The sequence below is a fragment of the Chelonoidis abingdonii genome, chromosome 8, assembly GCF_003597395.2.
Source record: "Chelonoidis abingdonii isolate Lonesome George chromosome 8, CheloAbing_2.0, whole genome shotgun sequence".
NCBI classification, from domain to species: Eukaryota; Metazoa; Chordata; order Testudines; family Testudinidae; genus Chelonoidis; species Chelonoidis abingdonii.
Window position 1 is genome coordinate 100669062 of NC_133776.1, and position 102235 is coordinate 100771296.

At 46.2% G+C, this 102235-nt stretch overlaps 1 protein-coding gene across 1 annotated transcript; it reads left to right on the forward strand.

Annotated features, from left to right (window-relative positions):
* The first annotated feature begins 10081 nt into the window (after nt 1-10081).
* On the forward strand, nt 10082-95582 carry ARHGEF6 (Rac/Cdc42 guanine nucleotide exchange factor 6). Its single transcript, XM_032773193.2, is given in 24 exon segments — nt 10082-10331; nt 11502-11585; nt 29438-29522; nt 35533-35660; nt 36038-36239; nt 40640-40710; nt 42211-42305; nt 44148-44243; nt 45641-45763; nt 47832-47970; nt 52130-52189; nt 55413-55559; nt 56398-56484; nt 57374-57452; nt 58596-58728; nt 60065-60130; nt 60132-60156; nt 60158-60196; nt 82770-82790; nt 83673-83766; nt 85045-85134; nt 90803-90902; nt 91683-91737; nt 92622-95582. Coding segments are annotated over 24 exon segments (2325 nt in total). The 5' UTR covers nt 10082-10166; the 3' UTR covers nt 92763-95582.
* The last annotated feature ends 6653 nt before the right edge of the window (nt 95583-102235 follow it).

The following is a 102235-nucleotide window of genomic DNA, read 5'->3' on the forward strand; positions in this document are numbered from 1 at the left end:
GTGACTTTGGAAAAGTAAAATTACTTAAAAGATCTCCATCTCGATTTGCCATTAGGATCAGTATTAACATCTCTAAGCCAGTGGTTCTCAACCTTTCCACATTACTTCAGGTGTCTGATTTGTCTTGCATATTCCAAGTTTCATCTCACTTAAAAACTACATGCTTACAAAATCAGACACAAATACAAAAGTGTCTCAGCACACTATATTACTTAAAAATTTCTTACTTTCTCATTGCCATATAATAAAATCAATTTGAATATAAATATTTTACATTTCAGTATATAGAGCAGTATAAACAGGTAATTGTCTGTATGAAGTTTTAGCTTGTACTGACTTCACTAGTGCTTTTCATATAGCCTGCTGTAAAACTAGCCAAATATCTAGATGACTTGATGTACCCCCTGAAGACCTCTATGTATCCCTGGTTCAGAACCACTGCTCTAAACCGCCACTAACTGGAGCCCAGGGTCAAGGTTAAGGCCTGTCTGGGAACTGAGAGGCCCAGTTTTATTACCAGATTGGCTACAGGTGATTTTTGTGGTATTATACAAGCCACTTAATCTCCACTTTTGTTCCCTTACCTATAGAAGTTAACCTCATGGGGGTAAATGACAAAGCTGTTTGTCGAGTGTTCTCAAATCCTCTCATGGAAGGTTTGGTACAGAATTAACTTCATCTGAGTCTAGGGCTCAAAAAAAAGATCTTGCCAGTGGCAAATAGGAGGACAAATTCTTAGCTTTAACGGCTGTTAATACAGCCATCAAAAGTAAATCAGAGTAGGTTTGCAGAATCTGGAGAAGTACTCAACTGCTTCTCCATTTTGCGGTGCATCTCTAGTGTGAGACTGACATTTAAATATGTTTCAGTGACGGTAATTCCAAACCTTGTGGGCGAACAAACTCTTAAATTGACGGTGTTTAGGAAAGCTTACAAAGATCAGCAAAAGTAGACATTGATCCTTCCCTATAAATTACTCACCCCCTTCAAACTTCTGTTTCTGGCATTAAGAAGCATGTATCTTTCCTTGCTGAGTCCTCATCCCCACTTGCATCAGTGAGAGGACTGGAGAGTTGAAGAGATGGTATGTTTATTCCTGCTAGGAAAGGTGAAGTTTAATTTACAAAAAGCTAGAGCCTTGGTCAGAATGTGAATTCCCCAGTCAAGAGGAAAGAGCCAAGTTAAGTGGTGCAGCTTGGACTGCTTGCCAGGCTTTTGCCAAGGCATCTTGCTGGTAGAGCTCATTTCTGTTCATCTTTCATATAATCATCTGGCTTAATAGATGGAGTTCTCTAACTATATTAAATGTATTGCAAAAATTGTCATGCCCTGGTAGATTTCAGTTACTGCAATGAGCAGTTGTTCAGTTGCCAAGAGTATAACTCCTAATGTTTTGGATAATGGAGCTGATGCTTATGTCAATAAATTTCTTGACTTGTTGCCTACTGTGTACTGGACCAGTTGTAGTGCAAAAGATGTTACATGTAAGCATTGTGTGAGGTCTACTGCAACCTGTAGATTTAATATACACTGGTGCCTTATTGTTCTAATTCTTTCCTCCAAGAATGGCAGCTATGCTAATGGAGTAAACCATTGCAATGGGCTTTAATGCAACAAGTCGTTTGCCTCTACTTGAAACAGTTTTCTTATAAACAGTGTCTTGATGATCCAGCTGATATACTCATCACTCCTTGTAGTCATGATTGTCCCAGAATGCACTGGTATTCTTCATAATGGTCCTAATGATCAGCAAAGTGACTTTGGCTCCCTGCAACAAATGCAGATCATTTCATGTGTGGGGAGTGAATTAGCAGATGGACATGTAGCTGTAATGTTTGTGTTCCCACAGTTGTATCAGCAGTTCAGTTTGGTCTGAAAGCTTTGTCCTATGTCTTAGTTAATTCAGTAAGTTATAACGTTTGCACATTCCAGCTACAATTAGTGCAAGAGCTGTGCATGTCTTGGGTCACACTCAGATGTTCCAACCTAGTGGCTTTTGCCATCATCTCTTCTAGTGTGAAAAGGGTGCTGAAGAGCATTCTGCTTCTTGAAGTCTAGCCTAGGCCTAAACATATTCAGTTACCACTTAAGGAGAAGAAACTACATTACCTCATTGTTCTACAATACACTATGTACTAACACATTTCCTTTCCTCAGTTACAGAGTGACTGGAAGAAAGCGATGGAACAGTGGATGCGTATTGGGAAATCAAAGGATAACTAGTGCAACAAAATTTTAACCACCTCTAAAAGTGGGCTTGGCCAGCATTCAGCATGTGCAGATGTTAAAATGTTCACTTTGAAGAGAAAGTTGTTAATTACTATTTTAGAGCTGTTCTTGTTGGAGCTTTGCTGCAGGAAAAGTTACTAATGGTAACATCTGACGGGAGTATCTCCTTTATAGATGAAAAGTGTGAATTAAGTTGTTTTTATCTGGCTTTTGTAACTGTCCACTTCCAAGAAGTAAGTGTGGGTGTACTCATGTTGATGCTGCAGCAGAACAAACATTCTTGTGCTACTTTTAGGCCTTGTCTACACTCCAGAGTCTTATCCAGAAAAGGCAGCCTTTGTTAGCAAAACTGTGCACTGCACGGTATACACTGCAGTGCCACTTTTGGTGACAAAGTTAAAGCGACAAAGTGTCAGTGTAGATGCTGGCCTCCTCCATATCTTATCAGTGCCCATTGTGACTGATCTGCTCACTGTTTAGAACTCTCCTGCCCTTCATGCATGTGCCCCTCCCCTTTCAGAGCTCTGGGAAGTTGTGGAATTTCTGCCAGTTGAGCTCCAGCAGCAGAGTGTAAATCATTAATGTGGAATGCTGCTGTCTTCTGTACTAAGAACATAGAGGCTGGTGTGTGTGTGAGAAATTGCTGTGCAGAGCCAGGTGGGAGCTGATGTATGCATGGGGGGAAGAGGGAGGGTGTTTCCCTCCCTCAGGACTGGCTGATTCTAGCAGCTATCTGAACTTAAAGACAACACGTCTACACACACTCCCCCCATACACTTCAGTTAAAAAGCAGATGGCAATCTAGTAGAATGCCCAAAGAACCATGAGCTTGAGAAACCTGCATCATGTGATGTTGTTCTGTACCTGACCCATGAGACCTTGCAAATCCTTAAAGCACCCTGTGGCCAGTTGCACAGTGGGATAACTACCCACAGTGCACTGCTCTGTCTTGATACAAGAGCGGCTAATGTGGATGTGCTCCAGTTACACAAGCATAGTGTGGACACACAACAGTAGTTTAATTGAAGTGGCATAACTTCTGTTGATAAAACTCTGTAGTGTAGATAGCCTTAGTGAACAGTTTGCAGAAACTTTCCCTCTGAGCTGAAAACGGAATGACAAGTCACTTAAGCAAAAGCAACTGCCCACTCACAGTAGGGGGAGGACTTGCAAGCATGAAAATATTTTTATGTTTCAGGGTATTCTGCATAAGCAGCTTAATTTTCTAACCTTTAGATCTTTTTGGGGGGTAAGAGACAAGGGAGTTCTTCCATACTACATGCCACAATATGACCTATGAGTTATGGTGGCAGTTTTGTAGGGAGTTGTCCACCACCTAACATAAAATGTATTTGTCCTCTAAAGTGAATTTTTTGGACATTGCAAGAGAGCAGAAATAGATGTTTCCCTTTTGGGTCAGAGGTAATATTCATAAATCTAAAATGAGGTGTAGAAGACTTCTGGGGAATTTTCAAATCCATCCTTGGAGTTATCAGTACCCTTGTACCAGCTAGCATCTTTCATAAATGATGTGATCCTTCTAAGATAGAGCTAATTAGTTTGTATGGAATCTTGTCTTTTTAAGTACATCTCCAGGTTGTCTCTGTTGCATTTGTATTCTGTATTACGTAAGTTTATTGCTTATTTTGCCAATATATGGTAGAAGTGAAATCCAGTTTTCAAGCATCAAGAATTCTATATGCTATGCCTCATCTTTCTCATTTGTGAAAATGCAGTGTCATGGTTAATAAACTTTACATTGACTGAAAGTGTGATAGATGCAAAGTGGTGTAAGTGAAGCAGCTAAGCTTCAGTTTACAAATACGGTCATTGAGCATGTTCATGTCTGTCCCTGACCCAGCTGTCCAGACAAAGGATGGCTTGAAATGAAGTAACTAACTTTGTGTGTGAAGTACTGGACAAATTTTGAGTTCAACACTGCATTTTAACCGATCTTACAGAAATAAGTGTAGTGGTATGTTGTTCATTCAGTTGGGGTGGGGGGACTAATCCTAAAACTTAAAGGTTAAGCAGAATATCCACCTAGTGTTCATCCTGTGTACCCAAACTCCAATGTGTATGTTCCCTGGTACCCAGTATCTAACTGCTAAAAATCCAGCTTCCCCCTACTTCTACAGTCGATTTAGTCATTGTGGATGCAAAAAACTAGGCCAGGTGATTAGTGTGCCAGGAAGCTCTGGATGGTGGACTGAGCTTGAGTCTACATAATTTGTAGTAAGAGTGCTGCTGTAGAATTTTAGGTCCTGCCATATTGTGCATAGGTTGCAGACTTCTATATTGATATATATATTAAAGATGCATAACTCCTGGAATATTAAACAAAATCCATTTTTTGCTTGGGATAGTGCTGATCTCTGATGGGATTGACTACAGTTACATATTATACAATGAACCTTTGTACTATGTACATTATAAGTAATTGTCTTCTAAATTCTGGTGCTAGTCTTAGTATTTCATAATTGTTAAGGAAGTGTGTAAGGTTAACGGAACTCTTGGAATGTCTGATTTTAAACACATTTCTTAACTACCAAATAATACCTCTGCCTAGTTCTATACCTGCTTCTATTCTCATACACATTTTCTGTAGTTATGTAAAGCTGTTTAACAAAACTGACTATAATATAAAAAGAGAACATGAGGGAATTGGGAAACAGTCTTAATTAACATGAATAGCTATACCACACCCCTTTCAATTCACCTTGTCAGCTGACCACCAAAGTCAGCCCAATGGACTCTTATGTTCAGTAGCTGTGTTTTCAGTACCCAGGATTCTGCTACCAAAGAATCCATATCTCTAGGTGAGCAACTTGAGGCATGCTGGTGGGGCTTTCTTTTCTACAGAGGGATGAGCACTCATGAAAGATAAAGGTGGCACATTAATCACTAATTTTTAATCTTTGCTTTAGTCTTTCAGGCTGCCTTTATCGTAAAAGAAAGGGCACCAATTTATTTTTCTCTGCACAGGTTATTTTTAAAACTTTATAAAAATTCAAGGTCTCATTTATTTTTAAAACATGCAGTTGCATGCAAATAATCATGAAGGAATGGTTGCTTATTCAGGCAGTCATGGTAATTGTGGATGCAAATTACCAATAGACATTGAAAAACAAACTCATGGAGTCCACAAAAAACCCATGGCACTGCTATGCTCCCCCCCCCCCCCGTTGTAAAAAAACACACACTTTTTTAAAGTATTAAATATCTAAATCCCTGGGGTACTACATTTCCTCAAATGTAAAATCTAGTTTGGAAATATTAACTCTGGAGAAACAGTTACAGCTAGGTATGTTTCCCTTTGAACAACACGTTTAAAATGTCAGAGAGGTAGCCCTGTTAGTCTGGATCTGTAAAAGCAGCAAAGAGTCCTGTGGCACCTTATAGACTAACAGACGTACTGGAGCATGAGCTTTCGTGGGTGAATACATGCAATCCGACGAAGTGGGTATTCACCCACGAGAGCCCATGCTCCAATACGTTTGTTAGTCTATAAGGTGCCACAGGACTCTTTGCTGCTTTTACGTTTAAAATAGACTGAAGATCTTTTCGCTAGGCGTTGATGATTCTCTAAACCAGAGGAATGTGTATTTTTGTGGAAGAATAGTCTTAGACAAAGGAGCATTAAGTTCCAAGTATAGGTTTTTTGGAGGAAGAAAAAATGTCTTAACATCAAAGATTAAAAACTGATGTAAATAATTGTACTGTTTTATTAAATTTAGATACTACAGTTGTCCATAACAGCTAAAATATAAAACTCAGGATCACGTGTGTGAGAGAGAGGCCTTGTAATGGGCCCCAAATTTGAAGTTTGCAGTACATGTTTATATGGCAATAGGCATGTGATTAAATTTTACTGTTTTTGTAGTTTAGATTGCGAGCTTGTTATCTGCTTCAGTACTGCTACTATTGTACCCTTTTTTAATATTGCAAACCTCCAAAACAGCTGTCATCTGTCAAACATCTCTCCATCTCTTCCTTCCTCCACCAGTGTATTAGACAAATAGGATTAAAATACTTTATGTGCCTTCTTGCTTACTGCAGTGTTGTGGTCTTAAGGCTCATTGGCTAAATAGGGCTGTTGATTAGAAAGTAAATTCGTGTCATCTTTAAAATAGTCCATAGGGGGAGTCATTGACTAATGTTCCCTGAGACTCATAGCTGGTGTGCCTTTTTAAAATTGTCTAGTGGTCAGTGCTGGAAAAAGAAACCTTGAAAATCCAAACCAGTTGTAAATTATTGCATTGATACCAGCCATAGAATGTGAATTCAAACCTGATTATAAAAATCAGCCCTGAATTATTGCTCATGTCTTAAGACATCTAGTTTAATGTGCTTATCCCAAAGTGCCACACCTTTAGGTGTCAAAAGCCTCTACCAAGCACCAAAACTGAAGGTTCTGATAACTTCTTTGCCAGGTCTATACTACAGTCCTATATCTGTATCATTACATTGTTTGAGAGATGTAGTTATACTGACCTGATCCCCTGTGGAGACAGCACTATGTCAAGTAGAAAGCTCCTGTCAACATAGTTACCGCTTCTGGAGGTGGATGATTACACTGATGAGAGCTCTCCTTTTGGTACAGTGGCCCTAACTCCGGTGTTCTCAAACTGGGGGGGTCGGAATCCCTCGGCATCATGAGGTGTCAACCTCCACCCCAAATCCCGCTTGCCTCCAGCATTTATAATGGTGTTAAATACATTAAACTGTTTAATTTATTAGGAGGTGTGACACTCAGAGGCTTGCGATGTGAAAGGGCTCGCCACTAAAACAGTATGAGATCTACTGCTCTAACTGATCTGAAGGCGCTGCAAAACTTCCACTTGTGTGCTGCAGAATTCAGACTTATTAGCTGTGTGAGGTGCCCAACTGTCTAATCCTGGAGCTTTCAACCAGGACTTCAGTGTGATAGATTGGTATTGGATGCTTATGCAAAATTGCCCACAAATTGGAAAAGTTATATTTAGATAACCAAGTTTTGTTTCAAATTGAAGTTGGATTCAGGAAAGTGTTGCATGCCGTTAACTTGCATGGAAGCCAGCAGGCTGTGCAGGAATACAGGCCACAATTTTCAGAAGTGATCCTTAATTGGGGGGTTCTAAAAATCAAACTGCCGTAATGGTGTTGAAAATTGAGACGTGCTGAGGCCCCTCATGAAAGTTGGGCATTGTTTGTACATTAGATGCCCCAAACTGCTGGTCACCTGTGAAAATCTTGGCTGCTGCTTACTGGTTCTGTGGTTATCAGAAAACCTTTGAAAAATAAAACAGGAAATGGAATAACACTAAAAACTGACAAGATCACAACAGGCAGTAGAATGGGGGTTTACTCCAGGGGAGGATCACATTTTTGAAAAGATGGGGAGTCTGAGCTCACATTAGAAATGCCAGCGTACAGAAATGTATAGTTACTGAAATACCTGCCCACTCTCCTACCATGAAAATGCCCACAGGGAATGTGGAAACAAGGCCTCTTTGATATCTGGGGGTGTGCATTTTGGATATTCAAGAGCCAGAGATGACTCCCAGGCCTTGCTATTTTTGCCTCAATGTCAATGTTATCAGAGGAGCAAGATGCAGCGGAGGTGAGATCTGCCACAAAGTTCTACCGTTCAATAATAGTAGGCGAGACTGCTGGTGGCTGGATTCCTATCTTCCAGATACAACAAGCAGTCCACTTCTCTCCATGCAAACTCTTCCCCATGGCAACACTCCTCGTCCGATGCTTGGCTTTCTATGCAGAATCTTGTGTCCAGTCACCCCCACCCTCGCCAATTTAGGCTTCCACTGTAAGACATTCATTTGCTCTCCCCTCCAAGAGAGATTCCACCCAATAAGAAGTGGAAGTGTTGCAACTTCTTTCCCAATTAGTAGTGAGAAGCAAAGAGGCAGCCTTTGATAGCCAACTTTGCTTCAACTGCTGCAAAGGCTTGGTGGGAACAGCCTCAGTCCCCTGCTGAAGAAGGTGAGATCAGTCATGCACAGTACTGCCTGCCAGTTGCAAGAGATTAACCCTTTTTTCCACTAGAGAGTGGTGCTGCCTAGTTTTGAATAGTACCCAAATAACCTGGAAAAAGAAAAAAAAAAAGTAATGACAGAGAAGGGAAGAGCAAGACTCCAATAGTAGAGCTGCTGGTGCTACTGGACTGTTGTAAATGATCCATACTGCCTGTTGTGCCATCATTTCACTGCCACTGTGGATCCATTTAACTGTTAACGTTCCAATCTGAGAATAGACTCCCATATTTTCAGAGCTAAACAAGAAAGGAGATACAAGTTGCACATGCAGAAATGGTTGTGCAATTGTGTACCAGCAATTGCTTGGGTAACTGCATGCACATTTTTGCACGTGGACCTTAGTGGTTCAAATAAGGTCACACTTGTAGTAATAAGCCTCAAACTGCCAATTAGTAATTAAAACTTTATTTTCAAATAGAGCTTATTCCTGATGAGTGTTTCTCCCCAGCTGAGCTGTCAATTATTGTTTTGAAGGAGATAGCTACTGGTATCCAGATGACCATTTGTAACTGACTTTTCCTTGATGAGCCAGATTCTCTCTGCCATTTTGAACCAAGAACTTGTTACTATATAGGATGCGGGTTCTGGCTCTGCTGGTGCAAGCTCTGAAGAGAACAGAAGAAAGGACAGCTGCTCTGTTCTAAATTACAAGGAGGTCCTATGCTAATAGAATGAATGGGCTTTACTTTCTCCCAGATCTGTCTCATGTGAGTTCTTTATTCACACTGCAGTAGCCAGATTTTCTTTTAACCTTCCAAAGTAGAGTGGAGTAGTTCATGTGTTTCAGAATGGTGTGTTCTGAGCAGAACTTATTGAAAATAGTTTAAACTTCTGTTTCCAATGGAAAAAGGTGCTTGCTTCTATGTTTTGTGAAACTTCACGTTATCAATATTTTTATCTAAAATGTCCATTTATCACTTTTCTGTGCTCAAAATAACTTCAACAGTGATATTTTAAACAAGGGGTGTGGGGGTAGCGGGAGGAGAGGGCAGAAGAAATCTCACCATGTGGCAAACTGCCTGAAAAACTCATTTTAAACACTTAAGATTTTGAAAATGGAAAAATTCAATGTGTTCTATAAACATTTTATGTAAGATTTATAAAAAAAAGTCACAAAAATTAAACAATTATTTCAAAATGCTTTATTGAATTTTTTTCAATTAAATTTTCAAGCTCTTTATTGTTGACTGCAGTCCTGATTCTGCGCACACTTGCAAACACTTAAACATATATGTAGGGTAATTACTCACATCCTTAAGAACTTGCAGGATTGCTCCCCTATATTAGGATAAAGTACTCAGATAAGATACCTGATTCTGCGCACGCTTGCAAACTCAGATAAGTACTCAGATATTATTAGGATAAAGGATATTATATAATTAGGATATATTAGATAATTAGGATATATTAGGATAAAGGATATTATTAGGTAAAGTACTAAGATAAGATACCTGATTCTGTGCACACTTGCAAACACTTAAACATATACATAGAGTAATTACATCCTTAAGAACTTGCAGGATTGTTCCCCTATATTAGGATAAAGTACTCAGATAAGATACTGATGGGTGTGATATAAATATCTAAACAGAGAGAGAGGATATTAATTTTTATTTACACGCAACCATTCAACACAAAAGTTCTACTTACTTTCACCATATTTAAGCACAATAATAAAGGACCTGAAACCATTTATACAGCCACGAACTTGTTTCTTCATTTAGAATGAGCAAAGCTTCTGTTTTTTAAAAAATCACACGTACAGAGGTTTCCAGTGCAGAATTAAGTTGTTTCAAACTTTAGCTCGGCAGTCACTAGATGAGGCAGGAAGATGCAATCACGGATGTGGGTTAGAGCTCGTAGCTGCACTAAACTTCTGCAGTGAAGGCAGAATTCTTAACGATGAATCCAGAAGAGCGAATTGTGACATGGCTTATTTCATTAGGAGTTCTAAATTCCCCCAAAAAGATGATAGGTGATCCAGAGCAGTTCCTGAAAGTTTCTCTGAAAGATGGAGTAGTACTTTGCAAATTGGTTAATCGGCTTCTTCCAGGACATGTGGAAAAGGTAACTTCTTAAGTGTATTTTGGTGGTCACTATGGCAGGAGCATCTTGCCACACTGTTGCATGTCTTTAATACTCTGAGAAACCAAAGCATGGTATTTTACCAGCAGGCACTGTTTCTAATGACTTTTTAGAGGAGGGAAGCAAGGAAAGATGCCATCTGAGTTTCAGAGAGACTCCAGTATTTTACCTTGGGTCAAAGATACTGTATTGTTAGTTGGATATAAGTAAAATATAAATTTGGATTGTAGCTTTTTAAAAATGTGTAATCTCTTAGAGAAATTTTGTCAGCAACAAGAAACAATCACAAAAGCATATTGCTTGCATTTACAATTGGAATTGGCTGAATTATGCATGCATGGCTAAGTCCTGGCATGACTTTCATGTATGCTCTTGTATTTGAAGTAGAAATATTTATTTACTCAACCAGAGGTCAAATCTCCAAGTTTTAGATAATGTATCTATGACTTGTAAATATAATGCCTGAATTTTCAAGACAATTCCATAAAGAATGTACTAATATCTTGCTAATCAGGAAAAATAAGAAGATAGAGAAGGGACTCAACTAGGAATAAAAGTACCTTTCATTAGTGGCAGTTTGTATTTGGTCTGGCCAATACATTTGCAGTGTTTTGAAGCTGCTAAACCAAATCAGTACATCATGTTATAGTTTTACTTCGTACGTAGGCAGACAGTTCAAATCAGCAATAAGTAACTGCAAACAGAAAAGCGGAAGGAGCTTGATGAGAGAGAGGAAATGGCAACACAGAGGACAGGCTGTCAGTAAAATGATAGAAAAAAACAGATTCCTCCCCATTCTATGGAACAGGAGCCTTTACAAAAAATAGCTTGAGCTAGCTGGATATATATCTCCATTTACATATGTAGTGGTGGTTTTGGGCAGTGGGCTGATAAAGGTCAAGCTTCTCACTATCACTTAGGGCAGTGTTATATGCTGACATTCAAAACAATATGCCGACCATTTAGATTTATGCATTACTTCCTCCAGTGGCTCTTCCTGGTTCAACAGCTTGCCAACCACCCCCATACCTCCCCATAAAAAGCTTCCCTAATTCAGAATAAGATGCACATGTCAAATATCCATGCAAGCCTGCTGAGCAGAGACTGTCCTGATGGTAATACAATAATGATGTCTGGGTTTTGTTTCTTTAGTATTGTCTGGAGCCCAAAAATGAAGCAGATTGCATCAGTAACATTCAGGAGTTCTTAAAAGGCTGTGCTGCACTTAAAGTGGAGGTAAGTTATTCCACTTCTCTCCATTACACTTTTTAAAATTATTATTCTGCTAATCTGTTTCCCTTGTGAATGTTCCTAAATGAGACCACATAGCAGGAAATTAAATTGATCATTATTGATGATCTCTTGTTTTAGTAAAATACATGAGAGTCTGGATTCCTGACTATTCAGGACAGGGATTCAGAGAGATGGTGCCAATGTAATACAGGGTCTCAGAGTTGAACAGACACCTTTCCAGTCTTTGAGATGAAACTAAATGTTGAAATAGAAACATATACTAAAAATAACATTCTTTCTAGAGAGAGCTGAGCAGTTTGATCCTGTTGAAGATTTTTTGGTACTAAAGAAAAGTTCATGCAATCCTCAGCCTTGCTTGAATTGGCTTTATGTTGTAGTAATATTAAAACTACTTTGCATTTATCCAAGGTCTTTCTTCACAATTGTGTTAATTGTGATAGAATAAATGGTTCCAGGGAGTCAAAGGTATGAACATGACCCTGTCTCTGTACAACACTAAACAGTTAAATAAAACTTCAAGTTTTGAGTACAGAGACCTTAGCCTACTTAATCCCATGGCAAACATACTAAAAAATTCATGCCAAAGTCTAGACATTGGTCAGGATACACAGGAGAAAAAAGAATCAGAAGAAGGCATTTTGGAATTCAGATTGACTGGTTAACAGAACAAACTTAATCAGAAACTATCTAAATCCCTTTTTCACAGAGAGCATATGTTAGTCTTCTTTTGTCAGACAGCCTTTCTTAGTGGGGAAGAAAGAGTTATAAATTTTCACTTACTTTCCAATAGCTAAACTTACAATTGGGGTAGGCCTGATAGACCCCAGTTATTACAACAGGATCCTAAAATGCTGTACAAATATTGGGCCTGATTCTGTAAAATATGCTTGTATAGATGTAGCCTTTATTCACACAGAAAAAGTCAATGAAATCGAAGAGATTATTTACGTAAATATCATCTGATTAAGTGAGTAGGGGTTGCGGAATGGGCCTTCTATATGGTCCCAATGAGTGCAAGCTGATTCCTGTGCCCAAGCCTAACCCCATTATGAGTGGAAGGGTATGCCCACACACAACAGGTTTTGGGATCAGGGCCTAAATGACTGTGCTGATTCTTAAAAATAGAAGTTCAGCTAATTTTGCTGTGTTCTTTCAGATTTGTCATGTGGCATCCCTTGAGTTGATTTAAAACAGCCTTTTTTAAAAAAAAAAGCCTCTTATTTCACACAGTTACAATGACATCTTACTATGGAAGTTTATTTGAAAATTTGGCATTAACTTCCTTAGAGTACTAATGATGAGTCTGGGGAAATAATACTGTTTTCAAGGGAAATAAGTAGAGCTGGTTGGGAATTTTTTGACAAAACTTTTTTTGTCAGAAAATGCTGATTTGCAGAAACATGTCAGTTTAGACCAAACTTTCTTCTGGGAGGCTTTCGGGTCCAGGATGGAATTTCTGGTCAAAATGAAGGAGAATGAGAGACCCAGAGCAGAATATCCAAGTGTAGTCACCTGGGATGTGGAAGAATTACTCCAAATCAGGTAGAGTAGGGACTTGAACCAGGATTGCCTACATCCTAGATAAATGCCCAAACCACTGGACTGGTGGCTAGTCTGTATATTAATTGAAGCACATGGCATTAATAAAAAGCCATTATTTAAACAAACAATTTCTTGGTTTTCACGTAATTATCAGAAATACCAGAAACAGTCATACTGTAAAAACATCTCTGAAAACAAGAATTTTGCTTTTCCTTAACTTTAGCGCAAAGGGGTCAGATACTGCAAAGCCTTACTCACTCAGGTACTGCCACTGAATTTTACTTATGGAAAGTACTGTCTCTGAGGCCAATAGGAGAACTGGCACTTACTTCAAAATTTGAACAATGTAAACTTTGCACTATAGTTAGTCAAAAAATGGGAATTTAGCAAAAAAAATCATTTCCTCCATTTTTTTCCAATTTCAATATTATGGCTAAATTGGAAGAATTTCAGCCAGCTGTATTCAGTGGGGAGAGATAGAGAGGGAGATGAAATGAATGAACTTCGTGAGATGTAGGGAGGGTTTGCTGTCCCCAGGGAAAGCTCAGACTCACTCAGGCATGAGGGAAACAGCAAGCCTAGGATAGAAAATACAGAGAAGAGATGGAGAGAAGGAAGGAGAGAGAAAGTCAGGTGAGACAATGGGAAAACCTCAGCTACCTGACTGAAAGGCAGGTCAACTGAAGAGAATTAAAAACTGGAAGGAAGGAAGGAAAGAAAAAAAAGACGGTGTTGTATACTATCTGGTATTACATAATCTACAATAAACTCCCTCCCACCTCAACATACCCCAGGCTTGTTCTGAAAGGACCATTTCTAGGGAGCAAGAAGGTATTGGCACATTCCTTATTTTCTCTGTTGGGACTGCTGGGTGTGAATTACACTGGTGGTCTCTTGTGGAGTAACATGTGAACCTGACCTCCACGAACCAGACTCAGACCACCAACAGATCACTGGAGATCCTCCACAGAGCACTGGAGAGTTGTCAGGTGGTCATGACTTACAGTCACTATTGACTTTATCTGAGTTAAAAAGTGTAAATGCTTTCCCCACCCACCATGATTCAGATGTGAGGCAGGGCTGTGTAAGAACCACTTAACAGAGGGACCGAAAGATTTGTGATGAAATTGCGTGCAATTTGAGGTGCAGTAGAAAGGACAATTTTTTAGGATGCCATGAGATACAAAGCAAGGAGAAAGCTCCTGCACAGGCTCACCAGATACTGTATACTCACATGCTCAAGGACGCACTTAAAAGTCTAAGCTAGACCAAGTGATAAAAAGCATCTCTTATCTCTTTTCCCATCTCCATTCCCTCCAAACCCATCTCCTGAAATACTGTTCATTTTGAGGTCATCAGCTTCTGCACTTTCTTTCTACCTCATGTCATAACATTTTGTTGGTGACTTCACATCAGTTTCCACAGTATTAGTGACACCACAAGCAAATCAAGGATAAGTTTATTCAGGTGGAGAATCAACAGCAATATCTATTTTTGGTTCCAACCATTACCATATTCTTTGAGTCCCTCACAAACTTTAATGTATTTATCCTCACACCAGCCCTGCATGAGAGGGCAATGCTATTATCCTCATTGTACGGACAGGGAACTGAGGCCTAGAGAGAGACTGAGTGACTTGCCCAGGGTCATGCAGGACACCTGTCATGGAGCAAGGAATTGAATTTGGGTCTCCTGAATCCCAAATTTGCACCCTAGCCACTGGGCCATCCTTCCTCTCCTGTAGATTATTAAATTTTACCTTCACATGCTTATATGCAACTCCTAGCATGCACACATATGTGAGGGCTGAATTTGACTGGATGTTTGTTTATTTTAACAAGAAGGAGATCTTTATTTACCAAGGTAAAATGGTTATTGGTGTGAGAAAATAGTTCCTGCAAGTGGCTGGATTTCTGAACCAAGCCAGGTACCTGCAAAATTAATCAGATGTTTGGATTAAATCGTATAATCAATAGTCAATATTTAGATAGTAGAGTATGGACCATAAATGCTGCAGTTCTAAGCAGTTGGAAATCTGGGCTGCAGGTTCTAAGACCCTGATCCTGTAAACACTTTTGCATGTGCTTAACTTTAAGCTTATGAGTTAGTCTCATTGTCTTCAGAGAGACTACAAATTGGCTTAAAGTAAAACATGTACAGAAGTGTGTAGCAGGATTGGGGCCAAAATTTTGTTTTATATTAGATCTCAGTCCAATACTTCCATGAGCCATGAGGATGATTTAGTTGGTGATGGTCCTGCTTTGAGCAGGGGGTTGGACTAGATGACCTCCTGAGGTCTCTTCCAACCCTAAGATTCTGTGATTCTATGCTTTCCTTTCTAAAATGCAGTCAAATACTTTGCTGAAGTGTACTGGGAATTTCACAGGCGGAAGCAGGGTTGTAATTGAACATATGGACACACAGAGCCAGGAGGCTTTGAGTTTGCTATCTTGTGGCAATTACATTTTATTTTTTAAAATGTCACTTCCTTGATTAAATTGTGACTCTTTCACAAGGCTCTGCATAGCAATTTGTCTCTATTTTCAAAAAGTTTAGGAAAGGAGACTCTTTCATTTTAACAGTCTGTTGTCTCTTTGCCTTTATTCTCTTGATATTGGGCTTTTATTGGATTTTTTTCTGCCTTTATCCCACCTGGATATCAGATCCATATTGGTTTCTATCACCTTCTCTTGATATTTCTGACAGTTCTTTTGGTCATTACTACTACTAATTTTTCATGGTAAGGTATTGTGCTAGTGGGAGCATCAACCTGTGCTGTTGCACATAGTCTGACAAGTTCTTTTTCCTACCGCAGGAGCACTGTAGGCTGGCTATGGGGAAAAGCTGCAGTGTTAGTTTGGTGGATTTCTATTTGAGGGCGCTGTGGCAAGCAGTAGGTGAGGTGGTTCTCCTGGGGTAGAGTTGCTCTCTGGAAACCATGCACTGGCGTTTGGGTGGAGACTCTGGAAAGCAAGGATTCCCTGGTTGATTTTGTGACCACTTTTGTTTCAGGACTGAGACCTGGGGGGAGGGGATAGCTTAGTGGTTTGAGCATTGGCCTGCTAAACCCAGGGTTGTGAGTTCCAGCCTTGAGGGGGCCATTTGGGGATTGGTCCTGCTTTGAGCAGGGGGTTGGACATGATGATCTTCTGAGATCCCTTCCAACCCCTAATAATCTATGATTCTTTGATGCATATCATGTAAATAAAACAAGTTACACTAAGAAAACACCTTGACTTCAGGTCCTGACGTATGCTACTATTGGGCAGAGGGATGACAATATTTTAGAGGTAGTCATTAAAAGAGATGGAAACAGAATGAGTGAGCTCCTGCGCCAGCCAGAGCGCTTCCCCGTTCCCCAGCCAGGGCGAAGCGAGGGAGCTCCTTTTCCTTTGGCAAAGGGGAAACTGAGTTTCTCCCTTATTTAACCTGTTCGCAGGGCTGCCTTCAGCGCTGGGCTGGTAGGAGAAGCTGCTAGCCGATGCACCGAGCCTTTGGTGAGGCTGCAAGCTGGATACACTCGCTTTGGCGAGAGATGCACTGGGCACTAGGCATCTCCGGGCGCTGAGTGTAGGGCTGCAGTGCGGGGGAGCGGCTCTGTGCGCCGGGAACCGCCGGTAGAGCGTCAGGGAAGGGGGCAGCCGCTGCTCGTCCTGGGCTGGGGCGCCCTGGCCGTGCGCTCCCGGGACCCGGGCGCAGCGTGCGCGCTGGGGGGAGGCGCTCCCTGTCACTTCCCCTTCCTAGCGCCGCGATCCGGCTCCGGGTCAGAGCCAGCAGCCGCCTTCCGCACCCAGCAGCGCCGCCTCCGCCGCGGACAGACCCGGGGGCCGCTGTCATGCCCCGGGGGTGGCCGCCACGCCGCCCTGCGCCGCGTGGAGACTGAGTGCCGGCTCCTCCTGCCGTGAGTGCCCGCCGCCCCCGCGCCGCTCCCTCCGCAGTCCTGCCCTGGGTGCCCCTTGGCAGCCCCTCCGTGCCCTGCGCTGCCTGCACGGCCCCTGTGCTGTGCCCGGTGCCCCCTGCCCTGCTGCCGAGCGCCGGCTGCCCCCTCTTCCTCTGCCCCGCACTGCTCGGGGCTAGGGCGCGTGGGAAGTGTCCAGTCCCCGCAGCAGCCTCCTCTCTGCAGCCCGGAGCACGGTCGCACGTTGATTCAGTGGCAGCCTCTACCACCAAGTCCCCTGCTCGCCGCCTGGCATTGCAAACCCTTCTCTGACCTTCCGTGGCAGCCGGTAAAGCGACTTGCCACTTGTGCCCGGCTTCCCGCCGTGTGCTTAGTGCACGCGGAGCTAGGGCAGTCCGTGCCCCGTACTGACTGAAGCCGCTGTCTACATATTTTAATGTTCGGTGCTATTTACGTTTGGAGAGAGGATGCAACCAAGGCTGGTGGGGAGCAGAAACAATTGTACTGGGGCGCTGAGCTCAGCTCTGGGTGATAGGTACTGGGTGAAATAGGAGGGGGTGGGCCCCGAGCAAACAAGAAATACCAGGGTCCCAAATGTCTCTGGACCAGCACAAGTTGCATAAGTGACATGTATAGTGGTCAAGTTGGAAAACTGGATTTGCTCTTCATGAGGAGAAGGTGCCATGCACAAAAGTGGTACAATGCACAAGGACTGGCTGGTACCTCGGGTGTTAGGAAAGATGGAGGTGTGACCAAGGTAGTGCTGCTACCACTGTGGGACCAGCTATTTTGTGCTGTGCAGAATCTTCCTTGAGGAAATTCTCTTCATCAGAGCACGGACTGGATAGTGCTGATAAAAACATTCCCCACTCTTCTGGCATATCTCAATTTTGCTGGTTTTCACAGATACAGAAGTTTGGACCTGTTCCTGCTCTCACTGAAATCCATGGCAAAACTCTCATTGACTTCAGTGGAAGCAGGATTAGGGTCCTAATTGCCGAAAAGGACTGACTGCCTAGTAGTTAGACCAGCAGGTGGACGTACAGCTGTCTTAGTTCACAAATCGTTGTTCTCTTTTGGTCACATGGGTCTATATCGTTGCTGTCTGTTTCACTTTGAGTTTTGGGCTTGTGCTAATGGTCTGAGTTTTGCTGGTTTCGTGTTAGAACCATGCAAATCTGCCTTCTTTCATCCAAAGCCCTAATTTATTTCCAGTTTGCTAAAAGGGTCTTAACCCTTGGTGAACCTCATTCACATACTGGGTTTATAATAAATCCAGATATTGCAAAACTTTCACACACATCCCTAGGTTTTGTTCTTAGTTAGTGACTTGCTAAATATGTTAGGGCCTGATTTTCAGAGGTGCTGAGCAGCGACAGCTCTCACATAATATGAGTGGAATGTCTCTCCCTCTGCAGACCTTAAGAAATTAACAGTGGCCAGGCTGGGTCAGGCAATGGTCCATCTAGCTCAGTATCCTGTCACCTGACCGTGCCCAGTGCCAGATGCTTCAGAGGGAATGAACAGAACCAGGCAATTCATCAAGGGATCCATCCCCTGTCATCCAGTCCCAGCTTCTGGCAGTCACAGGTTCAGGGACAACCAGAGCATGGGATTGTGTCCCTGACCATGTTGGCTAATTGCCATTGATGAGCCTATCCTGCATGTATTTATCTAATTCTTTTTTGAACGCACTTATATATTGGTCACAACATCCCTTGGCAACATATTCCACAGGTTGGCTGTGTGCTGTGTGAAGAAGTACTCCCTTCTGTTTGTTTTAAATCTGGTGCCTATACATTTCAGTGGGTGACCCCTCTTTCTTGGGTATGTGAAGAGGTAAATAACACTTCTTTATACACTCTCTCCACACCATTCATGATTTTTTAGACTCTGTCATAACCCCCCCTAGTCTTCTCTTCTCTTCTCGCAGCTGAACAGTCCTAGTCTTTTTAATCTCTCCTCAGATGGAAGTTATTCCATCCCTTAATTATTTTTGTTCTCCTTTTTTCTGTATATCCTTTCCAATTCTAACATATCTTTTTTAGGTGGAGCGACCAGGCCTGTACACAGTATTCAAGGTGTGGGAGTACCATGGTTTTATATAGTGGCATTATGATATTTACTGTCTTATTACCTATTCCTTTCCTAATGGTTCCTAACATTCTGTTAGGTTTTTTGACTGCTGCTGCACATTGAGTGGATGTTTTCAGAGAACTCACAATGACTCCGAAATCTCTTTCTTGAATGGTAACAGCTAATTTAGACCATATCATTTTAATTGCCTAGTTGGAATTATGTTTTCCAGTGTGCATTACTTTGCATTTATCATCTGAATGTCATCTGCCATTTTGTTGCCCAATCACCTAGTTTTGTGAGAACCATTTGTAAGTCTTCGCAGTCTGCTTTGAAATAAACTATCTTGAGTAATTTTGTATCATCTGCAAACTTTTTCACCTCACTGTTCACCTCTTTTCCCAGATCATTTATGAATATGTTGAACAGCACTGATCCGAGTATAGATCCTTGGGGGACTCTGCTATTTACCTCTCTCCATTCTAAAAAACTGGCCATTTATTCTCACCTTTGTTTTCTGTCTTTTAACCAGTTACTGATCCATTAAAGGACCTTCCCTTTTATCCCATGACTGTCTACTCTGCTTAAGAGCCTCTGGTGAGGCTTTCTCAAAATTCGAGTACAGTATATCCACTGAATCACCCTTGTCCACATGTTTGTTGACCTCCTTAAAAATTGGTGAAGCATGGGTTCCCTTTACAAAAACCGTGTTATTTCTTCCCCAACATATCATGTTCATCTGTATGTCTGATCATTCTGTTCTTTACTATAGTTTCAACCCAGTTTGCCTGGTACTGAAGTTAGGTTTATTGGCCTGCAATTGTCAGGATAGCCCTCGGAGCCTTTTTACAAAAATCAGCATTTCATTTGCGCTCTGCCAGTCATCTGATATAGAGGCTGATTTAAATGATAGATTACATACCACAGTTAGTAGTTCTACAATTTCATATTTGAATTCCTTCAGAACTCTTGGGTGAATCCCATCTGGTCTTGGTGACTTATTACTGTTTTTATTTGTTTGTTCCAAAACCTCTTCCACTGACACCTCAATCTGAGACAGTTCCTCAGATTTGTCACCTAAGAAGAATGGCTCATGTGGGAATCTCCCTCACATTCTCTGTAGTGAAGACTGATGCAAAGAATTCATTTAGCTTCTCTACAATGGCCTTGTCTTCTTTGATTGCGCCTTTAGCACCTGGATCCACAGGAAAGGATTGCTGCTCTTCTAATCTCCCTCCAAGCTCCCACCTCTATTCACTTCCTCTCTCCCCATAATAGTTGAGGACTGGGAAAGCTGCAAGTGATTTTATCCTAATATGATGTCACCAGTGCGGCCACATGTTTCCATAGGAGGAAGCCAGGATCTGTTATTTCTAATGTAGGAAAAACACTATGACTCAGTTTGGGTAAATTGGCATAGGTCCATTCACTTCAGTGAAGCTACACTGATTTACACCAGCTGAGGAGCTGGCCTCTTGTCTTTTACTATCATAAAGTATCGGTGGAAAGTGCCACACGCACTTCTCCTTTTGGATTTGCAGCTCACCTTTAATTAAGAGAACAAAATTAGAGACAGGAGAAACAGGAGAAGAGTTTATATCTTTCAAGTAAGGGCTTGTCTACACGGAAAGTTATTCTGGAATAAGGTATGGAGTGAATTTTAAGTGCAGTAGTTATTTCAGAATAATTCCCTACGTGGACACAGTTATTTCAGAGCGCTATTCTGGTCAATTTCCTCCATGTAGATAAACCTAAAAGTTGTTTTCTTTCCTTCCATCACCATCTCTTTTGCACATGTGTGCGCGCGCGCACACAGAGGATAAATCTAATGAAGATGAGCGCACCCATTCATTCTGGGTCTGGAGAGATCACTGCTTTCTTGAAGAATTGTTCTCAATCACTCCTTGAAAAAAAATACTGACGGCACCGTTGCAAGTCTGGACTTGTTTTCCTTGACTGCTGAAGTGGAAAGAAAAGGACGTGACCCAGAAAATGACACAGCAGAGAAAACATAAGCAAACATTGCAATCCCAGTGTTTACTTTCATCTTCGACTTGGCAGAATGAAGCCGTGCTAATGTGACATCACATACACTAGTCACTGCCCATGGGGTCACTGCACTCATGAGCTCTTTTAGCCTGCCTTTTGAGGGAGGAACTAATGTTGCTATTTAAAGCTGAAACCCTTGCTCAGGTGGCACCTACTGCAGAAAAACAACTTCGGACACCAGTGGATCGTGTATGGCCCATTTCTGTTGGAGTCTAACAGAAACAACCCAAGAATAGATTCAGCACACACATTAGAAGATCTGCTTAGAGTATTCCCAATATATATGTGGAAACTTCCTTCAATCTTACAGAGTTATAGAAGTATCAAAGGGATAAGTCTGGGTAGTCTGGAGTAGTGTTGTTTGAAAAGGGAGCTACTAAGTTTAACACACTCTTTCATACAACTCTAAATGGGGAGGCTTCTGCTTCCACTTATTAGAGTTTAATCAGGGGTGGTTTTAATATCTCTTCTTGCAGATGATATTCTCCTAGAATGCCTGACTGCAAGGATCCAAGTGGTTATATAGATTTTTAAAACCGAGACCTGCATGTTCTTCTTCGAGTGATTGCTCATATCCATTCCAGTTAGGTGTGTGCGCGCCGCGTGCACAGCCGTCGGAGAAACTTTTACCCTAGCAACACTCGGCGGGTCGGCTGGGCGCCCCCTGGAGTGGCGCCACCATGGCGTCGCATAAATACCCCAGCTGACCCGGCCACACTTCAGTTCCTTCTTACCGCCCGTGTCGGTCATTGGAACAGTGGAGTGCGGCTTAGCTGACCTCCACATTTTCCCTAGCTACTCACTTATCTTCGTTCTATGTTACCTTAATCGTTCTTTGTTTTACATAGTTAATTAGATTAGTGACAGTTTAGAGTTATAGTTGTTAGTATAATTGTTAGTATAGTTTTGGCGGGGCCTGGGGCTCTCCCCCTACCCCGCGCCCGGTACCGTAGCCATGCCTGGCTCACCGGGCTTTAAGCAATGTACGGCCTGCCATAGGCCAATGCTGACAGGGGATCCCCACGACTCCTGTCTTAAGTGCCTCGGGGAATCGCACTTATCGTCGAAGTGCCCCATTTGCAAGGCATTTAAGCCGCGCACAAAAAAGGAGCGGGACATTAGACTCAGGCAGCTCCTCATGGAAGCGGCGTTAGCACCCTCGCCGGCTCCGAGTACAAGCCAGCAGGTGAGCGAGGCCGCCCCCACGGCACCGAGCAAGGTCGGTACCGCTAAGGCTCCGCGGCACCGACCGCAGACGACACCGAAGGCAACTCCGCGCCGCTCCCTCTCTCCGAGGTCGAAGTTGGCTAAGCCTCGGACAGGCTCCTCTACGCCCGCATCACATACAGAGGCTGCGGCTAAGGCAGACCGCCCCGCACCGATCCCGGCTGCGGCACTGCCTAAACCAGCTCCGTTGACTCCAGCCCCGCGCGGGCCGTCGAGTCCGGCGCCTGGAAGCTCCCCGGCACCGGCCGCGGTCGAGCTGACTTTGCCATCAACACCGGAGGCCTTTTCAGCGGCAAGAGACCTGATTGCCATGACGGACCCGGCACCGCCCGTGTCCCCGGCAGCGCCAGTACGCGTGAGTCTTTCCAGAGGCAAGCCACTCTTATCTAGACCGTCCTCTGTCACCGTTCCAGACAGCCGCCGCTCGAGGTCTCGCTCTCATCGCCGCTCAACATCGCGGCGTCGCTCCCGCTCCCGCCACAGCTCAACTTCGCAGCACCGCTCGCCCCGGCACCGCTCGCAATCACGGCACCGCTCGCCCCGGCACCGATCGCAGTCACGGCACCGCTCCCCAAGGCACCGGTCGGGCTCGTGGTACCGGTCGCCCTCAAGGCACCGGTCTGTTTCTCGCTCCCCATCCCGCTACTCGCGGCACCGGTCGAGCTCCCGGCACCGCAACAGGGACCGTTCTTCCCGGAGCAGATCTTGCCACAGGGGCTCGAGATCCCGATCGACCTCCCGGCACCGAGCCGGTCGCAGGTCCCAGTCAGGCTTGCGGTACCGCTATGCATACCGGCACCGGTCCCCACGACCCAGAGCTGCAAAGTCTGTTGGCACTTCAGTGCCTACGTTTGCTGCCCCTCCGTGGCCTCCGGACAGGAGTCTGCCTCCTCACAGGCAGGTAGCTATTATGGCCAGGACCATGATACTGAGATGCCCATGGGGCTTTTCCAAGACACACGTCCCCATGATGTAGGGCCTCAGCAGAGGTCCTTTTGGACACCCTGGGCATACCATCAAGCCCAGGGTGCTCTCCTGGTCCCGGCCCCTACAGTTGCTTCGGAACGCAGGGCGCCGGAAGCTTCCATATCCCGCCCACCTCCGGACGAGTCAGAGGAACATGTCACTCATCCTCCAGACTCCCCTGAGCATTCTGTGCAAGAACCACCAGAGGAACAGAGTGCCATCCAGGATCCTCTCATTCCCGGAATATCTTCCTCCTCTTCCCCGGATGAGGCCGTGGCAGGCTCCTCTTCTTCGGGGCCGCCGCCGATAGATTTAAGAGCCCACCAGGACCTCCTCCGTAGGGTGGCTCTTAACATCAACCTCCCGGTAGAGGAGGTGCCGGAGGTGGACGATCCGGTAGTCAGCATCCTGGTCGCTGATACCCTGACGCGCGTGGCCCTACCATTCATCAGGACCATCCAGGCTACTGCCGATACCCTCTGGCAGTCACCAGCCTCCATCCCGCCGACTGCAAAGGGGGTCGAGAGGAGATACATGGTGCCCTCCCGGGGGTACGAACACTTGTATGTCCACCCTCCCCCCTCCTCTTTAGTTGTACAATCAGTAAACGAGAGGGAGCGCCATGTTCAACAGGCGCCTGCCCCGAAATCCAAGGAGGCTAGGCGGATGGACTTGCTGGGGCGTAAGGTGTACTCGGCAGGGGCCCTACAGCTCCGAGTGGCCAACCGGCAGGCTCTGTTAAGCCTCTACAACTACAACACCTGGGAGGAGGTTGGCTGCTTTACTGAGTTGCTGCCCCCTGACTCGTGCCAGGAGTTTGCAGCTGTTGTAGAGGAAGGCAAGAAGGTTGGCAGGACCTCTCTCCAAGCATCCGTTGACGCGGCCAATTCGGCTGCCAGGACTGTAGCCTCAGGCATCACAATGAGGCGAACCTCCTGGCTCCAGGTCTCCAACCTGCCACTGGAGCTACAGTACACCATACAGGACTTACTCTTTGAGGGCCGGGGTTTGTTCTCGGACAAAACTGACCCTCGGCTGCAAAGCCTAAAAGACAACAGGGTCATCATGAGGTCGCTCGGGATGCACACCCCTGTGACCCAACGTAGACCCTTTAGGCCCCAACCCCGCCGCCCGTACTTTCGCCGCGAAACAGGCAGGACTTCAACAGGAGGCGTGGGTGGGGTGGGCGGAGGCGCCAGTCCGGCCCCCACGCGGGGCAGTCTCAAGGACCCTCTAAGGCCCCACCAGGGCCCAAGGGCAGCTTTTGAAGGTACGCCCGGGGACGGCGTACCAAACTCAGTACAGGATCCTTTTCCCCCTTTCTCCAACCGCCTTTCCTACTTCCTTCCGGCGTGGTCACAACTTACTTCCGACCTGTGGGTGCTACGCACGGTGAAGCAAGGATACCACCTCCAGTTTGCTTCATCCCGCCTTTCCACCCCCTTTCCTGGCCCCTCTTCAGGGACCCCTCTCACGAGCAAATCCTCTGGCACGAGGTGCAGTCTCTCCTCGCCGCAGGAGCCATAGAGGAAGTTCCGCTACCCGAGAGGGGAAAGGGGTTTTACTCCCGCTATTTCCTCATTCCCAAATCCAAGGGATGCCTCCGACCGATTCTGGACCTGCGGGACTCAACAAGTGGGCTGCTCAAGTTGAAAATTCCGCATGGTCTCCCTGGAACTATTATCCCCTCTTTGGATCCTGGAAGCAGAGCTGAACTGGGTAGATACGCCTCTTCGGAAATGAAGGAGGCTCTTCCAATACACTTTTTCCCCGAAGGAAGTTTGGTTCCATCAAAAGCAGCATTTCAATTCGCTGTCCTCCCCTTTGGCCTGTCTACGGCCCCGAGGGTCTTTACAAAGTGCATGGCAGTCGTCGCCGCACACCTTCGCAGGCAGCAGATACATGTCTTCCCGTATCTCGACGACTGGCTCATCAAAGGCGCCTCGCAAGCCCAAGTCCGTCAGCACGTCTCCGTGATCACGGACCTTTTCGCCCGATTGGGCCTCCTACTCAACGTGGAGAAGTCCACGCTGGTTCCAACACAGAGGCTGGACTTCATAGGAGCGACCCTGGACTCCTCCCTCGCCAGAGCCTACTTGCCCGAGACCCGCTTCCAAGCAATCACATCAATTATACGGGACTTGCAAGCCGCTCATCTCACCTCGGCTCGCAACTGCCTCGCCCTGCTGGGGCATATGGCTGCATGCACACACGTCACCAAGTACGCCAGGCTCCGCATGCGGCCTGTTCAGACGTGGCTCCGCTCGGTCTTCCGCCCGAGCAGGGACCCCATGGACGTCCTTGTCACCATCCCTCCGGATCCCCTACGCTCCCTCGACTGGTGGCTGGACCCGTCCCTGGTTTGTGCGGGGATGCCGTTTCATCCACAGCAGCCCTCACTGACCTTGACGATAGATGCGTCATCCCTCGGCTGGGGGGCCCATCTAGGCCGCTTCAGGACTCAGGGTCGTTGGTCAGCCCAAGAGCTCAACCTCCACATAAATGTCCGGGAGTTGAGAGCCGTTCGTTTAGCCTGCCAGACATTCCAACAGCATCTTCGTGGCCGTTGTGTTTCGGTGTTTACGGACAACACAACGGCCATGTACTACATCAACAGGCAGGGAGGAACCCGCTCGTCTCCCCTGTGTCAGGAGGCCATTCACCTGTGGGACTTCTGCATAGCCCACCAGATAGGCCTAGTAGCATCCTTCCTTCTGGGAGTCCGGAACACCCTGGCAGATCGGCTGAGCAGGTCCTTCCTCTACCACGAGTGGTCAATTCAGCCGGACATCATTTATTCCATCTTCCAGAGGTGGGGGTTTCCCCTCGTAGACCTGTTCGCCTCACTCTCGAACAGGAAGTGCCAGGAGTTCTGCTCGTTCCAGGGCCTCTCCCCGGGATCGATAACGGATGCGTTCCTTCTGCCCTGGAACCACTGTCTGCTGTATGCCTTCCCTCCGTTTCCTTTGGTGCACAGGGTTCTGCTCAAACTCCGCAGAGACAAAGCGCATCTAATCTTGATCGCACCTACGTGGCCCAGGCAACCCTGGTACACCACCCTCCTGGATCTGTCAGTGGCCGCTCGTTTCCCCTCCCCTGTGTCCCGGACCTGATCACCCAGGAGCACGGGAGGCTTTGTCATCCGGACCTGCGATCCCTCCACCTCACGGCGTGGCTCCTGCATGGCTGAATGCTGAGGAATTNATGTGCTGTGCATGTTCTTTGCCTAACCAGAGTATTTGTCTCCTAAGCTATTAATATTACACAAAGATTGCATTTGCTTACAATCATTAATAAAAATAATTAATAAAAAGTAGTCAAGTTTAGTTCACTCTGAAGGTTGACAGGGGCCACTTGAATGACCAAGTGATCATTTGATTGATACATAATAGCAGTGACATAAATGTCCGAGAAATTTAGAATTTTGTGATTGGGGAAAATTTGTTTTAAAGTCTTCAGCTTTTATGCCACTTTTATTTAAAAAGTAATAAAAGCATGAAGGCTTAAAAAAATCACAATCTAATTTCATTTAGACCATGCCAAGTTGAAGTAAAGCCTCATTTAGGCTTGGCCCTGCTATTGTCTTCTTAGACTGTAAGTTGAGTTAAAGGCATGTCTCTTATAGTGTGTATGTAGAGTGCCTCGCACAAAGGGGTCCTGCTCTCACTTGGAGCCTCTGAGTGCTACTGTAATACAAATAATTAATAAATGAAACTATATGTCACTCCTATTGAAATCAGTGGAAGATTTGTATATGAATTGCTGGCATAAATGGCTATAATTAAATCAGGTGATACTTTAACACCACTCTCGGGGAGTAAACTATGACAAGGAGAACAGTATTTCCCCCTCATTGTATTTCTTATTAGGGTGATGCCTACCTCATGCAATAAGCTTACCTTAGGATGAAATCAGCTTTTTCTCATAGGTTAATAGAATACCATAGAATAACACCGAGCACAAGAAGAAGAAATGTTACAAAATTTAGCCTAAATCTCCCTCATTTTAGAAATTCAAAAATTTAAAATTAAAAAATGTTAACCAGTGTTAGCTGGACTGTTTTTTTTTTGAGGCAATGTAGGACATCTCATACCTGTTCCTTAGATGGATGAAAATTCTGCATTAAAGTGGAGATGGAGTTGTTTTATTTGGCCTGGAAGCTCCTCAGCCATAACAGCTTTTACAACTGTTGGAAGAATTTGAATTGAATTAGTGGCTTGGGTGTCCAGCTATTCACTCACAGAAAGAGAGCACTCTTCTGCAGAAGTGGTTTCAATGGGCCCCGATGATCCTGTGGTGGAAAGTTTTCATAAATCAGAAAAAATCCACTGTTTCTAACCAGCAGACTGTCTGTGTCTCTCAAATTCAACAGGCTGGATGGCATTTTCTAGTTATGTAAAGGAAAGTAGTAATAAGAATACATAGTAGATCCAAATACTTCATGGAGGAGGAGAGCTCTGAATCTTTTCCTATGGAATACAGTTATTTTGGTCTATTACAGAACTGGTGAAAAAGACGGTTACTTACCTTTGTAACTGTTGTTCTTCGAGATGTGTTGCTCATATCCATTCCACACCCACCCTCCTTCCCCACTGTCGGAGTAGCCGGCAAGAAGGAACTGAAGGGTGGCCGGGTCAGCTGGGGTATTTATGCGACGCCATGGTGGCGCCACTCCAGGGGGCGCCCAGCCGACCCGTCGAGTGTTGCTAGGGTAAAAGTTTCTCCGACGGCTGTGCATGCGGCACGCACACACCTAACTGGAATGGATATGAGCAACACATCTCGAAGAACAACAGTTACAAAGGTAAGTAACCGTCTTTTATTGTCTTCCTCACCTACTGTATAATACCTACTGCTCAGATGTTTTGCAATGTGTGTGGCACATACGTCTAGGGAGAGAGAATATAGAAACTTGGATTCTGGGGAGGGCAAAGGCACTTTTTACTTCTGACTTTATTAGGAATTTGGTAAAGGTGCATGAGGAACCATATGTTGGAAATGAAAAAGGGCCCCATTAAAGAGTAGCCCCTCTTTGAGTTTTTTAAGATAATGAATGATCTTGTGCTTGTTTTCACTAAGTACTTTTTAGCACACCGGGAGAATCTGTCAGTGGATAGTGTCTGACTGGACAGTGGTTAAGGCCTTCCATGCTCATTGGCTTTGCAGAACTATAGCTCTAGCCCCAGTACAAAGTATGCCTCTGAATGAGCAGGTGGTGTCCCCACACAAGGCTTCTTGTACCTCTTCAACCCCGCTCAAGTGGTTTGAAAGGATTTGCACAGACCCTCTGCACTAAGGTGAATTTCTCCCATATCAAAGAGTGAGACTGAAGCTAAAGTGCTTTGAAAACCCCAAAAGCATCTCATCTGTTATACTGGACCGATATGAAACAGTGAATGCCACTTACAATGCAGAATTTTATCTCTATGGTGATGATGGTTTCTAACAGGCCAGGTCCAGAAGATCCACTGAACCCAACAGGTCACTGGCATGAAAATAAAATCCTTCCCATTGATATATATTTTTTCTACCTGCTAACTGGAGCAATGAATCCTTTTGAATGGAATGTCTTATACACTGGATAGTGAGTGCCTGCTGCCTGGGATAACTGTAAAGGTGTACTGCATGCCAGGTTGTAAGTGCAGAACATCCTGGTTTTGGCCCCTTCACTATTAAAGTATTTACATTCTCAGTCCCATTAACTTAGATAACTAAAATGGCAGTGAAATCATTCTTTTCCTCCAAGCAAGTGACAAAACTCTGAATGATTTCAAGGGGAGCAAGATAAGGCCCTCATTTGCAAACGTCACACAGTTCTTCTTTTCATGTCCATAGCTTCCTGCTCTGAATGGGTACATGCACCTTTTTCCAACATCTGTTGCCACTTTAACCCCACTAAGCTAAAAGGAAGCTGAGCAAATCAACTCCAAAACCTCTTCCTATATTTGAAATGCCACAAAGATGCTTAGGGGTTTTTGACCATTTAATAATCACTGTCATTGCTTACCAGAATGAGCCAGTAAGACTGAGATTATAAAATGTTTTGTGTTAAACTGACATAGTTCCTTTTTTACAGCTCTTTGATGCACGCGATCTGTATTCCGGAGAAAATTTCTCCAAGGTGCTGAGTACCTTAGCAGCTGTAAACAAAGCTACTGAAGGTATGAAAACTTTTATCTTTATTTTTTTTTAAAAAAAATACTTACTACCTGTAAGTATTATCTGCTATCTTTAGTAACTCATGATTTCTAATTATTTTCAAAGGTTTGGCAGACAGAACTGCCCACCTGGAGCGTGTGGTACAGTGGGATTAACATTTGCATTTCTAGTGATTTAAGACTGAAATGTGCTACCTGAGAGAGTTATTTTGGAGGTTAAAATCTTGTTTACACTATGGCCCTTCACATGGTTCTGGCTGTATAGATGGACCTTCAAGTGCATCAGCATAAATGGGCCTTAATATAAATGAGACTCTAGCCCCAACAAATGCAAGCTTCGAATTTTAAATGGTGCATTTTAAAATTTGAACAAAAAAGTAGACCCATCTGCATTGGACATTTGTCAAATGTCTAAACACACAGAATTGCCAGATACTCAGTCCAATGTGTCAATGACCTTTGCTTTCCCTTGTGTAGGTCTGTGAAGTGTGTGTCCCTGATCAGGAATCAGATGTCCGCTATGTGCACTGTGCCACTGACAGTACTGTCTGCTCTGGTCAGTGCAGGAGCAGGTCATCCAGGCAGAGCAAATCTGGTTTGTCCGTTCTCCATATTTAGCTGTTCTCTCACATTTTCCTCATTTTTATTTTCTGTCAAATCAGATATAAAGTGAGAAGGTTCAAAAGCAAACCACTAAACACCATAAGTGGGGAAACAATCTTACTTTATTAGGTAGAACTCTCTGCACCCTGTACTGACCGTAGGAAAGAATTACATTCCTGGCACAGTCTATTCTGGAGCCGGGGAGGGGGGAAAGGAGCAGGATGCCTTAATGGGTAGGTTTGGTGAGAGATCTACATTTCATAGATCTGAAAAGAGGTTGGAGGCGGGAAGGTCGTTACGGCCCCAATCTTGCAACTGGATCTACACAGGTAGACCTCTGTGTCCAGTGGCAGGATCAGGTCCCAGAGAATTCTGCAAGGTTACAAATGGCATGCTTTAAAGGCTCTCATATTTCCTTGTTATGTTGTAAATTGCATCTTAGGTTATTCACACAGAATTTTAAAATCCAATTTGCATTTCTCTCAGGGTGGGAAGGGACAATATGCCCACTCTTGCCTAGTTAGTTGTGCTGTCACTAGTGCAATGCTGCAGGGGAACGCTGACATACAAGGAAGAAACCTTCTCGTTGGAATTAAAATGCTATAGAAACATTTTTGCTGAGCTGAGGTTTTATAAAACCACATATATACAAAACCTAATTTTGGGGCCTGAGTTGACCTGACAATCCCCCTTTAAAAGAAGTCTCCCTTTCCTGAATGCTGCTCCTCTTAGATAAGAAAACACAAGTTCTTACCTCCAGGTCTCCAGCTGATCCACTGCTTCAGCTGGTTAGTCAGCTGTCTGAGAAGCCCACGATCAGCAATTCATCCCCAGTGCATCTTCTCAGTGGGCCTATTAAATGAGAAGACCTCATGGGGCCAATTCAGAAGATCCTTGTGGGCCAATAGGATGCTAGTACAAAATGCAGGTCAGTTGGAAGGTATGTAAGGCAAATTTGCGTGAAAACAGGATCTTTTGTTTTCATTTTTCATCTGCTCTGGTGCAGATGAACTCAGAATCCTCTCTGATATTGACCGATTGGCTTTTGAAATTATGATGACCATCACAAATGAAGATTTATTTCAGCTAAGGGATGAACTTCAGGAACAGATAAACATTTAAGAAACAAAAGATCCTGTTTTCAGTCAGTTGAAACCATCTCCTGTACCCATTAATTCCTTAGTGCCTTTGGATGTACACAACATACATCAAGCAAAATAGTTCCCATATGGCCTAGCATATGTCCTACATCTTAGAATTGGAAAGGAAGAAAGTCTGATATGGTAGCAGAAATGTTACCAAACATAATGTAACTGGAAAAAGTTCTGTAGTGTCAGCAAACTTCATAACAAGTGATGTAATTATAGAGCTAGTGATATACGCTATACTCTGGATTGTTGCATTAGCTATCATCATTATTAGTATTTATTATGAAAATGTAAATAACAGGACTATTTGCCAGCAAACTAGATGTTTTAGGAAAGAAGGTTTCTGCCTAATACATCTGGGAGATCGTTGAAGACTATTATAATCTCTGTCTGTCTGGTGTATATGTTTCAGGTATTTCCAGAGCACCAATCCTTGCAGTGTTTATGGTGTAGTAACAATAGTTTTCCATCGATATAGCACCTTTCTGTCCGAAACTATTTACATATAGAGCATCTGAAATGCATCCACCAGGGAGCTGGGGGAGGAAGAGGGCACCAACTGTCTGGAATGCAGTAGGCAGCATAACAGTGAAAATCTGTTTTGTCTTGTGAATTTTAGTGCTTTTGCTTTCATGAGCACTGCTTGCTGGGGGTAAGCTGTCTCACGTTCCTGCAGATCTGTGCTCATGCAGCTAAAGTGCCAAAGCACAACTGCTGCATTCACCCACTTTGGAAGCTAGTCGCCCCATGAGCCTGCATGAACATGGTAACAGAAGACTTTGTTCGTACAGTTATTGTAAAAGTTGGAGCATCGCCTTACTATGTAATAGTCACTGTTGTTACTTTACCAAAGGGGCCAGTGAAACTGGGATCAGAGGAAGTTTCATGAGAAATATCAGTCTGAACATGTGCTTTTTGTGTTAAAAGTTAGCGTAGCTTGATGCCTGTGACATAATTAATTGCTCAAAGGGAGAAAACCTTTGGGAAAAGGAGAGAGGTAAAAAGCTATAGTTCTAAAATGTCAAACCATTTGGTGGCTTGGCCCAGTTCCCAGGAAAGAGGAGACCTTGTCCCAGAAACCACAGCCACAGATGGCACAGATTGGCTCCCAGGTATGTGGTCTCACCAGAGAGGCCCAGGACTGAGTGGAGCACTGGGCTGAAACGCCTCCGCATCCTGGAGTCCCTCCAGTTGGGAGCTGAGTCATCTTAATGGGACAGTGCAGGGAATCTTGCCCTGATGCTGCCTGACTGTCCTGTGGATAACAGAGGTTCCTCTTAGTGGCTGCTCTGAGCACATACTTCCCCACACACTCCATTTCCTCATGCAGAGGACTTTGTGCTCGCCCTCAATGCATTTGCACACCCAGACCAGTGTATATTTGTGAAGCCCACATGCGTGGTGACTTCATGGATGCAGTCGTGCAAGGTAACTCTGGTTTTCCATAGTAGTGTGTAAAGGTGGAATGCAGGAGCTCTCTGCATTGCATATCAAATGTTAGGCTTTCATTTTAGGGGAAAAAATCAGGCTATAATAATATGATCTATCAGGCTGTGATGATACGCCTAAAATAGTATCATCCAGCTCTGAACAGAAAACTCAGCTAGTTTAACCATATTTTGACAACATATGGTGAGCTACATGCAGCACCATTCCATTTTGGAGCAGGCGTAAGGTAGGATGTCAATTTGATGTACTATAAATGATAGGTTTTGCTGCCAAACTGTCAGAGTCCGTTTTACATTTGTCCCTGAATATTTACATACGTACAGAACCAGTAATACAAGGAGGTAAAACTTTAAAATCTACAGTAACCAAATAATGTTCTTGATACTGTTGTTCATGGCTTGGATAGGTTGAGGAATAGAGACTTATGGTTTATGTACTCTGTCTTTCCAAAACAAGTCATATGGATAAACATCTAAAATTGGCCACATGCCAGTCCTGCCAGTTTGCCCACCCTCAGAACACTGAAAACAGCTGAAACGAGTCTGATCAAATGTCAGTACATTTTAGAGAAAAACACCCTGTCTTTGCAAAGTGGGTTTTCATCCTGTTAGTTATTGCTACCAACAGTACAATTCAAGGAGCTAAGAATTAGATTTCACTTTGTGTGCATCAGGCAATTTGATTACATGGGGGTGACGAAAAGAATTCAGTCAAGAAGGAGTGGTAGAATTATTCATGAACATTGCCATAGATAAGGTGGCACGCAGTGTAGCTGCTGTTTGTCGCCATGAGAGCTCTTCCACCAACAAAAAACTTCCACCCCCAATGAGCAGTGGTAGCTTTGTCAGCAGGAGAGCGTTCATGCCGACAAAGCGCTGTTCACACCAGCGCTTTTCGTTGGCAAAACGTTTATCTTTTGAGCGTGTGGTTTTTTAACCCCTCTGAACGACAAAAGTTTTGTCATTCAGTTGCCAGTGTAGACATAGCCTTAAATGATCTGGAAAAAGGAGTAAACAGTGAGGTCACAATATTTGCAGATGATACAAAACTACTGAAGATAGTTCAGTCCCAGGCAGATTGCAAAGAGCTACAAAACTGAGTGACTGGGCAACAAAATGGCAGATGACATTCAGTGTTGATAAATGCAAAGTAATGCACATTGGAAAACATAATCCCAAGTACACATATAAAATGATATGGTTTAAATTAGCTGTTACCACTCAAGAAAGAGATCTTGGAGTCATTCTGGATAGTTCTCTAAAAACATCCATTCAATATGTAGTGGCAGTCAAAAAAGCAAACAGAATGCTGGGAATCATTAAGAGAGGGATAGATAATAAGACAAAAATATTATATTGCCTCTATATAAATTTATGGTATGGGCACATCTTGAATACTGCGTGCAGATGTGGTCGCTCCATCTCAAAAAAGATGTATTGGAATTGGAAAAGGTTCAGAAAAGGGCAACAAAAATGATTAGGGGTGTAGAACGGCTTCCGTATAAGGAGAGATTTATAAGACTGGGACTTTTCAGCTTGGGAAAGAGATGGCTAAGGGGAGATATGATAGAGGTCTATAAAATCATGACAACTGTGGGGAAAGTAAATAAGGAAGTGCTATTTACTTCTCGTAACACAAGAACTAGAGGTCATCAAATGAAATTAATAGGCAGCAGGTTCAAAACAAAAGGAAGTATTTCTTCACACAACGCACAGTCAACCTGTGGAACTCTTTGCCAGAAGATGTTGTAAAGGTCAAGACTATAACAGAGTTAAAAAAAGAACTAGATAAATTCATGGAGGATAGGTTCATCAATGGCTACTAGCCAGGACTGGTCAGGATGGTGTCTCTAGTCTCTGTTTGCCAGAAGCTGGGAATGAGCGACAGGGGATGGATCACTTGATGATTACCTGTTCTGTTCATTCCCTCTGGGGCACCTGGCATTGGTCACTGTCAGAAGACAGGATACTGGCTAGATGGACCTTTGGTCTGACCCAATATGGCCGTTCTTATGTTATATTTAAATGGAATAAGAGTACCTATAGCAAGCCTTTAAACCCCCTATACTTTACAGCTTCTTGAAATGATAGCATCTGCCTTTGCTTCATTTGCAAATGACAGCATATGAAACTAACATGATTTGATTATTTTTCCAATAACATGGAAACGTGACACAGTAGCAGAGGGTAAATGAGAGTGATAATTTCTTAAAATGTGATTTCTCTGCTTGGAAGCATACGAGTGAAAATTCTGTTGTGCAGGGGACCGGATGGTTCATGGGATTGATAGTGGTATAAGCAGTTTCTAATACTTATGCTGCTGGTTTAAATGTAGCTCAGGTCTGTAGTGACCAACAGGTTTTTATCACTTGACAAATATTTTAAGTGGCTAGAGTAGAAACAAGTAAACTTATTGGTCATGAAATATAGCCATAAATACCAGCCACCCAGTTATCTCCCACATCTTATGCAGGTGGCATTGAGAATAGAGACCAAAACTGCAAGCTCTGTCTGTTGGAACGGAGGAAGAATCTCCACTAGCTGTCTTGTTGTTTTCCTTCAGTCATCAGAGGATGACATATCATAATCTCTTATCATGCTAAAATGTAACACATCTTAAACTATCTATTTACATGGTTAATGGCATTGGTCCAGTCAAAATAAGCACTGCAGCATTCAGATGCCTGCTCTGAGCCCCTAAATATTTGGGGACTTTATAGTTCTTTGCATTTATTTGTTCTCTTAATTGTGAGGAAATAGAGACAATTTTGTAAAACACAGATTACATTTCAGTTTATGTTTTTCCTTCAACAGATCAGCCATCAGAAAGGCCATGTTCACGTTTATCATCTCATAGTGCGGCTGCCAGCAGCTCCCAGACTAATTTACACGGAACAACATCTACAACTTCAAGAGTGTTAAGGAGGCAGTCGAAACCTGTGGTACTCTTGATTTAAAATCTAATATCAAGCCTAATGGTGACAACCATTGATCTATCATAGACAGAGGGAACACATTCTAGTGATGAGAGCAGAGGGACTGGGAATCAGAGTTTAAGTTCTCTTCCCAGCCCTGCAACTGGATTGCTATATGATCTTGAGCATGTCAAAGGACCTAATACTTATCTGCCTCTCATGCTATTGTGAAGGTTAATTATTGCTTGTAAGAGACATTATGATCCTCTGATGGAAGGTTTTAGATAAAGGGGTGATATTATTGGCGACATAAAAATGCAAAGAATAGTATCCTCGTGACCTTAGTATAATTTTGGTTATCCCTTGAATTGGTTTCTAATACTCTTTAATGTTTGTTTCCTTAGGAGATGGTCGAAAATGGTAGTTATCAGTTGGTGGTAAAGGCCAGATTCAATTTTAAGCAGACCAATGAAGATGAGCTCTCGGTGAATAAAGGAGACATTATTTATGTCACCAGAGTTGAAGAAGGGGGCTGGTGGGAAGGTACATTGAATGGAAAAACAGGCTGGTTCCCCAGTAACTATGTCAAAGAAATCAAGTCTGCCGGTAAGCAAATCTTCAGTGGCTCATTGAATAACAGGATAATGCAGTTTGTCCCCTGACGCCTTTCAGGAATTGCAGTTGTTTGTTAAGCACCGTTAGCGCGCTCAGTGCTGTACCAGAAATAGTGACCGGAATAGGGATAGAAGGAGACAGCCCCGCTCTTTGCACACCTTGCTCTTCAGCTTCTTCCCACCTCAAGCCAGCACTCCCATCTGAAACTGCACAGCCTGAACAGCACAGAGTGGGAGCAGAGTAGCTTCCCTGGCTTTAGAAACAGGAAGAGCATGCTGTGTTGACTCCATGGCATTTGCCTTCAATTTTAAGTGGGAGCCAGTTGGTCTCTCCAGTTTCTAAGCACAGAGCTCACTTTCTGTTGAGACCTTTCTATGTGTCTGGTGCATATTTTCCTTTTGATGTAGCCATTCCTGGGAGCAGTATCGTGAACACTCACAATTTCAGCGTGGAAGGCAGCAATAACTACATGGCCATAGGGAACGATTACTTTGTTTATATGGAGCTTTGGCTGATTTCACACAGTATGCTTTATCTAGATGCATCTTCAGCTGCAGGCAGCATAAGAGAAGAGAACCTGTCTGATGAAATCTTAACTCCTTTCAGTTTTGCCTTGAATTTCCTGTAAATGTTCAGAAATTTAACTTTTCATAATTATGCAACAATCATGACGTCAGAACTCATCCTGGTTAACTGCCCTCTTGTGGTTCCAATTCCATTTAAATAGAGCTCCCCATGTTAGATCTGTTACGCGTTTGCAGCTACTTTGTGATGACGAATGTTGTATTTTTGAAAACAAAGTTTTACCTTTCAATTATTATTGTTTATTACAGCAAGGTCTAGAAGCCCTAACCAAGATCAGGATATTATTGTGCTAGGCGCTGGACATAGGTGTAGTTAGAGACAGTCCCTGCCCTGAAGAACTTACCATGTAAATAGACTGCAGGGGGGAGGGACTAAGCACTAAATGAGGAAGTGACTTGCCCAAAGTCACCCAGCAGGTCAGTGGCAGAGCTGGAAATAGGTCTCCTTATTCTCATTTCAGTGCCTGCTCCACTAACCCACACTACCTCAATGTATCTATGAGTTTATATCGCTGCTGGTGCAAGTAGTGATACAGAGAACCCATTGCTTTGATACATGCCAAGTTATAACCAGTAATATAAACATGGCCATAAGATCAGTCCTTCTGCTATTTCCCTTTGTCTAAGGAAAATGTAACAGCTGCACCAAGATTTTACAGTGGAGTCATAGGGTCTGTCTCCACTGCAACTCCGCCTTCCCCCAGGGGCAGCAGGTCTCAGAACCTGGGTCAACTGAGTCTGGCTTGTACAATGGGGCTAACACTAGAAGCGTAGATGTTCCTGCTTGGGCTCTGAGACCCACCCTCCTGGCTGGGTCTCAGAGCCATGCTTCTGTTGAGCGGGAACGTCTGCACTGCTGGTTTTAGCTGGGTAGTGTGAGCCCCGTGAGCCCAAGTCAGTTGACCAAGACTCTGAGACTTGCTGCTGCAGCTTTTTCAAAGAATGAGTCTATCAGGGAAAGCCGTGGGAGGCAAACAAATGTCAGTCACATGAAGCAGAAAAATGAAGGTTTCATAAAGTAAGAGGAAGGGGCCACACTGGATCTAATCTCCCAGTGAGCCCAAGAGGAGCATCACAGCCTTTTGAGCTGTAAATCTGTTCGCCTCCAATCCTCCTTCTAGCACGCAACTCAAGTAGCTCCACAGGCAGCTAGGAATTCACTGGGCAAAGGCTGCAGGGCAAGAGCAGCAGTAATGAGTAGCCTGTATGCCAGCTCTAGGCCCTGACCCCTTTCCCTCCCCCCATATCTGGGGGTGGAGATGGACTAGAGAATCCACATAGCTGCTGAACCTGTAACCTCACCCTGCCTCCTGACACCCCCCAGTCCCAGCGCCCTGGTTCATGTGCTTATGCCAGGAGCCCTTCCAGAGCTAGGCATGCAGAAGGGATTGGCTGTGTTTGTCAAGGGCCTCCAGGCGTATGGAGGAGGCGGCAGGTTTGGGCTGTCAAGCAGGAAGCAGTTACCAGTTCGTCAGGTAACTGCAGACTGGCTTGTGACGTTTGAGTGGAGGTGGAGTGGTTTCAGGGAGCTGCTTTCCCTCCTCGTGTGCTGAGTTTTGGAATCTGGTTTCAGCAGATTTTTAAATAGTGGGGAAAGTTTTCAAAGATGGGAGTTAAAGTTAGGCCTTTAGATCCATATTTAGGCACCTGCCTGATCCAACTCTCATTAAGTCAACTGAAGTCTTCCCATTTACTTTAGTGGAGTGAACCAGGCCCTTTGTGACCAGTGTTTTGGAGGTGACACCAGCTGTTGCCATTGATTTTTCCCTATTTTGGAGATAGATGGACCTTGTGCTGGCCCTCTGCACAGGCTTGACAATGGCCCAGTGTGGACAGGCCCAATTTGTATAGAGAGCCAATGAACCAAACTAAACCCTTGATAGGATGGAAACCACTTCAAGTCAGGGGCGTTGCAGCAGTCCCAGCGCCCTTAGTTCCAGCAGCTCTGGGCAGGACCTGTGCGCACTGTTTGCTAACGTCTTGCAGGGCTGACCCTGCACAGACACTCTAGTGTCACACGGGCACTGCTTGTTGTGCTGGGCTTCATGGAGGGTTTGCAGTCTGCACAGAAGGGGAAGGCACTAAAATGGCCTACGTTCTTTACCTGTGATGTCTGCCAAGGCATGGACTCTGATATCCCAACGGAAAAAGCCAGTACATACACATGCACCCCTGTCCCCTAGAGGCTCTAGGGTGACCAGAAGTCCCGATTTTATAGGGACAGTCCCGATTTTTGGATCATTTTCTTATATAGGCTCCTATTACCCCCCAGCCCTTTTTTCACATTTCCTGTCTGGTCCCCCTACCTAGAGCCCTCAGAGCCTAAAGCAAGTTAAAGCTCAGAAAGGACCTGAACCAAAGCCCCCTAGGCCAAGTTAATAGAGGCTGTAGATAAATTTGCTGCAGGTTTATAATTAAAGTCTCTAAATAACACAACAGCAGATGTTAGAACACAGACATTAACTCTCATTGATTCAGTTACCATTGCAGCTTGATTGCATCTGCACAACAGAGTTGCTCTGCCTTTTTTCAGTGCTTCAGTCACATGATGCTATTTGCGCTTGCGCTGTATCCTCAGTGTATTTTGGGGCCATAGTATCTACCAGTGTGGAGTAAAGCATCATAAAGTGCTTTAAGTGATGCACAGGGACCCTCTGTGGAGGAGACAGGAGATGTTGCAAGGGCAATAAATAGAAAATACAACAAGCTGCAGTCTGAAATATGCTCAATTTATCAACTTCAGCTTCTCCCCTATTGTCTGTGTGACTGTGAGTATGCTTTGGAGATTGCAAGAAGAGCACACACAGGACAAAATACCACTGTCTATTCTGCCTGGCAACTCTCAAGCTCTTCCTATATGTTCAGAGCTCCCACTAACACCAAGGGGAGCTTGGTACACCAAAGGAATGCAGAAATGAGCCCGTGTACAGGTGGAGGAGCAGGGCATACCATCAAACCCGTTCTTCTAGACAGAGGAAACAATGCCCAAAATGGAAATGCCTCCTGGCATTACCATGAATTGCACAGTCATAATGTGGTTTTTTAGGCCCTGAAAGTTAAGAGCAGCTTCAGGCAGAGGTATTGTTCTCTTCCTTGTGAACCCACAGCAATTTATCCCTGCACGTTGTTGGCATAGTTAGCTTTTTCTAGGGAAAAGAGCAGTGCAACAGTGACTGGGAGGTGTGGGGGGAAGGGACAGACCAAATGGATAAAAGAGGCTACTGTGAGTTATCTTAGCAAATGGATGTAAGAGAAAGATGTAGTGTCGGTTGAACTTTGAGCCTTTCAGCTTTGGTCTGTTCCTTAGTCACTCAAAACTCCCTTAATTTCAGTGAGGATTTTGCCTTTCAAAGGACTGCAGGGTTGAACCTCAACTTGCAACTACCTATTGAGGTGTGTTTAAATAAATCATGAATTAGAGATCGCCCACAGCAAACCCAGAAACTCAGAAGTCCCCAGAGTTAGGAGTATGAAATCTGAATTCTGCGGATTGGCTGAAGCAAAACACCTGCTGCAAACCCCCCCAGCTGTTGCACGGTTGCCAGTTATTTTAGAAAAAAACTTGTAAATATCATAGAATGGCTGTGTTGCAGTTCTGTCCAGACTTACACAGCTGTCAGTTTCATGCATGCATTCACTTTGCTTCAGGTTTCATTTAAAAATCCCTGCAATTGGGCTTCTCTTTTTTCTGTGACTATGTGACTTTTTGCAGTCTGCTGGACAAGATACAGATGTGGATTTTCCTGATAGGATGATAGCAGTTCTGCTTTATAATTTACAGGGTTTTTTGTTGTTTTTTTTGTTCAGATAAACCACTCTCTCCCAAAGCATTAAAAGGACAGGAAAGCCCTCAACTTACAAAGAATTATTATACAGTGGTAAGTTTTAAAGCACTGATCATATGTTTTAATAAGCAGATTATTATTTTTATCCTCTGGATCAGATCCTCAGCTAATATAAATTGTGGCAGCTTCACTGAAGTCCTTGGAGCTAATTTAATTTATGCCAGTTGAGGATCTGGCAGTTTGTGTTTAAATTTAACTATTGAGACTTCAGTGGTTCAAGATGTCTGCTTGGCTATTGAGATGATAAACTACACGTATAAGATGCTACAGTATGTGAGAGAGAGAGACTGAAAACAAAGAGCCCAGATAGAAGAGCGAAGATGGAAGTTTAGTAAGTTGCGAGATTGGTATTTAAAAAAACATAATTTGCCTTTTTTCCATTTTATTATTTCTGATGTAAATTATGTACCTTCATATAAGTCAGAAAGTAATCGGGTTTGTGATGGAGCAAGGCAAATTAAACTGAGAGGTAAAATAAGCATTGACCCATGGCATAAGAGAGAGTTAAAACGTCTGCATTTGGACATACAGACTGGCGGAGGTTAAATGCATTTGTCAGTATAGCAAAATGTATTTTGTGCAAACCAGCTGAAACAGCCCATGCCCAGGTGCTGAAAACCTCGACTAGGAACAGCCTCATCTGTCTCTAGAGCTTGATCTGCAGTAAGAAAGCTGCTGTTCACTGACAAAGGGTGACTGCAGTGGGTCTTGCTGCACCAGTGCTGAAAAGAGATTAACTGCCAAGGTAGGCAGGTGAGGCGTGAACCAACCATCAAGTGATGACTGAGCCGTGGTCTGGGCTGAAACTGTGTTGAACTGGGCTTAGTCCTGTCTACTCTTGCAGTTGCACTGTTTTCATCTAGCACTAGTCCAATTGCATGTGATTTGTGTGTAGTTACTGTGCCTGCATGCTTCCCCAGTCAGTATTGGCATAGCCAAATAGCCACTTATGCATGCAAATGGCCTTTTGTGGGAGCAAATACCTAATCTGCCTGTGCATTTGCATTATGTTCCAATAGCATCAGGGCCGGCTCCAGTGTTTTGCCACCCAAGCAGCAAAAAAGCTGCGATCGGCACTTCAGCGGCAGTTCTACTGCCGCAGGGCCGCTGCTTCATTCTTCAGTGGCAATTCGGCGGCAGGTCCTTCCCTCCGAAAGGGACTGAGGGACTTGCCACTGAAGAGCTGGCCGTGCCACCCCTTTCCGTTGGCCACCCCAAGCACCTGCTTGCTGTGCTGGTGCCTGGAGCCGGCCCTGAATAACAGAAAAGAGAAGTCAAGAAGGAGCAGCTTCTAAGGCTTATTTTTACTGCTTTTCTGGGACACTCTGCACCTTGTGAGATCAAATCTGTAATCTGAAACCTCATTCCTGTTTTGCACAGTTGCTGTCTTGCATTAGCATGTTCTTTAGGCATTAATAAGTCAGAGGTGGATTTAAAATATGTTTCCAGGTTGCTCTGTTGGTGGAAGCTGATGTAGTCATGCACCTAGTCATTAGTGCTGAGATCTGCTCTTTGTTCTGTCTCTCACTGTAGGTACTGCAAAGTATTCTGGAAACAGAACGTGACTATGCTAAGGAACTACAGTCACTTCTGGGAACTTACTTGAGACCCCTCCAATCCTATGACAAGTAAGACCCAAGTCAGTCTGTGATGACACAACACTTCAAAGCCTTTTCAGTTTTGAATATTTAGGGACCAATTCTGCTCTTTAAAGGTACTCAGGCAAAACCTCAGAATGATCAGAAAAACAAAGCTTGATAGCTTCTGACTCCTCCTTTTCCTGCATTTTTGCGTAGACATCTGATTGTGCGATGGATTATTAAATATGCGATTCTGATAGATAGTATCACTACAGGCTCATACATGGAACTGTTCTCTCATGTGTATTCTCCTCCAATGTGCCTTATTTTGGCTGCTCAACTTCAAATGGGACCTCCTAGTCATTTCTTCAGTGGACATTATTTAGACCAGGCTATGATCTAGGAATTGCATTAACTATGGTTAGTCTGGCGCTTGTTTATTCTGAACTTGCTAACTAGTAAGCATTGCCCCGCTCTCTGTACATTGATCTGCTTGAAGTGTTTTCTTGTTCTCTACACATCATCCTGTAGTTATGGATAGCCAAAGTGATGTATGGGCAACTGAGGGTCATTGTCAGGGTCTAGGTGCAGAAATAAGACATAGTCCAAAATGTTTTCTGTCACTATTATGAGAAAAGCTGATGTGAAAATTTCAGATTCCATCTACATCCAATCACAAATTTAGGATTTTATCAAACCTTTGTCTTTCATTTGTCCAAGCAATGGCATGTAGATATCTCTTTGTTGCCTACACGTCAGTAGTCTCACTGTGCATAAATTATTCCAGTTTCAGTAACCTGTCTCTTATGCTTACTGCATTGGATTTATAGTCGTCTGCCCTAGGAAGTAGCATAAATAGGCACAACATGCATGCTTGGATAATTCCATCTAGTAGAGCCAGCCAGCCCCTCTTTAGAAGTTGTGCAATTGTAATCGTGGAGTAGCGGTATCTCTGGATTTTGGTGCTGCATACTGTGAGGAGAAAGTAGAACTCCAGTAGGTTACAAGCACAGAGAGAGGTCAAACACAGCCTTTTTTCATTTTGGAGAGATCTGAGGGCAGAATCTCAAGCCCTTCATATTTTCTATGGGAACAAAGTTTCTGTTTTTTAAGTCAGATTCCTCAAACCTTTGGAAATATTTGTGTGGATAAATTCAGCAATGGAAAAGTCTCTAGACCCCAGCCTTTCTTCTCCACAGGATGAATGTTGGCCTTCTTAGTCACAGTTCTTATCCTGGGATGGAGGAGCACAACACTAGGTGATGTGACTTGCTCATATTGCTGTAACAATCATATCTAGAAGTCTGATTTATCATAAAACTGTAGAGAGCACAAAGGGAAGAAAGGCTGAAATGACTGAGGGTGCTGAGATGATGATGGGAAGACTAGCAGGAAGTGCAGGGAGCACAGAGATTGTCATTGTAATTTGTGTGCAATAGCTCCTAAGTGCTAGGTGCTGTACAAAGTCCATTCCTGGAAGAGATTACAATCTAAAGCTCCGATCTTGCAACATAAGTCAGGGCTGGCCTGCCTATGAACACTATTCTGCCCGTATTTCTGTGTCTACATCCTCCTCTGCCCCCAGAAGAAATCCTGTCTATATCGATGAGGACAATTAAACAATGTGAGACAAATACAGGATTAAAATACAATTCAGTTAATCCTTGATCGCAAACATCTTCTATGAGGTATTATTTGTGTATCATGAATTTTGGTTTTGTATTTCATTACATTAATTTGTGTTTCTGTTGGAACAAATACTTTAAATCTCCCATATTTTGAACAGGTTATTTGGAGATGTTCTCAGATGTTTTTTTTTTAAATAAGAGAATTGTTTTGAATCATTCCAAAGTACCTATCAAGTACTATTCAGTATTTTAATTCTTTCAGGCTAAGTGTGGTGGATATTGCATCTTTACTGGGAAACGTTGAAGAAATATGTTCGTTTCAGCTAACACTGAATCAAGCCTTGGAAGAATGTGCAAAGTAAGCATCTGCCATTGCAATTAAGGGTGATGAGTTACTAACCTGTGGTTAAAAATAATACAAAGGCCTTTTTATTAACCTGGCTCCTAGCTACTGTCTGTACATTTGTTTTAATATAGAAGAAAGAGGAGCTAGAGAAGGCTGTCATCAGTGCTTAGAGGGTAAGAGAAGGTAATAGAAATAGTGACATGTGTACCTCTGAGGTGTCTTCTGAACTGCTCTGCTTATAAACAGAAAGTTAAGACTGGCATTTGCCTTTAGGAGACCGATGCCAAGTCCCATTGGAAGTCAGGGGAAACTAGGTGTCTAACTCTCGTAAGCCTTTTTGTACAGTATCAACCTAAATCTTTTCCTTTCATCCCAAGCAAATGTATCATCCCCAGCTGTCAATGTGACCAGGGCAGAGCCTGGGCTAGAACTGGGAGAAATGGATAGTTCTGTCTCATCCCTTTTACTGGGGATAGCTGAAAAGAGACAAAGAAAGCTGACTAATGGGATGGGGTGGGGGGAAGCATGTCAAAATAGCCGAATCATTTCAGACTCTGGGCTTCCTTTCTCTTTCTCATCTCCTATTCAAGTACTGCACAGAGCTTCTGAGGGAAGGAGCCATGCAGGACAGGGGCTCCTTTGGCCCAAAGCAACAGGCCAGAGATGTCAGAGGAAACACTCACACTTCATTAAGCTGCCACAGCAGAGACCTGAGAGGCACTTCCATGTGTGTCCTCGGCTATGGAGTGTTTGACCAGCTAAAGTTACAGCACCTCAGCTAGAATTCTGAATTCTGTCACTGAAAGGCTCTAAGTGTGTTCTGTATTATGGTGGGCTACGTCAATGGCTCTCAACCATTCCAAATGACGGTACCCCTTTCAGGAGTCTGATTTGCCTTGCGTACCCCCACGTTCACCTCACTTAAAAAACTACCTGCTTACAAAATCAGACATAAAAATACAAAAGTGTCACAGCACACTGTTACTGAAAAATTGCTGACTTTCTAATTTTTACCATATAATTATAAAATAAATCAATTGGAATATAAATATTGTGCTTATGTTTCAGTGTATAGTATGTGGAGTAGTATAAACAAGCCATTGTCTGTACGAAATTTTAGTCTGTAGTGACTTGCTAGTGCTTTTTATGTAGCCTGTTGTATAACTAGGCAAATATCTTGATGAGTTGAGGTACCCCCTGGAAGACCTCTGCATACTCCCACGGATACATGTACCCCTGGTTGAGAACCACTGCTCTACATAGCTGAATTTCTACCACAGATAGCACTGACAGCTGGTTATGAAATACAGTCTGTCCATTTCACTGATGCTTTGTTATGTCTGAGGACCTGGCTCATTAACTCCTGTTTCAATGACATGCTCTGAAGATGTTGCTGCTTATATTTGCAGGCTTCCCGAGAACCAGCAGAGAGTGGGAGGCTGTTTTATGAACCTGATGCCACAGTTCCGATCCCTGTACCTCACGTATTGCGCTAACCACCCTTCCGCTGTTAACGTGCTAACCCAACACAGGTCAGGAACGACTTGTGTCGAAAGAGCAAACCATCCGTTTTTTAACAATGCCAAGTCCAGCCAGGGCCTTTGCCTGGGATCTCGACAACAGGATCCAAAGGCAACATGTTTGCACAGAGCCTTTCCAAAGACCCTGTGTGTGTTCAGAGGAACCTGCCACCATGCAGATCAACCTGTGCTCACCTGCCTTCACTGCAAGGACACACAAGTATCCCACATGAAACTGACACGCTGATATCAGGGGTCTGATCCTGTGAGATTCAGACACCTTCAACTTGCATTCACTTACTTGAGGGTGCTCCACACCTCTCAGGATCAGGCCCGCAATACAGCATGAAGAGGCTTGAAACAGAGGTTTGCTCAGCAAACCACAAAGAGGCCACGCAGGTCTTTACATTATTGCACTAATCACAGCAACAGTCTCATTCAAGGTGTGACTCCTGGGCAGACACCTGCATGTGCTGGAGCTTTATACTGTAAACTGAGAACTAAGAGAGTCCTCTGAGCTGGCAGGCTACTGCTGCGTTCCCCCCAGTGCTGCTTAGTTCTCCTGCAAACAGCTGTGAAAGCAGTGACCTCAGCCCAAGGCCTTTCAAATGTTTCTCTTTTAACATATCTGATTGTAATTTAGCCTAATTACAGTCCTGGCTATTGTGAGTGACTCCTTCATTCAGTTCATTAGCCAGAGAATGTTTCAAATGCGCATTTAACTGATTATGCTGATACACACAAAATGTGCTCTCCAAAGTGTTATGAGCCAAAGCTGAGCATGTTGTGCATGTTTAGTAGGTGCCAAGGACAAAACAGACCATTGTGATCGTTCAGTCTGATCTGTAAAACACAGATCATAGAACTTCCCCAAAATAATTCCCAGAGCAGAACTTTCAGAAAACCATCCAATCATGATTTAAAAATGGCCAGTGGTGGAGAATCCACCACGACCCTTGGAACAACTTCCAATGTTTAATTAGCATCACTGGGTAAAATTTACATTTTATTTTCAGTCTGAATTTTTCTAGCTTCAGCTTCCAGCCATTGATTTGTGTTAGACTGGATTGTGTCCACTGGGTTATGTTAGCTCTTTCTCTGCTTGATTGAAGAGCCCATTTTTAAGTCTTTGTTTCCCATAGAGGTACTTATAGACTGTAATTAAGTCACTCCTCAACTTCTATTTGTTCAGCTAAATAGAGCTCTTTGAATCTGTCACTGTAAGGTGCATTTTCTAACCCTTTAATCATTCTTTGGCTCTTCTCTGAACCATCTCCAATATAGCAACGTTATTCTTGAATTGTGGACACAGTCTTCCAGCAGTGGTCACTAGTAACTTAGTGATCTCTATAAAGCATGTTCTCTAGAAAGGAAATCCTCCTTACTACTCCCAGTGGGTTGTTCAGGCACTCAGCAGCAAGTGGATCCAGGGTGCCCAGGCCTCATGCCACAGGAGAGAGGCCTAGTGGTGATGGGCAGAGCCCTGACAGTACTTGGCATGCCTATGCTACAGCAGCTTGTAACAGCAGTCCCTACTTGCCATCTAACATGAGCAACTGTCATTACAAATGTATTCTCCGGAACTGTACATTGGACTTGCATTGTGTCTGGGTCCTGGCACAGGTATGTGGGGGTGGGGGAAGGGTTCTAGGAGCCATCTCTCAATGGGGACTCCATGCAAGGGCCAGCTGCAGTGGGAGGGAGCACAGGTACTGCTCCTTCCTAGTGTTCCTGGGACTCAAGTCACCCCAGAGGAACTTGGTTTCCTACCTCTGCAGAGCTGGCCAGTGCACTAGTGTGTGGAGGTGGCTGCACCTACCTGTGGTGGTTGCACAGCATGCACACGCCTGCAGAGCACCAGGGTTTTCCAGAGGCATGATTCCCCGCCCCCCCCCACAAGCTCTCCTTGGGAAGCAGTGGCTTTGATCTGCCAGAACCCCAGCCTGGCCCTCTCTGGCCCACTGTGTTTGCATCAGTTGGCAAATGTGGAAGAAGCTGGGCCACTGTTATTTGCACAGTGAAGGTGTTAGTAAAACATGACCCTTAAAGGCTGGTAAACTTTCGTTGTCTCTATTTATAGGGATGAACTGGAGAAGTTTATGGAGAACCAGGGCGCGTCCAACCCAGGAATTTTGATCTTAACAACAAGCCTCAGCAAACCCTTCATGAGACTGGATAAGTACATCACCCTTCTCCAAGAACTGGAGCGGCACATGGAGGTAAATGAAACATAGTGTCTGCCGGGCAGATCATAAGTGGGGCTTTGTGCTGCCAAAAAAACTGCATTGAGAATTGCTTGTACCCGGGGTCCTTCTGTCTAGGGGGGCAGGGGAGCCACTATTGTAGAAACTGAGCACCCCACATGCTTCAACATATTTCTCCTCACACACCCCTGTGAGGTAGGACAGTGCCATTATCCCCAATCTTCTGGCATGGAGGAATTAGAGACTGGCCCAAGGTCACACGGAAAATTTGTGGCAGAACAAGGAACTAAACTTGGGTCTTCCAAATCGGAGACTAGCACCCTAACTGCTAGGCCATTCTTACTCTCAAGCCTTATAGCTGCGTCTAATCATGATGCGTAATCAGGTTCAAAGTGCTCTAATCTAACATGGGTCAGCTGAGCAGTGAGGGCAGGGCCCAACTGGGTCACAGCCTCTGGGCTGTCACCCACGCAGAGACTTAGTGCATCAGCTCTCCCTCCTCAAAGCTACAAGATCTCAGCTGCTCATCCTCCAGCACCTTCCCCATGGAGCTTCATGACCCTGAGCCCTGCCCTCTGGACACTGCAGCAGCAGGAGGGAGACATGGGAGGGCAGGGGGCTCTTGGACACTGTGGCAGTGAGGGCTATGAAAGTACTGGGTGCCTAGGCTAACGAGATAAGAGGTGAAGGCAGCAGATTGGCCAACAGTCTTGTTTTGAGCAGGACAGATTTTGGCATCTGTCCTGGGTCCCCATGTTGTGTCCTTGAGGAGCTGGACCAAAATAGATGTTTTGTTTGCAATTCTTGCCTGTGGCCACAAGAGGCCACTGCTCCCAGGGTAGTAACCAAAGGCTGCTCTTCTGTTGCTCTGAGCTTTTCGCAGCACAAGTGCGCTCATACCGGCTCTATGAGCTCAGATCAAGTGAAGTGCGCTCATACCACGGAAGCAGCTGCTCTGCTGAGGCACCTGGTGTATCCATGAACAGACCCTCCCAGTGGCAAGCGAGAACCCTGCAGGCAGCAGGCGCACACAGTGGAGAGACAGCAATGAGGAAGGAGGGGATGCAACCAGGGTGGGGCAGAGGAAGAGTGGAAACGGGGCTAGTGCAGGCCAGGAGGAGCTACCCCAGGAAAACTGCTGAGGCACAAGCAGACCTGGTGGCACCAGATGGGGAGCAGGCCCCTAGAGGGTGGATGGGAGAGGCTGTTCACCCGCTGGGGGGTGGGGATTTCTGGAGAAGGGTCTAGTGAGGCTCCAGTGTTCGGCCCCTCTTCCGGAGGGTTTGCCCAAGGCAGCTCCCACATGGCTGCTTGGGGAGTTGCTGCTGTCCCGTGTGCTTTCAGCAGTGGGTGAATTGGCGAGGAGCTGTGGTGCTCTGCGGCAGTCATGGTGGGCCACACCATGGTGGGCTGAATGCAGGAGGCAGCAGAGGATCCTGGCACCAGGGCAGGGCTCTGAGAAATGCCCAAAGAAGGCTCAGTTTTGAGGCTTGCTAAATAAGATACTTATATTTTTGGAAAGCTTCTACAGTTCCCCACAAGCCCTCATGTCACTGGCTTATTTTGAAATTTGGCCTTAGCAAAATCTGTCAAATGCTGACAGCAGCAGAGGGGTGAGAGAGGGGAAATCTAGTCGCCTGGTTACCGCACTGGGATAGGATTCAGTCCCAGAGGACACATTTTATCCAGACTTTTTTATCCAAAATACAGCTCACCTCTGGATGGGCAGCTGGAAGCTTGTTCACACCAGTGAAGTGTCCTAAAAATGTCCTACCATTGTTAACCTAGGTTCAGGTGAGCCGCTATGTTAAAAACTTTGAAAGCTCTAGTACAGATAATCCATCTGGTTGCTGACCCTGTTCCTGCCCAGGCCAGTTAAATCTGTGTAACTCAGTGGTCTCTCACCTTTTTATACCCAAGATCACTTTTTGAATTTAAGGGCAACCCAGGATCTATCCCGCCCCTTTCCCAAGGCCCCATACCACTCACTCCATGCCCCCACTCTCTGTCGCTCACTTTCCCCTACCGTCACTCACTTTCATCAGGCTGAGGCACGGGATTGGGGTGCAGGCTCTGGGCTGGGACAGAGGGTTGGGATAAAGGAGGGGGTACAGGGTGCTGACTCTGGGAGGGGAGTCGTGGCTGGGGCAGAGGGTTGGGGTGCAGGAGAGGGTACAGGGTGCTGGTTCTGGGTTGGGGTCAGGGCTGGGGTTTGGGGTGCAGGAGGGGGTATGGGGTGCTGGTTCTAGGAGGGGGCTCAGGGCTCGGGGTTGAGGTGAGGCCTCCCACTGGGCAGCACTTACCTCTGGTGGCTCCCAGTCTGTGGCTCAATGTGGCTGCCACTAATGCAGACTCCGTGCCCACCCTGGCCCCACACCACTCCCAGAAGGGACCAACGTACCCCTGGGGGTGGGAGGGCATGTGGCTCTGCATGCTGCCCCTCTGTGCAAGCATCACCCCTGCAGCACCCATTGGCCCCAGCTCCCTGCTCCTGGCCAATAGCTGCTGCAGGCACAGTGCTTGCGGGCAGGAGCAGTGCGTGGAGGGAGACACCTTCCTCCACCCCCGGGGCTGTGGAGCCACGCTGGCCACTTCCGGGAGCAGCGTGGGGCCTTGGCAGGCAGGGAGCCTGTGTTAGCGGCAGCCTCACTGCACCGCCGGAGCTTGCGATTGACTGGGAGATCCTCTAGGTGTAACCCCTGCCTGCTCAGTGTGGCGCCCTGTCTCCCGCTAGAGACTGACAACTCTGCTACAGCCTTAGCTAAGCGACATGGGGCTTTTAGCTCATGCAGTAGAGGCTCATGCACAACGTTTCAGAAGTCCCAGGTTCAATCCTGCCTGCTGATGACTGGGGTCTCTCCATGTTACATCTGCTCCAGGGAAAGCTCAGCCGTGTTTTCTATAGCTGGGCTAAACAGGGCTTGGTCTGGCCTGCACTTTGCCCTTACATTCCTTCCAGCACCATCCCAGCTGTGCATGTCAGCACCGGCTGATGTTTCTAGCGTAGGGCCCAGGCTAGAGAGGAAACGAGGAAAAGAGAAACTCCTCTAACGCTTTCACTGACTACTGCCCGTGCTCCTCTGACTGCATGTCCACAACGGCTGTGGTCAACACCCTAACCAAGGTGAGCGAAGAGCTGGAGGGTTGGTCAGACACAGGTCACCTATTTTTGTTGGTTTCTAGATTGTGAACATGGTGAGTCGGTTTATACGTGCTGCGCCTTATATGAACCTCATACCTGTATAAGTGTATAAATCAAGGGTATAAGCAAATGTGATAGAAGTGGGAGAGGCTGTATGTTGTGAGCTTAATTTGTGCTGGGGCTTGCCAGGGCTGAGCCTCTGGGCCTGCTGCATCAGTTATGAAAGTAAAAACATTTTATTTGAGCCCCTGGCACCTATTTGTGTGATTCCCAGCACCTCTTTTGTTACAATTTAAGCACTGTTCTTGGCTGGGCCAGCTACTATGTCCAGCAATTGGGCTCTAGAGTCTGGTTATAAAGACTGTATAATGTATAAGCCAAATTCTGCCCACAGATCTGTGTGAACTACTCCAGTGGAAGTTGATGGGAGTTGTGTGTGTCTGTTCAATATCAGAATGGCTATACGCATACAGTGATGGAGGCAGAGACTAAGGGCAGTGTCCTGCCCTGATCTCTGCCCCTCTAACCTTCTGTTCTCTGTGCATGTGCAGAGCTCCCACTGATGTTAATGGGAATTCCATACATGGGAGGTGATGCGGTGGAATATTTCATGCGAGAGTCAAGATCTGTTCTGTGGACAAGAGAGCAGAACTTTGCCCTATACAATCTGGCACTGGGCTGTAGTTTTCTTAAAAAGCAACATTTGGTTGAGCTGAAATGGTATCTATCCTTGATCCCTTTTCTTTTGTTGAACAGTTTTGCATCAGCACTTCACTTAGTTGCTTTATATCACATGAGGATGACAAAGGCAGTAGAAGAGTGAAGGATAGGATCTGAGGGGGTCCTTCACCCCACTGGGATGTGCAGTTCCCTGGGCCATACTGCATCTTCCCTGTGTTGAATGGCTGCAGCCCAGGTCCATATGGCAATATAGAATTTCCATGGCTTTTAAACCATGGCAGTAATGGGGGAAATCTGCATTTCCAAATGCTGTTGCTATTCGTAAGTAACAAAGATTTCTTCCTTCACTAGGAGGCACATCCGGATCATGAAGATGTTTTGAAAGCATTCACATCTTTCAAGTCTCTTGTGGTAGGTGGCGATTCTCAAAATAGAGTGCTCCTTCTCTGTGCTGTGTTTCAGAAAGAGTGAGTCAAGCGTGACATTTGTCTCCTTGTGAAAAGGTCTTTTAGAATGGAAAAGATAGGTTATGGAGACACCTTATTTGAAATTTTGCCTGACTTTGCCAACAATTGCATTGTGATCTCGGTAGTGTAGTACCTAACTAGATAAAGAAACATATTTTAAATATGTGCCGCAGAAGGAAGCCACGGGTGGGTGGGGAGTTTCTTTTCATCTCTTTCCCCTTTACACCTTTGTCATTTTTGCTGCATGTAATTGCACAATTCCTTACTCATTAAAATGAGCTATGAAGGGTTAACGCAAGTATATGACTCAACTATCACTTCTAATAAAGAGATGCATTCCGGGGCTGATCCACAGCCCATTGATTTTAATTGGGATTCTTTCCACTGGTATCCATGGACTTGGGATAAGGTCCTTGTATATTATAAACATTATAATATAAACATATAATAAACAGGTCCTTATATATTATAAACATTATAACGCCATGTGAAATGGCAATACGTAGAGAAGTTATTAGTCTACTGTCTCTTTGTGTCTTTACAAATAACAGTAAAGCAATCAGTAGCAATTCAATAGTGAACATATTTCAGTTAATCGTTCCAAATCACTTTAGAACCTTTTGGCAAATGAAAGGAGAAAGAAAACCTTCCACATGGTTGACCGTTTTACTTAGAAAGGTTTAATCCTTAGTTATCAAGGAAGTTATGTTCTGTGTCTGTTAAGCTACTGAATACCTTTCACTATAACCACTCCAAATGTGGTCCAGCTTCCTTCCTTCCTTAGCAGAGAAGATGCAAGTTTACAATGATTAGTGATGCCAATGAAGAAAGGAGGGAGGAGAAATTTCATAGAAAACAGGAAACAGGGTGTCACGTTACATTTACTTAGAAGCTCAACAATTTGCATTCATTATAGCAGATAATAGGGGAGTAATTCAGTTATATTAACTTCAAAATGGCTTAAAGCTTTAGAGATGCTAGTAATGTAAGGAGATTTGTACCTGAGCTATTCACGTATTAGGTCCTATTGTTAAACTGTCTGTGGTGCATAAGGTAAGATAAGCACTTAATTCTGCAAGGGGCTCAGCATCTGCAAATCTTGCAGGCTTCAGTGGAGTTTGCTGAAGCTCAGCACATCTCAGGATTGGGCTCTTACTTATCACTGTAGTGTACTTACTATATGTCTGAGGTTAGATGGTCAAAGAGTTAAATTCTGCCTTCAGAAATGCGTGCATGACTTTCATGGAGTCAGGGATCAGTCAAGTGTATGCTTCCAAGCATAGTGTATGGGTTGCACAAAGCTAACAAAAATGCTATTTGTAGTCCTGTCATAGCAGCAGGGTGATAATACAGTGGTTTCAGTTTATAGGGATTGCAGAAAACGTTTGTAGGTTTTATGTGGGTTTGCATCTTCTGAACTGCAGGTTCAGCCAATCAGGGTCACAGAAAACCTACCATGTGACTTGTACCGCATGACTTTTGGCACAAAGTTTTGCAAACCAAAAGGAAACCACTAAACTCTGGTTATAAAAATGAGTGCCTCAAGGGTACAGCCAAAAGGGGCTCCTCCTTCAGTCACAGCAAAAGGGTCACAGCCCCTGAAAGATTTGTACAAAACTGGCTTAAATCCTGAGTTTAAAATAGAGTAAGAAATCAGAGCTTGGCAAGTGTGAGGACTGAGTAAAAATTGAGCCAAGGCTTGGCCTTGCAGGATTTTTCCTCCCAAGTCATCAGAACTTCACCCTATATCAGGTTTCATAATGAAATGCTTCCACAGCCCCACTGAGTAGTGCATGTGCTTTAGGACAATATCCTGCAATCCTTGCTCAGTCAGCCCCTCCATTGACTTCACTGGGAATTTCGCCTGTGTACATGCTGTATGAAGACCTCAGGAGTTAGGGCCTGATCCAAAGCCTATTGAAGTCAATGAGAGGTTTCCCATTGACTACAGAGTGTTTCGGACCAGGCCCTTTGCCCTCAGAGAGTGAGATCATGTATGTATAATCAGTACTCCTGAACCTAGATACAATTAATAAAAATAAATGTATAATGACGATGTTAGAGTTTTTTAAATGTAAATTTTTCTCAACAGCTCTTTCATTTTCTTTTCCATTTGCATCTTTTATTATTGTTCCCATGTGCCAAGTAAGGCAGCAGGAAAGAAGAGCAACACATTTTGCTCATTGGAGCTATACGCATTTAGACAGGCCGAGCGTTTGGCCCATTCTGTTGAACTATAATGAGATATTCTGGTTTTAGATCAACTTAAATGGATTCCTTTTAAGTTATTCTATTCAAATGTGCAAAATTCACAGTTTTTGTTATGCAATATTTAATAGGAAAATATTTGCTGATTTGCTTCATGCAGTTTTGCACTTTACTTACAGTTTGGACAAAATTGCTGTTTTCCCATTAAAAACCTACAAAAATAGAAAGTTCACAATTCCCACTCTGTGGCCACCTTGGCTTAGAAAATGGATACATTTTTCACTTAGATACAGGGCTGGTTTGACAAAAGAACATGTACCTCAGTGCCCCTTTAATTTATCTTTTCTTAATTTTCATTTTTTAAATATCTTCTGACTTTGTAATTCATCAAACTGTTGTGACTTTAACAAACTTAGTACAATAAAGCAAATTTAAGATTTTCTGCTTGCTTGAATTCTATTATATAAAACTGAGTGAAGCAGTTCATTTCTCACTGAGATACTTGGTGGTAGCCTGGTCTTTTCTGGTCTTCCTCTAAGGCCAGATTTTTGATACTTTTTATTAAGGGAAAGTTACAATAAACCATAATCTGTTGCCAGGTTCATGTGACCCTAAATAAGTAATATACAATGTAGAATGTTAAGGCCAGATTTTTAAAGGTATTTAGGCACCTAGTTGGATTTTCAAAAGCACCTATGCACCTAACACCCATTGAAATCAATGCATTTTAGATATCTAGATGCTTTTGAAAATCTAAATACTTTTAAAAATCTGCCCTGCAGAAAGACATTCTCCTTGTGAAGTGGTCACACTAATGACTGCATTTGATGTTAGCCATCAAACTGATAGGAGCATTGCCAGAAAATCTCTTCTTGGTGGGCTAGAGCAGGTATGTGTCTGAAGTTTTCCTGTTCTCATTTTAACAAAACTTTTTTTTGTCTGTGATATCGGCTTTACAGTCACAGTGCCAGGAGCTGAGGAAGAGGAAACAACTTGAATTGCAGATCCTTTCAGAGTCCATTCCAGGATGGGAAGGGGAGGATATCAAAACCATGGGCAATGTAATCTATATGTCACAGGTCATGGTACAGTGTGGGGCAAGTGAGGTAAGGTGTTTAACATGGCAAAAGTCCTTCTCTCCCTCTCAATGCTAAAATGGTAAAAGAATGCTCAGGTCTAAAAATTTTCTTTATCATGGTCGTGTTTGTGAAAGATGCTGAGAGCTCTGGTCCCAGCCCAACAAAGCACTTAAAGCATCTGCTTAACTTTAAGTTCAGGAGTCAATGGGACTGCTCATATACTTAAAGTTAAGTATGTGCTTTAAATGCATCCCTGGATCAGATCCTGAGTGCTCAGCACCATGCAGGCTCATGCCCTATCTGGCTGGCATTTATCTCTCAAACAAAAAGCTGTTTTCATATTGTCAAGCGAACGTGTTCTGTCATCGATCTATATGCACTACTTCTGTTGCCGTTACCCAAAGTTCTGCGGGTAGAATCAGGGCAGGTTTTGACCTTTAAGTTTTAAATAAACAAGTGAGACGTGGTAGTTCTAATGCTCTCTCTCTGTGTATATATTAATATATGTGTTATATATTCTAGTACATATATATGTGTACGTGGGTGTGTATTATATATGAGTAATTTCTTACTACAGTAGCTCTTATTGGTTTTGATTATTTACCTAGTTAGAGCATTGGTACTTCTCACTGCCAGCCAAATTAATGCTTGGGAGGATGCATGTATGAATGTTTATAGTCTCTGAAGGGATATTAAGTAAAGAAAATAAGTAAATTTCAAATTAATAGGCTCAGTTCTGGTCCTGTTATGATCATTGGGAACATTGCCTTTGATTTCAGTTGCAACTGGATCGGGCCCATTATACTAATGTCTCTGAGGAAAATCTTTGTGATGCATTGTAAAATGGACATATTTTTCACTTTAGGAGAAAGAAGAGAGGTATTTCATGTTGTTTTCCAATGTTCTGCTAATGTTGTCTGCAAGCCCTCAGATGACTGGGTTTATCTATCAGGTAGGCACATTTGATTTGAAGTTGCAAGTATTTGGGCGTAAAGAAGGAAACCAAATGTCTGTAATCAGATTAAATTCCTCTGCTTTCTGAAACTCCTCTGTTGTGGTGCTAACCCCCCACCGCCAGGAAACTGAGAACTTTAGCTTACCATACATACAGCATGGGGAGTCGTTAGTTTCCACAAGCGTGAGTGCCCTTGAATTAAAATATCTCACTTTCTTATACTCAGAGTGTTCTGAGCAATTACTTTGGTGCATGCACAATAAATGCTGACATGGCTTTACCATTCTGAACCCAAATAGAAACTTCAAACTGGGTGTCAGTGGCGTGTGCCACCCCCATCTCAATAATGACTGGTTAAAAGCTTTCATTATGACCTTTTTTTTTTTTAACCACAGGCTGATAATTTCCATTTTACATAATGTGATGCTCCAGGCAGTGAGTTGTTTGGGGCTTACTACATGACTGAGTGGTGGAAATCATTCTCTTTTGGCTTTATTCCCCACAAGCTACTGGAAGCATGAAATAATTTCCCAAGAAAGGAACAGCCTCATGCCAATTTATCACACTCAAGCACACATGAACACGAGCAATCATGATAATAGTAAGGAGTCACAATGGGTATTCTTTGGCATTGATTTTAGACTGACAGCTCAGTTGTGCAACGTGACCTTTCCTATTATAATTAAGTTAGCATGGGAGTTCCTTTAATGGACTTGACCTTGTGTTTGGCCTGCTAAGGACAGGGAAATCTAGATCCACAAACTGAAGGGGAATCTTTTCTGGTTTTCTGAAGCCTTCAATGATTTCTGGTGGTGATTCCTGAGAAAGGCAAATTGGCTAAAAATGATAGATGTAGAGTCTGAATCATTCTCATTTCTTTTTGTAGGGAAAACTGCCGTTAACAGGAATGACGTTGACAAAATTAGAAGGAACAGAAGGGACCGAGCATGCTTTTGAAATCACAGGTCACTACACTTTTTGCATTTCCTGTCCAGTAGGAGCAGCATCTATTGTATAAGTAGTTCCCAGCTGCTGCTACATGATATGCTTTACACTTTCACTGGTATGATATGCTATTCTTTTCTTGTTCTTATGCTACAGTGACATCTGAGTTGTGTGTGTCCAGCTCCCTTGATGAGCAAGAATGGGGTCTGCTTTTGATCCATCTGTGTGCAGTTTAATCTGCAGTGACTGGGTTTGGGCTGCTTCAGACTCCATTATCAGTTACCAGTAGCTTGTATGCTGAGGAAAGAGGGGAGTGTAGGGTACAACCAAGGTCTGCTTAAGTTGGTACTGTCCTCTGAAAATGTTGGGAGCCACGTCCGTAATCTACTACCAGTTTATTAACAAGCCACTACTTCTGCACATTGAGTCAGAGTATCATCAGAGCTAGAAATTGAAAACGATCTGGATCATCCAGTCCATCCCTGACCAATGCAGCATTGTTCCCTGATTTTTATTTCCTAATTTCTTGTCCATTCTAGTTATAAATGTCTTGTGCCTTGGGGTCCCTTGACAGATCATGCTAGGAAGCTTTTCCTAATAGTCAATCTAAATTTTTCCCTTTCATAGTTTCATCCCACGATTCCTAGTTAGACCAACCTTGTACCATGCTCAGTACTTTGGCTGCATCATTAGCATTTGAACCCAGTAAATATTTGTAGACTGTTATCGTGGCCCCCATTAGTTACTACTTAGTGAAGCTACACTTAATCTTTTAATAAATCTTCACAAGTTTATCCCTCCAGTACCCTGGTCATGTCTGCTGATCTTCTCTGAACTCCCCCCAGTTTGTCAATATCTGTCCAGCAATGAGGTGCCCTGAATTGAGTACACTGTTCCAGAAGCATTCATACCAGAGTCACCGAGTGCTTGATCCCCAAAGCCTACTGACCCTAGAAAAAAGCTCCTATTGACTTAGTTGGGCTTTGGAACAGGCACATATAGAGGGGCTTGCATCTTCCTCCTCTGGAATGCAGTGCTTTTTTTGCAGCCATATCACATTGCAAACACAGGAGGTGCTTGTTGTCAGAATGAATTGGGCTGAATTTCTCTCTTCAGTGGATTGATGCATTTTATAAAGAATGTAATTTAATCCTCTAATTCAGGGAACATGATAGAACGAATCACAGTATCATGTAACAGCAGCCAGGATTTGCACGAATGGCTCGACCATTTGCAAAGGCTAACCAAAGGGACAATATCCAAAACACAGTCCTGGAGTGCTCATTCTGTAAGTATGTTGGACCATTCCAGCCCTTTCTGAATTTATTGCATCTCAATATTGTCACTAGGCTTCTTACCTAATGTGACAAAAGCAGATGGTTTTGTATCTAGCCAGTTTTACAGAATCATAGAAATGTCGGGCTGGAAGGGACCTCAAAAAGGCCTTAAATCCAGGCCCCTCTGCTGTGGCAGGATCAAGTAAACCTAGATCATCCCTGACAGATGTTTGTCCAACTTGTTTTTAAAGCTTCCACAACTTCCCTTGGAAATCTATTCCAGAGCTGAACTAGCCTTGTAGTTAGAACATTTTTCCTAATCGCTAACCTCAGCCTCCCTTGCTGCAGATGAAGCCCATTGCTTTTTGTCCTACCTTCAGTGGAGATGGAGAACAATTGATCACCTTCTTCTTTAGAACATCCCTGAGTATATTGGAAGCCTGTTATCAGGTCACCCATCAGCCTTCTTGTCTCAAGATTAAATGGTTTTCTAAACCTTTCAACATTTTGTTGCTCTCCTCTGAACTCTTTCCAGTTTGTCCACATTTTTCCTAAACTGTGGTGCCCAGAATTGGACCCAGTACTCCAGCTGGGCCTCACCAGTGCCAAGTAGAATGGGACAATTACCTCCTGTGTCTTACATACAACACTCCTGTTAATACACCCCAGAATCATATTTGCCTTTTTTGCATCTGCATCACATTGGCCACTCCTATTCGGCCTGTGGTCCACTATAACCCCCAGATCCCTTTCGGCAGTACTACCACCTAGACAGTTACACCACATTCTGTAGTTTTGCATTTGATTTTTCCTTCTTAAGTGAAGTACTTTGCACTTGTAGTTATTGAATTTCATCTTGTTGATTTCAGACCAGTTTACAGAGCTACAGGATTTTTCACACTGAGGTCATGGTTCTGGGGCCTCATCATGCCTGTGACTGTAGAGTTCACACTTAACACTATAGCTAGCTATTCATGTCATTTTTCTAATATCTCTTGCTATCTTTGTGGTAAGCCATGATCTTACAGTAGTTCAGAGGAGAAAGGTCCTTTTTTTTTCTCTCACATATTGTAATTAATCTGATTTAATTAAAATGGGGAGGAGACTTCAGGCAAGAGACTTAAATTTTACAGACACTTAACATCAGCACTGGAATGGGTTACTTAGGGAGCTGGTGGAATCTCCTTCCTTAGAAGTTTTTAAGGACAGGCTTGACGAAGCCCTGGCTGGGATGATTTAGTTGGGGATTGGTCCTGCTTGAGCAGGAGGTTGGACTAGATGACCTCCTGAGGTCCCTTCCAACCCTGATATTCTATGATTCTATGTGAAGGAAACAGCTTTCACAATCTCATCAGGTATTTCTCGACTTTAGTCTTACTGGACACTTCGTGGACACTGGAACCGCCCAAAATCTTAAACCCTGGACCTAAGTTGTCTCCGACCTGCTTCCTCCGCTCAGACCATCAGCAGCTTTAGGTTACAAAGAGGTAATCTTGGATACATGCAGCGTATTGGCCTTTCATAGAAATCTTTAACGTTTGTGCACAGAGTTGTTTTGCATGATTATAGTAGAAAGGAGTAGGTTTAATGACCTTTAACGAAGATAGGTGTTTAAATTAAAGTTTCCACAAAATAAAGCCTGATCTTGCAAACACTTATGCAAATACTTAACTTCAGCATGTAAGTCCCACAAAATCAATGGAACTGATTTCGTGATTTAAGTTAAGTGCATATGTTTTGCAGGACTGAAAGTTAATATTTTCCACTGATTCCAGTCCTGCAGTCTTTAGGCAAAACTCCATCTGAGAGTTTTACGTACCTGAGGACCTCAGGACTGAGTTTAACACAGAGAGTTGTGGGAAGGAAAACATGGTTACTTACCTTGTAACTCTTGTTCTTCGAGATGTGTTGCTCATATCCATTCCAGTAGGTGTACGCGCCGCGCGTGCACGTTCGTCGGAAACTTTTACCCTAGCAACTCAGCGGCCGGCAGGTCGCCCCCTAGAGTGGCGCCGCTATGGCGGGTGATATATACCCCTGCCGGCCCGCCCGCTCCTCAGTTCCTTCTTGCCGTTCTCCGACAGTGGGGAAGGAGGGCGGGTGTGGAATGGATATGAGCAACACATCTCGAAGAACAAGAGTTACAAGGTAAGTAACCATGTTTTCTTCTTCGAGTGCTTGCTCATATCCATTCCAGTAGGTGATTCCCAAGCCTTACCTAGGCATGGGGTCGGAGTGAGAGTCACAGTGCGCAACACAGCAGAACCGAAGGCCGATCATCCTGGACTGCTGGACCAGGGCATAATGCTAGTAAAACGTGTGCACGGAGGACCAGGTCGCCGCTCTGCAGATTTCCTGGATGGGAACTCGTGCGAGGAACGCTACCGACGATGCCTGGGCTCTCGTAGAGTGTGCAGTTATACGCCCCGAAGGGAGATGCGCGAGGTCGTAACATGTTCTTATGCAGGACGTTACACACGAGGAGATCCTCTGTGAGGAGCTGGCAGCCCTTGAGCCGCTCAGCTATTGCGACAAAGAGCTGAGTGGACTTGCGGAACGGCTTAGTTCTATCTATATAAACGAGGCGAGCGCCCTGCGCACGTCTAGGCAATGTAATGTTGTTCTCTACGAGATGAATGAGGTTTAGGAAGAAGACGGGAAGGAATATGTCCTAGTTAACGTGTAAGGCTGAACAATTTTTGGGAAGGGGAGGAATGCCGGGTGCGCCTCAGTTGCACCTGTGTCTCCGATGGCTAAGACCGTGTATGGAGGGTCCACGACGAGTGCGCGCAGCTCTGATACGCGGCCTAGCGGATGTGATGGCCACCAGGAACGCCGTTTTTCCAGGACAAATGGAGGAGGGAGCATGTAGCCACGTTCAACGGGGGGAACATGAGGGGGGGGACAAGACAACACACGACGTTAAAGATCCCAGGAGGGGCTGGAATGACGGACTTGAGGGTAAAGGCGCTCCGCCCTTTTTGAGGAATCTACGTGACCAGTGGGTGCGAAAAGGCGGAATGGCCATCGGCCCCGTGGTGGAAAGTGGAGATGGCCGCCAAGTGAACCCGGAGCGAAGCTATAGCCAGGCCTTGTTGTTTGAGCGACCATAGGTAATCAAGACGATCGGGGATGGAAACATTGGCAGGGTGGAAAGCGCTTTTCCGCACACCAGCACGTAAAACGCTCCACTTGGCTACGTTACGTCGTCCTCGTGGAGGGCTTTTCGACTGCCGAGAAGTACTTGCCTCACTGGGGAAGAGCAGTGCAATTCGGACCCAGTTAGCCACGCAGGAGCCACGCCGTAGAGGTGAAGGGACTGAAGGTCCGGGTGACAAAGCCGGCCGTGGGTCCTGCGTAGATCAGGTCCAGGTGAAGAGGCAGGGAACAGGGTCCACTACCGACAGCGTCCAGAGAGCAGATAGTACCAATGCTGACGTGGCCATGCCGGGGCGATGAGAATCAAGCGGGCCCTTGTCCCTGCGCGCCTTCAGAAGGGACCTTGAGGATTAATGGGAACGGAGGGAGGCATAAAAAAGGGTTGCGTTCCCCACGGAATCAGGAAGGCATCCGCTACCGAGTCCCCGCTCGCGGGCCTTGGAATGAGCAGAACAGCGGGACACTTCCTGTTCGTGCGAGATAGCCAAAAAGATACCATGTGGGGATGCCCCACTTGCGGAAAAGCAGTAAGGGCTACGTCTGGGCGAAGGACCATTCGTGGGAGACTGAACGACGACTTGAGCATGGTCCGCCAGGTATTGCGCGCCCCGGGGAGAAAGGAAGCGATTAGGTGGGACTGAGTGGGCTATGCAAATTCCCACAACATTATTGGCCCTCCCGACAGAGAAGAGGAGATCTCGTCCCGCCCTGCTTGTTTGACATAGTATTACCGCTGTGGTGTGTCTATGAAAACTGATACACAGCGCCTTGGATCTGCGATGGAAGCTTTGACAAGCAAGGCGGACCGCTCTCTCAATTCCCGGACGTTGATATGGAAGCAAGATTTGGGAGGAGACCATCGACCCTGCGTCCTCAACGGCCCTATGTGGGCTCCCCATCCCAAGTCCGATGCGTCCGTAGTGAGGGGACATCGAGGGCTGAGGAGGATAGAATGGGCGCCCGCGCATGACGACGGACTCCTCCAGGCCACCATGGAGGGAGCAGAGTATGTCGTGTGGGACCTGTGACGCACGGTATTCCGCAATGACCGAACTGGCTTGCGCAGCTGAGATGCAGCCACAACTGCAGATAGGTCTGAGTCGTTAGGCCTGGCGTGCTGCGTCACGAAAGTGCAGGCCGCCATGTGGCCCAAGAGTTGTGAGGCAGTGTGCCGAGTAGAAGTTAGAGGTGCTTGCCTGCAACCTCCGGATGATGTCCGACAAAAGCTTGGGAATCGGGGACAAGGGAAGTGGCCGTGCAGTGTTAGAGTCTAGGACGGCGCCGATAAATTCTATCCATCTGGGTAGGGACAGAATGGACTCTCTACATTTCAGCATCAGCCTAGGTTTGCAAAAAGGCGGCTGATCATGCGGACGTGGGAGAGCACCTGCCTTCTGCTGACGGTCCTCGGGATGAGTCCAGTCGTCGAGGTAGGGGAATATATGCACCCGCTGCGACGTAAGGAAGCGACGACTACGGCCATGCACTTCGTGAACACTCTCGGGGGCCGCCGAGAGGCCGACGGGAGGACTGTGTGGTGAAACTGCATTAATGACGGGCGGGGGCGGAGCTGCCTATTGAGAAAGGCGCAAGTGAACCTCCGATGGGGCGGGGACAGATAGAGCGAATATGAAAATAGGCGTCTTGCATTGTCGGAGAGGCGGAACGTACCAGGTCTCAAGGATCTAGGGGATGGGATGATAGGTCCCCAAGGGAAAACCATGCGGAATTTTCAACTTCAGTTACATATTTGTTGAGGTCCGCGGATGTTCGAGGATGCGGACGGAGAATACTCCCTTGGCCGGTTGGTAGAATCAAAAATAAAGTAGCGGGAGATAGACCCCTCTGCCCTCTTCTCGTTTTGCGGAACTTCCTGAATGGCACCTTTGTCGCAGGAGCAGCTATGCACCTCCCGGAGGAGGATCTGCTCGTTGAGAGGGGTTCCCTGAAGATGGGAGGAGGGAGGTGGGGCGGAAGGCGGGCAGTACGAGGCAAACTTGACAGGTGGTTATCCAAACAACGCAGCGTGCGGAGGACCCAACTGATCTGAAGTGAAGCCAGGCGCCACGCAGGGAGGAAGTTAGGAGAGACGGTCGGAGAAGGGTGGAGAGGGGTTCATGGATGGAAACTTGGTACATCGCCCCGTCGAGCGTATTTTCAAAATGATGGACTTCGAGCGGAAGGAAGGCCTTGGTTAGGGTCCTTGGCCTTGACGCCCCCTTGCATTACCAGACTGTCTGGCGCCTGCCAGTTCTTAGGTTGCAGGCGCCTGAAAGAATCTTGTTCTTCTGGTCTGGGCGGGTGGCGAAAGGCCTACGCTGTTGTGGTGTAGTCTGCGGGCGGAAAGGGTGCGTACAAGCGGTGTCTTAGGTGAGAGAAGACGAGCGCGTAATACTATACGTGACTAATCTGACCGGAGAGCTTGCCTGCTATCGTAGTATTAAGGATGGTGAACCCGGCTGTTATCCCTTTTAGGCTTTGCAAGCCGCGGGCCTCGGCTCCGCTTTGAGTATCCTCTAGTGAAGAACCAGGCTGCCTGGCCATTCTCACATGACTGAGAGATCATCACTGGCATAGGACTGATGGCCTTTGAGCTATCCCGGAGTGTGAAGGCACAGAGAGACCTGCAGCGCAGGTAGATGAGCGACTGACATCGGTGGAACACCGGCAGGCTGGTACAAGTGATGGGTTCTGGCGGCCGTGGGAGGGTTCTCACGGCCGTCGTCCTCTAGTGTCGTTGCTGACCGGTGCAAAGACGCGACGGTGCTGGCGGTTGCAACTTTCTTCCCTTTCGTTCCAGAAAGTGGGTGTGTACGAAGACCATGCCTGCTGACCGAGCTGCTCGTTGCCCGGAGAGGTGAGGTCTCTAATCTATTTGGAAGATTGGTACTCAGCGAGTCGTCTTGACCGGAGAGTGGTATGTTAGACAGGAGTAGTATGGCGGAGTGAGTTAGAATCAGCTTGTCTTGTTGCTATACGTGAATACTCCGCTGCTGACAATAGGCGTGGCCGCGCAGAGGTTAGAGGCCTTTGCGGCCCAGCTAGGTTACAGAGGATGCCTGCTTCTTGCGGTCCGAGTGTCAGAACTATAGTGGGAGTTCGGAGAACGTTGGACGCTGTTTTCCTTCAGGCTCCCATGTGGACCGTGTTCACGTCTAAGTATCTGGCGAAATGATTTCCAACAACGCACTTCTTGAATACCAGAGAGAAGTTGAGCTTCCCACTGATCTTCTGGTCATATAACTGGGCTGGAAAGTATATATTACGACTCATGATCATAATGATCTTTAGATCAGATGGGGACAACCATTGTATTTGCGTTTTCTACTCGCCTCCGCGGCCAAGTGGAGGCTGAACGGATGGCACGGTTGGGGAAAAACTCGTGCTGCAAACTGGGCCAAGATGGTGTTGAGACATGTTCGCTCTACGCATATACCTCTGTTTTTAATGGGCACGTGAGCTTAGGGTGGCGTAGAGCAAGGGAGCATAGTAGCTTGCATGGTGTGGGTGGATCAAGATGCTGCTTGGGAGGTATACTGCAGCACAGTTTCAGGTCACCCTCAACTCAGAGTACCTTCTTCGGCGCTGCATTGATTTGGACAAAATGTCTGTCGTAGGCGCCACTCGCCTGAGGAGATCTTTGGTGAGCCCTCAACATCTCTAGGGGGGCTGTTAGTGACGCCATGTGATGTCGTGTTCCCGGAGTCATACTGCTTCATGCCTTAGTGTTGAGTTGAGGCGCCATATGTGAAGTGGTAGACAGCGCTCCATTACCAGCCCTGGAATCACAACCCTCGAAGCACAGAAGAAGCTGATGGGTGGTTACCATCAGGCGCGAGTCTCCGCTTGAGGGCTGGCGCGAGAGGTGTTGACCTCGTGCCTCGCCAAGGTGCTGTCGCACCATGCCAGGGGTATTTCCGCAGCAGCGAATGATGGGATCGGACCGCCTTCCTCAGGGGATGGTGGGGGCCGTTGACGCTGCAGCCTCTGGAGCCCTCCGTTCTTGGGGTTCAGGTGCACGTTGCTTTGGGATAGAGCGAGCACCCTGGGCTTGAGTGGGTATGGCCACAGGGGTGGAGCGTTCCTCGCAGCGGCCCGCTGTGCGGTGTGTGAGTGCCCTGGGTCAGTCGCGCGTGCAGCCTATTCTGGAAATATAGGTGCTCAGCGCTCTCGGTCTAGGTACTCAGCCATAGACGACTTAAACGTCTGTGTTTCATAGTCCCTCCCAGATGTCTTGCGACCCCTGGCGCGCGCACATTGGTGCTGGATAGTGGCCCTCTTGATTACATTGGACGTTGCGATCATCAGGGGAGCGATAATTTCCCCACGCGGCGCCTTGTATGGCGCACAATACTGAACACCCATCCGGCCAGGGTGTGCGCGGCAGATGTCCGGTGCCTGGAATTCTCAGTGGCTCTGGGTGCTGGGAGGCCCGCTGGGACCGGACTCTGCAGACCGGCGCGGTTGCCGGGAGGTATCCGGACGGAAGAGGACCTGCTGTTGTGATTGTTCAGCTGGGTGGGGTCAGGACTGGTGGACCCTCGTCCCCCAAGGGTCTCAGTGCTGGCTCCAGGCCCAAGCCCAAATGTGGTTAGTGCATCACCTTTTTGTGTTGACGCAGGGCCTCGTTGTGTGTACGACCCACAGCCTTAAGGGTTGGGCTCTCGGATTGGCACGCTGCCCGGGCTGGTAATGGCGGTCTAGGCTCATAGGACCCGCTATTCCTCTTCTGGCACGACGTCGACTGCAAGCGGAGGCATGATGCCTGGATTATCTCGGCCTGGCGCTTCAGATGGGCATGTGCTACTCACGCCCGTGGCCCGTTGCCGCGGGGAGTTACGAAATCAACCGACGTGTGAGGTGTTGTCCGTCGACAGCTGAAGATGCCCGAGGCGGGGGTGCCAGTGTAGATCCGATGAGATCTTGACCTTGGTAGACCGCACTGGTGAGAACTGCCGCTACGAGGAGAAGCCCTCTCCATCGATGACTCTCCTCTCAGATAACAGTGGCCTGTTCGAGTAGCGGCCGCATCCGGCTTAATTCGTACACTAGGATCATATGGAAGCGGCGCCACTGAGGTTACGGAGTGGTATTGCTCGGCGGAAGTTTTCGAGGCGTCCCTGGCCAGAGCTTACTATGTGGTGAGTGCTCCTACATAAGGTCGCTTTGTGTAATGCATATCGCACCCAGCAAGCGGGCCGGGCGCGCGAAGTGGGGGTGTGGCAGCTCAGTTTGCGTGGCAGAGTCACTGAGGCCATATTTTGAGAGTCCCTTCAATTGGCCTGTTACGAGTGAGAAGTGACGTCAGGGGTGCGTGAAACGCGCAAGGTCGGTATGTGTGGAGTGTGTGCCCAGACTTGGCATGTGTTGCGGGGAGCTGGAGGATCGGGTCTTCTGATGCTCAGTCGTTCACCAGTGCCCTTCGTGGACTCGAGCGGAACGTCAGCGATACCCCTTGCACAGCCAGCACGTGGCGGCGCGGTGCAGGGGTGCCCCCTTACGGGGCCGCTTAGCCGGGTGTGATGGACGTAGAGGGCCTGCTCGCGGGAAGCCGGTGCCGGAGAAGGTCCGTGCCTGGTGCGTCTCGTGGATGCCAGAGGGGCTTCAGTGCCGGGCTACAGGCGCTGCCGCACACATCCGCGTGCTTTCGCCTGTGCAGCGCCGTGCTGTCCACATGGCTGACCTCCTCTTTGAGATAGACCGAGCTCTCCCCTGCCATTACCATGAGGAAGCTTCGGGTCCGTGAGAGGCGCTGGTCTCGCTCTTCCATATATGCAACTGTTTCGGGAACAGATCCAACGCATTACTTCACAAAATGGCGCAGGCAACTCTGTATGGCCTGCCTGGCAACCCTGGCTTTTGTATGCGTAATCCTTCCCCCAGGCACTTTCATTTGCAGGTTGGGCGTCCCGATGTGCGGGGGATTTCCACTGTTGCCCGAGTTTGTATCAGGCTCCCTCAGTCTTACTCTCAAACTGCGCTCGAGCACGGGCCTTGGTAAACCTGTCCAGCCGGACCTGCAAGTGGTAGCACATCGGCCCCGTGCCAGCGCGACCCGCCAGGTTAAGTGTTGCGCGGGAATATGAGGCAATTGAAGTCCTTCGCTGTATGCTGATAACTGAAGCCCTCACTTAAACTATATGTTGATGTTACAGACATTTCTCGAAATAACCCTCCATGATCATCAGCTAATCTCACAGTTCTACTGGACTGACATACACCTAAAGTTTGCTCTGAAGAGGTAGCTTGGAAACGTGCGTTCATAACTAACGTAGGCCTCAGAGGATACCAATTTTAGGTAGAGAGACTATTGGCGTGAGTGTGACACTGGCGAAGGTGTAGCGAGCTATGTGAGCCAGACCTGCCTCCTGGCTAGTTTTCTACTCAATTAGCCGAGAGACCGCAGTGGAGTCGAGTGTTGGAGTAGAAGGACTGAGGAGCGCGTTGGCGACTGTGGCGTCGGGCAGGGAGGGAGGTATATATGAGCCTGGCCATGTCGCGCTCTCAGAGGTATCGCACTCGTAGGCGGCCAGCGATTTCCTCTTGCGCCTGGCTCCCGCTCGTTTGAGGTATTGCTAGGGTCCTCAAAGTTCCGCATCACTCTCGTCCCTTCTTTTCCCTTCCTCTCGCGTTCGCTTGCCACACGTCTGCCCCCGGCCCTGAACTATTTATCCTTCCCAAATCCCCACCCAGTTCCGCCTCTCCCTGGCCTCCCCCCCGACCCCCGAGCGGCCAAAACAGTTTGTTGGTTGGCAGCCAGGCGGGAAGTGCTGAAGAAGTAGGCGGTAGGAGCCGGGAAAATGCACGCGCTGGAGGGGGAGAAGAAGGTGTGTGAGCGAGTAGGGGAACTTGGCTGTCGGTGGGTGCGCAGAGCACCCACTAATTTTTCCTGTGGACCTATGTTCCAAGATTTAATCCTCTCTCTCTCTCCCTCTTTCTCCTTAAGTAGCATCAATAAATGTTACAGTCATCTGGATGTTATCGCCGACATTCGAACGAGATTTGTGGGGGACAAGGTCCATTGAAGTGCTGCTGACAGAGAGCTAATCAAAGCTTACCAGGCGATGTGGCAGTTGACATCGCTCTGAGTGGTCACAAGGGTCTGATAAGCTGGACCTGGAGGAATACCGGGGTTAGTGGAATAGACTGATCCCTTGGGGCTTCAGGACTGAGAGGTCCTGTCCCTTCAGAGACTATAGTAGTGTGTCTGCCTGTCTTCCTCCCTTCTAGCTACCATCTAGTCCATGTTCACCCATCGCTTCTGAAGGCAATCATGCCATTTGTTCTGAGCTGGCGGGTTTCTGACCGTGCAGTGTGGTCTAACAACAATACCAGTGAAGTTCTCAAACGTATATGATCAGTGACCCCTATCTTTGTGTCTAGTAGTAATTATGCCCTCTCCCTCCCACACAAGTACATATAGAGATAAAAAATAAACCAGCCTGCAACTCACTAAATATTGAAAACAGTGAGGCATTGATCAGACAGACCCAGTGATCCTTGTAATAAGAACAAAAGCAAAACTGTGATTGTCGTTTACAACTAACGTGCCACTGCTTTCCTAGCAAACGGGATTTAACGTACAGAGATGGCAATGACTTTGTATAATGCTAGGCAAGCTGAACAGAGAAATCCACCAAAATGCACAGCATCATCCTAGGACCTTGATATGTCTGGAGGAACTCAGCTTTTGCTAGTTATTCATTGCTGTGGGTTAAAATGTGTGCAGTAAGGTGTTTTTTCCCTAAAGCATCTTGCACCTCCCCAGAATACATTCCCCCCTCGTGCACAGTTTGAGAACCTCTGGTCTAGACAGGATGAAAGTGTAGGTATTTTGTGTGTGTAATACTGTGCCCCGGGGACACTCAGCAGCAGGAACTGAACCTGTGATTTCAGGATTTAACACACATGAACCTCTACTGCCTGAGCTAAAAGACCTGCTCTGTAAAGCCAAGGCTACAGCAAAACTACTCCACTCCCATGGCTCTGTCTGCACGGCCCTTGGGGTGAGACTGCCAACACATGTAGCCATACCCATGCTAGCTCTGAACTAGCTAGCTCGGGTGCCAATAGCAGTGATGCCACTGCAGCATGGCTAGCTGCCCCCAAGTACACACCCAGGCTCCCTTAGGGGCTGTATTTGACAAACTAGTCTGTGCATAGCCTGTGCTGCCATGGCCTAGCTGCTAGAATGGACTATAAAGGATAGAAATCTGGCTAGATTCGTCGGGCTCAATGGGTAGTGATTAATGGCTCCATGTCTAGTTGGCAGTCCGGTTTCAAGCGGAGTGCCCCAAAGGGTCGGTCCTAGGGCCGGTTTTTGTTCAATATCTTCATTAATGATCTGGAGGATGGCGTGGATTGTACCCCTCAGCAAGTTTGCAAGATGGGAGTTTGCACATGGGAGGAGTGATAGATATGCTGGAGGGTGTAGGGATAGGATACACAGGGACCTAGACAAATAGGAGAATTGGGCCAAAAAAGAAATCTGATGAGGTTTCAGCAAGGACAAGTGCGAGTCCTGCACTTAGGGCGGAAGAATTCCATGCACTGCTACAGACTAGGGACCGAATGCTAGGCAGCAAGTTCTGGAGAAAAGGACCTAGAGCAGAGGCAGGCAAACTTTTTGGCCTAAGGGCCATATTCAGGTTTCCAGAATTGTATGGGAGGGCCGGTTAGGGGAGGCTGTGCCTCCCCAAACAGCCAGGCATGGCCTGGCCAACGCCTCCTATTCGACACCCCCTGCCTCTCGCCTCTGCCAGCCCCCCCGGGGACTCCTGCCCCATCCAACCCTCTGTTCTCTGTCCCGACAGCCCCCCCAGGACTCCTGTCCCATCCACCCCCCCATGCTCCCAGTCCCCTGACTGCCCCCAGATTCCCCGCTCCGACTGCCCCCCGCCACCCTATCCAACCCTCCTCTCATTCCTGACTGCCCCCCTCGGATCCCTGCCCCATGTTCCCTGCCCTCTGACCACCATGACCCTATCCACACCCCTGTCCCCTGACCACCACCCCGAACTCCCCTGCCCCATTACCATGCTCCCTGGAGCACCGGTGGCTGGCGGCGCTACAGCTGTGCTGCCCAGAGCACTAGGACAGGCTGCCATGCCATCGCACAGCACAGAGCACCGGGTCAGGCCGCGTCTCTGCAGCTGCACTTCCCCAGGAGCTCTCGAGCCCGCTGACCAGAGCATTGAACCACCAATGGGTATGTGTTGTCACAGGAGATTTAGGAAGAAACAGGCCATGGGATGAACTGTATTGCAAATGACTCTACAATAAGCCACCTTGTACCCACCACCATACTGATCAGTGCTCACAAGTCTCCTACGTGTGGAACGGTATAGATATGAATGTTGGAGTTCATCGTTGAGTATATTTTATCGAATATGATGTGGCATAATTGGTGAATAATTTAATACCACTATGCGTGGTAGAATCGATAAAAAACGTGTGTCACGATGTGTAATAAAATGCTGCATTATAAATTGCCGCCCTTGTAAATTGTTCGGCCTAGCGATAATATGCCTCTGCTTAGCACACAGGGCATTGCTGACATCCACTTTGTGCGGGGGATCATCGCAGACCCTGCCCTATGCTCTGCGGAGAGTTTTTCACTGTACGAGGCTTCCACGCACCAGGATTTGACCCCTAAGTCACATAAGGTCATAACATAGCATGGAATCACGCAATAATAAATTCTCTCTTGAGAATTAAACTGTATTAGACTATTAGTAACTGCAAATAACATAAGTGAAGAATTCAAAGGGCTGTGGTGTCAATAGTTATATTGGTCAACCTAACTTTTTTGGCCTATTTTAAAAAATCCATTTATTATTGCAAAGCATGAATTCAGCCTTAGATTAAAATAGAGTAAGTGGACACAGTTTGTCATGCAAGTTTGGAAACTGTCTTAACCATTACAATCAGAGCAAGCAAGAGATAAGGTTAAAAAATTTTGGATCAGAGTTTTCTTAATTAAAAAAATCAGTCTCAATTGACAAGTGATGTCTCACTTCCTCCTAAATAATTCACTCCTGGCAGCCCGCAGACCCCTGCTCACCAGGTTCAGAATATTGAAGGCCCTGAAGAAAGGTGGCTGACACAAGGCTGGATGCGTCTAGCACATGAGACAGTAATGGTCCACTTTACTGTAACAGGATGATTGATTCAGCTGTTTTGTCATCTACTGCTACCGGGAACGGAACCTAATACATTAGCAATTATCTTCATTACTAAGAGGGAAGGATGGCTGAGTGGTTAAAATAGGGACTAACAATCAACTTTCCGTTCACCTAAGCCCTGGAAACTGATTCCAGGGGATACTGAGGGATCCGTGACTAGCAAAGAATACAGGGTGGAGAAATATAAATCAAAATTAATGGTGGTTCTTCTATCAGTCTTCATAACATTCCAGTAGGTTGTACGCCGGCGCGTGCACTTCGTCGGAAACTTTTAAACAAACTAAGCAGGAAGAAAACGGCAGTGCGCCTAAGTGCCGCTATGCGGTGATATATACCCCGGCCGGCCGCGTCCTCAGTTCCTTCTTCCTGCGCGTGTCGGTCGTGTGGACATGTGGAGCGCGGCATAGCTGACTCCACATCCCTAGCTTTTCTTGTCAATTGTTCCTGTTCTAGTTAGTTAGTCATAGTTACTTAGCATACGTATTGTAGTTATATTGAGCTTAGAGTTATAGTTGTATATATATTAAACTTCATATCGGGTAGGGCTCTGGCCCTTTCCGCGCCCGGCGCCGGGCCGATGCTGGTTCGCCGGGGTTCAAGGCGTGCCTCGACTTGTAAGAAGCCGATGCCACCAGTGATCCCTACGCGCCTGCCTGAAGTGCCTGGGAAGATCAACACATTCAAGATAATGCCGCATTGTAAGTCTTCGTCCCCGAACAAAAAGGGAGCGAGACCAGCGCCTCGAGACGCTCCTTATGAAGCGCACTTCACCCCGCGCCTCGCGGCCCGAGCGCGCCTCGCCGGATCCCTGCCCACGCGAAGACGCACCGGCACGGACCTCTCCGGCACCGCTCCGCGAGAGCCCCTGCTACGCCTAAGCCGCTAAGCGCTCCTCAAAGGACAACGCGGCAGCCGAGGGGGGCGGCGTGGGCGTGGTGGCAAGGGGTTTCGTGGCTCCGGCCCCGGCGGTCCCGAGTCCGATCCCTCCCAGTCCCAACCAAGATCTGGGTGAGTGCTGATACTCTCGCCATGCCGGAGACATCTGCGGTAGGAGGCATGCGGGGACGGGCTGATTTAGCTCCAATGGACGAGCCCGGGTGCCCCAACGGCGCACGGCGCCGCCGGTGCGGTTGTGCTTTCTAAAAGGGCAACAAGCCTTGAGGGCATCCGGTCCCAGGATCCTCCGACGCGCGCGCACGGTCCATCCAGGCACCGTCGCGATCCGGCACCGACAACGGGGACGGTCTCCTCGCTGACGCCAGCTCGCATCCGCGCACCGCGCTCTCTGCGCGCACCGGTCGTACACCGGCAGGTCAAGCATCCGGGGACTCCACTCGCGGCCCGCGGTCCAGCCCCGGCTACGACAGTCGCAGGAAGGCTCCGGGTCACGCGCGAATACGGAGCGACGAACCGAACCAGTCGTCCGGGTCTTCCCGGTCGACTCCCGACACCAGTGTGTTCCCGGGATGGCACGCCTCCCGTCGGCAGACCCGGCGGCACCGAGGACTACGGCACTGAAATCTCGCACTCGGAGGTCGTCCGCATCAAAGGGGCGCTGGATTCTCGCATCCCTCTACGGCCCAACCAATGGCCTCCACAAGCTCTGATCCCGGACGAACAGTAATATCTGGAATTCGAAGCGCTGCCCCAATCTTCCCCGAAGTCACTGAAGCAGGGCCCACAGCACTGGGCTTCTGGACGCCCGCAAACATCAAGCCAGGTGCTACCGCTTTTTCCCTCGCACGGCACCTACCGCAGAACGAGGCTCCAGAGGCCGGCGTCAAGCCCCAACACCCTGAGGAAGCGGTCGTCTCATTCGCTCGCTGCGGAAATCCCTCAGACGCTGACGGTACTGCCAGCTACGGAGCTCCCGACCACTCTTGCCATGTCACTCTTCATCTTCCCCCCTGATGACAGTAGCCGGAACGAACCATGGTCCACCCCCCCAGACCTGAGGGCTCACCAAGATCTCTCAGGCGATGGCGCTGACATGAACATTCAGGCCGAAGAGGTCCTGAGGTTGAGACCGTTACATTTGGTGGCTTTGTTATTTGTGCTGGAAGCACGGACGGTCTTTCGGCTTGATGCAATACGCCCGGACCACCTAGACTTCCCGCCCGCAACTACACAACAGCGTAGGCCTTTCCCGACCGCCCAGGACAGACGTAACAGATTCTTCAGGCGCCAGCTAATAGTTAATGCGACAAGAAGCGGCAGACACTAGTGGTAGAACTCTAAAGGGGGTTCAAGGCCGAAGGACCTATACGGCAAGTCTTAACCGTGCTAGGAAGTCCGGAAGAAGGCTGGTAGGTTTGGCCTTGACCCCTGATTACCAGAAGTGTCTGCGCCTGGCATTCTTATTGCGGCGCCTGAAGAATCTTTCTCTGTCTGGGCGGGGGAGGCCTACGCTGTTGTTGTAGTTGCGGCCGGAAGGGTCTAGCCGCTCGTGTCACGGGCGTATGCATTCGCAAGAAGCCCGCATAATGACCCTGTTATCCTTTAGGCTTTGCAGCGCGGGTAGGTCTTATCAAGAACAGGCCTGGCCTCAAACGAGATCCTGGATGAGTGTGCTGGAGTTCACGGAGGATCCAGAGACCTGTCAGCCAGGAGATAAGACGCATCGTGACACGGAGGCCAGAGTTTCTGGCGCAGAGTCGGCCGCGTCCAGTGGGCCGCCTCAAGGAGGTGCGTGCAACTTTCTTCCCTTCGTCCAGAAGGATGACGAACTCCTGGAGAGCGTCTTGCGGGAGGACTCTTTGGAATTTATCAGCTGGTCTGACCAGGTGTTTAGAAGGAGTAGCGGCTGAAGTAGGAGCTTGCTGTTAGAAACTCGCCGCTTGCAATGCTCCGAGAATGACTTGGGCCCATAGTCCATCCTTCTTGCGTCCTTGACTGGGGCTGGCGCTTCTTGCCCATGACGTTCCCTCTCGTTCACCGATTGAACCACCCCCTACCGGGGGCATGGAGCGCGGTGTGGCTCTAGTAGTCATTAGTTGCCTATAGAGTCTTTAAGAATGAGTGGATCTTACGATCGTATTTTATTCCTGAGTATGTCTAATTAGATTTTGATGGTCATCTTTCTTGGCCCGTCCTTGACTTGGGGGGCCCCTGGGCCTTTTCTCTGCCCAAATGGAACGGTTCCCGTCCATCGGTTCACTGGGGGGAACGAAATTGAAAAGAACGCCGCCGGTGAGCTGCCAGAATGGTGTTGGCGTTGCTGCTGTAAATTGTAGATAGAAAATAAGGTCAGGGGCAACACGAGTGGGGCGTCAGATGTGAAGGTATTGGACCTCGCACACAGATGACCTCAATCATCCGGAGAGGAGCCATAGGCGGCCGGCTGGCGGGTGGGTATATCGGTTAGTCTATAGGTGCCTTTTAGAATGGGTATCTCATGTTATTCGGTCCAATATCTCGGGCAGTGGGTGTAAGGCGGAAGACCCCGGAGCCACTCGCCTCAGGCAGATCGGTTTGGAGTCTTGGAGCGCCAGATGGTGTGCCCTCAAGGCTCTTGCCATGGGGGGCCGCCCGTGGATATTGCGGCTTTTCAATGAAGTAAAAAGTGCAATCGTTGGCCCGAACACGGAATATCTCTGGGGCTGTGGATCAGGTGAGCAGAGAAAGTGTGAGTGAATGAAGGACAACGGGGCGACAACGACAAGGTCAGTCTGGAGTCTCTGCAAGGCGTCACCGTAGCTGGAGTTTATCCGGCCCTAAATGTTATGGGGGTCCAGGTCAGCGCGTCCAACTCTGAAGCGGCATATTCCGCACGTGGCAAGGGGCATGCATAGTGATGGCCTCAAAATCCGTGTACCAGGCGGCTCCGGTGGCAAGGTGGGAGGCACTCAGGTGAATGGTGGTGGCGTCGTGACGGCGCCCGCATACTGGGCCTCTTGTGCAAAGTCCCTTCCACGGGACGTGAAGATGGATCAAGGAGTGAGCTCGCCACTCGGGGCAGGGAGATGGGAAGAAGCGTGTCTGGAGGGAGGGACATCCGTAGCTGGCCCAGTCAATGCGGCTTGAATGGTATGCCCAGGCGGTGCCTCAGAGAGCCAGTCCTGAGGCCCAGGGCTTGTTTGTTCTATGGGCAGGGCCCCTGAACTATCGATAGGACGGGTGCCACGCATGTCCCTTGGATTAGATTGTGGGCCCCCCAGGTCCTCCCTTAGGGAGGGTGGGGCCTGTTGTCAGACAGTCCAGCTGGCATAATAGAAATGCCTCTGGCAGGCGCCATGCCTGGTTCTCGGCGGGTACAAGGGTGCATAACCGGGTGCGAGAGGAACACATAGTCGGTCGGGAGGGCCATGAGGGCATGCGGCTGGGCCTTTGTGGTAATGGAAGCACGCGAGGGCTTAGCGACGCCAAAATACGCCAGCGTGCTGCTGGGCCTCCTGTCTCAATGGAGTGAGGCGACCTGTTACTGGGCAAGATGGCTGGCAGTCTGTCGGTGCTTCAAGAGAAATCTCAGATAAGATTGCTACGTGCTAGTCATCAAGGTACCTCCCGGGAGGGTAGTACGAGAGTGGGAGCCCACTTGGTGGGAGGGCCATGAGGTCGCGGGCCGAAGGAGGGGGACCATGCGGGACCCGGAGGACAGCGGTCTGCCGGACAGGCTCGGACCACGGAAGGAGAAGAGGGGCAGACCGCACCTTCCCCGCGGTGGCCCGGTGGGCAGATCAGGGTTGACGCGCTCCTGGGAGTGAGTGTCGTTGACCCGGGTGTGCCGGTGAGTGCGGCCGGCGGCTGGAGGGCACCCCGAGCGGGACCTGCGAGCCGGCGCGGGTGCCGGAGGGTCGATGCCGTGAGTATCTGGATCGCGCCCCGGGAGTGATGACACAGCAGGCCCTGCGGTGCCCGGTGGGTGAGCCGGCTCGCGGAGTGAGATTCGAGCCGGCTGCGCGTGCCGCGCAGGAGAGGGTAGCGGCGGCTGGATGCCGCGGGACTCCGAGCGGTGCGCGAGCGCCCGGGAGTTCACAGTCTCGAAGGCGGGAGCGATGACACTTGACCCTCGTGGATGCCGATCGGGCGAGTTATGCACGAACCGGTGCCGCGCAGGAGAGCGGGGTGACTCGCGGAGCCACTGGTGCCTGGATCTTGAGGCGGAGCGCGCGTGCGGGCGCCCGAGGGGAGATCCGGTACGAACCCTCCGGTGGTACGTATGGGCCGCTCCATGGAGGGTGGCTTGCCCTTGGGATCGCGACCCAGGAAATGCGTGGATCCTTAGACAGCGAACCGCCCACGGGGTCCGGGGCGGCGAGAACTCGCGGGGGGGAGTCGGTGGCCGCAGCCAGGCCTCAGATAGGGGTTTTTTCATGTGGAGGCCATATGCTCCCTATGGAGTAATAGCCACGTCTAACCGACGCCGAAGACGGACAGTCCGCTCCCGGCGGGGTGTGTGGAGGCGGAGGGCATACTGGCCCAGGACGTCTAGTCTACCCCCAAGAGGCAAATTCTAGTTGGTGGGGTCGCAGCTGATGGCGCGAACGGGAGAATGTCCGGACTCTCGGGCGTGGGACTGGAAGCGGGTTAATCACGCCCTCTAAGGGGCCACGGCAGCCACCAGAAATCCGAAATTGCCCGTAGGGTTGCACAGGAGGTGGGAGGGCCGAGAGCTCACCGGCGACCTGGAGCGCGGACCCGGGCAGTCGGGGGGCACCGCTCCTTGGAAGCCCAGGACGGGCCAGCTAACTCAGCCGCCTTGGCGCCTATTCAGGAGAGTACCCATCACGGGTCCAGAGGGTGGCGCCGGCTAGTTCGCGGGTGCTGCCGATGCCGTGTGCACGGGGCCGGCAGAAGGTGTTAGCCGTCCGGGCCGGTTGGAGGTGACCTGTAGATGTGCCTCGGTGTTCGCGGAAGGGAAAGCCCGGGTGGTGCCCGAGCCGCGCTCGGAAGAAGGTCCGTGGTGCCCGCGCGGTGCGTCTTGCGCAGGCGCGGGGTGGGCCGGAGTGATCCTGAGAGTGCCTGCCGCTTCAGTGAAAGGAGAGAGCCTCCCTGAGGCGCTCGGTCGCCGCGCTGGTGGAGGCCTCCGCGGGGTGAGTGCCGCTCACCTTTTTGTTCGGCTTCGAGTACGGAAGAAGAGACGCGTTACCTAGAGGCGCATGTGGGCATCCTCCTTATCTGAAATGGTCGTCCTGTTATTGTTTCGGTCCCGGACCAGGGAAAGGACCATTCTACAAATTCTCAGGCGGGCAGGCGTCGTCGGACGTTATCTATAACAATCATTGTGGTGGATGGTCCCCCCAGCATGGCTTCTTACGCACGTTTCAGCCGGACAGGCGTCGTGGGGTCACGTGTGGGTCCTCATCGGCTTTCTACAAGTCGAGCCACGCCCTTGAACACCCGGCGAACCAGGCAATCGGCCGGAGGCCGGGCGCGGGAAGGGGCCAGAGCCCCTACCCGATATGGAAGTTTAACTATATATACAAACTATAACTCTAAGTCTAATATAACTACAACTACGTATGCTAAGTACTAAGTGACTAACTAACTTAGAACAGAACGATTGACAAGAGAAGCTAGGATGTGGAGGTCAGCTATGCCGCGCTCCCACAGTTCCCAACGCCGACACCTGCGGTAAAGTAAGAAGGAACTGAGGAGCGGGCGGGCCGGCAGGGGTATATATCACCCGCCATAGCGGCGCCACTCTAGGGGGCGACCTGCCGGCCCGCTTGAGTTGCTAGGGTAAAAGTTTCCGACGAACGTGCACGCGCGGCGCGTACACCTACTGGAATGGATATGAGCAAGCACTCGAAGAAGAACCACCATTAATTTTGATTATATTTCTCCACCCTGTATTTTTGGTGCTAGATCACGGATCCCGTCAGTATTATTCCCCTGGGGAAACTCAGTTTCCAGGGCTTAGGTGACACACGGAAAGTTGTGGGGAAGCCCATAATAGAACCCAGGTCTGATTCTTAGTCCCCTATTTTAACCACAAGACCATCCTTCCCTCCCTTAGAATAAACTGAGTAATTGTGTAATGTTCCCGGTAGCAGTAGATGACTAAACAGCTGAATCACCAATCATCCTGGTTACAGTAAAGGTGTGACCATTACTGTCTCATGGTGCTAGACGCATCCTAGCCTTGTGTCAGCCACCTTTCTGTTATAAGGGCCTTCAATATTCTGAAACCTGGTGAGCAGGGGTCTGCGGGCTGCAGGAGTGAATTATTTAGGAGGAAGGTTGAGACATCACTGTGTCAATTGAGATGATTTTTTTAATTAAGAAAATTCAGAAATTTTGTTTTGAACACTAAATTGGGTTTTAAGACCCCTTAATCTTTGCTTGCTCTGAGTTGCTAATGTTGACTAAGCAGTTTCAAACTTGCATGACAAACTGTTGTCCACTTACTATATTTTAATCTAAGGCTGAATCACTGCTTTGCAATAATAAATGGATTTTTTTAAAATAGGCCAAAAAATGTATAGGTTGACCAATATAACTATTGACACCACAGCCCTTTGAATCTCATTCACACGTTATTACTGGGTAGTTGCAACACAGCACATGTTAGACTATATGTCTAGAAAACAGTTTAAGATTTCTCAAGAAGAGAATTTATTATTGGTGATTCCATAGCAACTGTTGTGTGATAAGAGAATGACCATGTGACTTAGGGTCAAATCCTGGTGCGTGAAGCCTACCGTACAGTGAAAAACTCTCCGCAGAGCATAGGGGCAGGCTGCGATGATCCCCCGCACAAAGTGGATGTCAGCAATGCCCTGTGTGCTAAGCAGAGGCATATTATCGCCTAGGCCGACAAATTTACAGGGGCGGCAAATTTATAATAGCAGCATTTTTGTAATCACGACATCAGTGACACCGCGATTCTACCACGCATAGTGCGTATTGAAACCACCAATGATGGCACAACACCATTTAGTAAACATACTCACGAGAATCCTAAACATTTATAATATGACCGGAAGGAAGAAATTAAGCAGTTCTCAGTTTAAAAAAAACAAAAAAGCTATACAAAAGAAAGAAAGGGAAAATGAAATGATAGCAAAAATGTGCAAAGTAGATTCTTTGTCGTATCAGTTAGTGCCAACAGTGAAACAGAAAAAATAGTTGAAAGTAGTAGTGAAGTAAAAAGTGAAAATATTGGTGTTGATATTGAAAATATTGATGTTTAATAAGTTCATATGGGGCTAGGGGTGACAATTATTTCAGGGCCTAGGGGTGGCAAAATCATTAACCCGCCACTGGTGCTAAGGGGCAACGTTCTGGTGGCAGCTTCCAGCCCCCACCCACACAAACCTTAATTTAAAATGTGTAAGTGAAGCTAGTGTTCACGGAAAGATGTCAGGTTGATAATTAAAAGCCACTTATTTAATGTTTATGGACCAGGCCCAGCATGGGTAGTTGATGTGTCTCACGCTGCCCTATCAGCATGCCTCACATGCATTTTGGCAGGATTGGATCTAGGAATGAGCCATTCAGCTCAGACTCACTCTACTGAGGTTCCTGGCAGGGTGCTCTTTAGCACCAATTGTGAAGAGGGGTCTTGGGAAGTGGACCTCACTTGCTAGGATCTGTCTGTGGACCCTCCCTGGCATCATTTTGTAGCTTAAAGATAAAAAACCTTTTCAGAGCTGTTTGCATTTTGCAAATCAGAATCCCAATTCCAAGTAGAACCAGACCCAACTTGACTCATCTGGAATGTGCACTAATTGATTGACCCACTTTGAGCAGGAAGGAAAAAACGTAAATTTTAAACACATAAGGCAACATTCTGATCTTGGTGTTACACTGTGTAAATTCAGATGAACTCCAGCTGGAGCTTTGTTCATGCACTAGAAGCCAGTACTCAGCTCTGTTTTTAAAGGCATAACATTTCTGTTCAGACACTAAGTGATTCAAAGGGCTTCCATACAATGCATTCTTAATTTACACCTCCCACAATTACGTGGCGCACAGTAATGGCTTTGAATGAGACCTTTTAAAATTTAGGCTGCACCTCATGGATACAACCATGTAATGGGGATGAGAAATCAGACCAGGTCAGGTTCCTGTTATGAGACATATAAAAGTGATTTTAAAAAACCATTTCTGAAAAGAGAATTTAGAGCTTCAGTTGAAAGAAATTCATTATTGTCTTGGGGGGATAGTGCGGAGTTTGATGGAAAGAAAGGAGATTTTTAGACATCCACTGAGATTTCAATTGGTTTCTTGTTCGTAGGACGGAATTTCACAGATTTTTGTGCTCTTTCTCATAGCTAGCTGCATTCAGGAAACCCCAGAACCCTGCTTACGCACTGTGTATCAGTGTTGCCATTTCCCTGTAAACTGGGTCATTTTTCCTGTTCTGTTTCTAGTCATAATTTGAAATTACAGAGCAGGTGCCCACTGGTAAATTCTCATGTCCGGATTTGGGGTAATGGGGTGTGACACACATTTCCTAGCTTGAAAAATTACCTGGTTTGCATGACTTGTAAGGTTTCTTCTTACAGCAGCACATTTCTGTGCAAACAGCAACTTCTGTTGGGTCAGAGGGCACCACGTGCATGAGTACACTTGGAGGAGGAATCTTGCCTCAAAACCCATATCATATAGGTTCTGTGGGTCTTTCCCAGAGACCCCACAAAACCATTTGTAGTAAGAGCTGCTTGTAGGAGCAAATCTGGCCCTCAGTACTTCGGCTATGAAACTTGTCTAACTGCTGGGGAACACCTGACAGCAGGTTATCAGGCCAGGGAGCTGCTTTGCTAATCCATCCTAAGGACTAGAATAGTTTCTGTGGCCTTTGCAGCCCACACTAGGGAAGGGAAAAATAGAGGTTCAGTCAACCCCTGTCCACACCACACTGTCCTCAAAGCAAATGGATACCACAGAAACCCATGGTGCGGGACCCTATTGGATGCAGTGTGTGTGGACACCTCCCTGCAAAATCTCCTGGCATCTTTCTGCCCTCTTCTGCAACAGCTCCACAGTGGTTCCACCGTGTTGAGAGCCCTGTGTACCTGCTGAGGATTTGGGCCATATTGACGATGGTTATAGGGGAAACTCTATTTCTAGTGAAGTAGGAGGAGAGTTCTGGTGTATTTCAATGCCTTGCACTGTAGCAGTCTCTCATTTAGGAGGACATTGATCAGGGGAAAAAAAATAATTCCGCTGGGATAGGGTCCCATTCTACTATAGAAAACACAGTTCACCGCACGCCAGGGGGCATTGCCACCCTGACACCAAATGTTCCCTCAGCCCCATTGACTTGAAGAAAGGGTTACTGTTCCTGAAACAAATCTGAGCCTAGAGCAACACCCCTGAGCCTGAGCCTGACCCTATAGCTTCTCCACGAGTCTGGGTGGGTGGGAGTTGTGGATGCAGAGCAGCTGCAGAGTCAGTGCCTTAGCTTGCATTTTGAGGTTGGATTTCTCGTGATTTATTGCATTTCTAACAGGTATGGTTTTAAATAGGCAGTATTTACTGACATCCTACTACTACTCATTGAAGCATGATCACTATTTTTGCTGTCTTAGGAGTATATGAATGCCTGCTTGCCATGTATTTCATATTTCATTTATTTTTCAACATTCATAATTTTGCATGAAACCATGCTCTTTTTGGTTCTTTTGCATGTTGATATTGAGGGTGTGACAATCCTTGTAGCAACACTAACATTTAAATGTTGTTTTAGAATTATTGATTAAATGGACTTGGTCAATAAAATCATCGACCACTCACACTCATCTTCTCTTTCTTTACATATTCATTTTAGAGGATGTCTTATATCTTAAAGGTAAGGGTAGATACATCTCTTTGGCTTATTGTAACATAGAATGCTTGTGCTGTGACCTTTATTAAGCAGATCCTTCTTCTCCTGCTTGCTTTTTCCTCATTGTGCCTGCTTTTAATCATTTACAGTATGACTCAATTCTGATTGGTATATACATTTTGAGCAGGTTCACCAAAAATATTTAGGACTGTGACGCAAAGGCTGAATTGCATGAAAAACATGACACCCCTGTTATCTGTATAGTTACTAGATCTTTTAGCCTTGATATTTATATTACACATAACCTGTCATATACAAATGCTTTCAAAATCAATCAGAATTATTGTGGCTCAACAAAAGAACTAAAAACTTGTTTCTTATCTTCACAATCTTATCAGACACTAACTCTGTGTGTATATGCCTATATTTCATACATATGTGTGTGGGAAGGTGTTTATAATTATACACACACAGATATAGGGTGTATATATATAAACACTGTATCATTTATGATATGTTCTATATTATAAACAAAAATGTAATATAGGAATTAACATGTGTACAGTTCCATAGGGAATTTTATAACTGACCACAGAAAAGTTGATCATACTGATATTTCTAGTGAATTTGTGTGAGTCACTTACGAAAAGATTATATTTCATCTGATTATGTTTTATTCCTCAGTCATTTCCCTGAGATACATGCACAGTTCCTGTTGCTTTTACTGGGATTTGTGCACACAGACCTAGTGCAGGGAACAGCCCTAACTGCTGTGAAGTTCCTTAACTTTATAATTGTGTGCAAAGGAGTTTAGTGCATAATCCAATAAACCACATTCAGCCTGAATTGCTCTGCTGTTTTAGCTACCTTTGGCTCTTATTTAAAGGGAAGTCTGTTTCTCTATAGGATTCCAGCAAGAGTCCAAAGACAATGAAGAAGTTTCTTCCTAAACGGAAAACGGAAAGAAAAGCATCTGATGAGGAGTTTGTTATTAGAAAAAGTAAGTGTTTTCTTTTCTGTAGGGGAGTTCTGTTTGCAAAGTAATTTACATGAGATTTTAAATGAAAATGGAGCCATTTGTTCAATGCATCCTGTGTTGCACATAAATAACTAAAGGTACTTTGTTTTTGAGATTTTTTGAAAGCCTTTGTCATACTCATAAGCTTCCCACTATGTCATGCACAGCTGCCATCTATCTTAGTTTTGTGAGACCCTTGTGGGAACGCTTAGCATTTATATCACTTTACCAATGATTTAAGCATCACAAAATCATGATGAGGTAGGTAGGGAAGTTATTATCCTCACCATACAGATAGGGAAACAGGGACCGAGATGATAATCTTCAAAGGGGTTAATGGGTTAAATTGAATTTCAATCTATGAACATCACAATAGCTGTGCTCTTCTAGGACAATGCAGATCACAAAACCCAAGAAGGAAGCCTGTGAGAGCTGGGGACAAAACATTCTTTGTCAAGGGGATCTGGCTATGAAACTAACTTTCAGAGGAGATCAGGCCAGTTCAGTGTCTGCCCATCTTTAAGGAACACTGCAAAACCTCTCTCTTCAAAAAAGCTTTCCAACATAAGAGTAATATTCCCAATGCAGGCCTCTTCTTGCACTGCTAAACCCCTGCCAACAAAAAAACATTGATAAAATCTAACTCTCCTTCTCTCCCTCTGTGCCCCTCCCCCCCAAATGTTTTTATCGTGCTAAGGGAGATCTGTTGGAGACTCCATGAAGTCTACTTAGGACATAACTTTTGATTTTTACATGGAAGGGGATCAGATACTGTGATGAAGAGTGGCAGTACAAAACCCTAAAAGAGATAAGTGACTTGCCAAAGGTCACAGAGTGAGACAGTGACAGAGCCAGGATTAGAAATCAGGATGTCCTGGTTCTTAGTCGTACCTCTCTCGAGGATCCTGGCAGTGGGATTTTAAGCCTGCAGCTTCTTAACAAGTGCACTTATTTCCCCTGCAAGTCCTTCATACCATGGGTAGTAGCTACCTCACTCTTCACAGCACTTGCTATCCAGTATCCCCATCATTCCTTTAGTCAGACCTCAGCCAGAGGTAGGCACCGCTCCACTTAACTGGCCTTCATGTGAAATACAAAGCTCTCCATCCCAATCACCTCTGCCTCACTCCCAGAGACAATACTATTTGTCATACAAGCAAGGCTGTCTCTCCTCGTAAGTGAGTTTGTTGCAAGGGTTTTGAAAGAGAAAAAAGAAGCCAGAATATATTGCTTTCAGCCAATATTTGCAATGTTTTGCAGGTACTGCTGCACTAGAAGAGGATGCCCAGATTCTGAAAGTTATTGAGGCCTATTGCACTGGTGCAGGTTTTCAGCAAACTCTCAGTTCAGGTAGACACACAAATCTATTACATAATTCACAAGGTATCTGAAATGATCATCACCTCTTAGGAAAAAAACAGTGTTGCAACATATGGCAATCAAGCTTGTGCAGAGAAACCGTGGTGTCTGAATCATCAAGATAAGTACATTTCATACATCTAGTGGTTTATTTGCTATTGTTTTTCTTCTGTCACAGAGGATGAGCAAGTAGGAGGTAAAATGGCAGACGCTCTGGATTGTAGTACACAGCTACTTCACTAGCACTTGGTAGGAATTAAACAAACCTAGTTTGTGCCTGTGGCTGTAAGAGAAACTGATGCTAATCTCAGACTGGTAGGTAGCTTTTGAAAGGAAGCTTGAATATTATCTCTTGATCAGCCGCATGTTTAAGAACAAGCTGCTTCATGAGAACCCAAGTATCTAACATTTTCTGAAACTCTGGAACTACAGCTATTTATCAGTGCTGGTGAGAGATCAGAGTCAATTGGTGAACTATCAGATGAGGAAACATTTTTAAATTGGGACCCATGAAACTTGTATCTTCTAATGGTTCCTACCCTAAACAAATACTTTAATTTATAAGCAAACAAATAATTTTAGATTCAGGCAGTGTCTCCAACAACTTGCCATTTACTGCTTTAGCCTCAGTTAACTGAAGCACATGCTTAAGTCCATCCTTCTTCAGCAAAGCACTTAAGCACTTGCTAAAGTCCCATTGAAGTCAATAGGATTTAAACACATGCTTATATTTAAGCATGTGATTTAGTGTTTTTTTGACTTAGGCCATTGCCCATAATGTACCTTCTTTCAGTATTCCTGCTGCTTAGATTGAGAATGGCCACAGCTATCATGGGGATTGCTCAAAAAACAAGTTTTTAAGGGTGCTGACTCCATGTGGGTATTTAACGTACTGCAGTGTAGGCATTGTGGGGATCTAGTGGAGTCACTTCTGCTTTCATTGATAGCGGACTTGGGCCTGGTCTACACTACGTGTTTTATACCGATTTTAGCAGAGTTAAACCGATTTAATGCTGCACCCATCCACACAACAAGGCCCTTTATATCGATATAAAGGGCATTTTAAACCAGTTTCTGTACTCCTCCCCAACGAGAGGAATAGCACTGAAATTGGTATTACCATATCGGATTCGGGTTAGTGTGGCCACAAATCGACAGTATTGGCCTCTGGGCGGTATCCCACAGTGCAGCACTGTGACTGCTCAGGACAGCAATCTGAACTCGGATGCACTGGCCAGGTAGACAGGAAAAGCCCCGTGAACTTTTGAATTTCATTTCCTGTTTGGCCAGCGTGGACAGCTCATCAGCACAGGTAACAATGCAGTCTCCTGAGAATCGAAAAAGAGCTCCAGCATGGACCGCACGGGATCTGATCGCTATATGGGAAGAGGATTCTGTGCTAACAGAACTCTGTTCCAAAAGACAAAGTGAAAAAACATTTGAAAAAATTTCCAAGGCTATGGTGGAGAAGGGCCACGCCAGGGACTCAGTGCAGTGCAGAGTGAAAGTTAAGGAGCTCAGACAAGTCTACCAGAAAACCAAAGAAGCAAACGGAAGGACCGAAAACATGCCGCTTCTACGCTGAGCTGCATGCAATTCTAGGGGGTCTGCCACCAGTTCCCCACCCCTGTCCATGGATTCCGAGGTGGGGAAGGTGGTAGTAATCTCAGCCATGGCTGAGGATTCTGTGGACGGGGAAGATGAGGAGGAGGAGGAGGAGGAGAGGAGAACGACCTTGTGAGGTGGGGATGGTAATCTCAGCCATGGCTGAGATTCTGCGGACAGGGAAGATTGAGAGGAGGAGGAGAAGGAGCAGCTTGCAGAGAGCACACAGCACTCCATTCTCCCCACAGCCAGCAGCTTTTTCTACCCAACCAGACTTACCCTCCCACGCCCCCAAGTCAGTAGCCTAGACAATGAAGCCATGGAAGCGACCTCTGGTGAGTGTACCTTTGTAAATATAAACCATGTTAAAGCAGCGTTTTTTAATGATTGATTTGCCCTGAGGACTTGGATGCATTCGCGCCAAGTCAGTATTGGAAAAGTTTATAACATGTCGGGGATGGAGCGGGCATCCTCCAGGGACATCTCCATGAAGCTCTCCTGGAGTACTCCAAAAGGCTTTGCAGAAGGTTTCTGGGCAAGGCAGCCTTATTCCATCCACCATGGTAGGACACTTGACCATGCCATGCATGTAGCACGTAATCTGGTATCATTGCATGACAAAGCCTAGCTGCGTATGTCCGGTGATTGCTGGCATTCAGGCAACATCCGTTCTCTATCTCACTGTGCTTATCCTCAGGAGAGTGATATCATTCATGGTAACCTGGTTGAAATTCAGGAATTTAATTACGGGGATAGAGAGAGCCATTTCTACTGACGTGTTGCCTGTTGCTTAAAAGAATCCTTCCTTGCAGGTAGCCAAGGGGGAAGGGAGGTGGGGTAAGTGGCGCTGAGCTTTTTCACATTTGGGTAGCAGGATCTTCCATGATACCAGCCACGCGGTCGGGAGGGGTAAAGCAATCATCCCAGAGAATTGGATGGGGGCGTGTTTCTGCTGCTGCATGTTAAGAGGAAAGACCGCAGCACTGAGTGGGATAGCTTGGTATTTGGGAAAGGAGGGCACTCGTGTTATTGAAGGCTGCAGAGCCAGAGACAATGCTTACCATGGCCGCATTGCAACTGAATTCTGATGCCAGACCTGCATCTGTGAGATCTCTAATACCAGAGTCGGCAGGCACTCAATATTAAGAGCAAAATGCGACCTTGTAGTGAAATCACATGTTGCTATTGTAAGGTGAATAGGTGTTGTTCACTGTGAAAGAGTTAACCATTGTTCTGTACAATGTATCGTTTTTAAATACTTCTCTCCCTTTTTTACCTCCCTCATGCAGCTGCAATTTTCAAGCCTCCTACTCCATCCCGAAGGCTATCTCAGATAACGCGGAGGAGAAAAGACGCAAGACGAATGTTCTGGACTCATGGAAGTAACCTGCAATGAAAGAGCTCATCTGAATGGGAAGGACGTGGTATCAAATTACCGGAAAGATGCCAGTGACGTGAGGACAGAGGGACCACAGTGAGGAGCGGAGAGACGCTCGAGATGAGAGTGGCGGCAGGAAGATCAGAGTGTAGGCAGGAAGATCAGCAGTGGCAGGATGCAACGCTGGGGCTGCTGCGTGATCCAACTAGACATCCTCCGACGTCTGGTGGAGCTTCAGGAACAGCAGCAGGGTCACAGCGTGCCGCTGCAGCCCCTGTGTAACCACCCTCACCACTCACCATGTTCCATATCTTCCTAACCCAACGTGTAGAACGCGTGGGGAAGGCTTCGTGCACCGGTTCCACTCCACCCCCTGGACAGCCCAACCAAAAGCTGTCATTACTTGAAATATTTTTAGTGGCCTTTCCCTTCCCTCCTGTCCTCCTCCCAAACCACACGGGCTACCTTGTCAGTTCTCTCCCTCTTTTTATAATGACTTAATAAAGAATACATGATTTTAAACGATAGTGACTTTATTTCCTTAAGCAAGCTGTAATCGAAGGGGAGGGGGGTTGCTTGCAGGAATGAGTCATCAAGGGGGAGAGTTAATCAAGGGGAAACAAACACAACCAGTCACACCGTACCCTGGCCGTGATGAAACTCATTTTCAAAGCTTCTCTGATGCGCAACGCTTCCTGGTGTGCTCTTCTAATCGGCTGCGCGTAATCAGGCGGCCAGGTGTTTGCCTCAGCCTCCCACCCCGCTCAAAAGGCTCCCCCTTATTTCACAGAGATTGTGGAGCACACGCAAGCAGCAATAACAATGGGGGACATTGGTTTGGCTGAGTCTGAGCGAGTCAGTAATGTGCGCCAGCTTGCCTTTAAACGGCCAAATGCACATTCTACCACCATTCTGCACTGCTCAGCCTGTAGCTGAACAGCTTCCTGACTACTGTCCAGGTGCCTGTGTATGGCTTCATGAGCCATGGCATCAAGGGGTAGGCTGGGTTCACCCAGGATAAACTACAGGCATTTCAACATCCCAACGTGTTATTTTCTGGTCTGGAGAATTAATTCCCTGCTGCAGCGTTTAAACGCGAGTAGATGTTCCTGAAGACGTGAGCATCATGAACCCTTCCTGGCCATCCCACGTGGAGTGGTGAAACGTCCCTTGTGATGCACCAGTGCTTGCAGCACCCATTGAAAAGTACCCCTTGCGGTTTACGTACGGTGCCGGTGTCTCCGGTGCCAAGATAGGATATAGGTTCCATCTATCGCCCCCCACAGTTAGGGAATCCCATGCAGTCAAAGCCATCCACTATGACTGCACCTTTCCAGAGTCACAACCTTTCGTAGCAGCAGCTTAAATGATTGTTTTGGCTACTTGCATACAGCAACCCCACAGTCAGATTTCCCACTCCAAATTGATTCCCAACTGACCGTAGCTGTCTGCGTTGCAAGCTTCCAGAGGGCATTGCACTCATATTCTCAACTGAAGGGCTGCCTCATCTTGGTATTATGACGTTTCAGAGCAGGGAAAGCAAGTCACAAAGTTCGAAAGTGTCACTTACACATGAGAAGTTTCACAGCACTGCGAATCGTCCGAACCTGCAAAACTGTGCCGGTCCCACCAATCTGTGCTTGTTTCCGCGGCCCAAAATCGCGTCAATGGCTAGAACGCCCATTACCGCAGGATCCCCAAATGCAGGCTGCAGTTTGAGAGAATTTTGTGTTCATGTCCTCTCACTTCTCGTCGCCGCTCTGCCGCTAGCCGCTCCTCCTCGCCTGGCTTGGCGTCCTGGTTCAGCATAGACTGCAGGAGAATGCATGAGGTGTTTACAACGTCCAGGATTGCGTCTTGATCTGAGCAGGGGTCCATCTTAGTGTGGCCGTGTGCACTCGACTTTATACAATCTGTTTTACAAAACTGGTTTATGTAAAATCGGAATAATCCCGTAGTGTAGACATACCCTTGGTCTGTCTGCCTCTGCACATGCTGTTGAAAGTTTTACTCCTGGATGTACATTGTTTGTGCAGAAACTAGTGCGTTATCAAGGTGTACATGGCAAGTTAGCTCAAAAGAGGAATGTTGATCGTGGCCTTTGAAGAAACCCTCTATGGCCTGGGCTACAGTAGTGGGGGGGTTCGAACTAAGATACGCAACTTCAGCTACGCTATTCGCGTAGCTGAAGTCGAAGTATCTTAGTTCAACTTAACTGGCTGTCCTCACGGCGGCGAGTCGACTGTTGCGGCTCCCCCATCGACTCCGCTTACTCCTCCTGCCGTGGTGGAGTACAGGCGTTGATTAGTGGATCGATTTATCGCGTCTAGACGAGATTGATCCTCAATACATAGAACACTACCCGCCAATCCAGTGAGTAGTATAGACGTACCCTAAGGCAGGGGACATGTGTAGACAACAGGGATCTCATCCTGCTTGGAACTTCTGGGTGCTACTGTTGTATAAATACTAAATAATGAATGCTAGCAGGCAACACAAGGACCCAATTCTGCCTTCAGCAGTTTCACAATGATCTATCCTCATTGGTTTCACTGGAGGTGTTCCTAATATAGACTAGGGTGAGCCAGTTCACAATTAGGCTTGTGATTTCTAAATGGTGTCAGCTGTTGTGGAAGGTTTCAGTTTTTCTTTTTGTTTGGCAACTCTTGTTTATAGGATCTCGTAAAGACTCCCTACCCCAGGTCTTACTGCCCGAGGAAGAGAAAATCATCATAGAGGAAACAAGAAGCAATGGTCAGACTGTCACGGAGGAAAAGTGCGTGAGGTTTCCCTGTTTGCGTGTTTATGCTTTAAACTTTATGATAAATTCCAGTGGATTTTGGGTGATACCTTAAAAACCAAGGCCATGTCTTCTCTGTGTAGGTGTCATTGGAAGGATATAGGTACTCAGGTCAGAACATGCCCAGTGCATCCTTACCCTTGACATTCACTGTGAGTTTCAGGTGGCAAGGAATATAAGATTGATTCCAATGTATTTAGCTCCTTTTCTTTTTAAAATTGGAGGCCAGATCCTCAGCTGGTGTAAATCAGCACCATTCCATTGGAGGCTATGCCAGTGTACACCAGCTCAGGGTCTGCACCTGGATTTTTCACTGTGACAGCTAAGGTAAATCCTTTTTACAGGTTATTTATCTGTAAAATCGTTACTGCTCCTGCCAAGCCCCGACAGATTCATCCATCCATCCATCCATATTCCATGCATACCATTTGATGTAAATGCCTTGTATGTTTTGTTGTTGAGACCTAGATAAACAATATTTTCTAAAATTTGAAAAGAGACCTACATTTTGATGGCTGTGAGGTTTAAATGCTCCTCTGCTAAGACTCCAGAACAAGGTCTTATGGATGGACCCTCAGCACTGAAGTGCTGGCACACACTTAACTCAGGAAATGTTAATAGCCTTGCTGGAATAAGCAGCCTAAGATAAAATACAAACTGCCAGCACCTCCCCCAACTATTTGTATGCAGGTCTCATTCTGATGTCGATTTACTGCACCTCAGCTCTCTTATCTTAATTTTCTGCTTATTTTTTAGAAGTCTGGTAGACACGGTTTATGCACTGAAAGATCAGGTCAAAGAATTAAAGCAGGTAACAAGAGCATTTCTGCATGTGCTGTCAGTACGTAGTGGTGATTAAACAGATGGCCTTGCTCCACCCACATTCTATCAATTAGCTGATCTTTGTTTGAGGACTCAGCTGCCTTCAAAATGATGGGTCTGATCCTGCAGCTGCCTGACAGGCACACTTCCCACTGAAGTCAACATGAGTTGTGTGTGCCAAGTGGCTGCAGAATCCATGGGGCTCTATGCTTTGTCTCAGTATATGAAGAGTACAGAGCAGGTTTAGCCTCTGTCAGCTGTATATTGACTTTTTAATTGTCCTGTCCTTTAATCTCTATTGTCTGTAGTGTTCCTTTTATAGGATTATGATAAACAGATGTAAAAATTAATGCCCATTGGGGTAGGAGACGGAAGCATCCCTCCTTCCCCTCCCCTGCACCCCAGTTCTGGATCTTCTTGACTCACTCCACTACCAGAGGACCTTGAAGTCCCGGTCCTGGAATGGAATTCCCGCAGGGGATGCTTATGCCCATGTGAAGTCCTAGTTACTTCGATGTGGACCTGTATAGCAGCACAACTCTGGCTGAGCAGGATCAGACCCTTAGTTTATTCCAAACCACAGGTGACCCGGTCTGCGAATCATTGGAAACCAGCACTAAATTTTGTCAATTGTCCCTGTTTTGGGTGTGTTTGGGTTTGGGGGGGCTTCCCCCCACCACCACTTTTCGGTGACAGTTAAGGCCATGCTACAGCAAAACACTTAAGCACATGTTTCAGTCTATTACTGTTCAGCAAAGTATTAGGCATGCACTTAACACTAACCACATATTTAAATACTTTGCTCTTTTGGGCCTATAAGGGTTTTGAACTTTGCTAAGAATAAATATAGCAGGTTTTTTCTTCCCCCCACAGGAGAGTAAAAAAATGAAACAATGTTTGGAAGAAGAGCTGAAGTCAAGAAAAGATTTAGAGAAGTTAGTCAGGAGGCTATTGAAGCAAACTGATGAATGTGCCAGGGATGAGTCTGGGCGCAAGTCCTCTGTTTTAGCTTGAATTCGGGACGAAGCTGCTGGCAGTTGCGTGTGACCTCAGGCATTCTTGGGAAGCAGAACTGGACGCTTTGCCTCTTCTTGCTCCTTATTTTATTTTGTTGTGGGGTTTGGTTTTTTGTTACAAAAAAAAGAAAGTGGTAATGAAAAATAGTTTGTTTCTATTCCATAAGGATATAACACATACCACAAACAATTAAATAGTCAACAGCTAAAATGGTCAGCGAGGGGTCTACGATTCACAATTCATCTGCAGCAACTAATACCTCATTGTACCTGCTACTGGAAGCAAATAAGAAGTCTGCAAATGACTGCCACTCAGAAGAGGGGTTTGGCAGTGGTTTCCTATAAAGGAAATGTAAGCACTTTTTATGCTTTCCTTTTTATGCTTTTTAACGTGCCCGGTACTTAATTTATTAAATGGAAATGTTATTGAGCTGGAGTCAGGTAAAAACCAAAAAGCAACTAGCACTTGTTTTCTGAAAATCAAGAATGGAAGTTTTCCCCTCCAAATATTCCCCCCACCTCCTATTAGTTGTCTGTAGCAAGATAGTGCCCTGCAATAGTCTGGTTCCCATGTGGCCTTTATATAGATGAAAATGTACAATTAACATTTTAAGACATTTTTAATTTAACTCCTTGGAGCAGTAGGATCTTCTTCTGTCATTAGCACATCAGGAAGTCACATTGGATGAAACTGCCTCTTAGCAGCTAATGGTTAACATAATAGTTAACTTCTCTTTTGCCCAGAGGTCTGTTTCTAATGCGTGACCTCTAATATTTGGGTCCTGTTACACTTTCACTTTCTAAACCTCCATGTAGTGAATACGTTTTATATTTTCCCAGTGCTTTTACCTTGCCACATGTGCTCTCCCCTTTATGGAATGCACACTTGGCTTGACAAGGGGTTGCTAGGGGATTTTTCCCCTACTTAAAACATTTGCAGTTCCTTCACCTTGGTTATGAAAAAAAGACAATGACCACTAATTACTCCGTCCACCCCAAAGGGGCTTTATAATAGGAAACAATGTTCTGTTGCAACAGGAAAATATTTACATTTATGCTTTGACAAGAGCTGCAATGGTCAATCTCCCTCCTGTATAAGAATTTATACAGTTTTTACAAATCGCTGGCAGAAATACCAGCTAAATCAAAGAACACATACAGTGTGTATATATAGACTCTCTGGCTCTGGGTTCCCCTTGTTTTGATATTGTTGCTTATTTTCCTTGCTAGCAATTCATCATTCATTTTAGCAGAAGGTCTGGAGTATTCTAACTGGTAAGAATGAATATCAAGGGCTAGTGTCCCACAGTGATGTAGACACATATCATAGCACATTACTCTTTAAGTTCTTCATGAAGGAAATATTACAGGGAATAACTATTACCCTCATATTGCAATTAAAGTTCAACCTGAGTGGTGCAAATTGCATTTGGGGTTGAGAAGAAATTAGGCTGAGAAGCTGGATTCTAAAAGCGGCGGAGCATTTTCAAATGGGTTTTCATTTTATTGTGAGTTTGTTTGGGGTGATTTTGTTTGATTTTGATTTTGATTTTTTTTTTTTTTTTTTTTAAATCTTGGGCCTTGTTTGCTCTGGCCAGCATTCACTGTCCCTGTCCATACTTCTCGATGGTAAGTGGTCCCTGAAGCGACCAGCTCTCTGACTCCTCGCACATCGGCAGCGAGTGTGTGAAGCTGAGAGGTACTGAGCTGACCACTGGCCATGGCAATCTGTCCATGCCCCATTGTACGGGCACTGGACTTTAACATGCATTCACTTCTGAAGGGCAGAAGTGTGAAATTTTGGTGTATCGCTGGTGTCATGAAGCTGGTTCTCTGACTTCCCTAGTAACATCCCTGTGCTTAGGGTGACCAGATGTCCTGATTTTATAGGGACAGTCCTGATTTTTGGGCTTTTTCTTGTATAGGCTCCAATTACCCCCCATCCCCTGTCCTGATTTTTCATACTTGCTGTCTGGTCACCCTACCTGTGCTGCTTCTGTCAGAGTAACTTCTCCACTGATTTTTGGGGAGCCAGAGTAGGAGAGGCAGTAATCTACCCCATGCTCCAGCAGCAGGCCAGCTGTGTCTTCTGACTCGCTGGGCTGGCATGCACTTACGCACCCAGGCCACATTTGGCTCATGAACTGTAATCAATAATCAAAGGGGTAGCCGTGTTAGTCTGGATCTGTAAAAGCAGCAAAGAATCCTGGCACCTTATAAACTAACAGACATTTTGGAGCATGAGCTTTCGTGGCTGAATACCCACTTCATCAGATGCATGACATTCACCCACGAAAGCTCATGCTCCAAAACGTCTGTTAGTCTATAAGGTGCCACAGGATTCTCTGCTGCTTTTGTAATCAATAAGTGAACTAAACCAGACTGTGACTTATAGTCCTGGGCAAAAGGTATAAATATATCCATCTAGTTAGAGTTTATCTGAACCCATGCTGTGTACATATGCATGTTTATAGGATTTTTGATGTGCTGGAGGATGGGCTAGTACGTTTTTGGAACAGACGCATGTACTGAGCGTAACAAGCCAAAAATAAAATAAAAGAAATAAATAAAGGAAAGGAAGCCATGTCAAACTGATAGCAGTGTTGCCATAGTTACTTTGTTTACAGTACTTTGTAAATAGGTTCTGGTTAGTCTGTCTTAAGATGGACACTTAGTCTGTGTCAGCTGCCTTCCACTTGATCTTTTGTCATGTAGATTTATTTACTGTTACTACTTATGCAAGTTCAATTTTTCTAATGTTTTTATTTTGAACTATTTTTAAGTGACATTTTCAACAAATAAAGAAGGATAAAAATGGCTTCTTTGCTACATCTGTTGATTTCTTTGTGTCCAGTTCCCCTCCCCCCGGGATTGGAATCCTCAAAATATAGCACCTGTTCGGTTAGGCTTTCAGTATCTGTGTCACAGGATCGCTGGTTTCTGTGAATAGACTGAGCCCAGGGCCACTGGACTGGAGCAGGGGAGCCCAATCCAGCTAATTGAAGAGGGCTGGGCTACACCTGGGCCTATAAAGTGCAGCTAATAGGCAGCTGGTGGGACAGGACTGAGACAGGCTGAGCCCCAGTCAGCAGAGGTCACACTGGAGTGGAGCTGATTCCTGTGGTGGGTCTCTGGAGCAAAGGGGCAACTCCACAACTCCAAGATGGGAGCAGAGCTGGAGGAGACAAGGTGCTGCCAGGAGCTGGAGAACCAGAGACCCCTGGAAGAGGTGACCTCGCAGCCTGGGGACCAGGTATTGGCTTAAGACTGTGTTCTCTTTGCTTGTTAACCTTTGTTATAAAAGAATAAACCTCCTGTCCTGGGCCTGGGCATGGAAGCGCATGCTTAGCGACAGGGCAGCAATGCCCCCCCATGTGCCCACTGACAATCTGGCATTTGGCACAAAGGCCATGCCAAGAACGAGTTGTTATGGCAATACAGAAGTCAATCTAAGGCTAGAGTTTGCAGGCTCAGGGTCCTGTCTTATCTAGGATACAGGCTGTTGGCAGGCTCTGGCATCAGTGGATTTTACTGAAAATCCTACCGCAGTGAAATCTGGAGGTGTTCAAAATACTGCCCACAGTCAACCAGATTTATATGGAGAAGGTGAGTTGTGTGGTGATTGCAGGCTGATTCTCTGCTACATCCTCTGCAGCACAGGAAGGGGTGGTGGGCTGGGCTGTTGGGGAACTGGCCACTCCCTGAGTCTCTGCCTGACTCCAGCCATAGATTAGAACAGCCTGCTCAAGCCTATGTCAGCTGGCCATGGTCCCATCCTCCTCCCGTCATGCCCCCTGTGCTTGGTCTATAGGGATGTGGGTGGAAGTGTCTGCTCAGCCAGATCTTTGTCCACTGGGCACTCGTCCGTGCTAGGGGATATCCCAGCAAGCAGAGGAGCTGAGTCTCTGCTCTATTTGTTCCCCTCATGGATGAGGATATGCTCCTTCACATGCCAGCTTACAGTACTCAGCTCTGGTCTTTCTCACTGGCTTCTGGCAGTGTAATGATGTCCTGCATGGACATCTATCTAGGTAAATACTCTTACATGGCTCCGTTACTGTAGTATCTGAGTATCTCACTATCTTTTAATGTGTTTATCTTCACAACCCTCTGTGAGGTAGAGCAGTGCTATTATCCCCACTGTACAGAAGAGGAACAGAGAGGCTAAGTGACTTGCCCAAGGTGTCACACAAAGGCTGTGGCAGAGCAGGGACTTGTACCCAGATTTCTCAAATCCCAAATTACTCAGTCCTGGCTCAGATCTGCTGTAATTTACCTGCACAAGCACTTGCAATATCTACCACTAACCTGTCACCCTTTGAAAATGAGAAAACCCCTTTTAGCTAGGACACATGAAGACAGCAGTGAAGCTTTGGGTCTCAAAACCTTGCCTGTGCCCCATATTCATTCTTGTAAAGGTTTTCTAACTAGGGTATTTTACAGAGAAGTATCTGTTCTTTCTACTGCATGAGTCACTTGCCTGTTATACGCTATGTTACTTTCTGCCCAGGTGGAATTTATTGCTTCTCTTTGCAACAGGATTTCCGTTAGTCTCCCACTTGGACAAAACCTCTAGTACATGCCCATGTTTCTACTACATTTGTAATAGCACATTGTGATTTTAATTAATTCAACCATCCTAAAGGAACTGGTGCTCCCCATAAGTGGTTTACTGGTGTAAATTCAGGCCTAAAGTCAGTGGAGAGCGTGGCTGTGAGGGTAGTTGTGGAAGGGAATAAGTTTTTGCATAGTGTGACAATCAGCGTACAGACACCCTACTGGTGATACTTTCAGGGGGCGTCCAGAACAGTAAGTCACCTTGTTACCCTTCTGCCTCAGCAAGAGAGAGATTTGCTGCTGCTAAACTAAATCAGCTCCATGTCACTCCAGATCGGTAGCTAGCCCAACAAACTCCTCAGGACTCTGCTAGTCCTTGCCTGGCAGGTTAACTGTTGGTGCCCCTAGTTCCTGAACCCCGCTGGAAAAGTGTTCCTCTGCAGAATCCAGGCCCTCTTGCTGGACACGCAGAAATTACCAAGCGTGCTGTCTCCAAAGAGACCGAACACACACTAGCCTGCTGGCTCAGCAGAGGATGCACACATCACTTTTATATAACCGCACTGAGATGAGTTCATAATAAAACTAGTTTATTAATAAATAACAGAGATTTAAGTGATACCAAGTAGAGATAATAGAAACAGAAAATGATTACAAATAAAACAAAAATATAATATGCTTCCAGGGGACTCCTAGCAGGCTCCATGCTCTGTCTAAAGCAGTTTTCTCCCCTACAGTTTCTCTTCAGCGTCACCAACCCACATAGCAGGGGAACCCACCATTCAGAGATGCAAAGAGAGCCAACTTCTATTCCCCCAGTGACGGATGCCCAAATGGCTTTTGTTCTTCTCCTTATGTTTCCCAAAACTCATTTTTGTAGCCAGAGACAGGATGACTCCCACCGTCCACTGCCCTGCCACCCCCATGATTCTTCTCTTCCTCTTGACTCCTATGTAAATAGAGCTTCCAGTGTTTCGGTTCCACTCCACAATGCTTAATTCACAGCTCCGACAGGAAGATAGCCTCTTTCTCCCTTTGTTTGGTCACAGACTTTAAAACATATCAGTAAATAGCCAAAATTCCTCATATAGAGCTGAAACATACAGATCACGCTGATATTCATCACCAGTAAAAGACCTTACTGGATACACTTTTATAGGACAATAATATTGTATGCAATCAGTTGATTCATTGCTTATCCTTCAGGGTTCAGATCCCTGTTTTCACCATGTGGTATCTGGACCCTGATTGCCACAACTCCCTTTTGGCCACTGGCCATGATGTAAACTTCACCTCTGCCCTCTCTTTTCTGGACAGGGCATTGACTACTTTGTTCTCCAGTCTCACAATTGGTTTAATTATATCTGAAATGACTATCCTAAATAAGATGACCATATTTCCCTATGCTAAATACGGGACACCTGGTAAAATTACTCCATATTCAAGCGAGTTCAACAGCAATCATATACAGTACAAACGTTCAAATTTACATCAAGTTGACTAAGCCTGCGTTAAAAAGAAATACTGCATAGTTGGATTCTTTTTATTTACTTCCTTATCTTTAAGGCTTTAGAGTTCACACACGGAGGGGTAACACACACATACTTCTACCCCACACACAGGGAAGGGTGACACACACAATTCTACCCCACACACGGGCAGAGGTGACACACACACACTCCTGCACACCTCTCTCATATGGGGGGAGGGAGTGACCAACCGACTCGAACCTCCCTGGCCAGCGCTCTCTGCACTCCATGCCTAGCTGGGCCCCTGGCACAGACATGCCTCTTTACTCCTGATGGAGTCCTGGCCCACAGTAGATTCTGGGCCACAGCATCTTTGAGCTGTGCCTGTTTCCTTCACTCAGACCAGTGAAGGGTTCTGTCACCCCCTTAAGGTGTGAAACCAGATCTCTTATGCTTGGCAGATGGTTCCCAGTAGAGTCCAGAACTTAACTAGCTGTACCAGTGATTCACTGACCCCAGCAGTCCACTGAGAGCAGGGAAGACCCCTGGGAGTGGTGACACTCTGACACAGCTGGGAAAGATGTGAGCCTGCATGCCACTGAAAGCAGGGAAACTGAGGCACAGTAGGATGGGGCTGTGAGCCAAAACTGCTACATCAGCACTCATTGCCTTTCTGAGCAGCAGGTCCCTGATTCTGTGGCTTGGTGATGCTGGTAAAGTAAGTAGGTGAGAAAACTGCTTTAGACAAAGCTTTGAAGCATGTCATACTTTTAAATTATTTGGAACCATTTTCTGTTTCTATCATCTCTGCTTGGTATCATGTAAATCTCTGTTCTTTATTACTAAACTTATTCTAGTTTTATTGTAAATTCATCTCAGTGCTGTAATATTCTAGTGAGGTGCCCATACTCAGCTGAGCCTGCAGTGCGTTCTGTTTCTTTGGAGACTTGGTTATTTCAGAGAGTGGCCAGTAAGGAGGAATGCTCTTCCAGCAGGTTTGGGAGCTGGGGGAACCCAGGGTTACCAGTAAGGCAAAGTTTGGATTGGCAGAATCCCAAGGCATTTGTTTGGCTGCTATCACACAGCAAATCACTCTCTTGCTGAGGCAGAAAGGTGGCAGTGTGACTTACACCTCAGGACTCCCTGAGCAAATATCTCACATAGTAACAGCAGGCACAGACAAGCATCTATTCTTTGCTAATGCACGTGATCTGACGTCAATGGAAAGACTCCCATTGACTGCAGTGGGCTTTGGGTCAGACTCATGAAATGGAGCTATACTGAACAATGGTAGAGGGCTGCTGCTCTTTCCTTCAGTGACTCTACAGCTGTAGTGTAATGCCAACAGACCCTGGTCAGTGATGCATGGGATCAAACCTGGGACCTCTGGAGCTTAGTGCATGAGCCACTCCAGCATGAGCTACAAGCCACCTGGCTGTTAGCTAAGGGTGAGAGCAGATTTCTTTTCTCTCTCTCTCTAAGTGGTCTCGGTGCCACTAGATGGGACAGAGCACCACACCCAGGAGGTGTGTGGGTTAGACTAGCACTAGCGTTTGTTTTAAGGCGAGGAGAAACACATCAGCCTCGCTATGGAGGCAAATGTGAGGTTTGGCTGTGAGGTGCATTGGAAGGGATACTTGGTGCTTAGGCTGGACTGTGTTCAGAACTGCGCAGTGTGAACACAGCTGAGCGTGGGGCAACACTGGTGTTTCCCGGCAACTTTTGCAGTTTTGATATTTGTTTTCATTCTGCTTTGGAACAAACGAGCTCTTTTGAAAGGCTTCGTGAAAATGGGCCTCTGTCAAAATGGTCATTTTCAGCTGGAAACCTGAGCACTTTGGGAGGCAACGGGGGCCACCGCTCCCTCCATTCAAGTTCAAGTCTCTGCACTTCCTGATTCAGAGCTGCGTATTTTGTCCCTAGATCACTATGAGAGAGTCTCTCTGTTTCTCTTCCCACTCTTCCCTAAGCAGCTTGGATCATGAGGCCAGATGTCTGGGACCCAATTGTCCCCTCAGCTGCATATGCACAAATCTCAGGAAGTTACTAGCAGAATCTAACCCTTCTAAATACCTGGTCTTTTGAGACCATCTCCTCTTTGATGCCTAACAATGGTTTAATGTGGTTCTCAAGTCTGACTGAAATGTTAACATCATCTTGTTCCCATGGCAGGGGAAGAAGAATGTGACCACAAAAAACCAAATTGCAGCAGGATGGGAATTCCCCTCCCCCAGGCCATGCACACTGAGCCTGGTTGCCTGTTGCCCTGAACCTTGTGTTGCCACTGACATCAGAGCAAAATGGGTATAAAGCTCCCATTCTTTCCTTGTTCTCAGCATGGACGTGGCCTCAGCTGGAGGACTATGTCCAGTTCTGGGCACTGCACGTCAGGGAAGATGTGGACAAATTGGGAAAAGTCCAGAAGAGATCAGCAAAGTTGATTGAAGGTTTAGAAAGCATGATCTACAAGGAGAGATGGAAAAACCTAGGTTTGTTAGTTTGGATAAGATAAGACTAAAGGGAGACATAGGCTTCAGGTATGAAAAGGTTCTTGTAAAGAGGAGGGAGATAAATTATTCATTTTAACCACCAAGGACAGGAAATAATGGGCTTAGGGAAGCAAGGAAGATTTAGATTAGACATTTAGGAAAAACTTCCTAACTGTCAGGGTGATTAAGCACTGGAATAAATTGCCTAGGGAGGTTGTGGAATCTCTGTCAGTGGAGATTTTTAAGAGCAGGTTAGACAAACACCTGTTAGGGATGGTCTTGATAATATCTAGTCCTGCCTAAGTTCAGGGGACTAGAAAAGATGACCTCTGGAGGTCCCTTCCAGTCCTACATTTCCTTGATTCTGCTTTGGTAGAGTTTTACACCCACTTTGCACTGGTGTCAATGACTGCACAAGGGGTACAGGCATGGAGACTCAGGCCCCCTGTGTCTAGTTGCAGGGCTTCCTAGCAACAGGAATTTGACAGGAATTAGGCAGATTGTCCCTTCAGAGGAAAAAGGAAGAGTAAGCACCAAACCCAGGCAGGAAACCGTGTGAATATCAAGAAACGGTGCCCTCAAGCCACTGCAACCATAACCTTGCAGAAATACCAGTGCAAGAGGTGGGCTTGGGGGTGGGGAGAGGGAGAGGCTGGAACCGAGCAGAACATGTGCTGCTTAAGAGAGCAGATGGTTACCTAGTACTGCTTCAGTGTTTTCCTGAGAATGGATATTCTTCTTTGAGTGATTGCTCATATCCGTTCCAGTTAGGTGTGTGCGCGCCGCGTGCACAGCCGTCGGAGAAACTTTTACCCTAGCAACACTCAGCGGGTCGGCTGGGCACCCCCTGGAGTGGTGCCACCATGGCGCCGTATAAATACCCCAGCCGACCCGGCCACCCTTCAGTTCCTTCTTACCGCCCATGTCGGTCGTTGGAACAGTGGAGTGCAGTTTAC